Source organism: Epinephelus fuscoguttatus, linkage group LG20 (genome assembly GCF_011397635.1).
Source record: "Epinephelus fuscoguttatus linkage group LG20, E.fuscoguttatus.final_Chr_v1".
Taxonomy (NCBI): Eukaryota; Metazoa; Chordata; class Actinopteri; order Perciformes; family Serranidae; genus Epinephelus; species Epinephelus fuscoguttatus.
The window spans coordinates 9,314,478-9,431,319 of NC_064771.1; the positions used below are offsets into that span (position 1 = coordinate 9,314,478).

The following is a 116,842-nucleotide window of genomic DNA, read 5'->3' on the forward strand; positions in this document are numbered from 1 at the left end:
AGTCACAGGCTTTCTTTTTGTTGTTGTTTTGCATCTCCATATAGCCTAGTCTTTAGGTATTTCTTTGAGGTTTTGTGTCTCTTTGTAGATGTTTTATATCTCTTTGTGGTCATTATGTGTCTCTTCAGGTGACATTTTGCTTTTGAAATCCAGGGGGGCCCCTGACACTTTGGGCCCTGGGTCCTATATCCAGTAGACCTGTTTAGTAATCCATCCATGGTCTTAATGGCAAACCACAAACTGCGTTTTCTTTGTTTTGTTTTTTCCTTTTTCCTACTTTTTATCATTATTCCATCTTTTCTTTGAGCTATTTACTTTCTGTCTTAATTTCATACACATTGCCCTAGACACATAAGCCTCTATCTTATAAAACAACAACAGCTATATTATTATTATTATTATTATTATTATTATTATTATTATTATTATCATGATTAGTAGTAGTAGTAGAAGTAGTAGTGGCATCAAACTATATATATATTTGCTGGTTCTTGCCTCTTAAATGTGAGGATTCAACATCTTATGGTTTGAATAAAAATGAAATTCATAAATTATAAAATATAAAAAAATATATATGTATTGTTGTTATATGGTTGTACAGTTGCACAGTTGTATAAGTGGGATGAAAATAAAGACAAAAACAAAGTGATGTTTTTAAGGCTCAATAAGGCTACAGATAAGGGTTTAAAGGGTGCAGAGTGCGCTCTGTGTCTGACAGCATCAGAGGTCACAGGGTTAAAGTGCTGTCATGTTACACACAGTAACTGAGTCTGCCTAAAACAAAGCCTGAATGGAGACAGGCCTCCATTCACAAGGCCTCCCCACATCCTATCACGCAGGGGTCAATGCAAATCAGCCTATTGTTGCACATTGTGCTCCCTACTAACTCATAAACCACTGACCCTTTCCATCAATGTGGATGACATCCCCACAATAAATCAATCTTTTCTTCTGCAGTATTTAGAATGGAGATGAGATGTGCATTCACAAGGAGGATAATCTAATGAGCAAAGACTTATGGTTGAAGTTTATACTTCCAAACTGTCTCTGCCAACAAGCAGTTATGTCAGACATTTTTGTTCTGAGCACATTTTTAGCTGTAAGATATTCTGTTCCATCCAAATCAAATTTTATTTCTATAGCACATATTTTTGGTGAAGATTCTTAGTCATCCAGGTCATGGTAATCAAAAGTGCTATGTCGTAGGCAACTGGACTTGTGAGCTCTTGGTTTCAGAGTCGTTAAGGTCACCTTAACGACTCTGAAACCAAGAGACTCTGCAAGGTTCACACCCAAACAGCAACTCTGTTCCAGTCATTTAGAACTGAAGAAGCTTCTTGGATGAGAAACGCAAGCAAGTCCAGTTGCCTACGATATAGTACTAATGATTATAGCACATATCATACAAAGTATCCTCAGTGTGCTTTTACATACAACATGTGTGAATAAAAACAAATTAAGTCCTTAGACTAATCCATCCCCAGCCCACCCACCCGCACAGACATACCCAATCACACATCCCCAAAAGAGAGCACTAGAGTGGAGAAGAAGACAGAGACAAATGCACAGACAGAGGCACTAACTATTCACAGGCCTGGGAGAACAGGAAGGTCTTAAGCTTGACTTTCTCAGATCATCAGGCAGTTTGTTCCAGAGAGTTGGGTCCTAATGACTGAATGCACCTTCAGCAAATTTATTTTGGATCATGGGCACAGTTAGGAGACTAGTGTCTGATGATCTGAGGGTTCTGGGGGGGTATGTAGGCTGTGAGCAGGTCAGAAATGTACTGAGTCCGGCAAGAAAGGCAATACAGTAATCTAGTCTGGAGGAAATGAGACCATGAACCAGTTTTTCAGAGACAGTTTTTGAGACAGGATGGATCTAACGTCTAGTGATGAATGTGCTGATGAGTCAGTGAGCAACAAGTGTGAGTAGCCCACATTCACACCAAATTCATCTAAATGAAATTCAGAATGATCAACGATTACTGATTGATTTAATCACTTGCAATGTGATATGTTGTTGCCAGTAGTCACAAACCCACAGAGGATTATTGCCCAACTCTGCAGTTTCACTCTGTGACTAACTGGTGAAGACAGTGAAGCATTAAGCAGCCAAAAAGCTAGATATTTCCTGTAGTAATTGGTGCAGACCAAAACACAGCTACAGGAAACGACAATATGACGGACAGAACAGTGGCCTAGTCACGAGAAACATGGCTCCAAATAATGTGTCCAAACAAGTGCCATTTAGTTCCATTATACTGAAGAAAAGGCAGACATCTCTACAGGAGATATCTCCAACATTCTGCAACGCACACCAAAACAATCTAGTCAAATAAATAGCACCACAGGTTTGAGGGAAAATATGTAATGTTGATTTTAGGGTGAACTGTCCCTTTAAAGTCACCTTTCACGAGCTTCAACTTTAACACACTTCCATAACAGGAACTCTGCATATTGTTCTGATAAATTTCAATGAAATGAGTAATGGCTATTTGCCAATGAATACGCTTCACTTGGAAAGTCCAGATATCCTCTAATGCATGTAGACACCCACACACCCATTTTCATCAAAGCACACAGCAGCCATGCCGCTTTGTCAGAAAACAAACAACAACTAAGAGAAAGAAACAGCCTCATTGTTCATGTTCTTTGTGACACCCTTTCATCAGCAAAGGAGACCCCACCTCTGATACAGATGGAGGAGGAACTTGCAGGGAAAATCAGTCTCCAGTGGATTTATCAGTCCATTACTGAAAATGTCTGTTGTATACCTCCCCCCATGTGCACATGGAGGAAACAAGAATGAATCAGGAGCAAATGCAATCATATGTGTTCTTGAGAAATATGGGAGTCAGCTGGCGGGACACCAGATGGATGCACACACTCACACACACACACACACACACACACCACCCCCTGCGCCTTTTAGAAGGAGCCTCGTCTCCACGGTGACTGAAGACAAAAAGGAGGCCTTGGCACAGCTGGTCTTTAGCAACCGAGAGAGAGAGGGGAGGAAAAAAAACAGTGAATGAGTGTTCAGATGTACAGACAGGACAGAGGGTGAGGGGGAGTGGGAGACAGCGTAAGCAGCAGTGAACGAAGTGGTTGGAGGTGGTGGAGGGGGGAGAGGCTGGGAGAAGAGAGAGGGAGGGTGAAAGGGGAGGAGGTACACAAACTCTGAGAACAGGAGTTAGTAGGGGAGAAAGTGAACCCACAGGAGGAACAGTTGCAGTCGTACAGAACGGCTGCTGATCTGCTGAAAGAGTCAGGTTACCTCTGAACACCCAGTGCTGCTCTCTCAGTTTGAACTGCAGCAGGCTAATTAGATGAAGAGCCTGAGACCAGCAGGCAAACAAACTTAGGGAGAACGAATGACAGGAGTGAGAAGAGGGGGAGGGTCAAAACAAGAAGAAGGAGTAGAGGTCTGTTAAACATCGTGGGGACTGTTTTATGTACAGCTGAGTTTGGTTCTCCTTGGCCAGAGGAGTTAACAAGTGGAAACAGTGACGCTTTTGAAGTGAAGCACACATTCACTGCAAAGGTAAGAGCCTGTTATTACTTTTCATACATTACTTGTCAATAAAGAGTAATACTTTTTGCAAGACGGTCATAATTTTCAGCAAGTAAAGAAAAGATCTAAGTAGGTGTATTAAAATATGGAGAAGCTTGTTCCAGTGACACGAACAATATTTACACCACAAGAGATTCAGTGCAAAGAAGTCACTGTCTTCTTCACTGCAGATGGATTTCTGCAGCTTGTTTTGGTCTCTGACCGTGTTGTGCTAATGAAACTATGAAACTCAGTGTGGGAGTGCAGTGGAAGGACAAAGACAAGAGGAGAGTGCAGAGCAGAGAGGGTCAGCAGCAGAGGTCAGACATTCTTCGCACAGGCAGTTGAGATCTTCACAATCAGCTTAAGAGACTTCCAGTGATCCAAATAAGAATATATACACCTATCAACAAATGCACACATACTGTATGTGTATGCATATATAGCAACATTAACTGACTATTGAGGAAATACTGAGATGTGATTTCTGGAATCAAATTGAGAAACAGTACATGCAGTGAACACAGTGTTTTTGCACTACAAAATAATGTTAGGAAATATGGTTCTTCCTGTAAGAGGTGCAGATTGAGGTTTCATCTCTGAATCAAAACATTACAAAAGTATGCCAACCACAAGAAAGCTCCTCAGTCAATGGAAGGCAGCAGTTTTGTGTCTGCTGTCACACATTTATTTCCTGTACAAATAGATAATATTAGGACATGCAAGATCAATAGTTATTCTTTTTTGATGAAATAATAGTTCTCTTATGAACATGTGTATTTACCAAAGTGTATGAGTTGTTCACATTTATTGTATGTGTAGCCTATAATTATGTGTCTGCATCTACTGATTTTGTTACTGTTGTAGTTATAGTATATATAGTAGCCTATATTATAGTATAGTATTGTTGTAGTACTATTCTGTAGTAGCGTATAGTATAGTATAGCATAGTAGTCTGTAGTACAGTATAGCAGCCTAAAGTATAGTATGGTATAGTATAGCATAGTAGCCTACAGTATAGTATAGTAGCCTAAAGTATAGTATAGTATAGTAACCTACAGTATAGTATAGTAGCCTAAAGTATAGTGTAGTCTAGCATAGTAGCCTAAAGTATAGTATAGTCTAGTATAGTAACCTATAGTATAGTATAGTAGCCTAAAGTATAGTATAGTATAGCATAGTACCCTACAGTATAGTATAGTATAGTATAGTATAGTATAGTATAGTATAGTATAGTATAGTAGCCTAAAGTATAGTATAGTATAGTAACCTATAGTATAGTATAGTAGCCTAAAGTATAGTATAGTGTATAGTATAGTAACCTATAGTATAGTATAGTAGCCTAAAGTATAGTATAGTATAGTAACCTATAGTATAGTAGCCTAAAGTATAGTATAGTGTATAGTATAGTAACCTATAATATAGTATAGTAGCCTAAAGTATAGTATAGTCTACTATAGTAACCTATACTATAGTATAGTAGCCTAAAGTATAGTATAGTATAGTAGCATATAGTAAAGTATAGTATAGTATAGCATAGTAGCCTACAGTATAGTATAGTATAGTAGCTTATAGTATAGCATAATATTGTATGCTAAACTAGCAACTGGCAACTAGAAAAAAAATATTTGCATAGCATTTTCCACAGACATAGGTCACAAAGTGCTTACAAGGGCATCTACAACATACCGTAACATACATCTTCTTCTTCTTCTTCTTCTTCTTCCTCCAAGCCAAACGTATCCCCATACGTTGCCTAGCAACGCGAGTGCCAGGAATTCTGAGGTACAGTAGCTAACGGTAGTTAACTATTCTTATATTTAAAAAAGTGACGTTAAAACCAGCTATTTAACTTAACGACCGATTGATTTTGATCATTTAATTACATGTGGGATTTTGTTGACAAGTGTCCAGTGCTATTAACGTTGTATATTAACTAAGAAGATATCAAGTGAAAGCTGGCTAATAGGTAAGACAAGTCCTTAGCTAAAAACTAAATTGACTTAGCCTTATGTAATTTTCTCCGGCCGTTTTTTTCATGAACCAAAATCTTGGTACGTTAGTTTGTTATTCCACATACCTAAGTTAAATGTGGGGTAGGCCTAGTTGCTAGCATAAATCCAATCCTGATGGAAGTTAACAAACTCCCGCTAAGCTAACTAACCAAGTTAGTTAGGCATAGTTAAAGTAACTTAACTGCCATCTCTGCCCTTAATTAAGGTAGGGTTCACATGGCTTGCTTTGTTAAAGCTGCCTTTGATCACTTTTTAAAATCTATTTCATGGCAAATTGTTTAAATATTATTGACCTGTTGATTTTGATGTGCATTATAATAGGGGATGGACAACAGACATACTCCATATGAGCTTTGAACTGTAAAAAAAAAAAAAAAGATAAAATAAAGGCTGTATTCTCAAACAGTTCCCTAAAGATTATCAAAAGGCAGAGAATTTCTTAGGTATTAGGCTGTGTAATTAGTTATATTTTACTATATAACAGAGTTTGGGGTTTTCTTTGGCATGAAATTAAAGCAAAGGGGAAAAAAGGCATTATCTTTTTGTTGTTGTTATGCACTCTGCAATTTTTTTCTCAACTTAACTGCTCCTCTAATTAGTGCTCTCTTTCTTTTTGTAAAGTGTAGTGTGTCCTGTAGAGTACACAGGGTATAGCCATACTCCTGATCCTTGTTCCATTTTATTTTAAGTTGTAAAGTGATATGTAAATAAGAAATACAAGATAATAAAAACATAGTCACAATATATCAAACACTCATTAATCCAATGAGTTCCTGAGCACACACATCCATTCAGAGTCAGTCTCTGATGACTGGCTGTCCTCAAGTTTCCTGTTCTGTTGCCATTTCACAGCCCTGTGTCCATATCTCCTGTGCAGCCACTCTAGTATCTGCCTGTGGGATCTCACCCACACACAGCTGCTCCAGTGATGATGACAGGCCGTAGTCTTGAAATGCCAGGCCTGAAATAGTCTGCCTTGTTTATAATTATACTTAACATGCGAGGACGGAGCCTTCTGTGTATGGATACAAATGTAACCAGACTGGAGCAGGGAATCACACATAATCTAGCCACACAGTGTATCCACACACACCTACATGTATACAGGAGGTTAATCAGTGGGCTAAGTAGGGGTGCTGATATATAATGAGTGAGTACTCAGAGAGCACACAAAGTATTTAGGGATAAAAGACATATATGCCTACAAGGCTTGAGGGGTAATTGTAGGGTGGACATATAAAATTGCAGTCGTGAAGGGTGGAGCTCAGGATGAAAATAACTTTATTTCTACATTCAGTACATCGTTTCACAAGGCAGCCAGACACAGACTTGTTCACTATATCATCTTGTTTCCTTCAGGTGTAACTGTGCAAGCGCAATAAAGGCCTATTTGCCTCCCTGCAAGCAAAACCTGAGGCATTTTCTTCATATCTCCGTGTGGAACCTGCATCTGAGAGTCAGCATGGAGGTGAAAGAGGAGGTGCTGGATATTCTTCAGAAGGTGTGGACCAAACTGCAGGGTCTCCCACAAGCCAGTGCTCTGGAGCTGGGAGCCTTCTTTGTGCTCATTCTCTTTGTTGGTGAGTTTTTATCTATTACCCTCAGTACGTGACACAAATGAATGTTTCATACATTCATTCTCTGTGGGTTGGTCAGCATGGGTGACGCCTTTGAAATTACACAGTCAGTTGACCCATAGTTCATGTAAGATTATAACTAAACGCAGTTTTAAATACAATAGAGTCCCACTGCAGAGCTCCAGGCTTGGGCCCACCTGTGGCGCTGAGACCCGTCTCCATTGCCAGGGAAAAAAAAAAAAAAAACCAGTGTTAAGGTGGTAAATCATGTCTGTTATCCCCTGTGCTAAGGTGGAACATCATGCGTGTTATTGCAGGTGCTAAGGTGTAAAATCGTGTATGTTATTGTGTGTTAAGGTGGAAAATCCAGTGTGTTATCGTGTGTGTTAAAGGGGAAAATAGATGTTATTATGTGTTAAGGCCCAGACACACCAAACCCACATCCAAGAGCTAGTAACGAACAACAAAGGCTGACTGTTGTGTTACCTCAAGTCGCCTGTGTCATAGCCAAAAAGTTGCACGTGAATACAGTGCAGTGACTACAGCCAATGGCCAACTAGCACATACATTCCACACCTGTAGAATGAGCTGTCTGTGTTCATCATTCAAAAAGGGAAAGCAGAGGGCTGACAGGATGGAGTCAAGTTCACGCTAGTTAGCCAGTTAGCCCATTAACAACACAACCTGATGTTGAAAAACCAAAAGGATATTTTCTGTGTGCTTGCAAACAATAACACAAACAGTTGTGAACTGTTCTTGGTAAAGAGCTCAATGGCTAAAAACATAATCTTACCTAGAGGTTAAGGTGAAAAATCACATGGTCATCGCACTTCCTTATAAATAAATAACATTTCTATGCTTACATTTACATGTTTTATCTCACATATCATGAAGTAGCATACTAAATGTATATTTAATACACTGAATCACATCCATGCCTCTGTATATGTAGGCTTAAGTTTATAACATATAGTTATAGTTATATATATATATATATATATATATATGTTGTTTATATTATTTGTTCACAAGATGATCATCAGGAGTTATGTAACATAATGTTAAGCAGCAAATAACTTGTACTAACCTCATGAATTTGTTAATGTTAGCTAGCTATGTCATTGGCAAACTATGTTACCTAACTTTATAAGCTACAGTTATATCGAAATGATGGCTTGTTCAAACTAATTAACTAATGCTGTTGTATCCTGATGATCGTCTATGGCAACCGTACACAATTTCAGACTTTGTTCTCCAAGGTCAGGGCCAGAAAGGGTCTGATGTAGGAAATCGGCCCAAACATGGAGCTCTGCATCTAGAACCTTATCTTTAAATATGACACCAAATTGTCCCCCCACGCATGTACTAAACCAACTCTCATCCCCGCACCCTTGGTTTCCTTTCAGCCACATTTCTCTTCTTGATCGTGCTGTCCTGCGTCCACTGCTGCTGCGCCTGTGGAAAGCCAAAATACCAGGCCACCAGAGTACAGCCCGTCTGAGCATGAGACAAGAGAGCAGACTCCACAAATGAATAAAACCAACCTCCATCCTTTCATCTGTCCTTCATGCAATCGCCCACACAGATGGAACAATAAACAGGAAATGCTCCTTTTCAAAGTGGTCATCATCAAGAGAAGGATGGGGACATATCTCCATGACATTTCCAGCTCTGGGATAAAGACTGAATCCATTCCACTGGAATCCATATAAATAGCAGAGTGGCACGACCCATCAAGAGTCACTAAAGACCAAGACAATGAAACACTGTGTGGCAGCCTTCTTCAACAACAAAAACCTTACAGTGGAGCAGTGGATGAAAAGATACAATAAGAGAGCTGATGTGTCTTTGTCACAGTGACTCCGTTATTTCAAATTAACTGGTTTGATTTCCTGTTGATATTTATCAGGAATGTGAAAAACAACATTGAAAATGTGTAGGCATTCCAACTTGTGTATGTATAGAGCTTTGTCAGTGTAAAAAAACAAAAAACAAAACACAGAGCGCCCTCTGCTGGCCGAATGAAGAGTTTCTCTTTTGAGCTGTATATTGTTTGTCATATACATACAATAGTTACAAATGCATTCTTGTGACATTGTACAAGAGATGTTTTTTGTTTTGTTTTTTTACTGAGGCATTGAAATATTGCATTTGTGGCTGTAACTGAAATGGCATAAATGTTTATTATATTAAAAAACAAAAAATAATACTGACTTGTTCGTTTTAACAGGAAGAAATTTAAAGATTTAACTATCTGTCAAAGTATGGTATGATACCCCTCTTAAAAAAGTGCTTCAATCTAAATCCCACCAGTAAAACACTGCACTATTGTATGCATACCTTATCATCAGGTCTCCCCTTTGCCTTCAACAGTCAATAGTTTGAGTAAACATTAACCAGGAGCTGTTGTTTTTACTTAGCCCTGCCCACACAGAGCAACTGAAAGTGTCAACTGGAATCAGCCATCGCAGTTTAACAGAATCCCTACTCTGTGAACGAACTGAAAGTAAACTGTAATGTTTTGGCTATGTTCACATAGTTGTAGAGCTACGAGTGAATCAGTACAGTAGCTCAAACCATCTGTTCTCACACGGTATATTTACGCACTGTTAGGAGTCACTGAGCCGTGAGCGGATCATTTAGCAGGACATGGCCATGGAGAGGTGAGTTTCTGAGCTGGAATGTGTTGGGTTACAATAGTAGTTTAACATCAGCAGATTTCTGTGGAACATACTGGCAAATATGTTAGCTTTTCAAATGTTTGATAGTTGTGTCAGATATTTTATTATCAGTAGACAATGTGGCTCCATGTGTTCTATAAAGCATTACAACTGGCAACTAATGGTATCCAACAGCATTATCTCATTGTGTTTAATGTTCAGATTCTTCCGTTTGAGCTTTTATCTGTTTTTATATCTCCCTGAGCAGTGTCTCCAAGCAGCAGGAAGCCACAGGGTCACCTGAGGACTGGGTGGAATGGTTCCTGCATCGGGTGCAACAGGAGCCATGGGCACTGGGCGGTGTTGTGGTCATAGGAATGTTTGTGCTGGGAATTCTGTCTCTGGTCACATTCGCTCTGCTGTATGGATGCTGCTGTGGCCCAGGAAAGGGGAACCAGCAGAAGAAGCAGAAGAAGTCAAAGAATGGGGTGATCTAGACACACATGAAGAGGACTATAAAATGATTGTTGACATGATGGAGAATTTGTCGAAATTTATATGTCCACCTTTAGGTCATTTTTGAGATGTGGTGGAATTAGACCAGGTTTTCCCACTATTGTATATTGCAACTTTTGTCTTGTTGACTATTTTGCTGCTTTAAATTTCTGTATATGTACTGGGTGGCACCATAAAGAGGCTGGGACCACATCATTGTTGAAATCTTCCATCATTTTACATTGACTTGGCTTTGTAGTCAGTTATCTCTATGAGATCTAGAGCCATCAGGCTGCAGTATAATTTAGTAGCTGTGTGTCATAAAAATGGTGCAGATTTTACTAAGTAATATTGAATATTTGTGGGACATATAGGCCCATAGTATAACAACTTATTGTCAAATTTATTTTCAAATATGATTCACTGTTTGACTGCTAGCACTTGATATGAACTATTCTCAGTCAAAACCTGTCTTGTCTATTCTTTTAAATAGACAACATAATAAAGGAACTTTATTAACTTTATAAGAACTTTATAATCTTTATAAAAAGCACACACATTACTGATGTTGCAGACAGTCCAGGTGCATGCATAAAAAGCTATGTTTCTACAAGCAGCTACTGCCTGCCTCACATTGAAATACAGTAAATTGCTGCAGTTGAAACAAAGGTTATTAGCATATCAAACCCAGCAGTATACAAATGTCTTTTAATCTGCAAAACATCAAATCGGTGTCTGCTCAACATGAAACTGCCCGTGGTTTATTTTTGCAGATCACAGGGGTCTTTCAAACACTTGAAAGGTTATGGTGCAGCAGAAGAGGAGGCTGGGTTAGTGAATGGATTTATCATTGATTTATCAGGGAAAAAAATGCAACTGCAACAGCTGGATATACAAAGGCACAGAAAAAAATGCTAATTTTCATAAGATAGTGAAGTTGAGAGTGCACGTCTACATGTTAGGTGACATGTCCTCTTCTTTTTTCATCCTTTCTAGTATTGGTCAACAAAGCATTTTCCTTTTTGTTTGTATAATTGTTGCGTTTTGTCTCTGTATTAGCATGTATATGGTCTTAAACTGAATTCTTAAATTGCGTTATAAATTAATAATGCTCACATTCAAAGAATTAAGGTGTGATGAGAAGCTGAACAATTGCCTTTGTTCTGCCACAGACTGTAGGTTTTCCAAGGGTTTTCGCATAGGGTTTTCGGCATCGCCATATAAGCATAAGGACTACATCTCCCGGTGCAGCACTGAGTTTACGTCATACAATTTCACTAACGTTATTACTCTGCGACCGGCGTTTATGCGACGCATAGAGCAGCAATGGCGAGCGGTAAAAAGAGTGCTCTGCTTTCCTCTTTGGCGGACTATGGAGACGATTCAGAGCCTGACTCTGACCCCGAGCCAGAAGAGACAGGTATATTATAATATATTTTATAGCTGTGTCTTTAATTAGTGGCTAAAAGTAGCTGTTTGTTGCTGTGCGAATCTTACCCCGGCTTTTCATGTGGTAGCTAACGTTAGCTTGTAGCTAGCTTAGCTAGTTTACAGACCACGTCCGATATATTCAAGACGTGTTTGTTATGAATAAATAAAACTGCAGTTATGAATAAATAAAACTGCAGTTAAACAATGTAAAGTTAATTCAGCGGAGTTTTGTTTTGGCCTTTTTGAGTCTCCCCTGGCACATACAACGTTAGATAAAAGAAACGTGAAGGTCTTCAGAGGTGTTTGTCGTTTTGCTGTAAAATTAGTGGTGTCACTTCTTAGCTCCAGTTTTACAAATCAGTGTAATCTTAGGATTTAATGTTAAATCCTGAGTGCTTTTAAGTGTGTGTGTGTGTGTGAGTGAGAGAGAGAGAGAGAGAGAGAGAGAGAGAGAAAATTAACTGGTACAGTTCTTCAATGGAGATGCTCTGATGCCCTGCCAGTTTGACTTCAGTTCGTCATATTTCAGTGACTGCTGCCAGTGATGTTGTTCGCCTCTTGTGCTACATTTATCGGTGTGGTGAGTGACTGTGCCTCTCTCCTCTGTCTGTCTATCTCTAGCGGGGCGTGGAAGTGGTCTGGTATACGGCTATGGGGATGATGACCTGAACCGGACTGAGGATGCTGATGATAAGGTGTCTGGAGATGAAGACAGCAGAGAGAGCAACTCGGTCAGTATTTGAGTTATAGGATTTTTGAAAATGTGTTTCTTGCTGAGAGGAACATGATGTACTCTCAGTTTAATTTATATTGACCATTCAGTTGGATTCCACTGATGTTTGGTTGCGTGTTTGAAGTGAGAGAAAAGGTGTAGCACTGGGTGGTGTGGGAGAATATGGTACTCTCTGACATGCTCATGGTGGGATGTAATGACTTCACTGAGTCTGAGTGGTTATTGAACTCTGGGGGATGAGGAGGCTGACAGGATTACACTGATGCTTGCTGTGGCAGTAGCTGCATCGTATGCGAAATCAGATGTGTTTTTGTAGTGAGTGTGTAATCATCAAACTGAATCAATACATGATTGTACTAGTGTAGGGTGACAGGGATCTTGAAAGCCAGATCTTGATCAAGGTTTTTAAATATTCAGCCTTACACTGAAGTGAAACCAAAATTTCAGATATTAAAGATATAATCCATTATCCAAATGTAAAGAAAATGCTTGCCTAACTAGAGTTCTATTTATTTATTATTATTTTCTATTTGATAATGCTGTTAATCAGTTAGTTAATCTACAGAAAATAATCCTGCAAGTGTTTTGAGAATTAATTGATCAGTAAAAACACCAAAAATTCATTCTTAAATGTGATGATATTTTGCTTTTCTGTGTTCTCTAATGTCTTAAAGTGAATAGATTTTGGGCTTGGACCGTGAGTTAGAAAGAAAAACACATTTGAGGATATCACCTTCAGGAGATTGTGATAGGCATTTTGTTTACTACAATTTATGGACCCAAACACGAAATGCTACAATGATAAACTTCTATTTTGAAAGAGAACCTGCATTTCATATCATATCTGTACGTGCGTTACTGCTTGTTACTGCTTTTAAATACATGGTTAACTGTAACATGGTCGACTGGGGCTAAGTGCTGTATGCCTTCTTGCATGCCTGCTGAACTAAAGGCTTGCACAGAGAGTTTGGTCGTAGTAGTTTGTGTGTTTACTGGTAATGTCTGAGTCTGTCATGCGTCACTTGTTTTATTTGACTGCATTATATGGATGGATGATTTAATGTTTTGTTCCTGTCGTTTGAGTAAATGAAGCAGCAAAAATAATTAAAAACACCATATCAGTACAACAACATAATTACTCCCTCAAAGTCATACAGTGTAATCAATACTACTCTAACATAGATATACAAAATGTTTATTGGTTTATACGACATTATACTGGGGTTTGAATTTTTCTGGTTACTTATTTTAGCCTGTCAGCTTTTACGACGATGTACAAAGCACTTTCAGACACTGTAAAAGCAATCTTGTTACAGTGTCAAACAGTAATGGTGTCCAAAAGCTTTAAATAAAGGAGTACTTCAGTGTTTTAGTATTGCAGTTTCATAAAGTGACCCACAAGAGACAGAGCAAAGTAGCAGAGGCCAAGATATCCTGACCTTTAGTCACTAGTATGGGTAAAGCTCCAACAACACTGAATCTTGCATTTCCCATAATGCAGCCAAGATGACCCTGATGACATCATCAGTGTTATTTTTAAGACTTAAGAAACCTCCCTCCAGAGCCACAGAAAATATTGTAAAACTGAGCTTACGTAAAATTAGTGAGGTGCCCCTTTAAAGTTACTTTTGAACAGTCCAAACAGATACTTGTGCCTTCTGTGTAAAGGCTTTAAAGGAATAATTCACCCCCCAAATGACTATTTGTTTATCAGTTTTTCACCTTGTGTTATGTTGAATTTGTGAACGTGGTGAACGAAGGATCCAAAAACGGACAAAATTCCTGATAAATTGAAGTCATAGGGTTACATATTCAACAACAGCATAACTATATCAAAACAACTGTTTACAAACTCTCACAAAACTTGTGCAAAATAATCCAAGTCTCGTTTAACCAGTTGCTTAATTTAAAACTGAACTGAAAGTGAAACATATCTATGCTCTCTTCACAGCCAAACTCCATTGACAAAAACAGTAATTTTACCCCGCTGAACACCGCTGCTGCTTGTCTACTTTTGCCTTGATCAGTTAGTTTGTTAGTGATATTGTGTGACTTTAGTGTATAAGAGGTTCATTCAGATTCAGCGAAGTCACACAATAACACAAACAATCTACAGATCAAGGCAGTGGTAGACCAGCAGCTCCTGTGTTCAGCAAGGTAAAATCGCTGTTTTTGTCAAAGGAGTCTGGCTTTGAAGAGAGCATAGATAAGTTTAACTTTCAGTTCTGTTTTAAATATAAGGTGAAAATGCATGTGTTTGGGAAAATTGAGCATACGACTGGATAAATGAGACTTAGATTATACTGCACGAGTTGTGTGAGAGTTTGTAAACGGATGTTTTGATATAGTTTTGCTGTTTTTATATGTAGACCCCTATGACTTCAAATCCAAGGATTTTCTCAGTTTTTGGATTTTCAGTTCACCATGGAGGCATGACAAAAATTATACATGAATTCAATGTAACAGGGGGTGAGTAATTGATATACAACTGGTCATTTTGGGGGTGATGTATTTTTTATTGTGTCACACAGGTTCCAGAAAATGTTTGAAATGTTCCTTTAACAAAGACAGGAGAATTAGAACTAGTGTTAAATAACAAAAGGTTTGAACAGTTTTGCAGTCCATCGCTGGGTGCTGATTGTCATCCGGTCTGTACTGCTGCCTGGTTCCCCTCCTGCTCTATGATCTCCTTTTGATCCTTACGGTGTTAACCCTCTGCATTTTTGTTTTTATAGGAAATGGACGAATCTGACGAGGGGAGGGACGCAGATGATGTTGAGGTATTTGAACACCCACATGGTGTGGGATGGACTGGATTTAGAAAAGGCTCTCATGTGTTATGTGACTAACCCAACGGGATGGCACTTTTAAAGCTGCCATCACATGCTATGAAGGAGCATGGTCACTAGATGGTGCTGTGGGTTTATGTATGTCAGCTGAAAGCTCAAATTAAATGTAGGTAAAACCAGGTCAGTGTGAGTGTGTGCGAGTTGCTTCAGAAGTAAAGAGCTACAGTGTTGTTTTTCAGAGCACACTGCTTGGACCTGCGCACCGTACTAACCCCACCCTGCTTTGTGTGTGTGTGTGTGTGTGAGAGAGAGAGAGAGAGAGAGAGAGAGAGAGAGAGAGCGCGCGCTGGACAGCATGCCAGCTTCCTGCTGCGCTGTTTGGTACAGGTCAGTGAGGTGAGAGTGAGTCACAAACCTATTAAGCAGGAACAATAGGAGATAGATTCTGCTCTGTCTGAGGCTTTGTTTTACAACCTGTCTTTGATTGATAATCATCTGATAAACTGTTGTTTTATTGTTTTTTGTCTCTTTAATATGCCATGAAGCAGAGATAACAGCGCTGGCAATGTAAGGATTTTGTGATATGCTTATTATAAGACTGTGCGACATCTTGTGATTTCCCAATAATACAAGAATCAACATGTGGAGCAATATTCTCATGAAAGAGAAACAACACTTCCAGGGAAGTCATGGAAACCATGTTGTTTTCTTTGTAAATTGATAACTATTATGTTGACTAGGCCATTTACGAAGCTCACAGTTCGACTGACACGTGATGTGTATTGTAGCCTGTAGCAGCAGAAGACCATGATGATGTTAGGCGTTGTGTTGATGGTTTTGTTTCAGCTTTATTAGTTGACAAGATCTTATCTGTTGGCTGTGAATGGCAGTTGGTGTTTTGATACAGTGCCGGCTAACTGTACATAAGAAGGTCACCAACACAATACTTGGGCCTTATTTAACCAGGGCAATGTAATACTCAGGGCATCTTTGAAATACGGCTGTGGCCTTTTGCCCGGTAACTTTGGGAAAGAGCTTTGTTTCACATTTATTATTTATACGGTGTTGCAAGACTTTTATTGGCTGATTAAGTTTAAACATTTATGTCGGGGGAATTGTCTGCCGGATTGCAGATAGTGGTGTGATCTCAGGACTCGAGCCAGCAGGTCTTTGTGAAGTGTTTCTCTTTTTGATAAAGCTGACGTCTTTGTTGTGTATGCTTTATATGCCACGTTCTCACTGCATGGTTTGGCTCGACTAAACTCAGCTCACTTTTTGTAGCCGTTCCTTTCCTCTATTTAGTTTTCCACTGCAGATAGTAATCCCTCAGTGTAGGTGGGATTCTGATCACCGTAGCGACACCACTTGAAACTATCGACTAAACTGAGCTATGTAAAGCTTGACATACCCAGCCATTGTTATGCCTCCACGCCAGCAACAGCAATGGCTGACGGCGTGTGTTTTTGGGTTGTCTGTCTGCCCATCCTGGTTTTGTGAACTTAGTATCTCAAGAATGCCTTAAGGGAATTTCCTCAAATTTTGCACAAACGTTGACTTGGACCCAAGGATAAACTGATTCGATTTGGTGGTCAAAGGTCACTGTGACCTCCCAGAACATGTGAACATTGATTATATACTAATTAGGACAAAATTTCGGACAAATGTCTAACTGGGTAAAATGATGAAGTGACAAAATTTTATATCCAAAAGTTCAAAGGTCAACTTCACTGCGACATCATAATGTTCTACAGAAACTCTTATGGCCATAATTCAACACCATAACTCAGGAACAGAAGGGGAGACTTTTGGTCAGATACTGAATTGGTAACACTAATCTTGGGTGCCCATCTTAAAACTGGTGATTGCATAGATCCTCTGTGCTGCCTGGTTGAAGATGTGTGTGTAGCATAGCAACATCCATATTTGAATGCTTTGTCTTCCGTCATGGTTACATATGAGTCTGGACAGGCATGGATTTAAACTGTAACTGGACTTGTTGGCAGAGGCATACAACCGCAAGGCAGTAATTCTAGTTTAAAACCTGAGTCCGTCAATAGTGGTAGCTTGGCTTTTCAATAATGGTGGATTGGTGCAGGCTGTCCTGTGTCCTGTAAGTGAGGATTTTCTCTGACCAATCGGTGGTCTGCAGTGTTTTATTCTACTTTCTAGTTTCAGCTCAGTTTTATTGGAACCGAAAAATGTACCAGGTATTATCCACAACTTTTGTCAAAGGAAAACCATAAAGAGCGGGTCGAGATGATTAGAGCCTTGCCATACTATGCAGTGGAAATGCAGCAGTAGTTGAGCAGAAGGGCATCATAGTGAGTAGCAAGGTCTCCCTTCCCCTGAAATATCTTAACAGCTATTGGATGTATTGCTGTGAAATCTTTGACAGACAATAAAGGTTTATAGAGGATAACTTTGGTGATGCCTTTTCCTAAAAGGCCATCATCAGGTTAAAATGTCGATTTCAAGATACTGTGATTTATGATCAAGTGAATGCAAAACTGACATCAGCCTATTCTTTACTTAATGTTTAGTGTTAAACTATGATGGTGAACCTGGTAAATATTACACCTGCTAAACATCAGCATGATGGCATTGTGTCTATGAATATGTTAGCATGGTGATGTTAGCATTTAACTCAAAGTAACACTGTGTCTTAGTACAGTACTGTTTGAGCAAGACAGGCCTTTTTCTGGGATAAAAATCATGACCTACTGATCGATTTATTTAATTTTATAATTTAAAAAAATGTAAGCATTGTGAGTTCTAACTGTAAGTAGATGCACAAGACCCCATCTCTGTACTTTTCAAATAGCAGAGGTGTGTATTCGAGTCTCATGACTTGGTCTTGAGTCACAAATTTGATAACTTTAGACTCGACTTGGACTTTAACGCCAGTGATTCATGACTTCACTTGGACTTGAACCTTTTGATTTAAAAACACTCAATCCAACGCAACGCCACAACTTCTACCAAACAAAAAAGAGCACATTATGACTTGTTTAGGACTCAAAATTTGGAACTTGGGACTTGATATGGGACTTGTCAGTCTTGATTTTGGACTTGAGACCTACCTGTGAATTGCAAAACAATGACTTAGTCCCACCTCTGTCATATAGAAACCACAGACTAAGACTTGATGTTCTCATAGTTCTATAATTGGAAAATAAACAGTAATTTAGTGTTAAAACGTGTGTAAAGGGCTACTAAAACAAATTTCTACTGGATTTTCATTAAGGTGGGGGAAGAGAGACAGACAGAAAAAGATAGACAAAACAGATGACAGATGGGGGGAGAAATGAAGCAGCAGATGCCGACATATCCTGACTGTTAGTCTCTTGTGGGAGTCAAGCTCTAAAATAGCAGATACTACGTTTCCCATAATGCAACCTGACAGCATATTTCATTCAGTTTGCCGCTTACAAAGTTCCCACATCTTTAGAACCCCACACTTCCAGTTTGTGATGCAGGCTTTATGTTGTGACATCATCAGGGTTATGTTGTCAGACCTAAGAAAGCTCCCCCCCAGAGTGACAGCAGACAGTAAACAGCTGTTTTCACAGGCTGAATAGTACTGCTCAATATAGTAAACTGAACTTGGTGTGTTAATGTGTTTGGAGTATTGATTTCATTGTATGGTGATTTTGGAGGCTGTAGTTTGTGTTGCTGTAGTTGTATTTGATTTTGCATTATGGACATACCTTTTCTCTGTAACAGTCATAACATAAATCCACCAATAAAGTTGCTGCTCTTGTTACCACCACTTACCAATGTTAGCCTGCAGAGCACTGCTAGTAGCCTGATATTGAAGCAGTGTTCTTTTTTAATTGAGGACTTGTTTGATTGACTGATGGCACAAAACTTAAATTGTGAACAAATTGCAAGCATCCATGCTCTTCTTTGTCGATCAGATAAATGGCACTTATCATCTTGATAATACCTAGCCAGCCATAGTAGCTTCAGTGTACCTAATAGCCATGAATGGAGATGATGATACCAATGACGAATCAGGGTCTTGAAAGGCTGTTCCATTTCATAGGGGGAGATTTCAACCACCACCCCTTGTATCTCTGTTCCGAGGGGCCAGAAGACACTCAGAAACAAGGGGTAGGGCTAAACATAAGAAATGGGATTGAGCCTTTAAAAGCCTCCAAAAAAGTCAAAACATTTTTTGGAAACTTTGAAAATTGATCCCATGACACTGTTCTTACACGGGTGTTGTCTGTGCATTTAACATGAATTCTCCTCATGGCTTGGATTTGTACTCGGCAGCAAAATTTAAATTCTTTATCCAGACAAACCTTGGAGACACAGAGGTGTCTGCAGTTTTATAGCTTAGTGTGACCTCTGACCTCCCTGCGAAGTACGCCCAAATGGGAAAGAACCTTCAGATGTGGATTAGTGAACTGAAGAATATTTGATTGGCTCTGTCTCAAGCAGCAGGTGCCATTTATTAATTTTGGGGGGGGGTTGGATATCTGCCAGGGGGTTCTGCTGCGCTTCCACGTCTCTCTGTCCTCCTCCTCGTGATTTGGCCAGCTTCAGGACAATTCTCTGATGTGCCTGTGCAGTTGCTAGGTAACGACATGATGCCCGTGAATAACAGCACTGTTCCTTTGTGCCGAACCTGTGTTATGCCCACAGAGCTGGCACAACAGGCAGCATATTTTAGAAGCCTTACAAGACTCCTCCTCCCCCTGCTGAGCTCGGGCATTCACTGGAAACTGCCCAGATTTACTATTCTGGTTTCTGTTACTTCTGAGAAACCATTCTCCTGTCAGCTTCTATTCTGTTCAACCTGATGCATTAGCATCTGTGATTTGTAGGTTTCAGGTATAAATGGAATGAGCCTTTGTTTCCAGCTCCACATCTTTCTCAATAACTGCCTGTTCACCACACCAACCCACTTGTAATCCACTGTCATTAGCTAAATCCAAGCTGGGAACATGGCTTTATAATACGTCACTGGTGTTGTTAATGTTTCCCCTCACCGAGGGTTGATGTTCACATTCTCCTGATCAGAGGAGACCTTAATATCCTGTGTATCTCTCTCTGTTTCTCTCTTCTTCCCCTCTCTTCCCTCTTTTTTTTAAACAGATCTCAGAAGCAGAAAAAAAGGACCCCAATGAACTTGTTGGTGAGTACACATAAACAAATAGAGAGTTCACATACACACACAAGGCTGCTGCTTGTTGTCAATAAATCCCATTAAAAAAGGCAACAACAAATCGATCCCACTGACAAGCAATGTGAGCGTTACAAAAGCCTGATAGATCTTCTTCCTCTCAGAGCTCCATCGTTGTCCTAAAACTTTTAAAAACACATCAGCGTGCCACACTTTAGCACTCGCTGACATGGTCTTTCATTAAAGTGAGCATAGGCACTGCAGTTTATTCTGAGACAAAAGGCGTTTTTGGACTGGAGGAACTTTTTCATAGTTCTAAGAACCCCCATTTTTTGCGTTTTCACTGCAAGAAGTAGGAACAATGATAGTTCTTAGAACGTCGTTTTGTGGAGCTTTTTAAGCTTCTATTTCAGAGTAGGTACCAAGGGGGAAAATTTTAGTTCTGGAAACCAATAGCGGTTAACATGAAGTTCTACAGACAGACAGGAGAAGGGGGCCCGGGAGCTGCCGGCCGGACGAGAAATAGTTTCCATCCTAGTCTTGTATGGCTTTTTAAATTGTTTTATTTAAGGTGTAAAAAAAAAAAAAAGAGAGAGAGAGAGAAGACGATACCGCGATATCATTCCATCACCGCATCCCCCCAAAATAATACCGTGATATTGATTTTAGGACATACCGCCCAGCCCTACTCTATATGGTATTAAAAAGGTTTTAACAGTCTTAAATTTAACTTAGTGAACTTAATCAGCTATTTAGGGAAATGACTGAGCCTTTAGTCATTGATGAAAATAACAACCATACAGAATAACACCCACTTCTGGATGTGTTTGCATGTATGATAAGAAATATAAAACAGGATACAGTGTAAGAGTAAGACTTCTAGGTTTTATTGTGGGTGTTGGTGCAGTAAATCTGTGAATCACCAACTAGACCAAGGTGAGTTATAAAAGCTTCTTTGTCCACCGACTGACAGATGGGTTATGACCCAGGCAGCTGGCAGCGGTTAGTGAGTAATAACTGACCTGTACAGGTGTGTGAGTGAGCATCAGACAGGATATGAGTGATACAGGGAGTGGCTTTTCACACAGCAGTCTGATAAACACCATAAACTTTTAGCACTGACACTACACACTCTGCTGTTGATGATTATTACAGATTATGCAATGCTTGCGATTCCTCATCCATCATGTGACTGCAAAATAACCTCAGAAACTACACATATAATAATGTGTTGCAATGAGGGTGTAGAAGTGATTATATTAATTAAAATAATGTGTTGCTGAATGATCCTCGGAGAGAAATGATGTTATTTTGAAAGGAATATCTAAATGGCTCCAAGTACAGGGCTCGAAATATTTTTTTTGTCAGTGCATGTAACTTACCTGCACCCCTTTTCTTACTGCATCATTATTATCTGCGATTTCTCCATGGCTGGATCCAACTGAAATTACAGTAATGTACAGTGAAAGGACTTGAGATTTTATATGGTCATAGGAACATTTTGAGCAGCTTCTTAGCAAACCTAATATGAAAGGATTTTTTTTTTCCAGTCCTAGTAGGAATTCTTTGGCGACTTCTTCTGTTCCTTTTTATATAAATATTTGTTCATATCAATGAATGAAATAATTATTATTACAGACTGAATGTTGACCCTTTATACTTCAATTACCAACAGCTTCATGATTTTAGTACTGAAAATACATCCGTTTCGTGTTACCAGTATTTAAACAGTAATACACCGATGATCCCTCTGGCAGTTAAACAGAGGGCTGGAAGGTGAGCTCACTGAACTGCTGGGTCCAGACTGAATGTCCAGTATCCAACTTTGAACTAACTTCACCACAGTTTGGCAACTGCAATTGCCCTGACCGCAGTGTTTACATACGGTGCTGCTGTTGTGCCGTTCTGTTCCGTCTGTCTGTCTGTCCTTGCACTGTTCTTATCTTCTTTTCTCTCTGTGATGTTATCTGTTATAAACATCTTTCTTCACTGCATGAGTAGGATGCGTGGCGCGTAAAGACTGTGGTGTGAGAGCATGTGAAAAGTCAGTTGCATGAGTCTTATGGTCAGTGCGTGAGTTGGTAGCTGAACCAAGTTAAGTGCAAATTCTAGTAGTTTTTCGAGCCCTGAAGGAGGAGATGATTTATTCAGCTGATTTGATAATGAATAGGTTAATGAAAGTTAATTTCTCACATCTTCTTCCGTCTCTGCATGCTCATATTGTATTCTAAATGTGTCCTAAAGAAAGAAGCCTCCCTCTGGACCTCCTCCAGCACACATGGGACAGACAGCAGCAGTAGCTGAATTAATTTGGTGGCTTCCGCCCACAGATTTACTCCCTCTATCATCATCACTTCCACTCATCTGGTTTGCTGCAGCCATAAAAAGAAGTCGCATTGGAAAGGGAAATGCACTAGAGCAATTTTTAGTTTACAAAACAGCCACCAGCACTATCAGTGCACTGTAGTGGCGGGGTGTGACTCATAGCCTGGGCCTGGACACTTGACATTACTGCAGCAGAGCTTGGCTCCTCTGACTCGTCTGTCAGTAAATGTCACAGTGGGTCTGGCAAAAGGCCTCCCGTCAGCAGGCTGAAGACAGCTCTTTGTCTGTTCACTGAAGAGACAGACATTGTCTGTCCATCCAAAAAGACCCTCAGGGCACAGAGTTTGACTTCGGTCTGTTTTGTCGGAGGACAGATGGCAATTTTGTTGCAGAGTATAATCTGTTCTCTGTCTCTGTGTTACTCTGTGTCTCCATGTCTGTCCTGACAGTACTGCTGTTATATGAGAATATTCCTCTTATTCCGAGCTGAATTAAACAGGGATATTTATTACTGTGATTTATTCCTTTGCTACTGTGGAGGCTACGGAGTTTATTTTAGTGTTTAAATTAGAGTTTGTCCAACAAGGCTTTGAAATGATCAACTAATCTTCTGTTGTCTCGAGTAGATTAGCAGGCTTCCACGATGTGAAGCCCCTGTTGCAGCTACAGTGTGTAATTGTCTGCGATAGTGTGTGCATGTGTGTGTCTGTGAGAGAGTTAAGTGAAATACCAAGCTACCACCTAATGCCCGTGACTCATCAGACTTGCCTTGTCAGGTTTTTGTATTGTTGGAGGCTACAGTTTGTTCTGTGTTTTAAGACACAGGGTATACAGACTAGTTACATGCATGGAACCATTTATCTTCATGCAACAGCATACCTGTTCACTTTTTGCTGTCAAATATGTGTGTGAACATGCATACATGCAAGCTCTGCATTACTTGTGTGTCTAAGGCGACGCCCTGCCCCATTTGCCTCGGTGGTAGAACCTTATCAGCGGTGAAACAAATGGAGCAGGGTGGGGTCCTGCTCCTCCTTTGAACTTTCCAGACATAAGAGAGCTCAGGGTGACAAGTCAGTATCTCCACATGTAGATTTGTGGTCCCGCATGACTACCAGACCAAGGAACATACTGAAGGGAGGGACTGGTGGAAAGAGTGTGTCAGTGCGCAACAGCATCCCGTCTGCAGACAAACACTCCAAAGTTCAGCTCTGGCAAAGTCCCACGGGGAAGGATTGCTTCACTGTGGACTAGCAATATTTATGTCAACAGACGTATTGTAGCCAGTATAGAGAGACAGCATGCAGAGCTACTGAACCTGTTCTTGGACACAATTGTTGGGCTGAACAGTGACAACAACATCAACATTTTCAGCATGCATGCATGAAGCAAATCATATATTCCTGTCAGTCAGCCGTAACATGAGAGCTCATGCAGGCCATAGACATTAGGTGAGTTTCCATCCAGCTGTTTATATGCACATTTTAAATGGGCAAATAACAAAATTTCGAAAAATTCTCTAAATATCACAGAAAAGTTTTTACTCTTAAGAAAGCTAGTTAGTGTATTAATAAAAGGTAAATGCGACTAAGTGCAATGAAAACAGATTCAGCAAATGAATAATGATGTACAGTCGTAACGTACTGTCACAGTGGGCCATCACAGTAAGAGTAGACATAATACCATGTTAATCATACTGCAGGAGAGACTTGATGTCCTCTGCTATTAGGTGTTAAGAAATATGTGCATGTATTGGCACTGACCAAAATGAATTATAAAATATGTTGGATATTGGCAAAAAATGCAATATCTTTCATCCCCAGTATGTATTTTATGTCTGCAGCACCATATGATGGATAATAAGCATATATGATATATCTGTAAAAAAACAAATCTGTCTGCAGATGAGTAACAAGAAATTACAGTCTAGAAATGCCAAAGATATGTTTGAGGTCAATTAGAAATTGTCTCCACCACATGGTTTTGCAAGCTGCCAAGTTAATTTTTAAGCTATGGTTTCTCAGCAACTTTTTGATTGCAATAAAAATTTTTTTACAGCTATTCATGACCAAATGCCTGCAGAACTAATGACATTCCCATCAGCCTCAGCTGCACTTTGTGTTTAGTGGCAACTGCTAAAATGCTACGCTCAGACATTTCGTTTGGTTAACATTACCTTCTAAACATCATCATGTTAGCGTTGTCATTGTGAACATGCTAACATTAGCATGTAGGTCAGAGCACAGCAGTTTTTAACTGTAAACTGTTCCACCTAGTACATATTGTGGTCACAGTTCTTTTAGACAAATTAAATGGATTTTGATTAAAAAAAAGTTCAGATTTGTTTATGTAAAGTGTAAAAAACTTTGCTAATATTATACAATTCTCAAAAAAAAATGTAATTGTTTAAACAAAACACAAAAATGTCCTGATCACATCACTGTTTGCTGGAAGCGTAAGAGTTTGTGACTGTGGAATTTTCCTCTTGTGTTTTGATGGATGAAGTGTTTGCTAAGGCTAAGCTAAAAGGCAGCACTTCAGAAAATTATCTTCTCGTGTCCCGTCAAGTTTCTACATGTCAGTGATCCGTGTAGAATATCACCATGAACGAGCCCCTGCATTTATACCTGTGCACACACGCGCGCGCGCACACACACACACACACACACACACACACACACACACAATCACACACAGTGCACAGCTTGCAGCACTTATTCGCAGCATGATTGACAGCATTGAATGACTGTAAAGACTATCTGTCTGACTGGGATGTAGAGTGACACTGAAGAATGCCTGGCCTGCAGTCAGAGAAAGCAGAGGGAGCCAAGTCGAGCAAGCAGAGCAAAACAAGGGACGGGTCCAAAGGGAGGGAGGGGAGAGGAGCCACCCTTCTCCTTACAAGCCCCAACAACAGCCACTCCCTGCCTGGGATGTGCACTCCTCATACCACCCTGCCCTATAAAAACCACTGGCATACACTTAAGGACTATGATGAACAACGGGATGCTCAGGAATTCACCAGCAATGTTTGCTTATCACACAGTGAACCTTTGTTTGATTAACTGAGTTTATTCTCCAGTGCATATCCATATCCCACCTTTCTTCTCATTTGTCATTTCTTAATTCAACACTAAAACAGATTTGCTTCAATCTTATTGTGTTTGTGTAACAGTGGTTTCTCAGTTAATCCTTATTCAGCATGTAAAAACATGCAAGAGAGGGAAAAGCCACTGAAGTGAAATCACATAAGCGCTCATGTTTATGTTGCTTTTGTGTCTTGCCAGCCCTGTTCTCAGAGAAAGTGCGCAACATGTCACCGGATGAGATCAGGATCCCCCCCGAGCCCCCTGGACGCTGCTCGACCCAGTTACAGGTAGACACACCTCCACTGTTATTATGATATGTTTCTTAACCACATAACTTTCACTGCAGAGCTTGTAGCAAACTATTCACTTACACCCAATATACTGCTGCTATCATCTCTTGCAAGCAGTTTTTATATCACCACGAAGGCCACAGTTATTTCTGCTAATCAGACCAGAGGAGAGGGCGTGTGGGTTTAACTGGGGTTGTGGGTGTTTTTAAAAGCTTGCTAGAATAGTCCTGGTGCCATGTGTTGTGTGTTTTAACATGTCTGTAGGCTTGTTTTATGTACTGTGGAAACTTTTCAAGTATTAAATTCATCCTACGAAAAGATGAAGACTTGCCACAGCTCCTAACACAGTCTGTGCTCTCCCCTTTGGCATACGTGAGTTCAAGAGTCAAGAGTTAAAGTTTAAGGTGTTTTGGGATAAAAGCTATCTCATCCAGAGACTAGTCATCCTGATGTTGATGCAGTCAAAATAACCTGTTCTCCACGCCAAGTGAATAATTTAGAAGTTTCCCTCGTTCCCTCTGGGGTTAGAAAAAAATTCTGGTGGCTACATAAATCCTGAGACTCACCCCTGTAATTAAACCAACACACAGTGTCATCTTCTATCAATTTAGTATCACCAGCACTGCTCTCTTCCTGCCTCGCTGTTGTGCATTTGGTGCGTCTAGCTGCAATAAGGTTCGTTCTGTGAGGAACCAAGGCACGTCAGGACACACAGCTGACTTAGTAAGCGTACAGCTCAGCAATATCCCCGCTGGGCTGGCACTCCCCCTCCCCCTCCTGTCAGATGAAGAACTAATGATTCACCGTCACCAGAACAGCCTGGATATCCCTGCCCTTAGGGCACGGAGAAACAGACACATGAATTCTCAGAATATGTTTCTTGCAGTTCGTTTCACCATTCGCTGGAATGTATCCATTTTATGAACAGTTTGCCTTTTGCAATCATGCTCTGACCTTGAGGTTTGAACATTCCATTGACTGCCAGAGTCTGAGAGCTCAGGTTTTCAGTGAGCCTCAGATTTGTCCTTCGAAAAACAACAAATGCCTAGAACACCCTTTACATATACCTGACAAGGACCTACAGATGCCATGTTGTCACTCTTGTCTGTCTCGATACTTGATGTGTTTTAACATATGGACCAAAATAACCCATTACCAAGTATTATCGAAACATCTACATTCAAACAAAGCTGCTCTCAATCCTTTTTGCATTGGGGATCCAATTCTCTGTCATTCAGATACCCCGCCTTGTCAGTAAACTTTCTGTCGCTGCCGTCTCCGGAGCCACTCATCCTAGTTGACAGTCGGTTCAACATCTTCCCATTTAGCACTCGTTAACACAGCAGTGGCCCATGTCCAACAAAGAGCCGTTAGGTCCCAAATAACTCACATCAACGCTGAAAAGGCTTGATTCACTCGTTAAACTTATTAATAATCATTAGGTAATGTTAGCTGTGGTGCTAATAGTTAGTCCTGTCACTGTAGCTGCGCACCAAGGCAGATCTCAGTCTAACAACTGTCCCCAGCGCTGAGCTCACACTCCCACAGCAGCTACAACCCATATGTGTCGAAGTTGAACAGGGTATTTTGACAGATTTGGCAGTTGGGCAGTTATTTTTAACAATTATTTTTAACAAAATGGGTCCATATGGGAGACAGTGACAAAGGAGTAATAGCTTCTCATTTTTAGCAGCATTCCCTTCTTCCATCTTTTTCCATGTTAGCCTTCATTTATCACTGTGGATGCCTTGGCTACATCTGCCAGCTCCTTGTGGCTCAGTTGAACCTGGTTGTCAAATATTTCCCAGAGGTTTCAGAAACATTATACACAATAGCTCCATTCAGGCTGACCCTTGCTCCAGCAGAGCTGGTCGTTAAAAGGTTTTGTTTATTTGATGACATTGACAGTGTATTCTGCCAAATGTAGAGTGTGGAGGAAGCTGAGTCAAAGCAGAGGTGTTGATTGTGTTACACTGAGAGATTACCTGGCGTCTGTTCACGTCCTTCATTGATTTGTTTGTTTTGTAACAGGACAAGATCCACAAGCTGTACGAGAGGAAGCTCCATGGAGATTTTGACACAAACAGCCACATCCAGAAAAAGAAAGAATTTAGAAACCCAAGGTATGCAGCTCCGCTAAGGAACGCACCCAAACCAACACACACACACACACGGAGCGCTATTAACACATGATACCAGATACACTTTGGTGTAAACACTTAACATGCTCATTCAATTTCTCTATCTGTTAAACAACAATGAACAACAAAGTGTCTTATTAGCTTTTTATTTGTTTTTTAGCATTTACGAGAAGCTCATTCAGTTCTGCAGCATAGATGAACTGGGAACCAACTACCCAAAAGATATGTTTGATCCTCATGGCTGGTCAGAGGACTCTTACTATGAAGCTTTAGGTGAGTTCATTAACTTATTCACATCTCTGTGTTTAGAACTCAACACTAATATATGCCTCTTGTCATTTCAGCCAAAGCCCAGAAAGTCGAGATGGACAAACTGGAGAAAGCCAAGAAGGAACGGACCAAGGTGAGTCAAACAACAACAAAAAGAGGATTTGTCAGTTGTCTCCTCTGTCTGCGTCAGGGGCAAGTCTCCACCAGCTGCAGTTAATTTCTACTTTACATCCTTCATCAGACACACGCAGAAATCGGCATTGCCAAGTTCAGCTCTCGTAACTGCAGCTCAGGCCCAGCCCAGTGCAGCTTTAACAGCTGAGCCATGCCCATACGTGTTGTTCAGTGTTTTTCACATCTCCAGTAGATGTGCACTTTAAAAACACCTGAGTGTGTCTTTCTTTGCCAGCCATTTTTGCTTTTGCTAGATACGCTGATTAATCATTCAGAGGTGATACGCGCTGCTATGATCAGCAGCAGCAGCAGCATTCCAGCAGCTGCACCTTGGTTAGAAAGTGGACTTGAATGAACATGTACCTTACAGGAGCTGCTTTATGTTTCTCTTCTGTGAAATGTCCGTGGTATGCAGGCTACAGATAAGAGGAGTGAGATTTTGATGTGAGAATGAGACAGAGAGAGAGAGTAACTTTCTTCTTCTCACAAACACGGTTACTGCCGATGCCCCTTGAGTAAAGTACTTGACGTCTTCTGTTATCAGTGGCAGTAGACCATTGTTGTTGGTTTAAAATGGTTACACATCAAAAAGCACCAGGAATCAAATCAATGTTCTAATGATTCCTCTGTTTCACAGATTGAGTTTGTCACAGGGACTAAGAAGGGCACCAACCCCTCAAGCACAGCAGCCTCCACCACCAGCAGCAGCACCACCACCACAGCCACAGGTAAACAACCACAACGCTGCACCTCACAAATTGGGCTTCTTTCAGAGATGCACCTAGCTACATAAATGTCCTTTACATGACACTTCCTACACAAGTCTGATTTAAGTGTTGTCACATTATTGCTAAGGCCACAGCAGCTGTGTTCTTCCTCATTGAGAATAATGTAGTTTAATGTAATTATCTCTTATCCACAAAGAAAATCAGTTATGAGATTCAGTCTAATAAACTGTGAAACACTGTGAATGAGCCAATTTTAAGTTGTAAGAGAGATTTTTCTTATGTTAGATCAGCCTGTATTAGTGTGCTTTCATTCTTCTTCTTTTACTCTCATGCTGCAGTTCAAAAGAATTTAAAAAACAAACTCATGAAGAACCATCAAACCATCACTCTCTAAATCTCCACCTATGCTAGTGAGAAGCAAGGCAAGTTTCCCTTCCTCATGGTCATTAATTAAAGCCTCTGAAAACTTGGTTTTAAATCTTTCTGCATAAACGATAAATATTCTGCTTCATCTGTGTTGGTGTCTTTGATGAGAGGTGATTGACAGCAGCACAAGCAAACATCAACACAACTGTCACATTTTGATTCAAAGGTAGCTAACCTGTGATTGTTACACAGACATACATGACGTAGCCCTTTTCCAACTGTGCCGCGCCCTCTTCAAATTAGAGAAAATAAAAGTGAGGACAAAAACAGAAATACAGAAATCTCATGTGAAAGCACTTGGGCAGGACATTATGAGTTTATGTAGGACCCCTTGGCTTCTTGTAAGACGCTGGGTAGGGGAAATAGTTTCTTCAATTCCTTTAAGCTACAGAGGCCATTCAACTGTAATATAAGTTTTAAAATTCATTTTTTGTCATTATTTTCCCAATATCAGATTTTGATTTTTCAGATTTTATATGCATATTTCTTGAGTATTTCAGCTCTATTTGTAATTATCCTGTCAGATTTAGGCAGAGTCCCTAATGGAACATTTAGAGAACAACAGGGTGTTCTCCCAATTCATCAAATACAGATGCTTGGTCAATGGCCCTCTGTGTCTGAAACCACAGCTCCACACACGGAGTCTCGTCATTATTAGACACTTCGAACAACAGATGTTGTATAAAGACTGAGAAAGTGTGTCTAGGATAGAAGAAAGGAATGGTGGATGGGTCAAACAAACATAGGACTTTCACTCAGGAAACCATCAATATTTAATTTGAACTTTGTAACATAGGTCACATGACGTAACATTAGTAATAAATAGGGCCGTAACGGTACATGTATTTGTGTTGAACCGTTCGGTACGCGACTTTCGGTTCGGCATGACCCTGTACCGAATTATTGGGCGCAGGATATTATTTTTTTTTGTTTGTTTGTTTTGTTTTATTTTAATTCCGTTTTTGCGAGCCGAACCATTTAAAATATCTAGTTCCCCGACGGACGTAATTGAGTGACGGACCTAGTCCGACCGTAAATCTCTGCTTTCACTTTGTGCAGCGCATTCTTGCATTTTGACAACATGGCAAGTGAGCCTGACGAACCTGAAGACCCACCCGCAAATCTTAAGTCCTCCGTTTGGGAACACTTTGGTTTCAGGGTAAAATACGAAGATGGAAATAAACAAGTGGAGAAGACAAAAGCAGTGTGCCGACACTGCAGAACAGCGGTCGGGTATGTAGTTGGAAACACGTCTAACATGCTAATGCATCTATAGCGACACCACCCGAGTTTGAACGTTAACCGGCACGACTAGAAAAAGCAATCTGGTGCAAACTACGATACTGTCGTCGTTTAAAAGAAAGAGTGTTTCCCTGACCATCGCGCTAAAGAAATAACCAACGGCAAATTGTTTAAGCTGCACTTTAGATATAAGCATGTTTTGTTTACTGCACTTTAACAAAGTGGGAAAGCTAAGTAAGTTCCTAGTAAAACTGAATCTGAGCAGGCTTTAAAGCTGACCAGCTGCACTATACTTTTTATTTTAATTGAGTAAAACTGTTAAAGCAGAAATTTATATTTATATTTTTCATTCAAAAATGTGTTTAAAAAAAACAGCAGGATTTTATTTTTCACTTTTATATTTCTATTTTCATTCAAACAATGTGAAAAAGCAGGATTTTATATATATTTGTTTCATTCAAAAATTGTGTCTGCTGTGGTGGTATGTTTTAATAAAGTTACCAATAAGTAAAAGATATTTAATAGTTTTTTCATTACTGTACCGAAAAAAACCGAACTGTGACTTGTGTACCGAGGTATGTACCGAACCGAGATTTTTGTGTATCGTTACACCCCTAGTAATAAATGTAATTATTTTAACCCTAAGCATGATCTTTTTTCTAAACCAAGTACTTTTATACCTAAAACTGAAGTAAACCCTAGGAGTTTACCTGTCACAATAGAGGTTTATTTCGAAAATACACTATACATGTAACAAGTGAAAATTGACATGCTGTCCCTGAGCATCCAAAACTGATGCTAGAGGGGCATCTTTTAAACGTATGCTTGCAAGCTAGCAATCTTTTTCTTCACTGCCTTGGTTGGTGCATCGCTGCGTTTCTTGCTGCAGTTCCGCCACATCAGTGAAAAAGTGCAAAATACGATGGCAGCACTCGCTCGCACATTTGTGTGCTAATGCGTGTACACAGTAGAACCTAAACGAAAAGTTTTGCTTCACTGCCATCTACTTAATACTTCTGAACTTTAGCAATGTCAGCTCTTTCTTCAGTGTAGTGTCAGGCAACCCATTCCTGTGCAGCTCACATGACTCACTCCTCCCCTGTGTTTCCTCTCATCAGCTGAAGCCCAGAAGAGGAAAAGCAAGTGGGACTCTGCGATCCCCGTGACCCTGGCCCAGCCCACCCTCATCACTACCACCGCGACCCTGCCTGCCGTCGTTTCCGTGACAACCACTGCCAGCGGCACCAAGACCACCGTCATATCTGCAGTGGGCACCATCCTAAAGAAGGCGAAGCAGTGAGCACACAGAATGTACAGAAACATGCTCGTCTATAAGAGTGAGTGATGCTGGAAGACCTGCGTTGTCCTGTGCTCATTATTTATGTGAAAAGATGCAAAGGGAGGACAAATGAACTGATGGGTGTTCAGTGTGCATTTTTCGAAACAACCCACAAATATGCTCTGCAACACAAAGACTTATCTAAAGACTTAACTGCCTACTATCTCTGGGATTCTACCTGCACTACTGCATCATGAAGCCAAATTTACAGTTTGGTAAAAATGCTCACAAGTCCTCTGAAAATCTTAACGTGTGATGCATGCAGATCTCATGCTGATAAAAAATGTCTGTCATTAATTTTTTTAATATGTTGGCAACAGTTGTTAGTTTAAGACAGTTAAAGAGAACAAGGGTGCAACAACGGTTGAATAAGTGTTGCGAACAGACCTGGTAGAATTATCTGAAAGTGTTTATTTTTCTATCCATAGTTTTCATGTCTTCTGTGGCAATAATGTGTTATGGCTCGACATGTGCATCTTTTTTTTTCCTCAGCTATTTTTTGTCATTGGCATATTGACTGGCTCTAAGGTAAGATTTTATACACTTGTACATATGGTGAATAAATGGATCAAATGTTGCCTTTTCAGATGGGTTAATGTCTGTTTTTGTCATTTCCACAAACTGTTTACATCTTTGTGTTTAACTATGAAAATGAAAGAACGCTGAGAACAAGCACTGTTGACTGCAGGCACTGGCCTGAATCGGGACTGAAGAATCTTTGGCTCTCTCTTGCTGACACCCACAAACGCACACAGTGTATCTATCTTTTCTCTGAGGGAATGCATGTGTGCTCCAGGTGGAGTTTTGACTTGTGCTCTTACTTCACCTCAGTCTCCACATCTGACTTCCATCGGGGGGTGCGTTAAGAGGTCTCTGTACTTCTGAAGGACCACTCGGGGTTAAAGTTGACAGTGTAATAAAGCCAAAGTTCCCCACTGACCTGTGGCCAAGTGAAAAGAGTTATTTAAAAATTAAAGCCCTTCCCACTTGTTTACTGTTACAAGCTTTGAATATTTTTTCATAACCTTTCACACCTTAAGTTAGTGGATGTGGGTGCAGTCTTTTAACTAAACACCAAAAATATGCAAAAATGACTTCCTTGTGTTCTAATTGTATTTATCTAAACCTAACCCTGTATTCCCAGTGATACTGTCATATAAAAGCTGCATGACAGCTGCTTTAAAGCTGTGACATCTCAATGTTTAACCAAACCAATAATACTCTTTAACTTCCATCTATTTAGAGGATGAAGAAAGTTGAATAAAAAGAAAGATCCAAATCTGGGTGTGACACTGGACCCCACAGGGTTAACAGAGGTTAGAGAACAGATTGTGGTATAGCCCTGAGTAATGTATGACTTTCAGTTGAATCATACCAACATTTGGCCACTGAGCCATTACAGTAGTCATGCATGTGGTACAGTAGATGAACAAATGTTCATGTTCGTGTTTCTCAACATGTTTCTGCAGAGCCTGGAATTCAAATACAGTACAAAAAAAATGCAGTCTGTCTTCAAGACACTGTCTGACATGTTATGCTTAGGTGGCATCCACATTTGGTTCCACTTCAGTTCCACAGAATTAGAGAAAATAAATACTCTCCCAGCTGGGATGATTGAAGATGGAGAAAATACAATGTGAGCTTCCAGCTTATCAGATGGTTCCCTCATGGGAACCACATTAGTGATTGATTGTTGAAAGGTAATCACAATGCACATGCTAAGAATTTGACTTTCTCCTGAACCACAGACTTCAAAAAGTAATGTAAACAGAACTGGTCTTTAGAAAATAGATTTACACTCTCAAAAATCAGAGGCACATTTTTCTCCTACCTGTAGTGCTGTTTATCAGTTCAGATTGTTTTGGTGTGAGATGTAGAGTGTTGGAGATATTGACTGTAGAGATGCCACTTGGCTTGTGGTGCTCAAAGTGCCAAAATAAATAAAATAAAGAGCAATGTCTCTTTCCAGAAATCATGACGCGGTTACTCAACATAATCCACAGACCTTGTTGTGAGCAGTTTCATGTACGAACTAGTTTCTTTCTACCAAACTACACCTGCCAACTGTATCACTACGCCAAAGGAAGTGTGCATCTACTCATGGACGAGAGGCTCGCGCTTGTAACAGTGCACGGTGTAAACGTTAATGGCATCCTCCTCAGGTGAGCTGTAACATTAGGTAGCAAAGTGTTAGGTGAGCTAGCAGTAGATGCATGCTTCCTTCTGCGCAGTGTTGGTGTAGTTTGGTTGAAAGAAAATAGTTCCTGCATGAAACTGCTCACAACAAGGTCTGTGGATTATCTTGAGTAACCAGGTCATGATTTCTGGGAAGAGGCATCGATGTTGAATTTTTCAAATGTATGTATTTTGGTGCTAAGAGCACCGCAAGCTGAGTGCCATCTAGTTCCATTATATTAGAGAGAGGGCAGACACCCCTATGGCCGATATCTCCGACACTCAGCAGCTCACACTAAAACTATCTAGACTGATAAAAAGCACTGCAGGTAAGAGGAGAAATATGTATGTTTGATTTTGTGGTGAACCATCCCTTTAATGTTTAGCTGGATCGTTGACGCATGTACCCTGCAAAGCTGTTGGACCCCAAATATACTTAATTCCTGCTTTGACTCAGCTGTGATGAATATTTTAAGGCACCTTTTACAATTTATGTAAATAAATTCCCATTCTCCACAAGTTGTACTGGAATCAGTAGAGGTATGATTAGTATTCCCCATAAGATAAAATAAGGAGTGTAAAACTCAGTGACACACAGGATGCCCCTGCTGCAGGAATGTTACCGGGATTATTCACCGTTAGAGGATCCGCAACACTGCAAGTGTTGTAGCTCCTGTGAACGCGCGCACACTGACTGTGCAGGTGAGCCCACGAGACACACCCAATGAACAGCTTGTACTGAACAAGTCACAACTTTCTCTCTAACAATCCATCGGCTGTCGTCACGCACATTGGACTCAGTAGGTGTTTACGCAACACTTACTAGAAATATGAACAAAATACTAAGATATGGTTAATTATTCCTTCAGGCGCGTGTGTGTCTGTTAAGGTTTTAAGGTATTACCTCTTACAGTAAGGGTAGGGCAACTTAACATACGCTTTGTATTGTCTTTATCACTATTTATTACATTTTTTAGTCTATAAGCCTACCTTTGTTAGATATTTAGCATAGCATTTCGTTGCCTTAAAATATGTCACAGGGGGATAATTACTCATACGCAACCCCCTCTAAACACTTTGCATTGTCTTTATCACCCTTTATGATACTTTTGTTGTTATATTTATCAAATTAAAGCTATAAAATGTTAGCATACCGTCCTGTTTCCGTGTAAATACAATGTTACCGTCGTGTTTTCAACATTATTCTCGTGTCACACTTGGAAAATGTTTCACTTTACGCTGAAATGTCGCCGGTGTCCTGTGTGCGGTAGCCTGCGGTCTCACTGTGGCAGATTTATTGTTGGAAGAAAAAAAGTGAGACGCCATTATAGGAGCTGAATGAACTCACTGATCCAAAAAGTGCAGTTTTTGTCATGTAAATTGGCGGGGAGCTGGGCACAGACTGAGCTTAGTTTGAAGTGAGCGAAGGGTAGCTGACAGTGGAGACATTCTTCTCAGGCTTTCACACTGTATCCTAAAACTTATACAGCTCCTCTTTTTTGGATTGTTTTAGTTCCCAGCAGCCTGTGTGTCGATCGTCTCTTCTGCTAATGAATCCAGGTCATCACGACGACATCTTGTTTACAGTAAGTGACGTCTTGCGGTAATTATGCATGGGACAGATAAATAAATGAGATAAATGAGATGAGATAAATGCAAAATATGTGACACCTGCTAGTCCTTACTGTACTGTTCTAATGTGTGTGTGTGTGTGTGTGTGTGTGTGTGTGTGTGTGTGGGTAGGTTTCTATGGTCCACTGAGGACTTTCAGGTGGTCAATGGCAATATAATTGTACTTTATACATAAAATAGAGTAGTGTAGACAATAGCTGTTTAGTTGAGTAAAAAAATATAAATAGTCCTAACTCAAGTCAAGTTCGACTTTATTGTCACTTTCACATACAGATTACATGGAAACAAAACTGCGCTTTCCCACAACCCCAAGGTGCCATCAGACACCTACAAGTTTAAAAATATAATGAAAAAAGATTAAAAAAAGAGGTAAAAGCCCCGAAGCCCCTTATAGGCTTTTAAAATACCTTCAATTTTGTGTCATTCAGATAATAATACATGCCCATGTTGTGTTTCTTACTATGTTATTCCTTAAAGAAATATAATACAATTGAGTAATTGTTCTTCTGTTGGCCAAATATTAAATTGGGACTACTGAAGAACAAACTTTACCTGGCATTGTTGTGGTCAGATTATAATGGGATGGATTCAAATGTAGCAGAATTGGCATCTTAACATTTTTTGTGAACTCTGCTCCAACATAGTATATTAAAATAATAGTTTCAAGAGTAGTATTGCTGTTAATGTCAAATTCCCAACCCTGCCTTTGTTATTATGTAAGTTAACAATAGTGACACTGAACAATTTTTGCTTCTTTTTAAGTGACAGGAGTGAAAACTAATTATTCTCAACATTAGTTGTGTTATGCTTTCAGAGTGACGATGACAGTTGGAGAACAATTAGACACAAATGGTGGGTGGCTGTGACTCAGGAGGTAGAGCGGGTCGTTTACTAATTGGAAGATCAGTGGTTTGATACCCAGCTCCACCTCCTTTATTCCGCATGTCAAAGCATCCTTGAACAAGATACTGAACCCCAAATTACTCCTGATGGCTGTTCCATTGATGTGTGAGTGTGTTAAAAACTGAGTAGCAGACGGCACCTTGGACAGTAGCCTCAGGCACCAGTGTATGAATGTGTGTTTAACTGTCACTCATAGTGTAAAGGCGCTATACAAGTGCAGGTCCATTTACCAAATAGGATGTAGGCTCTACAGGATTATTTTTTGGCAACAATAATGCTTTTCCCAAATGATGTACAGATTTTAAGACATTCCATCATCTCAGATGGCTTGAGAAATAGTCTGTATAGCTCCTGTAAATGGATAAAAAATCTCCCTTAGGGGAACATGCCCCTGTAGCCCCCTCGGTTTGGGCTGAGCACTGAATGTTTACAACATCTGGCTCCGCCCCTGTTTGGTACAAAAAGGAGTTAAATGAAAGAGATCACTGTAGTCTCATGTATGCTCTCAAGGGATTTTTGACATGCACTGATATCCCAGATTGAAAAGTAGTTCATTCAACACAGTGTTCAGAAAGGTTGCTATATGGTTATTGGTTTAAAAATCAATTTTTTATAGCAGTCACAGTTTAAATGTTGAAAAAGTGCCCTGGAATTCACATTGTCATGTTTTCAACATTAAAAAATTAAAAATTAAATGAGGACTGGCAACAGCTATTTTAAGGGCGATTCTCTGTCAGTCATGATTGAAATGAGAGCTTTTAATTTGGTTTCAGTGTCAGGCATCATTGTCTATGTTGTCATATATTTTGTATTTTATATGATTTACTGTGGATTCAGTCATATTTGACTATCTGGGGAGGAACCCCTCATTAACTGCCGTGTGTCATTACCCATGTTTACTGAACGCTTAAAAATCAAGCCTGAAAAGTTATTTCTGGCATTCAGGGAACCCTTGCACAAATTAGAGAAATGATAGAGAAGGTGGGCTACTCCCTTCCAGCTCCTCCTCCAACATGTGAAAGGGCTGTTTAGACTGGCATCACTGCCAAAGTGTCAGCCAGGCAGGGGGGAAGAGTTGTTTCTGCAGGGTTTTTGTTCCCCTTGAAAGAAGTTAGTCATTGTATCAAACCAGATCTGGTTGCTAGGAGCGTGACTGCGTATGTCCCTGTTCAGATTGCCCAGTGTGGTATGTACAGTGAAGAGAAAAGGGCTGTTTTCTCCTCTGAGTCATGTTAACTCCTTGAATCCCAGATCTGTGTCACAGGTTCACCATGATCTGAGTCTGTGTGAGTCCAGTCATAAGGTATGTGATAGGGCGTAGTGCAGCCACAGTGATTGAGAATAACCTTTAACACCTGATGTGTGGTCTGCTGGAGAAAAGAGTAGAGAACTTTCCAGAGAAATTAAGCAATATCGCAACCACTGACAGACTCTGGAACTCCTACTACTTTCCTCAAGATTGCAACAAAAATAAATTTATCTAACAAAAAATGATTAAGGTTACAGTTACAGGAAAAGGTGAGATTAAAAAGATGATTACCTACAGGAAGCAGTGTGAAACAAATTTAAATCAGTCTGATCATTTAATAATTTAATGGTTAATTATAACCTGTGTCTTGTAAAAAAAAATTAGAACATTGTATATCATCCACTGGTATATATAATCAATGCACTGAACCAATTTATTACCAGTCTGATACTTCTGGTGATTGATGAAGAAATGTACATCTGTGTATCATCTGCATAACTATGAGTATCAGCCCTAACAAACTGAGAAAACATAACTGAGTGTCTAGAAGGCCAGAATATCTTTGCAGTACACTCATACTGTGGATGTATCCACGAGGTTTCACAAGAGCAGTTATCAATGCCAAGGGGAAACCACAAATGATTCACCAACAAAACTCTGTTGAGACAAATGTGATTGAGAAGAAAGAATGTTGGTTTTAGGCTTATTTTGTAACATTTCTCATGCTATACATGCTAAACATTTAATGTGTGTATCACATCAACTGAATTTTTACACCATGTGTGTTTCCAGCTACATGTTTTAATGCACATTTTCAATTTATGCGTAAAAAAACCCCTGACTGGTAACATCAAAAATTCCTTGTGTCATGGGTTTGACTGGTGCGCTTTTGATCACGTCATCTCGTTGCACCCTCTTCTGCAGTGACCCCTCCTTGAACAGTTGACGCCACCTGCGACTTATCTCGATGAGCTTACCCGTAATAATTGCATAACAATAGTGGATAGAAAAGGGCATAAATGTGCATTTTCTTTTGCCGATTTTGTGAATTTCCGTAAAATTTGCAGTACATATGGATGGAAACAACACATTCTCACTCCGACCTTGTCACATATTGACGTGCTTGGTCATGGACTTTCCACGTCCACATACGATGTGTAAGGTGCCCTGAGTGCGTTGGTTGTTGACAAACTGTTCCTTTAACTGCAGTGGTGACAAAACGCTCATTTCATTTATAACATAATAGTCTTTTTGGAAAGCTTTTTTAATGAGTTGGTTTGTAAGGCAGTGACAAATGACCTGTTTCGTTGTAAAGGATGAAGAACTTGTTGCACTCTAAATGGTGAGAGGATATTTAAACCCATGGATCTTTACTTGTAGAAAGGTCTCAGCAATCCGGTCCATTCTAGCTTTGTAAGCTCCTTTGTAAAAGGCTGTAGAAACACAATTAAACACAGTGAGCACTAGGATTGAGTGTCAGGGTCACTGTGCCATGCTGGTCTGTCTGTTCAGGAATGCTGATTCCCAATTTGGCACTTCACATCTTCTACAGAGTGAAGGAAGTGGCTTTACCTCCGGAAAAAGGATAAAATTTATGTGGCAATCATAATGTTCATATTAAATATTTGTCAAGTAGAAAATGTGCCCGTTAGTATAAGCACACGATTGTGTAAACACAGGAGTCACAAAGCCGTTTCCCATAGCCTGCAGGCACTGTTCTGCTCTGTGCGCCACTCCCAAGAGCCTGGGAGGAGGCCATGGAAGGAGGGGCCTGCCTCCCCACTCTCATGCCCACACAGGTGAACTCCTGTTGGGGTGGAATGCAGCAGGGAGGGGGCCTTGACACACAGAGGTGTGGAGCTTTTAACTTCTAACAGGGTGGGGAAGAGATAGAGCCACAGGAAGGGAGTTAACCCTCTCCGTCACAGCTGCTCACCTGGAGAAGGAAGGGAGAGTGTGTGTGTGAGGGTGAGGGTGTGGGTGTGGGTGTGCGTGTGCGCAGAAGCTAAAGGAGGGATCAAGTCACAGCACACACAGTCATATTCACTCAGTTGCTCTGAGTCTCACTGCCCTATCTCTCTCCCATACACACTTAACAACTCTTGCGCACACGCGGAGACACACACTCGTTCAGCTGAGTTTAAGGGCAAATCAGTCAATATTTTACTAGACCAGACTGTACAGGAAGGCAGAAACAAGAAGACAGACAAGAAAATCTTGAGGTCTGTCCGTCTTTTCTTTTTGGAACTTTGAACTTGGACACACGGACTTGGAGAAGAAGTTGTTTTTTTCTTTTCACAGGTGGATACAAACTTTTCCTAAACTCTTTGGGTCAAAAAAGCAACAAGGAATTAGCTTTTTTTTTTCTTATTTATTGTTGGACTTTTGGACTTGGACTGGGCGAGAGCGCAATAAGAGGTTTGTTTGATCAGTAATCTCTTTGTATCCAGTCATACATTTCCTAAGTGCTCCATTGTTTCCAATGCCCTTCACCTTAAATGTGTCCGTCTCAGCCTCTCAGAATTTACTCATTATTCTGCTGGTTTATATTTAAGCAAGGTGGCTGTAAAGTGTGCGTTGTGTAACTGTATATCTCACCATGTGGCTTTAGAATTGCAAGACTGAGCTCTGGACAGATTTAGCTTAGAACTTATTTTCCCTGGAATCTTTTTTTAATTCTTTTCTGCATTGTTGCCCACATCAAAGCACAGACTACAATGCAACGCAGGTGAAAAAACCTAGACCAGAGCAAACAGTAGAGAAACAGTGTTTATATAAGCAAGTTTGCAGCCGTGTACTGACTTAGACGTAATGTCTTGAGGCTTGGAATTTCCAGGTGTGTGTTGTTGTGATTTAGCTTACTTCAAAGCCAGGTCCCTGAGCATGACCTCTACACCTGTTCCTAAAGACCCACACCCCTAATGGATGATGTCATGGCAGGGGTCAGCTCCACACCCAGTGGTTATATGTTCACCTGACAGGCATGTTGTTGTCTGTATGGACAAGGACTATAGCTTTGAACTCAGCAAAAATGTCCCCTCTTTTTGTGCCACGGAGTCATTCAGACCCAAAGAAAAGCAGCATGAATGACTCAGTTCTATTTTCTGTCTCTTTGAAACTGTAATTTGTGTCTCCCAGCTTATTGTCAGTGTCATAAACGCCTGCGTGCCTATGGTTTTGTCTGAGAAGGAGGGAAAACACAAAGTGCTTTTTCTCTTCACAGTTCATGTTCCGTGACTGATGGTCAGGTTTGGAAGATAGGAGCTGGTCTGTTCTGTTTTTTTCCCCTGACACATCTCGGCCACTGATTTATGTGACACCGCATTGCATGAACTCACACACACATGCACACACACACACACACCTGTAGTCAGCTCAAGTTCACAGCAAGGTGCTAAGGTGCCTTTCCCATGTGTTTTCAGGCTGTGTTTTTAACTCAGGCAGGTCATTCTCTCGCCTCAAGGAGAAATTCCTTCTTGGAGTTGTGAGTCTTCAGAGCACAAATCCTCATTTTTTTGTGCACTGTGGCGGCACATATTCTGTTATCTGCCCACTGAGACAATTACTGAGACATTTCGGGCCACATAGTGCCCTTTGTTCACTCGCCACCTCCCGTCTTTGGTGGAAATAATTTCTGAAGCTTCCTATCTATCAGATTGTTCTCTATCCGAAATTCCAGCATGAAATTATGAAGTGGTTTATCGTGGAGAGTCTGCACAGCATGCTGCCTGGAATATTTCCAGGTCCCACCCTGTATCGGTCCCTTCCTGTTGTGATCCTCTATCATATTTTATCATGCCTCAACAGGCTCTTTGGTCTCTATCTGAAATTAGCTATATGAGAAAAGCAGATGGTACACCAATTTAAAACAGGATGAAATGCACTGTTGACAGCGTTTTCAACAAACAGCTGAATTTCCATTTACCTCCACTGTTTTAAACATTTTATTTTCCCAGGTTTTGAAATGTTTATCTTTAAAATGTATGCTTCCATCCAAATATGATGGAAGTAAATGAATTTTCAGAGACCCCATTGCTGCGTGATCAATGGACCTTAATGACAACAGTTTTCAAATTGACTCTTTCTTTTGCTGAAAGTAGCTTAAAGAAATCTGTTGACAGCGTTTTCAACAAACAGCTGAATTTCCATTTACCTCCACTGTTTTGGGTTGTAGGCAGAAATCTCAAAAATATCTCCAAAGTTCAGCTAAGGTAGTATAGGGTATTATTTATTAACAGTTACAGTGACACATAAAGGCATGAAAATACAAGTTTTTTGGCTTAACAAATGCTTTATCATTGAAACTTCAAATAATTTTTTAATGGAACGATGTTCCCTTTGAAGGAAAACAAAATTTAGGTGAGATTGTCTGTTTGTTTGTCATTGATTTTTCAATACTGCAGATAAGCAAATGTACACGGTGCAATAACTGTCAATTTTCATACCACAGTTTACCATAAAACCAGTTCACCGCCTCAACCCTAACTTGAGCACTAAAACTATCCACATGGCTAGATACCGCGAGAAGTAACTGAGAATTACATGCTGTACATAATATGGGTAAACAGACCCTTCAAAATGTTATGTTGGTCACTAACTATGTCCACACTGAGGTAAAGAAGGAGAATGATTCAGTTATTGTTGAAAAAGGCTGATTGTCGTGTTATTTTCTGAAAATACAGAGTGTCTCTCAGGCATCATCGCTCTCAGTAAGCAGCTCTTTTCACAAACTGAGGTGAAGGTAAGAGGGGTGTTTGGGCCTGTTCCCTTTCTCCAGGGCTTGGCTGAGGGAAAGTACAGGTGGTTCAAGTTACACCTTAGTCTGCAGAGACATCAATCACCAGAAAGAAAAGTCTTTCTCTCTGCCTTTTTTCCCTCTCTCTCTCTGTAACAGTGGATTTTAGTTGTACTGTACATGTGCATATATGAATGTATTTGTTTGTGTTTCTGTTGCAGGAAGGAGATGGGGAGATGGACGTTACATCTGTCAGTGGGACTCGGGCTACTAGCCGTCCTGTTGAACTACTATTGTGCTGAAGGTGAGGAAAGTATAAGTCATAACTCATCATTTATTTCACTACAAGGAATGTATTGACCATTTAATTGTGTATGCAAATAGTAGCCTAAATAGGACAGTTGGCTATGAATCACTTGCCATATTGTCAGTTTTCACATCAACTTTCAACATCTCACTTTTTATCAGAAGAAACGAGCAATTTGAAGACTGAGGTATATTGTTAATTGAGGGTTTTTGGGGTTTTTTTGGTTTTTTTTTTACAAATTTCTGTCATTATATCAATTAAGTCATTGATTGTTAAATCAAAAATATAATATAATACATATTTATTAAAAATGATAATAATAGACGCCACCCAACACTTAATACAGCTCATTTAGCCCACAGTTTTAGACTGATGCGTATAAGGCATACAGTATAGTTTTACCAATGACTACAGGATATACAGTATATTTTTTGTATATGTGAAGATCCTTCTCACAAAGATCAGGGCCTTTTCATCTTTTAATTTATCTACCTTTCGTTTACGTCTCTATCGCCATTATGGAGCCGTTGCTTTCAGCACTGGTTTCATTTAAAACACTACTGGTAGAAATAAGATGTGCCAAAGTCTGTTTAGTATTACCACAGGTATTCCAGCTATGCTTCATGGGTTTGAGTCATACCTCTCTGTGACTCTGACTCTTCCTGACACTCTCTCCTCCCGATCTCCCTCTGCTCTCCCCCTCCCCTACAGCCAACTACTGCTTCGATGCCAGGGATGAGAGCTGTTCAGTATGCCTGCAGTCTGGGAAAGACTGTGCCTACTGCTTTGAGGAGGTGAGAGCAGGCGTATTGGATTCAAATCTGTCAATCCAGAGATAAAACATTAGGGCTGTGGCATTTCTCGGAGAGAAACGCTGCCCTTTTTTAGCATACTTAATTAGTATTTTGAGTGTTTGATGGTAGCTATGTACTTTGCCCTGGTGCTAATGTCCTAAAATTCTAGAGGTTTTGTGTTTTAACATTTTCTGCAAGTTATTGTCAAAGAAGCAGAACTCCCTAATCAAACTTCCTGTTTGCTTAGACCTTTGTTGGCCCTCGCTGTGACTTGCACCAGAATATAATTGCCCATGGCTGCAGTGCTGCGGCTATTCTCACAGCTGCAGGTTATATGAAGGTAGAAAAAGTAAGTTTTCATCACTCTCATTTCTCTTCCAACCATTCCACCATTTTAAGTCTTAAATGTTTGTTGTTTTAATCCAAAAACAATGAAATTATAACTTTCCCCCTGTTTTTTGCTCCTTTCTTTATTGCCCTGCTCACTGCTCAGAGTCAATCAATCAACACAGCGCTTGCGCAGTCTCAAGTGTCTCCACAGCAGCTGAGAATGAAGCTTCTGCCAGGAGAGGAGAAGCTGCTGGACGTGGAAGTGTTTGCGCCAACCAAAGGCCCTCTGGACCTTTATATTCTTATGGACTTCTCCAATTCCATGGCTGACGATTTGGACAACTTGAAGAGAATGGGCACAAAGCTGGGTGAGCATCTTTTCTTTTTTTTGGGCAAAGCCAGTGTTGTGATGATTGTCGAGTAAGTTGATGCGATGATACTGATGATGAATGTATTTCCTGTAGGTGAATTGGTTAAAGAATTGTCAAACGACCCCACCATTGGGTTTGGAAAGTTTGTGGACAAAGTGATCGAGCCCCAGACCGACATGAGACCTGAAAAGTAAGTGAGGCATGAATGCACTGAAGAGAGTTTAGCACATGCAAACAGTAGTTTAATCTAAATAAACAATTTTCTCTTCTCTCTTCTATGTTGTCCATCCTCCCTCCACCTTGTCAGACTTAGAAAGCCTTGGCCCAACAGCGACCCTCCATTCTCTTTCCAAAATGTCATCAAGCTGACCCCCGACGTGCCGTTCTTCAACTCTGAGCTCCAAAACGAAACAATATCTGGCAACCTTGATGCTCCTGAGGGAGGTTTTGATGCCATATTACAGGCTGCAGTTTGTGGGGTTAGTCAGAATTCTAAATACAAAACAGATGTTGCTCTGCCTAAATTTAGGTGGCAGAAATAGACTTGTGACCAGACACCTGTGAGTTTAAATCCCAGGCACCAAAAATGACCCCCATATCTTTCTCAGAATAAAGACCTTTTAATTCTCTGTTAAACATCAACGCGTATAAGTTTTGAAATGAAATGTTGAGTTCGTAAGCAATAATTTGCACTTTTGCTCAATGCAATACTTCCCCATTTTATTGTTATTCTTATTCTAGGATGAGATTGGCTGGCGTGACCTCGCAACGCATCTCCTGGTGTTCTCCACTGAGTCAGCCTTCCACTACGAATCTGACGGTGCTAACGTGCTGTCAGGCATCCTGAAGCGCAATGACGAGCTCTGCCACATCAAGGACGGCAAATATAAAAACGCTACAAATCAGGATTACCCTTCAATACCCACATTGGTCCGAGTGCTGGGCAAACACAATATCATTCCCATCTTTGCTGTCACCAACCACTCCTACACCTACTACAAGGTTTGTGGGCTTTAGTCGTTCAGCTTTCATCGATGTTATCTTCTGAAAACATGGTGTCAAGTGTAGGGTCAGAGTTTAGGTGATGGATCTACTGTTTGTGTTGTATGCCCTCCTCTGTGTAGAAACTGCAAACGTATTTCCCCATTGCTGAGGTCGGTCTGCTGCAAGAAGACTCATCCAATATCCTGCAGGTCATGGAGGCTGCCTTCAAGGTAAAACTTCACCTTCTCTGAAAGTTGCCAGGTGCTAGAGGATGTTTTTTGTCTTTCTGCAATTGCTGGCACTCTGTAGACAATTTAGTCAACCAGCTGCGCAAACTTCTTTTTACTGAATGTCTAATATGTCCTTACAGAGTATCCGTTCTAAGATGAGCATCCGTACAGAGGACAAGCCCAAGGCTTTCGAGGCACAGTACTTGTCCAGTGGAGTCTATTCAGATTTCAAGGACTTTAATCTCGACCCTGGATCAGTAGTAAGAAGAAAAACAAGATGGAAACATCTTGTAAAACACACAAACATACATGGATTTAGAAGATCACGTTTTTTAAGCTGATAGTCCTTACTTAGATAGATCATTTGTGCTGACAACCAATATATTAATTCTTGTAATTCCTTAAATATATTTTTTATTGGCAATACTAGGATTTTCGGGATGAGAATTACAACTCTGTGCATTTCACTCCCTATTTCTGTCTATTATGCATTCATATCGGAAAAGGAAAGATAATAAATAATGAAATAAGTTAAAAAATGAGGCAAATCCTACATCACAGCACAGTTTCCATTTCTTCTCTTTATCCTCTTATTCATCCACAACTATTACACAACAACAATCTCTGTTATCACATCATATCCATTATAAAAAAATATCCTCTTACAGTACTGCAACATTTGTCTAAGGCACGCTTTAATCAGTTACACAGGAAAAATAAAAGTTATTCTAATCATTAACCAAAAAAAGAGGCTATCTCACCAAACCGATCAAACGGAAATCTAACAAAAACAAAAAGCAAATACCTCAACTACATCCTGGCATTGTAAGCATTTATAGATTTGTACTATCTCTCCTTCTCACTCTACTAAATATGTAAACATTATCAGGTACAACTGCTCTAAAATAGTGTTGAATTCGGAGAAATGTAGAATGCAAATTCAATGTTTCCTCAAATTTAGTCATTTTGTTTCCAGAGATTCAGTCTATCACCAAAATTTGAACACTTGTCTATAACCCTGTTTACACAGAGCTGTATTACATGGAGAACTCTGGTTATTTATAATTACTGAGGAGGTCGTCTGTGGCTTGCACATTTAAGATGTCCATAATTTGTTAGGTAAAAATTCCAGCACAAATTACACACCACATTTCGCCAAACTCAGAAGTCAAGGGATAATATTAGTCCAGTGTGATATCTCTGTAATTTGGGGTCATATTTAGGGGTTTTTTGTACCTCTGCATCAGTGATAGCACAGCCAGAGGCATTATGTTTTCAGGTTATCTGTCCATCTATCCATCTGTCAGTCTGTCTGTCCGTATGTCCTTCCGTCCTTCTGTCCCATTCATGTAAATGCCTTATCCTAAGAACATGTAGCACAGATTTATTTTCAAATTTGGCACAAATCTCCATTTCTACTCAAATAATAAACTGACAAGATTTCGATGGTCAAATGTCAAAGGTCGTTGCGACTTCAAAAAACATGTTTAAGGCAATAACTTGACTGAATTTTTACACAGATTTCTAATAGGTTAAAATGATGGAGTGAAGACATTTTATATCCAAAAAGTCACAGGTTAACTTCAATGTAACACCATAATGTTCTGCAGAAACACTTTTGTGGTCATTATTCAATGATACTGAATTGGTGACTTTAATCTTGAGTGTCCACCTTGAAACTGTGCTTATTGTGTGGATGTTCTCTGTTGATGTGTGTGAAGCATCCATTTTTTAGAATTTAGAATAGCTTCTTTGCAGCAACATCCATATTTGAAGCATTGTTAACTGTCATGGCTACATATGAGTCTGAACAGACATGGATGTAAACTGTAACTTGACTGGTTCGCAGAAGCATACAACCGCGAGGCAGTAACTCTGCTTTATTTCTGGTTATTACATTGCCACCATCAAATGAGTTATTAGTTTACACAAATTGCTGGTTTTGTTTTTTATGTCAGCTTTTACAGGCTATTTGTTTTTTGTCATGAAGTCCAATATTGTTGTAATTTGTTGGTCTAACCCTGTTAATGTTAGGACTCATGCAGCTGAATGCGAAGTGTGCACACGTGCCCTAACACTGTGTTTGTGTGTGTGTGTGTGTGTGTGTGTGTGTGTGTGTGTGTGTGTGTGTGTGTGTGCGGTCTCCAGGGGAAATTCAAGATGCTGGTCAAAGCCCAGCGAATGATTGATGAGCAGCCTGTCTGTCAGAGGACTAAGGATGAAAAAGAGGGGACAATGAGAGTAAAACCTACAACCTTTAACGCTGCCCTCAACATTAAGGCCTCAGTTCTGTGTCCAACCTGCGAATGCGAGCAGGTAGACGCATGGTTTAACATCAAAGTGCACAAAAAGCTGAGATGAAGTCATTTCCTCACACGTTGTTATGGTATATTCATCTTAATGTCTCTTTTATCTTTTTCTCCAGTCCGTCACCCCAAAGGCACCCAGGTGTTACGGCAACGGAGACCTGGTGTGTGGGAGGTGTGAGTGCTATGATGACTGGTGAGACTTTCATTATTAAATCTTAAAAAGAATAATAAAACACTATATTGTCACCTGGGTTATGGCTCCTCAACCAACTGCTGGACTGCTCCAGGTTCAATTTGTTTGTTTTTCTCTTTGTTTTTTCCGTGTGTCTTCTTCAGGGTGGGTACATTCTGTAACTGCTCAGCGAGTACTTCGTCTAATGACAACAGCCAGTGTATAGGTCCGGGCATGAAGGAGCCTTGCTCAGGCCGTGGGGACTGCCTGGTGTGTGGAACCTGTGTGTGTCATAACCCAGAACAGTTTGAAGGACCTTACTGTCAGTACGACAAGACTCAGTGTCCAAGATTTGGAGGCTTCCTCTGCAATGGTAAAAAAAAAAAAAAAATCACCCTACTAAACATAGAGCTGCCAGTGTTTTGTTTAAAGCTCCAGTGTGTAGGATTTAGGGGGATATATTGGCAGACATGGAATAGAACATAACAAGTATGTTTTCTTTTGTGCATAATCTCCTGGAAATCAGAATCATGTTTTCGTTACCTCAGAATGAGCCATTTATATCTGCGCAGGGAGCGGGTCCTCATCCACAGACATAGCCATGTTGCCCTGCTACGTTCCTACAGTAGCCCAGAACAGACAAACCAAACACTGGCTCTAGATAGGGCCATAACCTGTTGGGCCTGTTGACCACTGTAGTTAGAAGCCCCACTGCCACAAGAGCGTCAGAAAAACGCTGTTTTTTTTTTAAAGTGAAACAACTTTATTCAGTGTTTATACTGGTTTTAATCACCGGCTGCATTTGTTGTGGAGAGGAAGAGACTACTGCAAATCACGGTAAAAACCTCCTTAACATCTGGATCTTAAGTTATCCACAAAAAAATGTGAGCACACAATAGCAGATGCTGGATTAGCAGCCCATCTCCAGCCCATGTCAAACAGCTTCGGAGAAACACTCATTTGTAATGTGTCCTCTCATTTATTTTTTCCCTAAATATCTTTAAACTAATCACCAAGTGACACGTTGGTAATTTGATGAGCAATATAACTTTACCAATCAGTGCCAAGTTTAAAAACTGTTCAAATAAAGTTTGAATCATGCAGCTTTGTTTTTTATATTTATACCTCCATGCTGGCAATAGCCGTAGCCAGAGACTTTATGTTTTAAGGTTTTCCCTCTGTCCTTTTGTCTGTACATCCGTATGCCCTTCTATCCCATTCTGACGCGATATCTCAAAAACGCCTTGAGGGAATTCCTTCAAAATTTGGCACAAACATCCACTTGGACTCAATGATGACCTTTGGAGTCAAAGGTCAAGTCACTGTGGCCTCAGTTTTTTTGCGATGATGTAAGACAGCATGTGCTAATTATTACATATTTTCACACAAATGTCTGATAGAATAAAAGGTTGAAGTAATGACATTTTATATCAAAAAGATCAAAGGTCAACTTTAATGTCACATTGAAGATGTTCTTGAGGTCAACTCCAATGTGACAAACACACAGACACACACACACCCACACCCACAACTTAGCGTGGTAATAACACAGGCAAATCTTTCTTCTCTGATCAGAACGTGGCTCTTGCGTTATGGGTCAGTGTGCATGTACTTCGGGCTGGGAGGGAGATGCCTGCGAGTGTCCCAAGAGCAACCTGACCTGTCTGGATAATGATGGCGTGAGTAGACCCAACAGTTTTTGTTTGTACATTACGTTATCATGTCAGTAGGTGCCTAACTGTGTCTGTATCTGTACCAGGGTATCTGCAACGGGCGAGGTAAATGCTTGTGTGGCCGCTGTCAGTGTCCCGACTCTGGTATCGAAATGACTGCAACCTGTGAGTCAAATTTCCAGGTGTGTAGATGTAATGTTTAAATCTACGTATTAATGACTCGCCACTATATAGGCTACTATATGTCAACTGCAACATAATTTCTATTCATGTTTTTTTGCTTTTTCAACTGCACCGGGTGCCTTATATCATACCCGATAATGTTTATAATACCATCTTGGCCGACCCCCTTTTGATGTGTATGTGGGCATGTGTGTGTCCTACCTAGGCCCAGTTGGGCGTGTGCGAGGCTACAAGGAGTTGTGTCCAGTGTTGGGCCTGGAAGACAGGAGAGAAGAAAGATCCAGAGGAGTGTAAAAAGTGTCCCTTCAAATTTAAATTTGTGGATGAACTCAAAGAAGGTAAACACATCTAAGAGGAGCGAAATGACTGTCACTGCTGAATATTCAATTATTCAGATACTCTCTGCACACCCACATCCATCATCTTCCTTTAGGTTATAATGATGATGATTATGACGATGATGCCTCTTTGACACTATAGCAGTAATGCCTAAAATACTTGATGACAGTTCATATGTGCGTCTGTGTATGTGTTTTCAGAGAGCAAGGTGCTTGATTCGTGCAGTTTCCGTGACGAGGATGATGACTGTACGTACCAATACACTGTCGAAAACTCTGCAGATCGCAATGTCAAAGACTTGGAGGTCCAGGTGCTCGAAAAGAAAGGTGAGCTGCATGTTAGATATGCATCACATATGCTCTGTGCTGTCATTTCAGCAACTCATGTATCACTTATGAAAACACATTCCTGTTGTAATTTTGTGTTTTGGAAGGTGCTTTCTCTTAACCCATTTATTTCCATTGTATTGGTGGTGGAGGATAGATATCTTAGAGGGATAGTTCATGCCAGAATCAAAGATACATATTCTTCCTTACCAGTAGTGCTATTTATAAATCTGGATGGTTTTGGTGTGAGTCGCTGAGTGTTGGAAAAATCAGCTGTAGAGGCCTGCCTTCTCTCCAGCATAATGAAACTAGATGGCACTCAACTTGTGGTGCTCAAAGAGCCAAAAAAATTACATTTGAAAAACTCAATGTGTCTTTCCAGAAATCATGACCGGGTTATTTAAGATAACCCACGAACCTTGTTGTGAGCAGTTTCATGTAGGAACTATTTTCTCTAAATTAAAACTAAAACTATACGCATGGCCAGACACTGGCAACTGCTCGCTGTCTGCAAAGACTGGAATTGTCTGAAAGTAGCTAACTGGAAATAGCGCTATGACTAAGAACAGGAGTAAAGATGTGAGCCAGTAAAACCTCTGGCAGCACTGTTCTATGTGTTTGTTGAGTTTCTAACTTTTTGTAATTTTTGTGGCAAATCTTTAGATTGTCCTGCTGCTAGCCTTCTGTGGTTGCTCCCACTCCTCTTGTTCCTCTTATTACTGCTGGCACTCCTGCTGCTCTGCTGTTGGAAATTCTGCCCCTGCTGCAAAACCTGCTGTCAGGTATAAACACTCACATTTACACCTCATAAATAATGAATATGTTTAAGGCTCAGTGGAAATAATGCCCTCTGTCTTCTCTTGACACAGAGCTGTCTTGCCCTGCTGCCTTGCTGTAATAGAGGTGAGGCTTTTGTCATATTACATGTAATAGTTACTGCTTCAAATGCCTCATCCTGCCACCTGGGAACATGTTGAATTTGAGTCGCCTTGTGTTGCATTCTTTCCAGGTCGCAAGGTTGGCTTCAAGGAAGATGAGTATTTGCTCCGCCAGTCTCTGCTCACCTCAGACCACCTGGACACACCAATGGTAAGGACCGGCCCACCCAAAGGAACCGATGTGGTTCGCTGGAAGGTCACGGATAATGTACACCGACCACCAAATCACCCTCAGGCTCTGATTAAACCCAACCCTAAAGAGACAAGTAAGTGATCAAAAGTTTAAGCAACCGCAGTATAGTGACCTACTGCATGTTAAGCTAAAGAAGTTAGGGGTAAGGCTGAGAGCACTGAAGCCAGCAGCAGCAAAACAGGCTGCAATATAACCATATTGGGCATGTTGGCACCATCAGTTTACGTCCGCTGAAAGTGTTTGATTTTGTCACTGACAGGCTCTGATTATTATTCTAAGTGTCTGACAACAACATGGAAAGGATGCCTAAAGAGATAGATCTCACAGGGCAAGGATCCCATGCTTTTTGTTCAGTCATAAACAGGACTGCAATCGCCTTCGCCAAGTCCACCAGACTCCATTTAAATAAACAGTCATTTATGATTGTAAAACATAATGCTTTCAAAGTTGACAAAAACAAAATAAAATTCACAGAAACCATCTTGGTTCATCTGTTCACTGTTCCAACACTCACAAGCTCTGGTTTGGTTGAAATAAACCCTTAATTTACCCAGTTTGATATGAAGATATGCTGCATCCATACACGGTAAAATTACTGTTAATTGAAATGGAGTCTGGTGGCTTTGGCAGTGGTAGTTTCGGGGCTATTTTTGGTTCAACTTAAAGGATCTTGCTCCTTTACAAACAGGTCTATCTCTGTAGGGGTCTTTTCCATACCATTGTCAGACACTTAGAATAACAATCTGAGCTTGTCAGTGGCAAAAACAAACACTTTAAGTGGATGTAAATAAACGGTGCATACATGCCTCAAGTGGTAACATTGCAGCCTGTTTCGCCGCTGCCAGCCTGCAGCAGTCTTGCTCAATACAGGACCAATGTCATTTCCATTAGTCACTGAGACATAAAATGTGGGGAAATAGGGTTCAGGTTGAAAAGTAGACATTTCCCTTTAAGTGATGAAAGTTACAACTCTAACCTCTGTTTGCTTTCTTTTCATTGTTGCTCTTACTCTTTGTAGTCCAGTTCCCGATCTCCCTCCGACTCAACAGGTTGTTCTCCGAGAACCTGTCTCGCCCCGAATCCAGAGACGCTGAACAGCTCCGCAAGGACGTGTCCGATAACGTGAGTGTGTTTTTGTTGAACAGCGGGCACATTAACACATCTGTATATCAATGATGACTCTGTCACTGAGTATTGTATATGTTCTGTCATCCAGCTAAATGAGCTGTACAAGCAAATTCCTGGCGCCCAGAAGGTGCAAAAAACTGCATTCAGGTAAGATGTGTTAAACTACATTATGTTACACACATTTATGTTCCTTAATTGTTTTTGCACTGCATTCAGTGGTTATTTTAAGATACAGTATTCTTAATATTCTCTGAATTAAAACTAATTAGGAAATGATGTGTCTGTTCTCTCACTTACTTGTTTTGGTTCTTGCAGAATGCAGAGAAATGCCGGAAAAAGGTAACATTGGATGTATGGATTACTACAATACAATACACCAGACTACACCAGAGTTTATTGTCTTTTGAAGAACCCTAAGTCATGCATGTCTAATTTCTGTACCCCTCCTGCGCTCTTCAGGCAGGACTACACCATCATGGACACTGTCTTAGCTGCTCCCCGCAGTAGCTACCCTGATATTGTCAAACTCACTGAGAAAAATGTCCAGTCTGGAAACGTTCGTGATCTCAAAGTGGTGCCCGGCTATTACACTGTGGCCACAGACAGAGGTGATTGTTAACTATTTTTGTGTGTGGATGAAAGTAAAATTCTGTACAGTTTGTAGCAATGTTAATATAATCACTTCCTCATCTTTACTGAAGCTTGTATTATCTCACACCCAGTCACCAGGTTAAATATTGGCATTGTACACTTCCACAAACCATGGATATGTTATATTTCTAAATTTCATATATAGCCAATTTGTAACTCTACATGTGTTTATGTTTCAACAACACTGTGGTTAATGTGTGGTTAGTTTTAGGCACAAAACACACTTAAATGTGAAACTGAAAAATAATGTTTTGGCGTAAAGTACCTGCTTTTGTCACGACAACCGCTGGAAATGCTGCAGTGTCTTGCTGAAAAACACCCAGTTTTGGTGCCACAGTCGCAGCTAGAATTGACCCCGTTTCAAAGTTGGTCTCAAACATTGACCTGCAGTGGTCTGCAGCTTGGTAGCCGTCTTGCCTGGGTTTCATACTATTTGCCATTACACTATCCGCAGTCCCTTTCCCCTCCCAGTGACAAAGCCAGCTCATATACATGTAATCAGAACTATGTCACTGTAGAAATGTTGATATGATATGTATGAAATGTACAAATGTTACATATCTGTTTGCAGAAACATACAGTATCAACATTTTCTTCTGCCGCCTGGGCTGATTATCAATCTTGCTATAAATCTTGTTGTCTTATCTTTTCCTCCTCTGCAGAGGCCACGGGAGCCATAGAGTTCCAAGAGGGCGTAGAGTCAGTAGACGTTCACGTGCCTCTCTTTGTCAAGGATGAAGATGATGACAAGAAGCAGCTACAGGTGGAGGCCATAGATGTGCCACTGGGCATTGCTGAGATTGGAAAACGTTTGGTCAACATCACCATCATCAAAGAGCATGGTAAGAAACCTTAAGACTATAGATTTACACCTGAAAATCCAATGTGAGCTTTGTATGTAAACCTATTCACACAAAGAAAACTAGAAGATAGCTGATTGGAGATCCCATGACCTGAGAAAGTGTATAATCTTAACTAATGGAGAGCTGGAATGGATTTTCCTTCCTCTTCCCCAGCCTCCAGTATCTTCACCTTCCTCCAGCCAGCCTACACCTACAGTAGGCAAGATGGAGTGGCTAACATCCCAATTAGCAGAGAGATCATAGACGATGGACGCACACAGGTCACGTACCGCACACGGGACCAAACTGCCAAGGATAAGAAGGTGAGCTGATGGCTTATGCACTGCCCCACATTTAGCCTGGTACCCTTATACCTACAAAAACATTTGGGGGTTGTTACGTATAGTTGATGTGGATTATGTTCTCACTTGTTTAAGAATGAAGTCCAAGACTTGAGCTTTAAAACATGTTGGCCTGTTACTTCCACCCTGACTAAAATGGCTTTGGCATTTGTGAAGTGACAGGCTTTCAGAGGTTGTAGCCACTTTGTTAAAGTTCATAGGATATACATCTGCAGTAGGCTGTATTCCTAGTCTGTTCTTCTTCTGTATTTTAGGACTATGTGGCTACGGAAGGAGACTTGACCTATGGTCCTGGTGAGACCCAGAAAATAGTGCCTGTTCGTCTGCTAGAGCTGTCTGAGAAAGATGGCCTCCTAGAAGACAAACAGGTCAAGCAGTTTGTCATGGATCTCAGTAACCCACGGCAGGGTGCCAAGCTGGGACGCTACCCGAGAACTGTTGTCACCATTGCAGACCAACCAGGTAAAATGATGCAAGAGGCTTTGCATCAGTGTGTCTTACCCTTGCTCCCACCCAAATCACTGATCACTAATGTTTGTTCTTCCCATTATCTTATTTCATCCAGAGCCCAGTGTGATTATGTTCAAAAAGGGCACTCAGAACTTCACCACATCTGACCCAACCTACACCATCCCTGTGGTCCGCACTCGCAACCAGGACAGCCCTGCAACAGTGAAATGGCGCACCAAGAAGGCCCAGCGCTTTGAGTTGTCTGGCCCTCTAAAGTTCAGTCCAGGAGAGACAGAGAAGAACATAACAATCGACCCAAAGGCCCACCCTGGCCCAGTTCAGCCAGAGACCTTCCACTTAGAGCTGTTTGACCCAAGTAGCAACACTTCTATCGGAGAGAGGAAGACCACCCTTGTCAATGTCACTGATGGAGGTAAGGCACAGTGCAGAAACATGGAATTAAAGATAGCATATAATAGCATATGTAGAGTTTTTGAAGTTGTGATGTTTTCTCCAGAGGTATTGTATCTGATAAATGGTTGTTTTTATCCTCTTACTTCCTCCACTTCCTGCAGTTGCCAGATCTCCAGAGACGGCCCAGTTGCAGCAGAAGGGTTTTGTAAGCCCGAAAGCCACCAGCCCTGGTGGTTACCTTCTCTCCCCAACAAACCTTAAGGCCAAAGCAACTGGACCCAGAAACATCCGCCTCAACTGGGACCCAGTGTCTGGTAACCCCTTGGGGTACAAGGTACATCAAATCTACATGTTGAGAAGCTTCAACTTGAGTGAATAACCTTTGTTTACAAAAGGCACCGTGTTACTCAAATGCTGTATCTTTTGTTTCCTTGTTTGTTTAAGGTAAAGTATTGGATCTATGGTGACCCAGAGAAAGATGCCCAGGTCTTAGATGTGAAGACTCCTCAAGCCGAATTGACCAATCTGTATCCCTATTGTGACTATGAGATGCGAGTGTGTGGCTACAATGCAATGGGAGATGGCCGCGAGACAGACATTGTTAGCTGTCAAACACTGGAGGATGGTAATTACTGAGACCTCAGTTAACTGCTGTTCATGAAATGCTCTGCAGGAGATATCAGTAGATATAACTGGTTTAAACCGGGTTGCACCATTCACACTTAAAGAGCATCTTAGCTGCAGTAGGAAAGACATTTACAATGTCTAAATCAGTTGCTAGGAAATATCCAACCCCCTCCACCTTACCAGATCACTACTGGTTTAACGACTCATCTCTACATAAGAATTAGATTGTGTGGTGCAACCTGTTTAAACTTAGTGATGTATAAATCTCCTATTTGTAAACACTTTTGTTGTAACTAGGCTAAGTTTTAACTTACACACTACTTCTGCTCGGTTTTTCTCCAGTCCCTGGTGAACCTGGACGTCTGGCCTTCAACGTCATCAGTCCAACTGTCACTCAGCTCAGCTGGGCGGAGCCTGCAGAGACCAATGGCAACATTACCGCTTATGAGGTCATCTACACACCCATTGATGATGATATGAGTAAGAGACTGAGTCCAGCCTAATAATGAAAATACTTTACAAATATTTGCATCATGTCATTTTCATCATTTCCTAACTCTTCTCACAGAGCCAGTGGGCGCCGCTAAGAAAGTAAAGATTGACAACCCCAAGAAGCGAATGCTGCTGATTGAGAATCTCCAGGACGCCCAGACCTACCAGTACAAGGTCCGTGCCATGAATAGCGTAGGCTGGGGCCCATTCAGAGATGCTACCATCAATCTGGCATCACAGCCTGCCAGACCTCTGTCCAGTAAGTCAGGGACAAACCTACCTCTAGAACACTTGAAGTCAATCTGTATTTCCCTGAAAGGGGATTTATTTCCCTCTCTTTCCATCTGTCCCTAGTTCCCATCATTCCAGATATCCCTATTGTGGATGCAGAGGCCGGAGATGAGTATGACAGCTACCTGATGTACAGCAATGAGGTGCTGAAGTCCCCTGCAGGCTCCAAGACACCCAGCGTCTCTGGTGATGGTGGGTACTCAGAGCCAAAACCAAAAGCTTCTGATAACAGCTGACAGTGTAAACACATTGTGCTAGTGCTCTATTGTGATGTATTTTTGGCTCCCGAAAGATGGATGTGACTCCCAGACTTTAAGAGCGTGAGCTATCACTGTTGTATGGATCCAATTATTTCAGTCCACATTCTCAGTGCTCCCAGGCATCTTGCTTTGTTCCTGTAGCCAAGTGTTTAGCCTGAGTGTTCATGCAATATTTGCCATCCTTGTCCTGTCAGAAGTCCAGGGAATGAACAACGCTGCAAAATGTCAGTCATACCTGTGCTTAAGGAAATCACCCAACTTATGAGACTCCTCCTTTCTGGCTCTTTTTCCTTTTCTGGTCTTTCTTTATGACATTAAAATTCTTCCTCATTTTACAAGAGTTACATTAAGAGGGAGCTGGAAGAGTTGTAAAGCTCAGGGATGGCATCAATCTCATTTTTCCTGCAGGCAACGCCCCAGCCAGGCAGCAACAAAATGTGCTTCCAATACATCCCCAGATATCTGCAATAGTAGTGCTTTACGATCGCAAACCACAAGGCCTTCTCTCGAAATAAATCTGCTGTCACTCTTCTGCTTTCTGCAGCCATATTTTTGCTCTTAGTCAGTTTTCTCTGAAAGTGAATGCTGATGTTGCTCCTTGCCTCCGAATTGACTTCTGTGACATAAACCAATCTAAATATACTGTATAATGTAATCCCATATATGTGTTTGATAGCTTTTTTGTACAGTAATGTATCGTAAAACCAACCATTGATACTTCTTCGCTACAAATCTATCCTTCGCCCTCTTGCTTCTCCCCTATGACCCTAAATACAAGGCTGGCAATATGTCAAGTTGGTGGGGTCCAACCTGGATCTCCGTAAGGTGTCATGGAAAAAGCGAGTGGACGTCATTCCCAGTCGGCTCAGCACAGACACAGAGACGAGCTCAGATGATGTCCCCCACCCCAGCTACGCCCAAACACTCCTGCCAGGTGAAGACCAATCCATCAGAGCCACAGATAAATAGACAGGCAGCCAGCATGCCAGCTATCATGCACGGCCAGTCAGGTGCCCGGCAAGGCAACCATCGTTTCTCTCTGCCTCCGTGATTTGATCCTGCCAGAAATATCAACATTTGTCTAATCATTCAGTTTCGGGCTTTAGTCCTTGTCCCCTTGCGCCTAGTTGGCACCTGTCCCATCTATCCTCCCGCCACCTGCCCAGAGAGGAGCACTGGCATCAACTGCTCCGCCTCCAGTTGATGATCGGGGGCAGGCTTTTCCAGGTGCCTGTCTCTGTCTGTCCTCTCTCCATCCCACAGGGGAGGTAGTGATCTGGAGGCAGCTTGTCGGCTGTGTGTAAAGGCTTAGTTACTGTGTGGCTGTATGGAAGTAATGGCTTCTTAATTAAGTACAGTCTCATCTCTGCAGGACAGTTTCCACAATGACACCTTTCCTTGCAGCTGTTAATTGTTTTTCCTTGCAGCTATATTTGATTTTATCTTCTGATGTGCCCTTTTAGATGCAAAGCACCCTATGAAACGGGTTTGTAAAAACATTTTTATACACATTTAGAAGGCTTCAGACTGGTTCAGCCAGTCTTGGACCAGTTTTCCACGTGGCAAAGCAATAGCAGCAATTATTAAGATCTGTAGATGAAGACATGTCGAAGTCGCCACCCACAGGCAAACAAGGAATTGAGTGTCAACAAGCGTATTTCTAGCAATACTGGGTGCATGGATCAAGGAACGACTGCCACTGTCTGTCAGTTGGTAAACCACTTTTGTGCTGGCTGAAAAACCAGTGTTCAAAATGCACTGTGGCTTTCAGAGAAGCCCTGTTTTTCAGGGTTGGCAGGCACATGCATACATGAATGTGAGCATGCCTATGTGCACTGAATGCGCACCCGTACCCCCCAGATGGCCACAGCAGGGATAGACAGCATTGTTTTTATCAGACACATATTATTGGAAATTGTAATGTGCGAATAAACATGCACATTAACAGGTTCTTAACTATTAGCTGATTATTTCAGTAACCTAAATATACTGGAAAATATATAGTTATACCAAATAATAAATAGCAGTTGCACCAAAAATAAAATATTTTAGAGCTCATGGTCTCCAGGGGATGAATCCTAATGACTCTGGTGATCTACTAACTTTTCCTATAGTGCCATCATGATGTTAACATGTTTAATGTCTCAACAGCTAATAGATGGATTGTCATTAAATTCAGAGCAGATGGGGTGCCTTCTAGTTTATCTAGCAGAGCAGACGCCCCATGTACAAAGGCCTTGTCCTTGCCACAATGGCTGCGGACTTGATTCCAACCTGCTGCCCTTTGCTGCATGTCGTCCCCCCTCTCTCTTCCCCTTCACTCTGGATCTTACCTGTCTAATAAAGGCAGAGTGCCAAAAAAATCGTCTTTGAAAATTCAGATATTGATGGCACCCAGAGGAAAATCACCTCCCTAACTTTTCATCTAGCACCACTACCAGGTCAAACAGTGAAATGTGTCAACATCTACCAGATTGATTGGCACAACACTTCAGAGTTTGTAGACTATTAATCCAAATGACTGTGGTAAAATGTCTTTACAAATACTGCATGAATTTCCAGTAAATGTGATAAAGCCTTAGAACTAATGACATTCCCATCAGCCTGAGCTCTGTGTTCAGAGCTAATCAGGCACTTTTTGTTCACTACCACATTCATATGATGGACAGGAATACTTGCTCGAATGTGTTTATACATTCTTAGTCATTAATTTAAATTACTTTTCCTTTCTAAACATCTGTGACGCACTAGAAGAAGTGAGTGTTAAGTTTTAATGATGTGGCTAAATAGTCACAGTTCTACTAAAAGAACAGAGTTGATCAGTTCAGCAGCTACAAAAAGAAAAGGTTTGCACTTGCTGCGGATGGCACGACTGATGGAAATCCAGAAGCCATTACGCTCCTTGTCGGTAGATGATGCACATCTGCCAGTCTAAACTGTTGCTGTTATTCATGTAACCTGTAAGTGGCACAAGTAGAACTGGGGTGATATGTCCGAGACAAGCCCCCAAGAACAGCACTGGGCTTTGAAGTCAATTTGACACAGTGGCCAGTGGAATTATAACTCCTGGGTGCGTCACATGATGCCATGGGGCCCAAGAAGACTTTTTCCCCTAGACTTGCACTATGAAAGGGACAGTGTGAATATTGCAATGACCCGGAAATGGCTTGTTTCACTATCTAGAAGAACTGCACGATTAAATCATTTCATCCACATTCAAGTTAGTGGAGGGCTGAACTGGAAGTCTCTGTTACACTTGCTCGATGGGCCCAATGATGTGGAAAATCTGGGTAACTGTATAACCTGAGAGCAGATTTTTCGTATGCACCACTGAGCAACTTCCATAGAAATGAATGGGGCCCCACCTCCAACACTGTATCCAGTTCTCTTTATACATCCATGGTCTGAAACTGCTGGGGCTTCCTCTGTAAATTGGCCGGGCCTGGTTTTGGGTGCTTGACATCAATGGTACTTTGTTGTTCCAATCAAAGTCCGAATGCTTGAGTGCTGACTGCATATTTCCTATATTCTGTCTGCTGACAGTTCTGGGTCCTTTTTTGGTGTTTCACAGATTACATGATGAATGGGAAGTGGGACCAGAACTTCCTTTTCCCAGGAGGATCAGCGACACGCAACTTGTCCGCATCGTCATCTCCTATGTCCACTCTGAGCTCAAACTACAGAACGGGAGGCGGCTCCTATACCACAGAAACAACCACCACCTACCTGTCCGGACCAGGTTAGATGGACGGCAGTAATTACATCTAAAAATTTAGACAAGCTATTATTTGTCTGTAACTTTGATCTCTCTCTCTTCTTGTAGGAGGTGTTCGTAGACCTGACATGATGGGAGGAGTACACACATCAGAGGTCATCATGAGGAAGCGCTCAGAGAACAGGGGTTACACAGATGAAAACATCCGGGACTCCATCGTCATGGGAGACGTGTCGGGCAAGTTCCCAGATCTAGGTAAGCTTTACATCTCAGCATGGGTTTGAATTTATTCTAAAGTTAATCTAAAAGGAATTAGCTTTGTCTTTCTGGATAAAGAAAGATGTTACTTTGGAGTGCAATATTTGAGATGCCTCGGCAGGTAAACTGTGAAAGTGCATGCGGCCGATGGCTTGGACATCTGTTAGCAGGGTTGGGGCTGTTGGCTGCACAGCAGGCTTATCCACACAGACTTTGCAGGAGCTATGCTGACTATCGCTGTTTTTCCCTCCCTCCCCTTGTCTCAACTTTGCTCTGTTTGTTTTATTTGACCTCTTTTTTACTTCACTCCCTACCTGTCCACCTCCCCCTCCTACTGGGCTACTTCCATCGTTTCTTTTTACTCCTTCCTCCTCCTCCTTTGCCCCCCCTGCTCAATGCGCCTTCAGGTGGTTTCGGTTACACTGGGATGCAGAGCAGCTCTCAGAGCCAGTTCAGCTACAGCCTGTCACAGGGTCCAAGGGCCAGGACCCAGTCTTCAGACGTCAATGAAGCCCTATATAATCTGGACAGGGTTCTCCAGGGTAAGTCTGTGGTGTGCAAGCATGAAGGCACTGGATGTGTTTGCTGGGTGTGACGCATAATGCCCCCCTCCTCAGTCATCTTTGTCCCCGCTTCTGTGATCTCACCTTCTGTTTAATGTGTTTTTGGTGGATTTTTCAGACCGTGCCACATGTTTTTAATTGATTTTCTGTTCTTTTACCCCACCACCCATCAGATGCTCGACTTTCTCCAGGTGTACCAGACACTCCCAGCAGACTTGTGTTCTCTGCTCTTGGTCCCACCGCCCTCAAAGTCAGCTGGCAGGAGCCTCACTGTGAGAAAGACATCCTGGGCTACTCTGTGCTCTACCAGCTGCTCAATGGAGGTAAATGAACCCTGCAAGGACCTTTTGTTTTCATCTTTTCTGTAATAAAGAACTTACATTTGGATACAATGTATATATGTCTTGGTATTACAGGCCAGAAATCAGTCAGACACAAATTAAGAAAAGAACATGATACATATACATGTTCTCTGCACACTACACGTTAACTGATATAAGTTAATTCTTGATTTTGGTGTAATAGCTTCATTTTAAAGGAACACTTCACCCCCTAAAAGACCATTTAATTTAAATTACAGTTTTGTTGTTTCACAAATTAAACATAGCATGGGGTGAAGAGGTCATTTGGGGGGTTAAGTATTCCTTTAATCTTTTTAACTTAATGCGGTTGCTGAACAACCTGTGTCCTCTCCTGTAGGTGAGATGAAGCGCATTAATGTGACAAACCCTGCAGAGAACTCTGTAATCATCCAGGACCTGCTGCCTAACCACTCCTACCTATTCAAGGTGAAGGCTCAGAGCCAGGAGGGCTGGGGCCCAGAGAGAGAGGGAGTCATCACCATCGAGTCCGCTGTCGACCCCAAGAGTCCCCTCAGCCCCATGCCAGGTGCTGATTTTGTAGAGATTTGTGTCACAGCTTGTTGGGATTAACCCACAGACACAAGTTATCAGAAGTAAAATGTCTCTCTTTTTATTCTGTTGGCTGTCTCGCCTTTCTCTGTAGGCTCACCCTTTACTCTGAGCACTCCCAGTGCCCCAGGCCCCCTGGTCTTCACCGCTCTGAGCCCTGATTCCCTGCAGCTCAGCTGGGAGAAACCTCGTAAACCCAACGGAGACATCCTGGGCTACGTGGTCACCTGCGAACAGCTGCATGGTGGAGGTGAGGCTTTCAGGAAAAATGCTTTTTTTTTTTTTTTTTTTTTTTTTAAATCCTAGGTTCCCATGAGTCTTTGTTGTGAATGTATGTTGTTTTCTTACATCTGTTTCCTCTTTCCTCCAGGAGACGTACGTTCCTTCCAGGTGAACGGGGACAGTGCCGAGACCAGTCTGACCGTCCCAAACCTGACTGAGAATGTTCCCTACAAGTTTAAAGTTCAGGCTCAAACCACACAGGGCTTCGGTCCTGAGAGGGAGGGCATCATCACCATCGAGTCTCAGGATGGAGGTAAGATAAATCCTACTGACAAGGCGAATATGAATGAAAATAAAAACTCCCAATAGTGGGGATACAGTGGGGATGAACAAAAAACATGCTGATATACTTTTTTTTTTTTTTTTTTTTTTTTCTTCAAAAAATTGCTGTGTCCTAATCATGACACTAGAGGAAAGATCATAGGGTCCTAAATAAAACTGTTTATCCCATAGGAGCATGACCAGGCCAGGGGGACGCTAGAGCAAAGCTTGCAGTGTTAAAAATGAAGTGTTCATTCTCTTAAAATTTCAAGGCAACTCGAAATGTTGGCCTGATGTTGGCAACAGAGAAAACCTTTTGGTTCATGTCTTCCAGACCATGAATATTTGCAGTGAGGTTCATGGAAATCAGGACTTTAGATTTTAATATCTTGTAATAAAAACCTGCCAAGTTGACCTGAAGATGGTACTTCACAATTAAGCGACATCAAAAACCTTAAAGGGTATGTTCAGTATTTTGCAACCTGGACCTTTTTTCCCATGCTTTTGTGTCAAAGTGATTAATGGGAACGACAATTTTTGAAACTGGTCCAGTACTGAGTGAGTGTACTGTAGTCGGCAGCCACAATACAGACTCCAATGTAACCACTCTGAGGCATTTGTGCACCAATAATGTACGTCCACCTAAAGTGCTTGTTTTTACCACTGACAGGCTCAGATTATTAGTGTCTGATAACATGATGGAATGGATCCCTACAGAGATAGACCTTTTTGTTAAAGAGTAAGATCCCAAAATGTCTATCAATAAACCCACCAGACTCCATTTAAATAAACAGTAATTTCATCATTGTAAAACATACTTCATTCAAAGTTGACAGAAACAAAATAAAGCTCACGAAAGACATCTTAGTTCATCTTTCCACTGTTCCAACAATCACTAACTCTGGTTTGGTTGAAATAAACTTTTAATTCACCCAGTTAGATGTGAAAACATGCTGACTCTATTCAAGCTAAAATTACTGTTTATTTAAATGGAATCTGGTGAGCTTGGCAACAGTGATTTTGGGGCTGTTTCTGGTTGGACAAAAAGGATCTTACTGTTCAGCAACTCTGAATACTGGACCAGTTTAAAGGTTGTTGTTCCCATTAGTCACTTAGACACAAAAACGTGGGAAAATGGGGTTCAGGTTGAAAAATACAAAAACTTACCCTTTAAGATTCATCCTCTGGGGATCATGAATTTTAACAGCAAAAGCTGTGACCATCATATGACTTAAAATACTGTCAACATTTCGATGTACTTAAGATTTCCTCGCTCCTTGTAGGTGCTATGTCTGGGTACAGCAGCCAAGCAATGACAAGGAGGGAAGTTTTCCAGTTGCCGACAGAGGTCAGCACACGGACCAATGTCTCCCACACCATGCTCAACGACCCCTACTACTCAGGTACACATTATGCTTCAGTTTCTGTTCTGTCCCCCTACAAACATCAGTAACATACACATTCACACATTAATGACTGCTCCTCTCTAACAGATGGGATGATGATGACCACACAGCTCTCAGAGACCAGTGGCATGGTGACCCGTCAAGTCACCAAGGAAGTGGTTCAGAGGAGCGTCATGGGAGGAACCACCGTCACAAAGAAGATGTTTTATGAATCTTAAGATCTTATTTAACGACGCCCAAATTAACAGCCAAAGGTCCAACATGATGAGGAATCATATCTGAGATTCTCTTTTAAAAAGAGTCGGCTTCAGAGTGCTCACACACGATCAGTGTATGTTTTTATATGTGTGTGTGTGTGTGTGTGAGATTCTGCGACCAAAAAAGATTGCATGGAATGAATAGATGGAGAGAGATGGCCGTTCTCTTACGTCTGTTACAAACTGTGGCCACTTTCCTCATTTTATTATTTCCAGTCATTTTTTATTGTTGCTTCCGATGTATTTAATTTCAGTTTTTTCCACTGAGCAGATGATTTAGTGTTTAGCTCCACTCCCTCTGTCGGCTCAGATCTGGTAACACACACTGGGGCTTTAAATCAGGGCCAGCACGGGCCAGTAATCTGACTGCGGCTCAGTAATCCAAAGTGACCTTGTTCCCTCGTCTCCTGTCCTCCTCCCACTGCCTTTCCAAGATGTTTTGTCCACGTGCGAGCTGTTTCAGGTTAAACCCACCAAATTTCAACTTCACCGTCTTTTTACGATGCATGTTTGCAAGATGTGGATGTTTTATCCTGAGTGATCGAGATTATAAAAGTGGTGTATTTGGGTCTTTTGTTCATAGATTTGTATTATATTAAAGTGTGATCGTTTTTCCCGAGTATATTTAATACTTTTTAAGATTTTTTTTTTAAGCAGACTGACATCAAATTTAATGCCAAATATAGAGGTGTTTCTGCAGACACAAGTTGGTGCTTGTGTTGCTCATTTATATGCACATTTCCTACTGACATGCATGATTTTACAACAGCGAAAAGATCAAAAACCTATTAGATGTAACATGTTTTTTGCATTTCTACAAGATGTTTTATACTCAAAAGTGCTATACACTGCTTCAAGTTGATACTTTTAATTTGCTTCTTTATACAGCAAGGCCATTGTCGGCCATTTCGAGTCGATTAACATTTGGACAATGAGATATCGGTGTTTTAGAAAATCGGTACGTAAAGACAGAAAGATTGTATTTGCTGCGATGCAAGTCCTACTGTATTTTGGCTCCATGTTTTTTTGAAATTGCTTTTGTAAGACACAAATACGAGAGGATATTTTTGTCAGGAAAACATGATGTTGATGAGTGGACGAACATTTCACCAAAAACACTTGCAGTTAAGTATTCATGTGCATTTGATCAGCAGTATCACTTATAAGCAGTTGAACTTACGTTTTTGCATTGTTTCTTTTTTTGTATGTCAATTCTATTGCACTTAATAAAGATTTGAAATAAACACATTTGTAGTATATGAATGTTTCTCTACATCTGTATCTGTGACCACTGAACACAAGTTGGAGCATTTGCAGATAATTTATTGATGTTTGGGAGAAATAAAAGCCATCTTAATATTACACACAATAAACATAAACACAGCTGCGGAAACAAGCCTGACAAATGTTTGCAGGAGACGAAGAAGCAAACAGAGTGAGAATTAACTCTTCACATGCGCCAAATCAGTCTGTCATTATCTGCTTGTGCACATTAGCAAGCTGCACTGTTTCACTGCACTGGAGCTAAGAGTAGCTGATCACACATCCCTTCAGTGTCTTCATGCATTTATAACATTTGTAAAGTTAGTTTGCAAGTTTCATCTCTAAGTCATAAAAAAGCAATCAAAAAATACATTTCCGTATCTCCATTATGGCAGGAAAACCTTGCAATTACAGCTTAGATGTGTTTTCCTTTAAATTAAAAAACATATTTTTCATTGTGGGTCAAGGACTTGTGAACCCTCTCAAAGCTTACCAGACGGTGTGAAAAAAAGCTAAAAACAAGGCTGTTTTTGAGGTTTTGCCCTGACAGCCTTAAATATTCATCCTTACAATACAAACAGTCAAACACTGTATGTCTCTGTGAAGGCAGAGTAAAAGAAAATGTAATGCAGAATGATGGCGGTTCATGTCCCTGCGTGACCCCACAAGGCAACCCGCAGAAAGAGTCAGACTTTTAGTCCAGAACCAGCACACAAATTCACTGAATAACGAACCAGAACAAAAGCACAGACTCAGTGGGCTGCTGAGGATCAGGACTGAGGAGTGACTGTTGTGTGTTTAGCAGTTCAGGTCCAGAGGCAGGGCCCGGGGCAGAGGCACGGCTGTCTGACGTCTGCAGGCCTGATCACCAGGTCTTTGACCACCTCCACAGTCCCAAACACAGGGTACAGTTCCTCTGTGAACTTCTCAGTGTAGGTGTACAGGTGGGAGCGCTTCTCCACGTCGTAGAAAGACAGCTGGCCCTGCTCATAGTCCAGGTACACCCCTACCTTCCTGGGCACCAGGCTCTGTGACAGCGGGGTGACGGGCACTGTCAGGGCTTTCAGATCTGTGCCCCTCTCAAGACGGAGGGTCAGGTAGCCTGTTTCCGTGGTGAGCGGGCGGAAGCCCTGCCTCACCGCAGACGCCTTGGCCACGCCCAACCGCCAATCCCGCTCACCCACCTCCACCTCCCAGTAGTGGCGTCCAGAGGAGTAGCCCTCCTGGCCCACTGCACACCACCAGCCGTCGAAGCGTCTTGGGCATCGTGGGACTGCCCGGCGCTCCAGGCCGCATCGCATACGCTTTTCATCACCGGAGATGAGGAGGTCTGGGTTGGCTGTGTCAGAGTCCAAAGTGACGTTCTCTGTGGAGTTACACACCAGGAAGATTACAAATCTGGTGACAGATTATAAATGAGGAACAGAGATTATCTGATTGTAAATGGTTTTCATACCTGCGGCATCGCAAATCCAGTTCCACACTGTAAAAAGAAGGAGAGAAACTCTTTAAAGCTGCTGTACTCGTCATGTTTTATATTATCAGTAGATCAAATGACTGTGTGTAATGTGTAGGGAGTCACTCATAGTGATGGAGCCACAGAGAATCATCACCCACCTGCTGATAAACCCTGTTTACACCACCTACTCAGCACCAAACAGCAGACATGCAAAGCTAGGAGCTAGCTGGTGACCATAGAGGAGCATTTAGCAGCTAAATACCCAGATATTTTTCTCAGTTGACAGAAACCAAAAGTTAATAATGGACTTACATTTTTTTCTTATTGACCTAAATCTACTACAATTGCAAATGTCATTTTTCATAATCAAATATGATTAAAGGAATATTTCCTCCCTCAAATGAAAATTTGAAAAGTTTAATTTGAGAAGAAATCACCTCCAAAGTGAACAAAGAATCCAAAAGCAGAGAAAATCCTTGATGAATCTAAGTCATGAGTTTCCGCATTAACAACATCAAAACTTTATCACATCTGTTTACAAACTCACACCGGCTTGTGCAGTATCATCCAAGTCTCATTTATCCAGTCATATGCTCAGTACTTCCCAAACAGACAGCCCTTTCTGACGTGGAGCTGAACTAAAAGTGAAATTTGTCTATGCTCACTCCAAAGCCAGACTCCATTGACAAAAACAGTAATTTTACCTCACTGAACATGGGAGCTGAGGGTCTACCAATGCCTTGATCAATTAGTTTGTTTGTGTTATTGTGTGAATATGGTGTTTTAAAGGGTTAGTTCGGATTCACCAAAGTCACACAATAACACATACAAATGATGGAGGCAGTGGTAGACCAGCAGTTCATACGTTCAGCGAGGTAAAATTTCTGTTTTTGTTAATGAAGTCTGGCTTTAAAGAGAGCACACATCATTTTCACTTTTAGTTGTGCTCCCCATCAGAAAGCTGTACTGAGCATACGACTGGATAAATGAGACTTGGATTAAACTGCATGAGTTGTGCGAGAGTTTATAGTAGAGTTTGATGTAGTTTTGATGTTGTTAAACGTGGACCCCTATGCTTTCAATTCATCAAGAATTTTCTCTGTTTTTGAATTGGTCGTTCACCATGGAAGTGTTCGAGAAAAACAAAGCTTTCCTTATGAATTCAACGTAACACTGGGTGAGTAATTGATATATAAATGGTCATTCGGGGGGCAAAGTATTCCTTTAAAATGTCAGTAGCTGCAACAATTGATGTTCAACCAACCAGCTTTGGTCAGTGCATGTTATCATTATCAAGGTGAAACTCAATATATTGTAATATGACAGTAGATTTAGATCAAATCACACAGCCCTGGTCAACATATTAACCAATAATGAAACTAATCATTAGTTGCAGCCCAACCACAAACATGGTGATTTCATTTCAGGGTAATTCTTTCAAACAGCTGTGAAGGTTTCTACTCACCACTGTGGGGAATGTAACGGACAGCATCTGAAAGAAGAAAGAGATTACCGTGATTACAAAGAGACAATCAAGTCTTTCATTCATCACCCAAATCTTCCCTCATGCTCCTTTCCCTACTTGCTTCCACTATCCTTTGATCACATATCGATCCTCATTAGTGCTAATGAAAGTGGCTCATCAAGGTTCACTCCTGCTGAAGAGGCTGATTAAGTGCTACTGTATGCATACATGATGTTATTATCATGAGCAGTCCACACATCATGGATGGCTCTTCAGCATTGTGACTGCTGATTGATTCATTGTCTGCTTCTTTATCTTTTAACGCTGTCTTAAATTAACAAGAGATACTTCAAATTCTCTCACCGGTCTTCTGGCTCTTCTGCTTTCTCACCAGCCATTGCTTTGTCACGTCCTCCTGAACATTCACACACACACACATACAGACAGACAGTTAAACATAAAGATGATGCAGGCCAAGGTGAGTTTTACAATGAGATTAAGAGATTAACCTGATTGGATGTCATGCAGCACATATACATAATGATTCACACTGTTTACACTTTGCTAATTTTTCACCCCTCCAATCCTCTCAACTTTTTAATTCAATTTAATTAGCACTTTGCTCATCCTATCATTTATAGATTCAAGGTAATGAATGTCTTCTTTGGTCTGGAACAAGACAAATATTCAACACAATCTAATCAGGGAAATATTGTGACAGACATCCAGACCTTGACAGGGCTGTCGGCGTTCATCACGGCCAGCATGACAAGCTCCATGGCTGGGAGCAGGTTGGGGAGACGCCCCCTCTTCCACTGGAACTCCAGGTCATCTAGCATCATGAGCACAGGCTCACCTGGCCAGACGGTGGGCTGAGAAGAATGAAACAATGAACGCAATCAGTGTGTTTACTTTAACTTGTGATCATAGCTCCAGCATGCTCTGAGTATGATGGGATGACTGTCAAGGACAGGGCTTAGCTTAATCATCTTTATCAAATTCAAGGAGGGAACTGGGTCAGACTTTAATCACCAACTAGCCACACAGGCACCGGAAGAACAAGCTGGCACACAACATCCTCGCCATCCTATAGTCACCTGAGGTCTGCTCTTAATCTCTCGCGTCCAGTCCATGATGACTCTTTTGTGGGCCCCCATGTCGCACTCCCCGCCTGCCTCCAGCATGCACAGGAGGTGTCCCTTCCAGTCTTTCTTCTCTGGTTTCTCATACTGGTATTCAGACAGGATGATCCTCGGCTGAACAAGAAACCACAAACAATGAAGGGACGGCTCACCTACCAACTGTATCACCATGCAGAAGTACGTGTGCATCCACTGCTTGCTCTCTTAGCAACACCGAGCTAGCTAATGTTACAGCTCAACAGAGGACGCTATTAATATTTATATCCCACACTGCTACCGCCCCAGCTTTTCATCCATGAGTAAATGCGTGCCAACAACACCAACCGTATCGCTGCACAGAAGGAAGCGTGCATCTACTCATGGACCACAGGCTCATTCTTGTGACATAACAACATTAATGGCGTCCCCTTTGGCTGAGCTGTATCGTAAGCTAGCTCAGAGGTGCTAAATGAGCCAGCTATAGATGCACGTTCCCTGAAGGTCAGTGGAAAGAAAATAGTTCCTACATGAAACCGCTCACAACAAGGTCTGTGGATTATCTTGATTAACCAGGTCATGATTTCTGGAAAGAGACGTTGCTGTTGAGTTTTTCCAAATGTGTTTTTTTGGCGCTTTGAGCACCACAAGCTGAGTGCCATGTAGTTCCATTATATTAGAGAGAAGGCAGACATCGCCAAGGCCAATAACCCCAACATTCTGCAACTCACAACAAAACTATCTAGACTGATAAATAGCACTACAGGGAAGAGGAAAAATATGTAGTTTCAATTTGGGGGTGAACTGCCCCTTTAAAGTAGCTTGACACAAATATAATCAACGACTATTTTGATAATCAAATGATTTTTGTGCAAAATCGTCAATTAAAAAAAACGTTTTAGCCTCTCAATTTTGAAGATTTCCTGCTTTTCTGTCTAGTATTGTATCAAACTGACTGTCTTTGGGTTTTGGACTGCAGCCCTACATTACAGCAACAGTGAAACATCCAGAAAGCATGTAGCTGATCAAGTTATTGACATAAACAGCACCAACTGCACACCTACGTACCTGTACTCTCTTCTCCAACACAGCAGCCCATTCCACAATGAAATCACGACACACACTGGCCGGCCAGATGTCCTCACTGGTCCAGATGTGGCCTAGGATGTTTGATCTCTGGGGTGAAGATTTACAGTACACAATACAGGTGAGATGTACTGTAAATGCATGTTTGTCTGTGACAGACAGAGAGCACAGAGGAGGAAAAGAGCTCACCTGGCAAATTTTGTTGAGCTCTCGGGCCAGTTCCATGATAAATAACTGACTCTCTACCAGTGGCTCCTTTTTCTCAAGTTTCACTTTCTTACGGGACTCCTGGAGCAAAGAAAGAGAAGATAAAAAGGTTAGGAAAAAATACAACTTGGAGTACATTATTGAGCAAGGTGTACAAATTCTGGGCTTGCAACACATTGTGCCGAAAAGAGTCATATAACCGTACCTTGAGTCGGATCTTGAGCTTTTTGGCCGGCTCGATAAGGAACTGCAGGCAGTCCTTCATCATGCTGGCAGCCGGAGAGAGAGGCAGATGCCCTGTGGTACAATAATAAAAAGCTTTAGTACACTGGCACACACTCTGTCAGGAGCTGGAGCTGAAGTGCAGCTGACTGGGCTCGCGTCGCCCACACAAATCGATGAGAGAGCAGAAAGCGGTAATTTATGAGAGGTGGCAAAAGGTATATATGCGTGTAGGGAGAGAGAGAGAAGCACTGCAGAACTTTCATCACAGCTCTGCACTACGAGTCCACAGAGAGCTCATTATTAGGCACTCTGAGCTATCATTAGGCGAGGAAGAGGAGGGAAAAGAGGACCCACGCACTGAGTGAAAAGAGACAGCCCACCCACTCAGAACACACACAAAACCACAAAGTGAGAGGCACATTGTAGAAACAGGCAGAAAATATTGCACAGTAACAGGATTTCCTGGCGTGTGTGGGTCGATGCATCTTGATCATGGCCTTGAAATTGGAAATTTATTCCCAAGGAGATCTGAGACAGCAGCGCAGAGCACTTTTAAAACACTGCGGAGGGTGCGGGGGGAGTGTTGGACCAGTTTGCTGTTGATTCAGCAGTCCACCCCTGTATGCCAGTTTGATGCGCTGAGGGGATTTACTGTGCTTTCTGTGATGTATTGTGGCAGCTGAGCCAAAAGATGCTGCTATTGGCTTTTCCAAGGAATTAAGAGAATGTATGGTACTGAGAATTTGGAGACTCTGGCACAGAAAATACATCCAACTGAAGGACTAACAGTCAGGGCTGAAAGTTTACCTTTCAGTGAGTGGTATTAGACTAATCTGTGAGGAGAGATGATACATAAATGAATGCTTTATTACATTTTGTAGATATGTCCCCTATGATGATGATCACTAAGTACATAAGGGCACACTGTGGTGAACCTTTCCACGTAATTGAATAAGCCTGAGATAGTTTTGTGTCAATACAAACAGTGCACTGAGGCTATGGCACGTGCTGGAAAGGAACAAACATATGGAGCTGTGCCACTCAGCCTGTTAACTAATTAAACAGATACACTATACCTCAGTTTGAATTACATTTCAGAGTAAACAAGGTTGGAAATATTCCATGACACGACCTATCCATCAGACTGTGGAGACAATACTCACTCCTGGTTAGATAGGGGGTGTATTTTTGGCAGTGAGAGGAGAGCATGTAGGAGGCAGAGGAGCTGTGTGTGGTGGAGAGGAGCTGAAGATTAGAGGAAATCCAGGATTACCTCCGCGGCTATTGCTGTGCAAACCAAGGTAGTGACTTTCTATATTAGGACTGACAGACCAACCTCTGCCTGCAAGTCTGCATCAAAACAAACACACTATATTAGCCTGTAACATATAGGCCTACACATACATAACAACGGGCACATAATAGGAACACATATATTATTTTATGATACCTAAATGAATGTTAAAAATATTTACATAGGCTACTTTTGGGATTAGTCTCGGTTGTCTAAAAATATATAATTTTCAAATGTTTATGCTACAAAATAAAGATGAACAAATAAGCTGCCGTCGTGGGCATGAGGCTGCTCTCCAACAATTACTATCAGGCTAATTATTTTATTTAATTACGCCCTGCGGCGCGTTTCTCTGCCAAATTTTGACGGTTTTTTGAAAGAAAGTTAAAGTCTGACCTTGTTACGGGAAAATTTTCCTTTCCGCAGATAACTTTGCGCTGCTCCTCTGTGATGTTTTCGCCAAACACGGATTCATTTAGTGCTCGGAGATCCTTCAGAGATGCAGCACACTTCAACTGCAGCACGAGAGGTCCTGAGCGCGCGCTCTTATCTGCCTCCGCCTCCACTGTGCTGCAGTTTGAGAGAAGTACCGCGAGAGGTCGCCATAGCTGCACTGAAACTGACGAGAACACGGGTATCTTCTACCAGGTAATCTCACTGTCTGTCTCTTGTGTCTTTTGGTTTATTTGACTAAATTAAACACTTTACAAGTTAAATATTTAAAGCACCATTAGCCATTTTAAAATGCTTACGTTATCTCGTGCTGTGGCAGTGCGGTTTCGGACATATTAAGCCATAAATAATTAGCTACAAGAAGAAGTAAGTGGATCATGTAAATTGAATGAATCTCTTCAAGGGGCAATGCATTGGCTGTCAATATCTGTAGGGGAGACCGGGGTTGGTTGGCACACTTTTCACTCTTTCTATTGTACATTTATGATATTTGCAAAATGTCTAAAATGATCAAATGTGTTTTGTTTGCAGACAATACGAATTTATTTAGCTCTTGTCAAGATTTAGAGCAGCATCTGGAGACCGTGGAAACAGAATTGAAAACATTGGTTTGATATTAGTAAGTTGCTGTTAAGTTTATTTATTTGCACTCTTTAGATTCTTTGATATTCTGTATTTTTTTGTTGGAGCAAAATTACCACAGTGGTGAATTTATGTATACACAACAGACAAAAAAAAAGTATATACACAAACAAATATGTAAAGAACAAAGCAAACCAAAAATTACTTACACTGAAAGTAACATAATTATCAATTGTTGTATGGGAAATCTGTTGAATGTGAAATTGATTAAATAAGTCAATAAATAAATTAATAATGATATTTATAACAATAATGATAATAATATTATAACAACAACAACAACAACAATAATAATGATTATAATAATTCATATGTTGAAAAATAATGAATGAATATGTGATGAAAAGGGAGTGACGAAAAATTAATAGAAATAAAGTAAATTAATAAATATTCAGCTGTTGTAGTATAAGGTTGGGAGGGTCCAGCAGATGTTGAGGGCTGGCGACTCTATACTTGAGGTATGTGTAGGTGTGTGTAGGTGGAAGCAGTGGTGTCACTGGCAGTAGGGGGAACTCGTGTGTTGAAAAAACTAAGATTAGAACAAATGCAAAACAAAGATGGGTGAAAGGAGTTAATTTGTGGAATCGTTTTTTCAAAGGAAATGAAAATGTGTAACATCCTTGACAGATCTAAAAATTATATATTTTAAAAAACATGATTAACAAATATAAAACAGAGTTATGAACACCAGTGTGTGTATATGAATATTTGTCTGGAACTGAAGGGTACAGCACAAAACTCTCAATGTATGAAGGGTAGGTGCAATAACCTAAGGCTTCAGCCTACACCTATTTGATCAGAATAAATTGCTCTGGATTGTCACTGCTTCAAAAAGTAACGACTTGTTATTGTTGTTATCATTTTTTTCTGTGTAGAGCTATATGTACTAAACTAAAATAAACTCTGCTTCCCTGACATAATTTGTCAGAATATTTTAACTAGCAGTAAATAAAAGGTTATGGTCTCAGCTATAAATAAATATATTTTAATGTCTACAAATGTTTTCTAAAATGAGGTGAAATGCTGTGTATTTGTGCCAACCAACAGATCTGAATATAAATTCAAACAAAAACCAGAAAACATGAACATTAAATAGAATATCGGTGACCTTTAAATGGACAGAAAACCGCCAGCGTACCAACCAACCCCGGTCTCCCCTAAAGATGTAGCTGTGTTTGCCTACTTTTTTTCTTTCTTTAAATAGGCCTACCTATTCAACAATCCTTGGGTTATTTCAAACACGTAGGCCTAAAAAGCCTCACACTGCAGCAAAGCAATGCTCTCGTTTACCTGTTTTCAAAATCTAAAATAAAATATTGGAAATTAAAGCTGGCGAATTTGAAAGTAAGATTTCAGTCTTCACCTCACACTGTGTCATTGGAGGCAGCACGACCGTTTATATTGTTGGAAGCAGAACAGCAGATGTCACTACAGCCAATAAACACGTCATATCTTACTGTATTTCATTTCGAGGCACAGAGAGCGTCTATAAGCTCCTGGGTCCAGGTATCACTGGATAATAATTCATTTGTAACCGGTATTCCCGACATGTGTTTGATCATTTCATTGTATGCGTCTGTTCCAAAGATACACACTATATGACACGGTGTTAAATCCAGCTGTCCGCCCTCCGTGTCTCGTGTCTGTGCTGGCTTCTGTGTGATGGGAAGGTGCCTCGGTATGTAAGGTACCCTACACGGAAGTGTAATTACAGCGCGTGTCGCTGTGCGTAAATGACAGGAGGTTTTGTGTGTCTGTTTGTGTGTCAACGACAGCCTCCGATCACAGCTGGTCCCCAAACATGGCACCAAAAGACCCTCTGCTTGCCACCCTCAAAGGTAAGGAAGGATACATGCAAACATAACGCAAACGTACTGTTTTGGATTCATTACAGCTGATCGATTAGTCCAGCTTTGCGCGCACCAAAACTGTCTTGATCATTTGAGTTTTTAATGCACAAAATATTTTTAACAGGGCATACGTCAGTCGGTTTGTCTCCTGCACAGCCCCTCCTGTGAGGGTGCTGATGTGTGAAATGTCGATGATCACGCACGCAGATTGCATGAAAAACGTGTATTTTTGGCCACAGTCACGCGGAGCGACAACAGATCCACAGTGAAATGCGTGTTTTTGTCCCTCCCAGTGTGTGTGCTGAACCTGCAGTCACATGGAGAGACGGTGTCAGACACCAACCCTCACCTCGCCTCCTGCTGTGAGCTTCTGGAGCTGGTCCTCAGGAAGGGGCTCCAACGTCAGTATCCCTATATGTGCAAAATACCATATTTGTGTATTTGTAATGATCTTTACCTGGGCTACATACTGCTGAGAGTTGCTATATTGCAAATTGTATATCTGGCACACGTATTTCAGGATGTCAGTTTATGCTTCAAGTGGTTGTAATGGTATACAAGCACAATATTTGGGTACGTAGTTTGATGTATTGTGAATATGTTAATAATAAATCATCTGAAGCACTACATGTGAAATAGGTTTTTGCAGTAAGAACTGAGTGTGTGTCCTCTCTCCAGAGCCGGTTCTCAGTCTGGTACAAAGAGACTACTGGCACTGTTTTGAACAGCTTATCCACCAAGATGCCTGCGGCAGGTAACAACACCTTGCTTAGATTATATGATTTTCAACAGTCATAACTTTACACTATAACAGTCATTACTCCAATGGAAATGTCACAATTTCCAGGGGCGGAGCAGGGAGGTGGCCTCTGGGGCTCTGGCCCCAACTGTTTTCTCAAAAGCCCCAGATCTATGCTGTTCCCCGCAGAAACCTCTGTCTGCCTCATATTCAATTCAGAGGCGAAAACCACATTTACTCGGCATTGTCGGGATCCTTGATTGGCAATTAGAGCAGCCCAGATTATTATGGGATGGATATTTAACCCTTTATGACCTGAGCATGGCTTTATTTCTTTCAAAAAACATGGGAAGAAGGCACTGAGCAATGAAAGACAAAATGACCCAAAAAAAAGAAAAATCAGCAAGAAATTAGTAAAAAGAAAAAATTGAAAACAAGAAAATTTAGACAAAGAATAAATTTAAATACAATGAATAGACTAACAACAACAACAAGGACATCTTATTCAAACACAAATCTCTTTTTTTGAAATATTGGTTTCACAATAATATTGTATTGGTAAATCAGTTATTCAATAGGGATGGTCTTCTTTTTACTTATGAAGAGTTTATGTCAGAATATAATATCCCTGGGCGGCACGGTGGTGTGGTGGTTAGCACTCTCGCCTCACAGCAAGAGGGTTGCCGGTTCGATCCCGGGCGTGGGAGCCCTTCTGTGCGGAGTTTGCATGTTCTCCCTGTGTCAGCGTAGGTTCTCTCCGGGCACTCCGGCTTCCTCCCACAGTCTAAATGAATGGTTGTTTGTCTCTATGTGTCAGCCCTGCGATAGTCTGGCGACCTGTCCAGGGTGTACCCTGCCTCTTGCCCGATGTAGCTGGGATAGGCTCCAGCCCCCCCGCGACCCTCAAGAGGATGAAGCAGTTAGAAGATGAATGAATGAATGAATAAACAAGTAAAATAAATAAAAAAGAATAATGACAAACAAGGAAATCAAGGACATAACCAAGAGAGAATGCTAGAAAATTATAATACTGTAACATAATTTTAAAATATATTTATATATTATAATTGATGTTGTTTTCCCATAACTTTCTCTTTTTCCCTATTTTTTAAATTTAAATATTTTCCAAATGTACTTATTGTGATAGTTATTATTTTGTAACTGTTATTATTATTATAATTTGTAGTGATATATATATTTTGTTTTGTATTGTTGTTTTTTTTGCAATCTGTGGGACATTTCTTACCAAGTTGCTAATACTGTGTTTTTGGGGGGAAAAAAACACACCAATTTGCTCAGGTTTCAAAGGCAGCTTTTTCAACAAAAAAGCTAGATTTTGATGCTTTTTCATGCTCTCTGACACCTTATTTATATTCAAAGCACAACAAATTCCATTGTGAATTAATTTCTTTTCATTGTGAAGTAGAAAATGGTCAGTGGGCCACCCTGCATCTGGCCCATGGGCCGTAAGTTGAGTATCACTGCTCTACAAGATGAGTTTTTATTCTGCTACTATCATGTTTCTCCCAAATGATGCATTCTATTATCTCAAATGGCTTAAAGCCCCTGACTTTCTCAACCCTTGTTAATACCTGTTTTCTGTGCTGATGTGCTTGTGTGTAGGCTGTCCGCCCTGTCCTTGGTGGTGGAGCAGACCAGAGTTTGCAAAAAGCTGCTCTCAGCTCAGGGCCGAGGCCGCTACCTGCTCAGACTGGCCCTCAGTCGCAAGACATTACCACAGTTCATCACACACCTGCTGCACACACCCAGAGTCCTTGAGGTCAGATACATGGACCAAATTCATTCTCTGTGACACATTATACTTAGACATTGATTTTCTGGTTATGCTTGTGTATGTCTTTTCCTGGCACTGTTAGGTGCTCTGGGCAAAGTGTCCACCAAATGTGTCCATTGCTGAGTCTCACTAATAGACTAAAACAGCTTTTGTTCATACTGTTTCTCCTCCCTCCAGTGGTACAGTCCGACAGTGTCTATCCTCAGGAATGAGGAATTTTTGGGTGAGGCTTTTTACTTGATCAGATTGTTTCCACCAAACACTGAGCAAAGACAAGGAAACTCTTGTCACCACTGGCACTCATTGTAAAACATAAACAACACTGTTTTCTCTCTTCCAGAGCCTTTCATGTCGCTGCTACTGGTCCTCTCTCACATGGAGTTTAAACTCAACATGGAGGTCAGTTCAGCTCCTTTATCTACACCTTTATTTAGTCAACTGTTTTTTCAAACCACAGTGAATTCAAATGGCTCCATACTAACCACCTCTTGTCTCCTTTCACAGAATTGCAGTTTTCTGGATGAGAGCTGGCTCCTTCCGGTAAAAAACAGTGATTATTGTTTGGTAACTCACAGCATCATAATGTTATTATGGTTTTGGTGGTCATGGTAACTTTAAGATCCCTGGAAAGCCGTTAAAGAAATCTCACAAGCAGGACACATTGCAGTGAGATAATGGAAATTGGACTCCCTCTGTTAATTGTCTGTATATGTTTCTAGGTGTGTGAGACATATGAAGTAGTGCCCTGTCGGGAGGTAGGGTTGGTGTTGAGGTTTGTGTCTTACACTCTACAACGTACCTCTTTTCCATCAAGTATAAATGGACCTGTTCAACCTACTGCATCATCTCCCACCTCTGCCTGTCTCTCAGGTATCTCCATGGGCGTGTCTTCGTCCTCGAACTGACAGCTGGTAGTCAGGCTCATGTCGACAAGTTTATCTGCCCTGGTGACATCATTGATGAGATCAATGGGACCTCACTGAGGAATTCCAAGAATGGACAGGTATCCTAAAACATGCAGTTATAGAGACCTGTGGCAGGAGGCATTATGTTTTTGAAATGTCTGTCTGTCTGTCTTGCTGTCTGTCTGCATGTCCATCCCATTTGCAATCTCCTGAAAGAATGCCTTGAGGCAATTTCCTAAAATTTGGCACACATTCTCATGAATGCGATATCTCAGGAACGTGTGGAGGGAATTTGTTTAAATTTGGCACAAATGTCCACTTTGACGTGAGGTTGAACTGATTAGATTTTAATGGTCATGGGTTAAAGGTCACTGTCACCACCCAAAACATGTTTGGTGCCATAACAGCCATCAGAACTTTATTGGTGTGTACTGACTGCTTGATAGACACCTCCCTGAATCTACTGTTGGTTTTGTGGCACCAGTTAGGGTGGGACAACTTACACTTTATCATTTTTTTTTTATTACATGTAATTTGCACTGTGACATTGCACAATTCCCAGCACAGCTGCTCCCAACCTGAGCAGAGCTCTAATCAGTCAGAAAAACTGAAAACACCTTTGTGGGTGTGAAGGACTCTTTTGTTAACCTGGTGAACATGATTCCATGTATTTTACTAGAAGGAGTGTATTGCTGAAAGAAAACATCACCAAGAAGAAATAAATCACCTGTTGTTAAATTCTTATGTTTTCTGGCAAAAATATAGAATTCAACGGAATACTTCACCCCCCAAATTACCATCTGTAAATCAATTACTCCCTGTGTTAGACTGAATTTGTAAAGAAAACTTTGTCATTCTTGCATGCCTTCGATGAACAAAGAATCCAAAAACTGAGAAATTTTTGATAAAAAGAAGTCATGTGGGTCCGCCTTTAACAGTAGCTAAACTATATTTTTTAAAAAATCCATTTACAAATTCTCACACAGCTCGTGCAGTGTTATCCAAGTGGGGTGACATGCTGCAGAGAGATGTGGATGGGAATTGAGCCCACTGCCACTACAGCAAGGCCACAACCTTTGCACATGGGGCGCCCGCTCTACCAGGTGAGCTAGTGAGCGCCCCAGTATGTACACATCCTGTGCGTATTGTCCCAGTGATGGAACCAATGAGACACAGGGTAGACACACCCTTGACAAACCCTTTAAGCATTTTCATCACTTTGAAAAACCTGCCGCTCTCAAAACAATGTTCACGCATACTACTGGACAAATCGTAGAAGTTGTTGTACGTACAGTTACAATACATTCTCTGTTTTTTTACCAGGCAGGTGTCGTTCTGTCTCGTCTGAAGGGCTGCCCTCTGTCCATCAGCGTTCTGCGGTGGAGGGCTCAGGATGGGACAGTGTATCGGCCCATTATCAAGCTCCTGCGGGCCCTGACGACAGAGAACCCCACCCTGCAGCTTGGTCCTGCTCCCTCCCAGCAGTCAGCCAACAAAGACCAGAGAAACTCTCCGTCACAGTGTCTCAAAGAGGGAAGGCAAGTTGGTTACCAAATTCTCAATGATGATTTCAGGCACATTTTGCTAAGTGTGCCCCTGACATTAAAACACTGACGCACCTCTCTTCCACAGGATTGTGTACATTGTGCAGTATTTGGGAAAAGCAAGCATTGGAACGGTAAATAATTGCTATTGTTTAATATTTAATATGCATTCAGTCTTTGTGTATATATGTGTTAAGCCCTGTTTACACCTGGTATTACCATGTGTCTCGGTGAATTGATCAGGGTGGAAAGCTCTAAATCTGTTCAAACCTAGCATTACAATGCTTTCTCCATATGCATCACAAGTGGCCACTTGTGATCAGATCTCACATTCTTGCTGTATATGAAAATAAAACATACACCATTTATGTTTGCAGAGGCCAAATGTGTTGTTTTTAACTGGCAGGAGGCAGCACTGCACTTACTGCGCCTGCAATGCCAGGAGTTAGAAGAAGAAAAACAAGTAGTTTGCCAAGGCCTTGGCATGCAGGCAGAATGAAAACAGTTTCTTATAACATGAATGTATAAATAAGTCCCTTTTTATCGACCAATCACGCTGACGTGACACGTACAACAACAATCACTGAGTTAGAACTGCCAATTGATATGAGTTACGGAGATAAGTGAAGTTGGCATGGTTTTTTCCTGTTGTCAGTAGTGAGACTGTGCTGTGATTGGCTTACAGCTCACTTGCAGCGGTTAGGGCACGGAGATCATAGTTAGGGCTAGTACTAGCCAATCACAGCACTGCAGGATAGACATAAAAAAAATAGTGGGATTCATAATGATGTGCGTCTCAAGATCCACCGAGGACACGTTGGGCTCATTCACACATGTAGCTGTCCACCTGTGATCAGACCAAGATGCATGTAAGTAGCAGGTGTAAACAGGGACTTAGTCTTTACTCTGTTAGTACTGATAACTTGTCTTATCCTCTTTTAGTTTGGGGGCAAGGAGGTGCTACAGCAGGGCATTAAAGAAGTATTGCAGAAAAACCTGCCTAGCAAGGTAATGACACTGCTCTACTGCCTCGGGGCACGTTGGCCTCTGTCATCTCTGCAAGGTGTTTGTCAACATCAACATGCACTCAGTGTGTTTTGTCTCACAGGAAGTGCTCTTAGATATGAAGGAGACGCATTTGACATGCACAGATAGAAACAGTAAACAAGTGAGTAACACCATATGGTATCTGTCAAAATTAGTGTTTATGTACCTTTTTGCTTGTGTTTTTCTGGCAGCATTTATATTCTTTTGAAATGTTTTCACCAGGAGCTGTTTGAGCATCACTATCCAGAGATTTCATGTGTAGGAAGATATGGTCAACCAGACTACACAGTATTTGCATTCTGTGTGGCGTAAGTGTTAAATTTACCTACTAGACCTTTGTGGACCTACTATGCAAGTGATTTGAATAGAAGAAAAGCATACATTATATATGCAAGTGTTTTCCACACTTGCCTCCATAGAGACATGATGCAATACCCAGGCCATTATATTGGTTGTCAATGGCTGGACCCATATGTCATCTAAGCATGTGATTGGCTCTGTTCACAGAGACTCCCCAGAAACCCCTGAGTCAACAGGCTTCTGCTGTGTGGCACTAAGAGCCAGCAGCATCAAGGAGTGTGAAGAGGTTGTGTGCCGTATTGGTGAGGCATAGCAGTTAATGTGCATTTCATAATTTTATGATAATTATATAATTTTAAAACCCATGTGTTCTTCTTGCAGCTACTGGTTTCAAGCACACTGAATGGTTTGTATGATAACTCACCAGTGGCCAACTGTTCATTTGTAAATAAAATGTCAACAAGATCATGTAAACACTGTATTACTGACTGAATACAACCACAACACAAAGCATTCTACTCATAAAGACCTTTAATAGAAAGACATGTGACAACATTTTCATAAATAGTATTAAAATGTAGCTGCCAAGATTTTATGTCGAAAAACACGTAAAAAGCAGTCCAGAAAAATACAGGAGGGGTCTGCCATGCTCCCAGTCATTGAGTGCAGAGTATCAACTGTAGCAGATAATACCCTGATACTGCAGTGAGATCAGCTGAGCAAGACATGCTGGCATATTTGTGAGAAGTGGTAGATGAGTGATGAGACCCTGGACCCCTGCGGAAGATGTGAAGAATGCATCCTCGCTTCAAAAGACAACTCCATCCCCAGAGGGAGTCTGATACCCACAACTTAAGGTGGTGTTATGGCTGACACATGTAATGACCCATGATAAAATAAAAAGTAGATAAACCTACTGCACAACATTCCATACTATCCTAGGTGTACTCAGGCTTGTGGAATGATTGATGGCATTGTCCCAGTCTAAAATACAAAAATTCAAAAGAATTAAAAAAAAAATACCCAAGAAATAAAGTCCACAAAAATGGTTAAGTACGATAAATAGGATCATTTGTCTTGACATTGCTGCCGCCAGCTGCTTAGGCCCTCTCTCCCCTTATCCTGCGAGCCAGCTGGATGTCTTTGGGCATGATGGTGACACGTTTGGCGTGGATGGCGCACAAGTTGGTGTCCTCAAACAGACCCACCAGGTAAGCCTCGCTGGCCTCCTGTTAAGAAAACAAAAAGAGACTTTAGAGGCAAACCAAATACCCTTTATTTGTCCCACTGGTACTCAAGACTTCACTGTGACTAATTCCATGTGGTATTTACCTGAAGAGCGCCAATGGCAGCACTCTGGAAACGCAGGTCAGTCTTGAAATCCTGTGCAATTTCTCTGACCAGACGCTGGAAGGGCAGCTTGCGGATGAGCAGCTCAGTGGACTTCTGATAACGACGGATCTCCCTCAGAGCCACGGTTCCAGGCCTAATCAAAAACAATTATTCAAACATTATTCAAAACTGAATGACTGGTTGTATCAAGGGATACGTTAGATTAAGGACTGTAAGGCATAGTGTAAAAATCAAATACTTCACCTGTAACGATGGGGCTTCTTCACTCCTCCCGTGGACGGAGCGCTCTTCCTGGCTGCCTTGGTAGCGAGCTGCTTCCTTGGCGCCTTTCCTCCAGTAGATTTACGGGCAGTCTGCTTGGTACGGGCCATTTTGCTACAAACAGGACAACAACGAGTTGTATTAACTGCCTTTCGCTACTTAACGTGGTAGTGCCAAATCATACAGATCTGGTTTTATTTACCAAGCTAACGTGCTAACCCAGCCTAGCATACAAGCTTATACAGCTAGCATATAAGCTAAAGCAGCGCCCCTCCCCCTATGTTCCAACCACTGGGAGGCGTCTGGTTCGCTCCGGTAACGTTACGCTCCAGCAACACTACAGCCGACTACCAAACAAGGCCTAAAAATGTATATTAAAAAACAGACTACAAGTTGTTATCAGGCAAGTTTAATTGATAGAATCAGTGCTGTGCTATGCTAACAAAAACAACAATTTCGCAAGTTTATGGTCCCACAGCGACCAACAACAACGGCGTCAAAACACTCAGTCTCAGCCCAGCCACTCAGTCTTTCCTTTTCGACTTCGCCATTTTCACAGTTTCTCATTTCACCTCCAGTCGACATTGCCTCGATCCTGATCAGGCGACATTAGCTTACATTACATTATTAACTTAGCTAACAGCAATTTTTAGCCAACATTAATATTTGTGGTTAATTCCAACTAAGCCAATGTGATCACCAGGGTCTAGTTTCACTCAAAAGACCTAATGTTAACCGGTGACGTTGAACCAGAAACCGTAAGAAACGCCATTGTTCTATTTTTAGCTAATGCTAACGTTAGCAAGCCGCCATGTTAGCCTGTTTGCCGAACAATGACTGTAAACAGAAACTCGGTCCGTGAATACATAGTAAATTATGGGAATCGATTTCACGCATATTGCCTAACATTAAACAGCAAGGCGGTGATATTTACCTTTAGGACGTCGGTTGGGTCAAGGCAGGAGCCGTCAGTGATAGTCTTCCGTTGGTGACCGCGGAAAATGAAAAACGGTGTGCGTCGGAAAAGGGTTGAGGCCGAGTATATATACTTTATCGTGACGTCATTCTTGTGAAATACGACACGCTCATTGGTTCACCTTCAAAGCTGATGTCAGGGCAGATGCAGCAAGTAAGAAAAAGAAACAACAATGTTAAAGTATCCTAAAGACATCCGATATAAAAATAAGACTATCCTCCGTCACACATGGTTCAATAATAGAATATTGACAGTTGGACAATTTCTTAATAAAAATGGTTATCTGGTGACCTACAAAGACTTTCTGGATGAATCCAAAAGACCTGTAAATCCAAAAGTGTGTGCCATTGTTTTCGATGCTATACCAGAAAGTGTCTTTATATGTCTATGACCTGTTAATTTTGAAGATTGTGTGGAAAATATTTGTATTGTTGAAACTAATAAGCCTGTATTAAAAGAGAGGTGCTCAAACAAATATAATAAAAACTTCTTCATTTAATGATACACAGTGTGAGAAGCATGGAAGATTTATGATATATAAAACTATTTTAATATCTTTTTGATATTTAACGAATTATCTTTGAAGATGATACATAGAATTTAACCTGTAAAGCTTGTGTTGAAAAGATTCAAACTGAATATGGATAATAAGTATTTCTTATATATATTTGTTCCACTGTACATACACCAGAATGTTTTAGATTAATGCTGCCAACTTCCTTAAAAAAAATGAAGACAAATGTTGATGTTTTCTATATTTTGGTCAAGTTAAGATTGGCTATAGTATGTGGGGTTTTTTTGGTTGGTTTTGAAAATTTCATAAGAAAAATGGTCAGAAACCAAACTGACTTTCCAGCACTTTAATAATACGTTTCAAAAATATAGCACCATGTTATGTTCTGTTGTGTTATGTTAATTATGAACAAAAATCTATTAATACCTTTAATTTATTATTATTTTTTAATATGATGCATAAAACAAACTCTGGCATTACAAAATGAACATTTAATTATTATACCGTCTATTTTTTTTGTTGTTTTTTGTCTTTTAATTTTTTTATTTATTTATTGTTTTCAATGTATCTGTTTTTCTGTCAGTGAATTTGTGTACAATAAAGAAAGTGAAAAAAACAAATGTATGTAGCGCTGTCATACATTGTCAGTGAATGATCTAATCTCGTAAATATTTCATCTGCACGGTAATTCGTGAGGTAATGATTGGACTCCATGTCCCATAGTTCCGTGCTGTCCGTTTTCTACTACTTCCTCCTGTCTTGCGCAAGCTCACATCGTAGTAGAATGCGGATTTCGAAGCTAGTAAGAATAGCTAGCCAGTAAGCTAAAAACAAGCTTCGTGTTGTTAGGCTTCAAACGGGTAAAATGTCTAAAACGCACTCTCAGCCCCCGCCATCTTCGGCAGCGACGACCACCGGGGGACCCTCCTCGTCCTCTTCGTCTTCGCCCGCAGGGGGCTCGACATCTCCCGCAACCGTGTTGAACGTGCAGCCCGAGAAACCTCAACATTACACGTACGTAGCTAGTTAGCAGGATTAGCTATGTAAGTGTACACACAACCTCACGTGTAGCTGCATATACAAGACTACAGCTAAATTGTATTTGAAAAAAATGAGTGAGCGATAGACCTAATATTCTTTAAAATGACTGAACGAAGTCTATTAAGCGATAATGTGCTTGAGAACCGGGGCAGGTCTCGATAAGGAGGCCTAACGGTGCTTACTAACAGTAGCCATATCTGCACAAGCTTTGTGGCACAGACAATTAAAGTTCTGTATCCATGAATAAGTCTCACTGCTGTATAAGCTTAATGTTAGCTTAGTCACATTATACATTTACCTTTAGGAAGGAGAAGCTTGTCACAGTAGTAGAATAAAAGATAGATACAGACAGATGGGGATCCCTTGAAAAATAATCACTACACATAAGAATATTGAATGGACAGCTAATAAATGTGAATACAGTCTTGCTTGTTTAAGTAACTTTAAAATGCAGTAACACTTCCTGGAAAGATATTTCACTCCATCTTGTTGCCTCTCTCCTCCCCAGATATCTGAAGGAGTTCAGAACTGAGCAGTGCCCCCTGTTCGTACAGCATAAATGTACACAACACAGGCCTTTTTCCTGTTTCCACTGGCACTTCCTGAACCAGCGGCGCCGCAGACCCATCCGCAGACGGGACGGGACCTTTAACTACAGTCCAGATGTTTACTGTACCAAATATGATGAGGGAACAGGCACCTGCCCTGATGGAGATGAGTGAGTGCAACTGAGATTTCAGTGTTTCACAAGACTGCTTCACATCATGCTCGCATCACGAGCCCTTCGGTAGAGTTACATGTAGCAGAAACATCAGGACTTGTTTGAAGGGGAAGTGTTATTGTTGTTTTTAACACAGAATTGTATAATCTATCTACACTGTATCTGGGAAGAATATGATGGTGACTAGGTATGAGATTTTCACGGTACAATAGCCACCTCAGAAAATACCGCAATTCATGGTATTACAGAATTTATATTATCTGTCAGTATGAACCTTAAAAGACTTGAAAACAGAAGAGTTATCTTTGGTTGAACGAATGATTTATTGCTGTAACTGAAATTTGAACTCTTTTTGCTAATGGAGTCATACATAAAATGTCTTCACTTTAAAAAATAATTAAAATAAAAGGAAGAATCTCCATACAGTTGCATTTTGAAACTGCGCCTTGCACCTTGAAAGAGGTATATCACTGCAGCCCACATGGTGACTCATTGTGAAACGTCTGCACATCATCTCACTTTTTGTTGTGCATGAAATTCTTGGCCCTTTGTTAGAAACCCCACAGACCTAGGTCTGTTGGTTTTCAGTAGCCTCTTTGACTCTGAACGGTTAATTTTTGCTAGTAACTAAAACCATTGTCCATGTTTCATTTCTATTGGGTGTAAGCTTTTACATTTAAATTCTGAATCGGTCAAGCGAATCATCAGAATGTGTGGAGCATTGCATGACAAAGAACCTTTGGGTGAAAGACATTGAAGCAGTGATTGAGGATACACCCTATCCACAATTACAGGTCAAGTTGAATACCTCAGATGAATAGTGCCTCCTGCATAATCTTCACAGTGAGCATTAGCATCAACTCAAGCCACTTGATGAGTCTCTTTTAGACTGAAATGTGCTGAGCCATTATGGTCTGTATGACACCCTCTCGGTGAAGACCACAGACGAGGGGAATGTAAATGTAAAGAATGGAGGGTCAAAGAGGACGCCTTTGATACATGCTAATGAACCACTTGGCAGAGTGCTAAGTGGACATTTCAAGCATTTCCTGTTTCAGCTCTCGTTATGAAATCCCTACTTGCAGAGGTAAAAAAAAACAAAAAAAAAAAACACCATTACACAGATGGGAAGAGTGCCAGTGTTTTGTGTGTACTTCCTACTATTTACCTGAGAGGAAATGTATGTCTTCATGTTTTATCCATGTTTTTTTCTGTGCTCTAGATGCCCTTTTCTACATAGAACAGCAGGTGACACAGAACGGAGATACCACCTCCGCTACTATAAGACGGGATCATGTATACATGAAACAGATGCAAAAGGCCACTGCAGCAAAAACGGCTCCCACTGTGCCTTCGCACACGGATCACATGACCTGCGCAGCCCTGTTTATGATATCAGGTGCCAAAATAACCTAATTTTACCATGTAACCAAGCTACTTTGACATTTTATCAGTTTCTCTGTGTGTATTGGTGTTGTAGTTGTTTATAGAGTCTCTTTACGCTGTGAATTCCACAGAGAAGTGCAGGTAATGGAGTCTCAGGGAGGCTCTGGGCCCACAGAGGGAGGTGGAGGAGATGGACAGTCGGGTCAGGCAGCTAGTACAGCCCTCATAGAGAAGATCCTGAGTGAGGAACCACGCTGGCAAGGTGAATCTGTTTTACAGAACTTTTATGCTCCGACCATTGCTTGCATTGTTTGTCCTGCATTGAAGATTTTTTGATGCCCGTCCTAAGAGGCTTTAGCCAGCGCCAAAGGAAAATTGCCAGCGCCAAAATCATGAGAATTGAGAAAAAAGATAGCAATTCAAAACCCCTCTGATTGTGTTTAATAGCAATTTATCAAACAACAAGCAGAACATAAACTTAAATATGATGTCTTTGAGTTTAAACAGTCACTGATACTGACAAGTGTGAGTGTTCCTTATTCCAAACATCACTCAGTATTGTGACATCAGGAGTATTATTTGTTTTGTTGACAGTTTTGATCTGGTTCCAGTGAGATATTATTGACATTAGATAGTGAATTTAGCCATTGTAAACATTACTGTTGCTGCTCGAGAGACATTTTATTATATATATTTTTTTAAAAAAAAGTCTAATCCTGTTCTGAATATATTGTTATAAAGTAATATAATCTTTAGAAAGCAATTATTTAGTAATGAAAAAGAACCGATGAGAGTATCGCTAAGAGTAGTAATATCGATAAAATCTACACTATAATGTACCTAGACTCGTGCATAGTCACACCCAAAGGCCCATTCTGAGGCAAGTAAAAAGCTGCCTTATGTTAAATTAATGCTGGTGCTGCATTAGAAGATGATGTGTTGATCACCAGTGAAACATGAAATATGATCTTGGACATCAAATTTGAGTAGCAGCTCCATGAGTTTGGGGGCTTATCAGGCGACAGAAAAACTTCACAGAGGTCAGTAATACTCTGAGACAGAATTTTACAATGAGAGTTATCACAGTGGCAACAACGTTATCTTTAATTGGGAGGTGATGTTAAAAATCAAATTACCAAGATTGTGATAGCTAAGCCAACTTTTTTGCAAGATGAACCTGAGTTAATTGTGCTGAAGCCCCCTGCTGTGTCACAGGACTGGCCTCATTCAACTGAAAGAGAGGGGTAGGTTTGGTCCAGACGTGGTCTTACTTTAAGGCTAAATTTGGTATTTTTCAGCCTGGTTTCTATTTTACCATGTTTTCAATAAGTAACTCATTTGAACAGCAAATTTTGAAACTCGTCCAGTATTGAGCAAGAGCCCTGCAGCCGACAGCAGCGAGACAGGCTGTGATGTAATAATGCAGGGCAATTGTTCAATTTATAGTCACCCAAAAAAAAAAATATTTTCATTAAAACTGTAAAAGTGTTTGTTTTGCCAGTGACGGACTGTTTTGCCAGATTGTTATTTTAAGCATCTGACAACATTTTGGAAAGGATCCCTACAGAGATAGACCCTTCTGTTTAAGGGTGAGATCCTTTTTGTCTAACTGGAAACAGCCTAGAAATTGTCATTGTCAAACCCACCAGACACCATTTACATAAACAGTAATATTAATATGTATAGAGCCAGCATATTTTCACAACTAATTGGGTGAATTAAGTGTTAATTTCAACAAAACCAGAGTTGGTGATTGTTGCAACAGTGGAAAGAGGAACCAGGAAAGTTTGTGTGAGCTTTATTTTGTTTCTGTCTACTTTGGATGAAGTGTGTTTTCCTTGATAAAATTACAGTTTATTTAAATGGAGTCTGGTGATAGTGATTTCAGGGCTGTTTCTGATTAAACAAAAAGGGTCTTACTCTTTGACAAAAAGGTCTATCTCTGTAGGGATCCTTTCCATAATGTTGTCAGACACTTAAAATATCAATCTGAGCCTGTCAGTGGCAAACACAGGCACTTTTATTGGACGTACTTTGACAGTATGCACATGTCCAGAGTGGTTACATTGCAGCCTGTTTTGCTGCTGGCGCCTGCAGCACTCTCGTTCAATACCAGGCTGATTTCAGAACTTGTTTCCATTAGTCACTTAAACACGAAAACAGGAAAAAAGCCGCCGGGTTGAAAAATACCTAAGTTACCCTTTAATCCTTTAAATGCAGTAAACAAAAAAAAAACAAAACACAGTCTCACGCCTCATTGTGTCCTTCTCTGTCTCTGTGTTTTAACTCCTTAGATAACAATTATGTGCTGTCCCACTACAAGACAGAACTCTGCAAGAAACCACCCCGTCTGTGCCGTCAAGGTTATGCCTGTCCGTACTACCACAACAGCAAAGACAGGAGACGCAGCCCGCACAAGCACAAATACAGGTGCTCCATCACATCATGTAGAAGGAAAACATTTAAAGATCATGGTGTTGTTTTTGCCTGTTTGTGGATGTGTTTAACAGAGTTGTTGTTCATTCTTGCTGCCGCAGAGCGTTGCCATGTCCAGCTGTGAAACAGAGCGAGGAATGGGGGGATCCCAGTAAATGTGAGGGAGCAGAGGGATGTCAGTATTGCCACACGAGGACAGAACAGCAGTTTCACCCAGAGGTTTGTCTGTTTACGAGACCTTATGGAAATATTCACCAGAAATGACAGGAGGTTAATATCAACATGTTGATTTGTTATTTCATCACAGATCTATAAATCCACTAAGTGTAATGACATGCAGCAGTGTGGCAGCTGTCCCAGAGGGCCCTTCTGTGCCTTTGCTCATGTTGAAAGTAAGTCCCCACATGACTGTACGCACCTCCTAACAGCTAATTGATGATTCATTTTACAATATAACATTATCTTTTGTTTTGTTATCTTTTTAAAAAAAATCTCCTCCAGGGCCCTTTGTTCCAGACGACCCACCGTTCCCCACACCCAGCTCCCCTCCACCCCCCAGACCTCCAGACCCTCTTCCTGCCCAGGAAGCCTCTTCAAGTCCCAGCAGACACAACATGGGCTCTGGCCCTTCTTCTAGTTCTGTTTCAGACCCCTTCTCCCCACCTGCAGGGTCGTGTGTAGCGGAGCAGGGACTGCTGGGTAATGTTTTGTCTCTGTGTGAGGACATGAGTGGAAGAACAGAGCCTCTGTCTCCTTGGGCAGGAGAGGGAGGGTACGGCAGAGCACCGGGATTTGAGAGGGAGGATCAGGTGAGAAGGACAGCCTTTTTCCATCAAAATAAGCATGTAGGTTGTAGGTGGGGGAAGTAACTAGGCAATACGTTCCTTTTGAACCACAGGAACTTACCCCTCGGACTAGAAACCTTTTGAGGGACTTACTGCATTTCGACCACAGGGACCAGGGTCTAAAATTAAGTTCCAGAAACATTATTTTACCCCCCAGAGAGTCCCTTATCGGGAAGGTGATCCATTCTGAAAGTACAGGAACTTTAGGGGTGGGTATTGTGGGCAGGGATGACGGTCACTGATTGGTCTAACACACACAGTGTGGTTGCTTCAACAAATACACTTTATACAAACTCTGTTTGATAACAATACAAGTACTGTGAGAAAAACAGTGAACGAGAGAAATAAAATGTTAATTTCTGATTGTTTCATTTCAGTTACTTTAAAACACAAATCTTAGCTCTTAGTTTCACTTTCCTCCTCTGCATTTCATTCATCGCAGCAATACTGTGAAGCAGTGAATGTTGTCGCAGTGAAACAAAACCAAAAGTATCATTTTTTACCAAGTGTTTTTTAGATGAAGCTTACTCCCCCTAAAGCCAAAAGCCAGCTGTTGTGTTTTTGTTTTTTTTTTGATCCATTGGAAAAGGGGCATAAACTGTGAGATAATATTAAATGAAACAAAAGGAAAATCAGCTCTTGAATGATGTCATAGTTATTACATCCTGCATGTTTTCATGTCGTTATTCTTATATGTTTGTGGTTTCAGGCAAAGCAAAGGAGTTTTGCTCTTGAGCAGCGCAACAGAGAATTGGCAACAGTACAAAGCAAACAGGTACAATTATAACCTCAAGCTGTTAATTAGATCTTGCTGCAGGAACACAAGCATAAACGCCTGTTTCTCCAAATACCACATTATTTATTTGTGTCTCTTCAGGACTTGTTAGTGTTTCTGCCTGTGGGAAGCCCTTTGAGTTTGTCCTCCAGCATCCCCTCCAGTCTGGCTGCCACGCCGCCCAGTCCCGCCCCTCTCGGACCCCCAGGATCCAGCATCTCCTCAGGCATGAACGCTAACGCCCTGCCCTTTTACCCCACCAGTGAGACTGTGGAGTCAGTTGTCGGTAAGTAAAGATACACAAAATTCTGAGTCAAAGGTTCAAATCTAAAATGACTGTAAAGCTGATGATGGTGTGGTGCGGTATGTTTTACAGAGTCAGCCTTGGATGATCTCGACCTGAATGATTTTGGTGTGTCGGCGTTGGAGAGGAGCTTGGAGAGCAGCTCAGCTCTGCCCAATGTGGGAGTTATGCTGGGTATTTCAAAGACACAAGAACAAACACATAGATCTAACGACAATTTCAATATGGACACGGCATTTAGCAATATGCATTTGTACATGAGCATAACTTCTAATTATTTGTCTCCCTTTTATAGGAGGTAGCCAGTTTCAGAGTTCTGCCCCCGTCAATATCCCAGGATCCTTTAGCAGCTCTGCACCTTTTAGCTCCCCGTCACCATCTCCCCCAATCAGGCCGCACACCTCACCATTTTTTTCTACTCACCTGTCACAACCTGGCCAATCAGAAAGCACTTTCTTGGGACCATCTCATAGCTCTTTAGGTATGTGGAATTTCATCTAAGACATCAAGTGGTGCAGCGATAATATGATTTTGCTGATATTTATTCTTTTCTCTGTAGGTCTGAATGGTATGAGCACTAATATCTGGGAGCATTTTCCATCAGGCCAGGGCTCCCCTGGTACACCCCCCACCCTCCTGCCCTCTGGCCCCTGTGCAGAGACTTCCAGGCTCAAACAGGAGCTGGAGGAAGCTCACAGGGCACTGAAGCAGTGGGGTCACAGCTGGAGACACACAGCTCAGGTAGGTAGGTAGTGGGGCATGTGTGCATGAATGTTTGTGAAACAGCTGTTTGAGTTAGTGCAGTGAGCTGCATGATTTATTCATATTGTAGTGACTGGGGGAGTTAATTACAGTTTTGACTGGGTATGATGTATTCTGTCTCTCTCAGTCGTGGGCTGCGCTGAAGGCAGATGCAGAGGAGTCACGTGCCCATGCAGCACGGTTAGCCATGGAAGCAGAGAGAGCCAGGCAAGCGGAGGAGGAGGCACAGAGACAGGCTTCTCTCCTGCAGGAGGCGCTAGAGAGCTTAAGGAGTGGAGAAAACCCCCATCTAGCACTGCATCAACTCCAGTTACTACACAGACTGCCTTTGGAGTCAGTCCTCAGTTTGCAGGCTCAACTCTGTAGCTGCTTACACGCTGTGGAACAGGTAATACCACAGACTCATAACACACATGTACTGACCTGCATGATAGAGCTAAACATGGCTCTTCTTTGTAGAATCTATGATTGTATGTGTCACTGTAACAAATCAGTGTTTGTTGGCATTTTTAAAGAATATTAGGTAGTTGATGAGGTAATACACAACAACTCATAATTCTCATAATCAGACTTCACTCCTTTTTTAAAATTAAGTAACAGTTATGGCAATTATAGATATCAATAGATACATCATAGATATGCTTTTTGACTGGTTAGAATTCCAAGCCAACATATCCACAATGTAACTTTGACTCGTAGCAATTCAAATTAAACATATCAACACTTAATTTCTCACTGCTCAAAATGTTAATTCTTGATATCAAAAATGAATTTCTTTCGAGTGGAAATGTTCATTGAAGGTATCTGTAACTTAATTACAACCAGTCAACTTTTACCATTGACCTCTATTTCAGACATTAACAGATATCGATAATTCAATTATGATGTGTTGTAATTCCTAGCTGACATATCCATAATGTAATTTTGACTTTGCATTTCTAATCAATGATATCAATAACCCACTTCTCACTAGTGGAAATGTCAATTCTTGATATCAACATTTCAATTTTTACTCATCATTGTAGGCATCCACAATTGTTCTGACATTACAGATATCAGAAGTGGAATTATAAATATCTAAAATTCAGCTCTGACCAGTCAGAATTAAATTATTGATATGTCATCTTGGAATTACAATTAGTAAGTAAGGATTTCAGATAATTTCAGATATGTAAAATTATATGTCAGATACCTGAAATATAATGGAAACTAGTGGAAATTATTTTCATACTAGAAACAATTATATTTGAAATATCTACAGCTCCTTTTATAACTAGTCAGACTTTGATTTTAGATACATAAAAGGAATTTCCACTTGTCATTGTCAGTATCTTCAATGTTATATATACAAATCTGAAATTAATATGCTAATTTAAAAGACAACCATCGGCTTTGTGATATTAAATTATATGTTAACGCCCACATATCAGAAATGGTTAGTTGATTTGTCGGATATGTGGGGAATGCAGTTGATGATAGCTGAAATGGGACATTACATTTCTACTTGTCACAGTTCTTTTGCGACATGTTGAAAGTTGGAAATTGTAGATATCAGTAATCACTATTCTTACAAGTGAAAAGGAGTTATTGATATAATGAAAACTATCCATACATCAGTTTTGACGTCTTAGTCTAAATGCAGTTTCTACGTGTGAAAATACATGTGTAGCATGTCAAATTATTTTACCAATATCCTAAATTAACATTTCAACATGTCAAAATAAGATTTTGACATTTTGAAAAGTAATTTCTACTTGTAAAAACTAAATCACTCTTTGTCAGCGCTACTGATTAAATGTTAAAAGGGCATTGCCATAGTAATGTAGTGTGATTTTTTTTTTTTTTTTTTTTTTTTTTTAACAGTGTAAAAAGTGTCAAAAATATTAACAAATGCCTATTGCATGTTCCCAGAGCAAGTGTCACTTCTGTTGTTTTCCGTTGTCATTCTTTTGCTGACGTTATTTTTAGTTTTCCTTTGCTCACAAAATAGTGGTGAACATCCAGCATGTCCAGTTTTAAAGGCTTGAACATTTTCCTCTGCGTTTCCCAAGGTGGTATACAGGAAACAAAGACAGTGCTGTGTGACGTGTGGAGAACAGGGCTCAGTGTCCCTGCCCTGTGGCCATGGACTACAGTGTGAGAGCTGCTCCACCTCTACAGAGTGCCCGCTCTGCCCTGAACAGACCCTGGAGCAGCAGCTCTCTTGACCCCACAAACCCAATCGGACCACAACAGACCACCACAGATTCCAGACCAGTCAGTCCTGATTCCACAGATACCAGCCTTGGATCTCAACCGCCATCCAGAATTACGTCGAGGTCATTTTATAACGTGTTAACAACACAAGCGCCGGTCTGGTTTTGTATTTTTAAGATGACGTTTACTGATGAATGACCAGCACAGGTCACTAAGTGAAAGCTCTAAATGTGGAATTTAGGATTAACAATTTTTCTAGTGGTTACCCATGGAACACCAGTACTTTTTACTAGTTAATGCTCTTGACCAGCAACACTGTTCTATACCCCTGTTCTTGATTTGTGAAGATAACCTTTTAAAGACCTGCTGTTATTTCTTCTCTTACCGTAACTATGAAGCATTTACATTTATAGCTGAAAATCATATTTTCACATGTTTTTAAAGCATAAGCCCACCCTAAAGAGTGTCATCTATCCATCTGGACAGCCTCAGTGTGATTTGCAGAAGTTTCAAGATGTTCACTGTCACCTTTGTACAACAGAGGTTAATCGCACTCAAAGCTCCAAAACATTTCATATGAAACTTAAACCATTAGGTCTCTTTCCAGAAATCAGGACAGTTACAGTTACTACAGTAACTAAGAGGTATTTCTACTAAGACAAGCCCACTAACTGTATATGTCATATAGAACAAAGTAGAGCATTACTCATGGATGAGATGCATATGTGCACATATGTGAAGGTTAAACTACAGTGGTCTTTTTCCCCAGAGGTATTACTAATGCCTCTTTTCCACCAACATGGAAAAGGTTCTGTTTGAGCATTTGGACCAAAAACAAATTGGTGCGGAAACCGAAAAGTTGGCTCACAGCTGAAAGCAAAAAATCGCAGGTTTTTCTTAACCTGAAATGCTAGCTGTGATGATCAGTGGGTGTGACATATTGTACACTGGGGGGGGGGGTCTTAGTAATAGTTGGCACATGCTTGTATTTTTGTATTAAATCAAATATCTGTGATACCACAACAAAAGCTTGCATGTAGTCAATGCAATCTACCACTTTGCTTTTACCCTTTACTTCCACTGTGTGTTGTGCATTGCCCTCTATTGTTGACACATCCTTGATTACAACACTTTGGCTCAGAAGTGGTGGAAAAGCACCAGAATAGAATCCAGAATAGAACCAGTTCAAGAACCAGAGCTAACATTTTGGAAAAGGGGTATAGGTAATGCTTGATGGCCAGGTAGTGTCACTCTGGTTCACTCTGCTGTGTGCTCACATCCAATTCAAGCTATCATAACTAACTGTGTAATTTCTGAAAAGAGGCACATTTCGTTGTGTTGTGTGACAGCAAAGATCTCAAAACCTTCCAGATGGATGGATGACACGGCAGGTTAGCAGTTAGCAGGGCTGTGAGCTTTCTTCAATATAATCAACAGGTCTGACTGAAAACACTTAAAGGGCATATTAAGCATCATCCAGACTATGATCCTACATTGCTTCAGCCAAAAGGGGGCCGATATACCAGTCTGCTGGTAGCACTTGTCTAAATTATATTGAATTTCTTGTTTAATTTAGATTTTTTTTTTCATGGTCAATTACTGAATAATAAATGAAAATATTTAAAAATGTAGAAATATTTGTTTAAATTTTACAACAGATGGCCTCTGTTAAAGCACTCAGGTTTTCTCTAATATTCTTCTACATAACAACTGGAAGAGGTAAGCATGTTAACACAATCAAGGCAAAATGTACTCAACTTGTGTAGTCTTTGAAATTACATGTTTTTTTAATTTTTATTTAAACGCTTTTCATGTTAACTTGAACATACAAACAACTTTTTGTTAAAACCGGCCCATTTTCTATGTTTAAAATCAATGTGCGACAGGTTTCTCTGCCAAAAGTTTTACATTTGTAGTAATCTTTGACATTTCACAGTGTGTCAAATGTAGTCGAATATATATATATATTATATATATACACACATAGTTAAGTGATGTCATACTTATCTCTTGCACTGATTAGACAAAGCATCAGGAAGCAGACAGATATGTAAGATGTATGAGGTTTAAAATGCAGGTGTGAAAGTGTTCATGATCACTGTGATGGTCTTTGGTAAACCCATGCTCGGCATACTGTCCACACACAGCTCATCCAACACCAGTGTTTCTTTCTGAGTGGATTTTTCTTTGTTTTTGGTACAGATCATTAAAACAAATTGTATATTTTTGGAGGATGGAATTGTCTGTGTGTGTCTGTTACAGTTGAATCCCCTCCTGGGACTGTTTCTCTCTCTGTCTTCGCTTCTTCACATAGGCCTGAGCCTCTCGCTCTCCTCTCCTGGACTCCAGTAACTTCAGAATGCTGTCCTCTGGAAAATGTACAGAGAGACAAGTTTAGGATTTGCAGGATAGTGAGATTGGCAATTAGATTTGAATTTGCTAATTCTAAAATATGGATAAGTGCGGCTTTAAGGTGGGTACTTGTTATGTCCTTGTCTTAAAGACCGCTTTATGCATTGAAGTCCATGTTTAATGAGATCAGTCATCAATCATATTACTTCACCACACAACTATTACCTTAAATGTGGGGTCAGATAGGGTTTAAAGGAATACTTCACCCCCACCCAGTCTGAGTTTGCCGTTGACTGCTCCAGTGGAGGCATGTTGCTGAGGTCTCTCCAAAGATTTAAGCAATGTGCTCATCTGCAGCTGTGACTGGGAAGAGCCTCTTCCTGTAGCTGTTGTGTTTTGTGTGTGTACTTACGCATTTTGATTCATAGCAAACCATTTTCATTTAACTTCTTGGATAGGTCTTACAACAGAGGACACAGAGTTAAGGGCATTCCTTACCTCCTTCCAGGCCTTTGATTTACCTGTCCCTGTCACACCACTACTAACAGAAGAAAGTAAAACGCTTTTCTCAACCCCACTTCCCCTAACATAACTTAAGTGTCAGCGTAGTAAAAGTTTTTCTTTTTCTCTCTCCCTTTCTTTTTTTTGCTCCATGTTCATAAGTCGAAAGGGTGCACCTATCCATAGTTATGATCACCTCCATATATGGTGGTCACTGGCTATTCATTGGCGGCGATGTATGCTGATTGCTGACTAGTGGAGCAAGCTTTCAATTTGCAATTGATTGGCATTCATGAACATGCATACGTGTCTACGATCAAATTTTTAGTTTACCGCGTTTTTACCGCGAGTTTACCGCGGCGTTCATGAATCCGGTGTAGGTTTTTAGCAGCTGAGGTTTTTTATGTGCAAATCTACTCACAGATTCACAAACATTTCATGAATGAGACGCAGTAATTTTACCCTGTTAAACACTGAAGCTTCTAGTCTACCACTGCCTTGATCAGTTAGTTTGTTTGTGTTACTGTGTGACTTTGGTGTTTTAAAGGGCTAATTAATATAAAAGAGAAATTAAACCTGCTTCATTGGTCTTAATACCCACTGACGGATCGTACCATTAGGTTTAGGATGCATCAGAGGCAGTCGCATCTGAGCGGGGGTGGCGTCCTCTTTACCAACTCCTGGTATGTCCTTGAGGGCCAGGAAGGCCTCGCCTTCAAAGTCATCTGTCCTCAAGGTGTCGTGGTCCAGAACCGTCACCACCAGGCAAGCCCCTGGAGCCTGGCACTGATCCAGGGTTACCAGACTGTGACATGAGACAGAGATCAGAGGATGGAGATCAAGGGGGTCAAAAACAAACGGAAAGAGGATGGCTGTTCACTCTGGAGAATAACAACTGAAATGTGACATAGAATATTAACAAATACAAGATTAACAACTTACAATTCAAAGACCTCATCAAAAAGGGGGTTGAGATCACAGCTTTTGATCTGAGTGCAGCGAGGCTCTACCTCCCGAAAAACATGGTTAGGCTCCAGACACAGCTGCACAAAGGGATCGCTTAAACCTGGCAAAAGCATCAAAGCATTAGGCCATCAGGAAAGGCTGCATAGCAATGTGCATTTCCTGTATATACCTATACAGCTGCAATTGTTCTGCATCTTCCTACCGTTAGAGTCCATTGGTAAGAGGTTTACTGCATTCAACACCTCAACTCTGAGTCTTTCGTCTGATCTCCTGTAGGACGTGAGGAGAGTGACTGCGCCATATTTCTCTCCAGTGTAATCCCTCTGTTGTGCACATAGGAGAAACAGAGAATGTTTGAACAACTAGCATGACCCTGTTGGAGCCTGAGAAGTGTTTATTGGAGACGCCTTCCTCACCTGCTCCCTTATTTTCTTTTCAAGGAACTTCTCCACAAGCTGCCAGCTGCTCAGAGAGTTGTGAGTCAGGTGGGATTTGAGAGCCTGGACACAGGAGAGAAAGATGAAATGTGAATGAAGCATATCATTAATGCAAGGGAAGTTGATTTGTATAGCATGGTTCATCCATAGTGACAATTCAAATGGCTTTACATAAAACTACATAAAAGAACAGAGTATATATAAAGATTAAGAAGTATAAAATGCATATAACAAAAAAAATGTATTTAAAAAAAAGGACACACACTTATGATCCAACGAAATGTTTACTTTAGTTACTCACTTTGTACTCATCAGAGTGGAGTGTACCCAGAGGGAGCCCATTGCCCCCAGCGTGGAAGCACTCCTCCAGACACTGAAATTCACACAACACAAAATAAAATGTAGCATGAAGCTAAGGCCCCCCAGTAAACCCCAACATGTTGTTTATGCATACATTCAACTAGTGAGGTAAAAAATATGAATTAGCAAGCTTTAGAGGTGCTGATAGGTGGATTTATTTGACCCTTGGTAAGGGGCCAGGCTAGCTCTTTCCCTCTGCTTGTAGTGTTCATACTAAGGTAGGCTAAGTGAAAAGTGTTAAAGGCAATCTGGGCTTGGACATCATTTTCCAACGTTCATTAATTTTCCTCATACACATACATTGGGGTGCAACTATAAACCAGTTTATAATAATAAGCGGCAGTAGCTCAGTCCATAGGGACTTGGGTTGGGAACCAGAGGGTTCTTTATAATTTATATAATTGGAAGAGTGTTTAGGGACCTCAGTATGCAGAAATAATTTTGAAAGAAGGCAATGTTCCTTTTTCCCTTGCCAACATTTAGCACAACTTTGGAGAATTATTTGCCCCCTTTCTGACAAGATCGTAATTAGTACCAATGGATGCTTTACATCCTTTAGTTTAATATGATACCTGTGTCTTCACTGTAGCTTTTAAACTGAGCCTGATACAGCAGGTTTTATTTGCAAACATTAGTCTGCCAATTTTCACCTTCAGCTCAGCTTTAATGATAAAATGACATTTATTTATCATGTAAATACATATCACTTGTTTTGTCAGTGATATAAGTCAGTAGGTAAATTATTGTACTTGATCCAATTTAAAGGTCAACCATAGACATTTTCACTGCCTGGTGAAATGAGACGAGATATTGTCTTAGGTTTTAGATATTGTGATATTATGTTGTCTTTTCCTGCTTTTAATGGCTGCATTACAGTAAACTGATGTAATTTTCTGAAATGACCAGACTATTTAAGCTGTTTTATTATTTGCCTTTACCCATAGCATGGAGTAAAAATGTTACGGTGGTTACTTCTTTTTTCATATCTGTTACTTATTCAGTCTCTCTTACAAACTCGGTGCCACCTAATTTTGCACAATGTAGCAGTGCTGCTTTAGATGGAGATGGACAGTATTTTATGGCAGTGTGTCACTGTATCACGCCAGAAAAGTTGCGAAAATGATCATGTCTACCCGGGTGTCATATTTCCGTCGCTGCCCATCAGAGCCAGACGGAGCTGGAGCCAGGAAATACCTGTGACTACTGCTTTTGTTCAGTGAGAAAGGGGCTTTAGACATTGGACAATATCACTGATGGGCCTTTTTGCCTTTAATTGAGAGGACGATGTGGAATGGGGAGAGAGAGAGAGTGGGGGGGTTGCAAGCCAGAATCGAACCTGCAACCTCTGTACATGGAGGAGGCTCTATCCACTACGCAACCGATGCCCCATCACTGATGATTATATATTTAACATCTCATTGTCTAAATATTTTATGAAAGCACCAATTGTCAACCCTACAATACTGTTGCAATATCATTATCAAGGTATTTATTAAAAAATATTGTGATATTTGATTTTCTACGTATGGCTCAGCCCTGCTTGGCTCTTTAAATGGAATTCTTCTGAGCCGAACCACAACCTAATTTACTACATGACTTTACTACAATACTACTATCTTCTGCCTTGGTAGTTGAGATAGCTGCACAGCTGAGGACTGACCTGCAGTGTATACAGCAGTCTCTGGCAGAACACCATGAGCCCTTCTTGCTGTGGATGCTTAGTAGCCCCCTGGTAGAGTATCTTCACTGAGTTATTCCACAGTGGAGTCAGAAGACTGGACACGAGAGAATAAACAGGTGAGGTGATGCAGAGTGAAACACTGGATTAAATCAACATGGAACCATCAGAGCAAGGCAATAATTATAATATAAATCTGATCCATAGTTAATTTTGTCAAAGTAAAACTTGCGACTGAAACTAACATGTTTTATTGGGGGGTAAAAACGCACATGTTCTAAATACCGAGGGGAACTTATTGCCTGCATCCTCCTGTCCTCCCCAAAATCTATGCCTATGCTTTAAATGCACTGAAAAGAAATGAATGTAGGACCCCTAGACTTCCTGGCAGATTTGGTCCCCGCCAGTGTTGACTCCATGGTTACGGCCCTGCATCAGAGCTCACAATGAAAGAACTGTGACCTGTACATACCTATTGAAGTTCTCTTGAACCAGGTTTTCATTCATATAGTGCAGCTCTTGCTCCAGGTAGCGCATCAAAGGCGATACAGCCTAAAAGAGAAGAGGCTGGCTATATCAGGCATACATTAAAAGGCATCTGTGTTTGTGTTACACTGGCAGTGATGGTCACCTACATCCTCTGTAGACTTGGAGGGAATCCTACGCCTGGTTGACATGCTTCGGACGTGAGTCTCAATGTCTGTGTTTAACTGGAAAGGCAGACAGAAGGCAGATGGAGAGGTCATGTTGAAGGCTTCTCTTTAATCTACATCATCATTTTGTTTTAGTTCCAAGGATTTAGTGCTGATCAAATGTTGCACGTTAAATGTCACACCTTTTTCCCAAGAGTGTCTAAAGCGGAGCGAATCTCTCGGCCGAGGACACTCTGGGCTTGCTGTAGCTGCGAGGGAAGAGTGTTTTGGAACTGGCTCTCCCCTATCACATTTTGGGTCCGTTCTCGAAGCCCCGCCCAGTTCAGCTGCGTAGGTAGTTTGGTCAGCACTGACCGTAAGTGCTCCAAGTCATTCACCACCACACACAACTAGAGACAGAGAGAGGAGAAATATTTGACATGTGTATTATGTAGCATTAGAAATTTGTCATTTCTCCTTGCCTGTCCTTACCATGTTGATGGCACTGCCGTGGTCGGAGTTCTCAGACAGCACCCTGACTCTCTCCTTCAGGATGTGACAGTAGTTCACCACAATCTTACACACATCCTGAAAACACACAGAAAGCAAAGGTAGACCAGAGACAGCAGTCCCATGCTCAGATAATCTGACCAGTAAAGCGTCTGTTTAGGACCATGTTAACAGCAGAATACTGTACCTCAGTCAGTTTAACCATGAGCATGAAGGCCTCCTCTGGGTCGGGCCAGGACAGCTGCTCCCACAGCTGGCAGATAGGTTGGATACATGCCACTAGGTCCACTGCTGAGGAGCTGTGTTTTATAGGCACGGCACCAGACTGCAGGGGCTGGAGCTAAGAGGAGAGTTGAAAACATATGACAATACTTCCTTTAGATGAAATTACCTATGTTTATCATAGTAATAAAGCACAAAGACATAATTTTTACCTGGTCTACCTGGACCGCCCTCTCCACCCTGTCCTGAGTTGTGCTGAACGCCTGGTTCAGCCAGTAAGGCAGAGCCTCTCTGAAGCCCTCTTGAAAGTTTGTCAACTCAAGTAATCCTCTGAAACAACAGTAAGAACTTTTAACATTTTGATGTTCATTCATTAGGCAGGGTGGGAGTGTTTCTGCTTGTAGCTGTATCTTGAAATGATTCACAATCTGCATTTCTCAGGAGGTATCCTTATGTGGGAAGATTGTGGACTAGGTCAACTAATATAAAAGTAGCTCAAAAAAAGTATAAATTATGATTTGGTATAACAAAAAGCTAAGAACACTGTAATACTTACCCACAATTAGTGGGCAGGCAGGTGAAATTGCAATTTAAAAGTAGTGGAGAAACAGTTGAAATAATGAGATAATAGCAATGGATAAACAGTGGAAATATTAGCTTAAAGTAACGTAAAACAGATGAACTATTAGCAAAAAGTGACGTTAGCTAAAAGTAACATTTATGGATAAATATGCTAGTTAAAATAATAACTGTTTGCTAAAATCAGGTAAAATAATTAGCTAAAAGTACTAGGTAAACAGGTGAATTAGTTAGCATTTGGCCAGGCCTATAAGTTATGAATAAAAGGGTAACATAATTAGCTAAAAGTAACAAATAAACAGGTAACATAATTAGGCCAGTTAAAAGTAATGGATAAACAGGTGGAATAATTAGCATCTAGCTAGGTCTATCGCTAATGAATAAAAGGACAACATAATAAGCTAAATGTAACAGATAAACAGCCCTTAAACAACCCTTAGCTAGCTATAACTAATAAATAAAAGGGTAACATAATTAGCTAAAAGTAATGGATAAACAGGTGAATTTATTTGCGTTAAATAATGTATGAAAGGGTATTATAATAAGCTTAAAGTAATGAATAAACAGGTGAAACATTTAGCGTTAGCTAAAGTAATGGATCAACAGGTGAAATAATTGACTAATTTTTATTAGATAATTAGGTTACATAACTGACATAGCTAAAAGTTAAAAAAAAAAAAAAAAAATACGCAATTGAAATAATTAGCTAAAAGTAGCCTAATGAGTAGACAATTGAAATGCCTTTGCTCCTGCCACTCTGCATTGTTAGCACGGATGCTAACAAAACCAACCAAAACATAAACAGTTCAACTGTTATTCAATAGTATCAATATCAAATACCAATTCAGCTGTAAAAAAAAATCCAATTTTATGTAGTGTTACTTAACATCCACTTTCAAAGCAGTTAAAATGAACATATCCGGGATGTGATGGTGGTGTAACATTAATATAAAGGTGCTGACCTCATCTGATAGGGAGGAGGATGTAACGGAATTGGAAATAACAGCAGTAGAATAAATTAAGGGGTGAATATGATCACTGACCTTTTCTGTAAGAAAGCCTTGTCTTTGTGGATGGCCTGCAGGCTCAGGTAAACAGGGAACAGGCTGTTGGCTAGAGTCTGCTCCATCTGACCCTCAATCAGGGATAAGGTTTCCCTCACTTCCTTTGCAAGCTATAGAGCAGAGAAGAGGTTAGACTGAAGCGTACAACAGAAGTTTGTCAAGAAAACTGAAAATTGAGGGCACACAAACAGTTCAATTTGCCACTTACCAGGGAGTCAAACTTCTTATAGACGACAGTGAACACATCCACTTGCACGGCACTATAATAATGAAGGAAAAAAACAACAACACATTAATAATTTAATGATGAAAAGAATTGAAAATATTTCTCATGTAGTTTGGTTCCTGTGTTGAAAGCCACAGCTGTCTCTATTAAGTTTTTTGGACATTTTTGTGAGTACCATTAAACCCAACATGACTTCGTTTTTTGTGCCAGCCTGAAGCCCTGTTATGCATTAAAACCCAGTTTGGTTTGGTTTGACATATCAGAGCAAGAAAAGCACAGGTGTAACTAATAGCGTTTACAATGGCCATTTTAGTGTCCCGGTGAGCCATTCCAGTCAGCCAGCAAACACAAAACCAGGACTCTGGAACTGACAAACCTAAATGTTATGCAGGCAAGATCAGTGTTTATTTATCACACCTGGTGACACCAAGTCAAAATGTCTGTCTGTTAATGGAGATAAGTCAATGCTTGTACTTCCAGTAATCCAAACATCCCACTTTACCTGACAAATACCCTATTCCAGGCATCCTTGTTGTGTTTTATGTCTTCCTGCACTTCCCCAATCAACCTGGAGAGGGCGTTCACGATCTCTGACAGTTCCTGTGTATCAGCATGGTGCAAAAACAATATGACTTTAGTACTGTGAAATAATGGAGAAACCACATTATCCTCAGTTCCACAATGTGAGGGCTTTCATAATGTTCCTTACCTTTGTCATTGGCTGATGCAAACCCCTCTTGATGGTAAACCACTCCTGTGTACCTGTCTGATATACAAGTCAAATTATAAGTCATTAAAGACATATTATGATATACATACTGTTGGCAGTAATGTCATTTATATGGTTACTGACCTGTATTGCATCGCCAACCTCATCATGTAACTCAAACTGAGCTGGGTTCAGTTTCTGAAACGCCTGAGTCTTACAGATCTGGACCAAGATCCTGAAAAAAAGAACATTCCTATATGGCTTACTCTTTTTAATTACAGCAGCTATGAATATATAAAGACAACCATGTGTACCTGAGCAGTGTGTGTAGTTTCGGAGTAGCACTGGGAGTTGGGGGGAAGATGTCTCTGTATTTGGCCACCAGACACAGCCCGTACTGCAGGAAACCATGCAGAGAGTCCCCAAGTTCCTGTTTCTGTCAACAGAGTGCAACACCTTTCTCAACCCTCGTGTGCTTAGACAATACGTTCTGGTTTCTTTTTAACATTTTGTTAAAGGAAGCAGGAAAATGAGGCATAAAAGAGCTTATACTTATCGAGTTGTTAGGGAAACAGAAACATGTAAACATAACTTTAATTATGTTTTGTACGTAAAATCCTTTTCTACAAGAAACTAATAAGATGTCAAATAAATGTAGTAAAGTTAAAAGTACAATATTTGCCTCTATATTTTTTACTTTCCATCACCGACAATGCAGTGAGCATTTTTACCTGTTGGTATGGCAGCTCCTGCTGATGCCAGTGGTACTCTATACTGGTTAGCTGTTGGAGCAGCACAGACGAGTCCACCTCTAAACTCTGGTACAGCTTGCTGTAGGCCACCCACTTCCTGTCAAGGTCAAAACATCCACACATTTACTAAGAAATACAACTGAAAGACTACATGGCATGCGTCATTCCAGTGTTAACAAAGAGCTAGACTATATGTTACTGCAATCATTATATCAGTACAAATATTTTTGGATATTCATTGGTGAGTGTATATAAAATAAAACTTTGTCAGAATTTGAATGCAATAACTTCACATAAAAACCTTTGAAGAGACAGTTGATACCAAAATCAAAAATACTTCCTCTTCCCTGTAGTGCTATTCATCAGTCTAGATTGTTTTGGTGCGAGTTCCTAATTGTTGGAGATATCGGCCATAGAGATGTCTGCCTTCTCTGCAAGATAGTGGAAGTACCAAAAAATGCCTTTGAAAAACTCAGGTGTAATGTCTCTTTCCAGAAATCATGACTTGGTTACTCAAGATAAACCACACATGTTGTTGTGAGCAGTTTTACATAGGAACTATTTTCTTTCTACTGAGCAAAACACGCCAACCGTATCCCTGCACATAAGGAAGTGTGCATCTACTCATGAAAGGCTTGTGCTCGTGGCAGCGCAAGATGTAAACGTTAATGCCGTCCTCCTCGGCTGAGCTATTAGCTAGCTCAGTGGTGCTAGGTGACAAGCAGTGGATGAACACTTCCGTCTGTGCAGTGATGTGGTTGGCGAATATAGTTCACTAGAGAGAAAATAATTCCTACATGTAAATGCTCACAACAAGGTCTGTGGATTATCTTGAGTAACCAGGTCATGATATGCAAAAACAGACATTGCTTTTGAGCTTTTCAAATGAATATTTGGGGGCTTTGAGCACCACAGGCTGAGTGCCACCTTGTTCCATTATATGAGAGAAGGCAGACATCTCTACAGCCGAAATCTCCAACACACAGCTACTTACCTTTAAAATTTGTGTGGGATATTTAATTCAGACAGTATAACTTTGAAGTAATATGTTTCTATCACCTTATACAATATTACTGAAGGCTGACAAATTATAATAATTAATGGTGAAATGTATTATACAGTAAAAATTTTGTGCATTTATTAACATGGATATGCATCTGTTTTTTGAGTGCATCAATTCCCTTCAGTGTGTGTAAGGCTCCAGATCTGGTCTGTTAGATGTTAACATGGTGCTTACGCCAGGTCCTGAAGAAAAGGTGAGAGGTCATTCTGAGTAGCGTAAAGCTCCAGCAGAGTCTGAGCCTCGCCACACAGTGCCCCTTTCCAGGGAGCAGAACTCTAAGAGAGACCAAACAAGATGGTAGAGTTAAGAGGAAAGAAAGAAAGGTAAGTGATTTACAATAGATGGGATGCGTGTGCTTGTCCTTTACCTGTTGCTTGGAGATGTAAGCCTGAACAAACTGCTGCAGAATCCCACAGTAGTTGATGTAAGCATTACGACCAGCACTCAGTGTCCCGTCTCTCTGTCATTCACAAAACACAAATCCAGTTTCTAAAATTGTTCCAAACTGAACTATATGCATACAGTTAAGCACACTGGTGTCATTAATTTCACTTGAGACCATAAATCCCAGTTCCTCTTCCAGATGCAACACTTGGCACTGTATTGGTGCACATCTTTTAATTTATCCTAATAGATGTTTCCATGCATAAATGTAATACATAATGCACGCAATGTGTTATGGGATGTGAATGCACTTTTTACCGCTTTATGGATGAACTTGAGATTCAGGTGGCACTGGCCGCGGTCAGGATACGTCTCTGTTCTGGGCTCCAGATTGTACCAGTTGTCTTCAGTACAGTGGAGATCCTAAGGAGAGATAACACAAATGAGTATTCAGCTGGGAAGACAGACAAGAGTAACAAAGCAGAGATAAGGACAAGAACATTTAGTACCTGTAGTTTAAGGACCACATTTCCCAAAAAGTCATCTGTGCCCTTCTCCTTTTTGGCCTCCTTGATCATCCTAAACAGGTACAAGTAGAAAAGTTCACCTGCTATGCTTGGTCATCTGTTTGTGTGTGAGTCATAGAGAGAGTGTGATACCTTCGTAAACTATTAAAGTTGGTTTTGATCTCCTCTAGTTTCTGAGTGAGTGAAACCTCTTCGTCCTTATCCCTGCAACAGGAAAAGCACTGGTGAGATGATTGTAATGAAGAAGATTTCAAAGCAGAAATAGTGGAGCTCTGGATGTTTTCCTCACCACATCTCGAGGTGGAAGCTGGCACCGACGATGTCTCCAAACTCTCTAAACCAAAAGGAAAGAAAATATATAAGAAAAAGAAATTTCAACCTTGCTCACCTGGCATAAATACACACATTTAGACTCACAGTACAAAGGTTTGGTTCCAGATAGGGTTCAGAGTCTGCTTCTTTATTTCTGACTGGTAGATTTTGTCATCGGATACAGCATCCTTTACAATAGATTTACAGGGTTTGGCTCTGGACCGGCGTGTTCGGCTCTCTGCTTCGTCCTCCATTATGGTCAGCAGGCAGTATGGGTCACTGAAACCTGTTCAACACACATGAGATCAGCAGTAGACTTAAATCATACAGCGTGGTGACATGTAACAAAGTTTAGAGATACCAAGAGACTATTCCACAAAGACTTGTTACCTCAAAGTTACCTGAAACACAACATAAAATGTAATCTTAAAGGGACAGTTCACCCCTGAATTATATATTTTTTCTCTTACCTGTAGTGCTGTTTATCAATCTAGTATTGTTTTGGTGTGAGTTACTGAGTGTTAAAGATATCGATAGTGGAGATGCCTCCCTTCCCTCCAATTTAATGGAAAATTAGATGGCACTCAGCTTGTGGTGCTCAAAGCTCCAAAAAATACATCTGAAAAACTCAACAGCAATGTGTCTTTACAGAAATCATGACCCAGTTATTCAATATAATCCACAGATTTGTTGTGAGCAGTTTCATGTAGGACCTAACTACACCCAGCAACCAAATCACTGCACAGACGGAGGCATGCATCTACTGCTAGCTCACTTAGCACGACTGAGCTAGGTAAAGTTACAGCTCAGACAAGGAGGATGGCCACCCTGCAGGAGGCGTGCATCTACTCATGGACAAGAGGCTTGAGCTCCTGAGACCGTGAGTAGGCTACTAAACATTAATGGCATCTATCTCAGCTGAGGTGTGACGTTAGCTAGCTCAGTGGTGCTGGATATGCTAGCAGTAGATTCACTTTCTTAGCAAAGAACAATAGTTCCTACATGAACCAATCACAATTTTAGTTTAGCATGTTAGCATGCTAACATTTGCTAATAAGTACTAAACACAAATTTCAGCTGAAGCTGATGGGGATGTTATTAGTTTTGCAGGTAGGCCTGTCTGGTTAAAAACCAACAGGTTGGACAAATATGGATTTTGGTCTACGATGACACTAGAGGCAAAAATCAGTATTATTCAACTGCAATTAATTCAGAGGGGTACATGAATGTCGGTATCAAAATTCAATGGCAATCCATCCATTAGTTGTTGAGACATGTCACTGTATGTAATTCTAGTGGTGACAGGTGAAAAATGAGCGGTCATCAAACTACTAAAGTTAGATTTCCAGGGAACCATGAATGTCTGCACCAGATTTTGTGCCAATCCACTGAGTAGATGTTGAGATAATTCTTGCAAAGTGAAAGCTTTGAGCTGCTGGTGGCCCCAGATGAAAAGTCAAAGGATCACCAACGTCATTAGGATCCATTCATGCTCACCAGTGACGTCTTTTCCGAGGATTCCCTTGGCTTCCTTCACAGTGGCCATGAGGCAGTATACTGGGGGCTATAAAGGTCAGATAGTTATTTAGATAATATAGCCGCCTCAGACATGCAGATGACATCATTTCTGCCACTGGTAAACTAAATGGAAGGCGGTGGAAAGTTAAGAATGCTATAAATACATATAAGGGGTCTCTAAAGGCACATTCATTGGAACAAACATGCTGACTTCCTTTTCTCACCTCTGTGCTCTGCACTTTCTCTGTCAGGCTTTTGTGTTCCGACTCTGTCATAGTGAAAGCCTGGTAGATAGGACAGATGGAACAAGAGGAAACAACAAACTGTTATCAGTCATGCACCAACACAGCAGCAGAGTTATGTGTTACATGTGAAGCCAAAGTGTTTACCTCCATAATGTACTGGTGGAGCTGGCTATCTGTGAAGACCTCAGTTGATGACGGTTTACCCATCTTATGAGCGATGGTGTACAACAGCTCCTTGTACAGAGGCTTCAGCTTTAAAAAGAAACAAACCCAGTGAAAACACAGTTGGAAAAAAAAAACTTTTGTGTCAAGTAAAGCACATAAATACTGATACCTCCTGCTCCTTGTGTCTCCGCGCTTTCTCTTCTGGGTTTAGGTCTTCCTTGAAATCCTAAAGGAGAAGAGCAGGACATTTTGTCCATGATTGTATCGAATGCATGATATAAATTAAATATTCTGGGGTGTAATTTGAGGTATTTGAAGGTCATAGAGTGTCGCCTACCCTCCTGTCTCGTGATTTCCTCGTCAACCCGAGTTTACGTACAGGGGACGACTAACAAGAGAAAGACAGAAAAAAAGATCAAAATCAGCCATTGCAAAACATATCCTTAACAGACCTTATCAGTGATCATAAATATGTTACATTACAGTTGACTATTTTCCAAATCATGCTGCTGTGTTAATGTCTTTTCCCTATTTCGAAACAGCCATTGGTTTCCATTCATTTCCATTCAGAATACAATTTAGTTCATAGACTCTTGAAACTTGATTGAGTTAGATAATCCACCAGATCAGGATGTTACCAGCCCATTAAATGGCCCTTATCTGTGCTTATAAGCCTCATAGGTATGACTCAGAAGGAGCTACTGGTAGGTTCAGAGGGGCTTTATCAGCCTATTCAACGGCTGTTGCCAGTTCATTAGGTTTTGCTCTTACTTTCCTTAGGTTTGGGCCCAAAATGATGTGGTCAGGTTTAGAAGAAGATCATAATTTGGTGTAAATGTTGGACCTCGGGGGCGGCACGGTGGTGTGGTGGTTAGCACTCTCGCCTCACAGCAAGAGGGTTGCCGGTTCGATCCCGGGCGTGGGAGCCCTTCTGTGTGGAGTTTGCATGTTCTCCCCGTGTCAGCGTGGGTTCTCTCCGGGCACTCCGGCTTCCTCCCACAGTCCAAAGACATGCAGATTGGGGACTATTAATTGATAACTCTAAATTGTCTGTAGGTGTGAATGTGAGCGTGAATGGTTGTTTGTCTCTATGTGTCAGCCCTGTGATAGTCTGGCGACCTGTCCAGGGTGTACCCCGCCTCTCGTCCGATGTCAGCTGGGATAGGCTCCAGCCCCCCTGCGACCCTCAAGAAGCGGTTAGATGAATGAATGACCTCGGACTCCTGGGTGAAAGTCCAGGCCCTTTCATGGGAAAGCCCTATCTTGAGGCCCGTTTCCACCGCAGGAACTTCGGGGTAATTTTACGGGGCCGGGGCCATTGGTGCGTGTCTCCACCACAGGAACCACCCCCGAAGGACAGAGTTCCGGAACTTTTACGGGGGCTAAACAAGTCCCTGCCTCAGGGTAGGTACTCAGAACGGCCCCGAAAGACTCCTGGCTGGGGCTTGGGGATTACTTGGTGCTGATTGGATATACTCAAGGAGGGATGTGATGTCAACAGAAAGCAACAAAATAGCTGGCATTTTTAAAACTCAGCAGACGAGGGTTAGCTCGTTCATACAGCTTCCGCTGCCATGTAAAAAAAACTCACTAAATGGCCTGTGAAAAATTTTTTTTTTTCATTTTTTTCCAGCAGATATCTTAGTTACAACATGATTGAGCTAGCAAAGCAGTGGTATGTATTCAGTTTTGGGAAATCACGATGTCTAGAAAGCATCAGTGGCTGCCGCTGACAGGGACAGCTAACAGCAGCAGCAAAGCTAACATCAGGACGTCATCTGTTAAAAGCCTCCCGTTGTCGGATACGACATGAAACTACTCCAGATAGCTCAATCATGTTGTAACTAAGACATCCGCTGGAAAAACATTTTTTTTCACGAGCCATTTAGTGAGTTATTACAGACACCGCTAAGGGCTAACAGCTAACGGCATCCCTACGTCGCCACGGTAAATGGTCGTGTAACGATTACGTCACATCCAGAGCCCGTAACTTTACAGGAACCTTCCTCATACTCCGCTCTCTCAGTGGAGACATGGCGGTTGAGAGGGCCGAGCGAGAGGACATTCCTGTAGTAGTTCCTGCCCCCCCAAATAGTACCAGGAATTTCTTCAGTGGAAACGGGCCTTTGCAGAGAGTTTCATTTCATGGCCTGATAATAGTCTTCTTATCCTAATAGTAGGTGTGGCAGGCCCCTACTAACCCATATCTATTATGCTTACTACCACTAATGACAGTCATTTAATGGCCTGATAACAGCCAAATGAGCTGGGTAATCCATTACAGTAAACATTCCAGGTCTACCAGCAATTACGCTAGGACCAGAGGGCAAGATTTTTAATCCCCAGCTCCAAAACCAATGCATCCCACATTTCCCATAGTATAAGTCAGTAGTGTCTTTTACTGCCCGGTAAATGCTCATATCCTTTCAGACTCCAAAAACCCAGTTTAAGAAGCGAAGCATACACACTTCGAGAGTAGTTGGTAGTACAGATAGGATTCTAAGCAGGATTCTAAAAGCACCTAAAAAGTTGTGATGGCAACATAAAAGGAGTATAGTGGTGCCCATTCGACAGGCAGTTGAAAGCTTCAGAATGTTTACTAGAGACAGCCCAATGCAATTAATGACAAATCTCAAATTTATGGCACTTGATGACCAGCCTTTGTCCAATTTTGCCAGCTAATTATGCATTTGGACCTGGTACACTCTCCCCAGACACACTGCAGAGGTATCCCCACTCGCCCTGTATGATGTTGTCACCACACACATTCATAGTCTGACCAATACCAACATGAGCAACATAAGTTTTACCACAGACATAGAGACTTATGACATTAGTCTAGTGTGTATGTTTAGTTAAACAGCTCAGTGGCTGCATGAAGAATTTAACATGTTGTGTTAAAAATTGTGGTGTCAGTTAGATTTGGTTAGAGCTATGGAATATGAAACCATCCGTCACTGCTCACCACATCTTACCATTCTCACCTAAAATACAAAAATGTTAAATTATTAGTCAACTTAGCAGTTTCTGCCATGAGAAGCAGGGAATTATCAGTTATCTATAATATGCATCCCTAAAAATGACATCTTCTATAATAAATACAAAAGAATTCACACTTTGAAATGCAAGGCGTACATGTTTTACCTGTCTCTGTCTTGAAAAGCCATGTTCCTGAAAAACAACAAAGTAAATAAATGTGCCTATGATTAAATACAGGGAATCTAACCATGCTGTCAATGTACATAGTTCAGTGAAATCAAACTGAAACATAAAGGTATTGGTAGTTGACCTCATCTCAGCGTTAGCTCTAATAATAAATACGCAGAGACTGAAATACCTTCACTTGAAAAAAAAAAAAAAAAAGCATCACGAGGCTCAAGAAACAGTTGTGTTTGATTGCTGATAAGGCCTGCCTCAGTAAGAGACTTCCTCTATTGCTGATAATAAAAGAGACTTAGAAGCAAAACCCCCACTTAATATCAAAGCTGGGAAATTCAACTAGTAACCCATCCTGAAAATAAGTATGCAAATAAAACTAAACCAACCGCATCTCACACAGACATGTATAACCATTTTCATTTTGTTTGCATATATAGCAGTAGCTTTGTTGCAAAACTACTGAATGCTCAAAATATGGCTCGATTAACATAACAAACAATAGTAGGGAGTTTCCTTTAAGTGCGTGGACTGCAGACAATTGCAACACACACAGAAACACACTGTATGGCTGTCTTCCATGACAAATATGCTTCATTCTGCATCATCTGATCCAAGCATACATCCAACATGGCTGTGAATCATAGTCACAACATCTTGAAATAGCCATTTGGAGAACATGACTCAGTGTTTGGGGAGTAATTATTTTGACACTGTTGTAACTCGTCTGACAATTTTAGGTCTGGGTTTTTTTTGGTCAGGTTTCACAAGAAAGATAGAAACGTGTTTCATCAGCTTAAATCCTGAAAATCTGTGCAGAGATGATACAAATACAACCTAGAGAAACATAAAACACCTTCAGAGAAAAAGTAGATCCAGTGTTCATGTGTCTGACAGCATCAGTTTCACAGCGCAGTATAAACTGAGTAGTTAGTAACTGGCAGAGAGCCAAAATGAAACAAATTTAGTAGACTTTAGTTCAACGTATACAAGTGCACTGTAGTCCATACCTGTTCAGGTGTTTGCAGTAGGTTGGCTCCTGCGCTGGTGGGTTCACTTTGACTTGACATAATGATGCTAACATTTGACAAGCTGACTCCTGCCTGGTAAGCTGCTGTGCTGTGTGTGTGTGTGTGATATAGGGAAGCTGTGTGCTCGGTGTGTTTCGATGTACTATCACAAAGCTGCCGGAAGTCATCACTTCCTGTAGAAGGTGGTAACGTCAGTAACTGTGACTTATGACTTTTTCCTCCATCTAGTGCCCTGCAGCATGTCTAAATGCAAAAAAACAAACCTCAGTCACTCAAAGTTGAAGCACAAACCCAAACTGTTGATGACTTTATTGGCTCTAGTTTTGCATGCGACGTTGTTGCCTATAGGTCTACTGTTATTATTTTACTGTTAGTTACTATCACCATGGATCCCACAATGAATCTAAATCCATGATACATGTTAATTGCAGCTGAACGAGGCAATGAAACAGCATGTAACATGAGACAGTCCACAGCAGTCGCTCTGCGGTTTGTCTATTGTCAGCTTCACCTGCTTCCCATTAGGAGGTATTCTATTCAAAAGTTTATTTACTCCATTATACTATTGTAATTACTGCATTGAGAGTTCACATCTGACAATACTTCACTGTGTATATTTAGACACATCTACACACATCTACGCACACGCATCTTCTGTAGGCTCTCTATTTCTATTTCTATATAACTATAAACTGTCTACATCTTATCTATGACTGTCGGTGCTTCTAAAATGTTTTGATGGTACATTTTTTGTCACAGAAAAACACAATTTGGGATATAACAAGCACAAGAATGTTAGCTGTTGAAGTTGTCAAGGATCCCTAACTTGATACAAACTGGGTCACTAACTCCAGTTTTATATGAATCTGCGTCAGGGAGGTCCTTCCGAAAGATTGTGAATGCTAGATATTATTAAGACCAGAATTCTATGGATGTCAGCAACAGTCGAGGAGGAAACCATGAAGGGGGTGACCTATGATCAGAGGATTTGGATCAGTTCTATAGTGAGTTGAGTGCTGGAACTTCCCAAAGGACCCTTAACGTCAAGAACTACTCAACTACAAGAAC

At 40.9% G+C, this 116,842-nt stretch overlaps 7 protein-coding genes across 12 annotated transcripts; 4 read left to right on the plus strand and 3 right to left on the minus strand.

The window, feature by feature from the left end:
• The first annotated feature begins 11,605 nt into the window (after positions 1 to 11,605).
• LOC125880379 (SAP30 binding protein) lies at positions 11,606 to 32,996 on the plus strand. 2 transcript variants are annotated; one of them, XM_049562768.1, is made up of 11 exons: positions 11,606 to 11,722; positions 12,355 to 12,464; positions 15,202 to 15,246; positions 20,359 to 20,398; positions 25,999 to 26,087; positions 28,122 to 28,213; positions 28,392 to 28,504; positions 28,576 to 28,634; positions 29,313 to 29,403; positions 29,742 to 29,825; positions 32,190 to 32,308. In XM_049562768.1, the coding sequence occupies exons 1-10, from the start codon at positions 11,629 to 11,631 to the stop codon at positions 29,795 to 29,797; spliced, it is 789 nt and encodes a 262-aa protein (XP_049418725.1). In that variant the 5' UTR covers positions 11,606 to 11,628; the 3' UTR covers positions 29,798 to 29,825; positions 32,190 to 32,308. The 2 variants fall into 2 exon arrangements, with proteins under 2 accessions (XP_049418725.1, XP_049418723.1); XM_049562766.1 differs by lacking the exon at positions 29,742 to 29,825 and having other exon boundaries at positions 32,190 to 32,996.
• A 2,938-nt stretch (positions 32,997 to 35,934) lies between these two features.
• Positions 35,935 to 66,667, plus strand: itgb4 (integrin, beta 4). 3 transcript variants are annotated; one of them, XM_049562770.1, is made up of 42 exons: positions 35,935 to 36,171; positions 43,326 to 43,408; positions 44,123 to 44,205; positions 44,453 to 44,554; positions 44,699 to 44,903; positions 45,000 to 45,096; positions 45,214 to 45,385; positions 45,648 to 45,908; positions 46,031 to 46,120; positions 46,261 to 46,380; positions 48,269 to 48,436; positions 48,546 to 48,622; positions 48,766 to 48,974; positions 50,177 to 50,280; positions 50,361 to 50,456; positions 50,663 to 50,795; positions 50,997 to 51,122; positions 51,786 to 51,904; positions 51,992 to 52,025; positions 52,132 to 52,326; positions 53,272 to 53,375; positions 53,470 to 53,528; positions 53,697 to 53,720; positions 53,841 to 53,989; positions 54,695 to 54,874; positions 55,049 to 55,197; positions 55,491 to 55,698; positions 55,802 to 56,119; positions 56,262 to 56,434; positions 56,545 to 56,725; positions 57,070 to 57,207; positions 57,296 to 57,478; positions 57,574 to 57,702; positions 61,342 to 61,509; positions 61,594 to 61,740; positions 62,151 to 62,285; positions 62,480 to 62,629; positions 63,006 to 63,194; positions 63,312 to 63,467; positions 63,588 to 63,752; positions 65,044 to 65,163; positions 65,254 to 66,667. In XM_049562770.1, the coding sequence occupies exons 2-42, from the start codon at positions 43,333 to 43,335 to the stop codon at positions 65,382 to 65,384; spliced, it is 5,823 nt and encodes a 1,940-aa protein (XP_049418727.1). In that variant the 5' UTR covers positions 35,935 to 36,171; positions 43,326 to 43,332; the 3' UTR covers positions 65,385 to 66,667. The 3 variants fall into 3 exon arrangements, with proteins under 3 accessions (XP_049418727.1, XP_049418728.1, XP_049418726.1); XM_049562769.1 differs by lacking the exon at positions 35,935 to 36,171 and adding an exon at positions 40,370 to 40,787; XM_049562771.1 differs by lacking the exons at positions 35,935 to 36,171; positions 62,151 to 62,285 and adding an exon at positions 40,369 to 40,787.
• Positions 66,668 to 66,735: 68 nt separating this feature from the next.
• On the minus strand, positions 66,736 to 74,058 carry zgc:194990 (uncharacterized protein LOC568410 homolog). Its single transcript, XM_049563211.1, has 10 exons — positions 73,937 to 74,058; positions 72,227 to 72,318; positions 72,004 to 72,102; positions 71,797 to 71,904; positions 70,708 to 70,866; positions 70,342 to 70,482; positions 69,974 to 70,025; positions 69,611 to 69,637; positions 68,143 to 68,169; positions 66,736 to 68,052 (listed from the first exon to the last, which is right to left on the minus strand). The coding sequence occupies exons 2-10, from the start codon at positions 72,287 to 72,289 to the stop codon at positions 67,493 to 67,495; spliced, it is 1,236 nt and encodes a 411-aa protein (XP_049419168.1). The 5' UTR covers positions 72,290 to 72,318; positions 73,937 to 74,058; the 3' UTR covers positions 66,736 to 67,492.
• Positions 74,059 to 76,220: 2,162 nt separating this feature from the next.
• Positions 76,221 to 83,912, plus strand: si:ch211-250n8.1 (uncharacterized). Its single transcript, XM_049563056.1, has 17 exons — positions 76,221 to 76,313; positions 76,411 to 76,473; positions 76,779 to 76,886; positions 77,164 to 77,239; positions 78,848 to 79,004; positions 79,197 to 79,242; positions 79,360 to 79,418; positions 79,524 to 79,559; positions 79,739 to 79,791; positions 79,890 to 80,022; positions 81,248 to 81,462; positions 81,557 to 81,602; positions 82,411 to 82,476; positions 82,577 to 82,636; positions 82,738 to 82,823; positions 83,023 to 83,117; positions 83,197 to 83,912. Exons 1-17 carry the CDS (start codon positions 76,298 to 76,300, stop codon positions 83,229 to 83,231), a joined length of 1,350 nt encoding a protein of 449 aa, XP_049419013.1. The 5' UTR covers positions 76,221 to 76,297; the 3' UTR covers positions 83,232 to 83,912.
• On the minus strand, positions 83,329 to 85,488 carry LOC125880511 (histone H3.3A). The gene is made up of 4 exons (XM_049563057.1): positions 85,364 to 85,488; positions 84,412 to 84,543; positions 84,148 to 84,301; positions 83,329 to 84,044 (listed from the first exon to the last, which is right to left on the minus strand). The coding sequence occupies exons 2-4, from the start codon at positions 84,537 to 84,539 to the stop codon at positions 83,916 to 83,918; spliced, it is 411 nt and encodes a 136-aa protein (XP_049419014.1). The 5' UTR covers positions 84,540 to 84,543; positions 85,364 to 85,488; the 3' UTR covers positions 83,329 to 83,915.
• A 1,213-nt stretch (positions 85,489 to 86,701) lies between these two features.
• On the plus strand, positions 86,702 to 98,025 carry unk (unk zinc finger). Of its 2 annotated transcripts, none has more exons than XM_049562707.1 (15): positions 86,702 to 86,933; positions 87,469 to 87,678; positions 88,904 to 89,080; positions 89,199 to 89,329; positions 91,362 to 91,497; positions 91,605 to 91,722; positions 91,811 to 91,895; positions 92,005 to 92,312; positions 93,058 to 93,123; positions 93,226 to 93,409; positions 93,500 to 93,601; positions 93,723 to 93,908; positions 93,987 to 94,168; positions 94,317 to 94,577; positions 96,241 to 98,025. In XM_049562707.1, the coding sequence occupies exons 1-15, from the start codon at positions 86,785 to 86,787 to the stop codon at positions 96,394 to 96,396; spliced, it is 2,451 nt and encodes an 816-aa protein (XP_049418664.1). In that variant the 5' UTR covers positions 86,702 to 86,784; the 3' UTR covers positions 96,397 to 98,025. The 2 variants fall into 2 exon arrangements, with proteins under 2 accessions (XP_049418664.1, XP_049418665.1); XM_049562708.1 differs by having other exon boundaries at positions 93,987 to 94,172; positions 96,241 to 96,378.
• A 135-nt stretch (positions 98,026 to 98,160) lies between these two features.
• On the minus strand, positions 98,161 to 115,894 carry unc13d (unc-13 homolog D (C. elegans)). Of its 2 annotated transcripts, XM_049562705.1 has the most exons (34): positions 115,754 to 115,894; positions 114,732 to 114,758; positions 111,925 to 111,975; positions 111,757 to 111,813; positions 111,567 to 111,674; positions 111,402 to 111,461; positions 111,157 to 111,223; positions 109,765 to 109,945; positions 109,637 to 109,681; positions 109,480 to 109,551; positions 109,330 to 109,399; positions 109,139 to 109,243; positions 108,804 to 108,896; positions 108,611 to 108,711; positions 107,353 to 107,470; positions 106,936 to 107,057; positions 106,766 to 106,856; positions 106,622 to 106,678; positions 106,415 to 106,512; positions 105,895 to 105,946; positions 105,666 to 105,796; positions 104,256 to 104,373; positions 104,009 to 104,161; positions 103,804 to 103,899; positions 103,515 to 103,721; positions 103,315 to 103,389; positions 103,152 to 103,231; positions 102,662 to 102,776; positions 100,943 to 101,014; positions 100,621 to 100,704; positions 100,407 to 100,527; positions 100,181 to 100,304; positions 99,853 to 100,043; positions 98,161 to 98,754 (listed from the first exon to the last, which is right to left on the minus strand). In XM_049562705.1, the coding sequence occupies exons 1-34, from the start codon at positions 115,811 to 115,813 to the stop codon at positions 98,642 to 98,644; spliced, it is 3,315 nt and encodes a 1,104-aa protein (XP_049418662.1). In that variant the 5' UTR covers positions 115,814 to 115,894; the 3' UTR covers positions 98,161 to 98,641. The 2 variants fall into 2 exon arrangements, with proteins under 2 accessions (XP_049418662.1, XP_049418663.1); XM_049562706.1 differs by lacking the exons at positions 114,732 to 114,758; positions 115,754 to 115,894 and adding an exon at positions 112,359 to 114,718.
• Between the last annotated feature and the right edge of the window lie 948 nt (positions 115,895 to 116,842).

Excerpts from the sequence above, each read along its gene's own strand:
- LOC125880379 (XM_049562766.1), top strand. The coding sequence starts at position 11,629 with ATGGCGAGCGGTAAAAAGAGTGCTCTGCTTTCCTCTTTGGCGGACTAT. Across the intron at positions 11,723-12,354 it reads CCCCGAGCCAGAAGAGACAG|CGGGGCGTGGAAGTGGTCTG; the intron begins GTATATTATAAT and ends GTCTATCTCTAG. Across the intron at positions 12,465-15,201 it reads ACAGCAGAGAGAGCAACTCG|GAAATGGACGAATCTGACGA; the intron begins GTCAGTATTTGA and ends TTGTTTTTATAG.
- itgb4 (XM_049562770.1), top strand. The coding sequence starts at position 43,333 with ATGGGGAGATGGACGTTACATCTGTCAGTGGGACTCGGGCTACTAGCC. Across the intron at positions 45,097-45,213 it reads ACCGACATGAGACCTGAAAA|ACTTAGAAAGCCTTGGCCCA; the intron begins GTAAGTGAGGCA and ends CCACCTTGTCAG. Across the intron at positions 45,909-46,030 it reads ACTCCTACACCTACTACAAG|AAACTGCAAACGTATTTCCC; the intron begins GTTTGTGGGCTT and ends TCCTCTGTGTAG.
- zgc:194990 (XM_049563211.1), bottom strand. The coding sequence starts at position 72,289 with ATGATGAAGGACTGCCTGCAGTTCCTTATCGAGCCGGCCAAAAAGCTC. Across the intron at positions 70,026-70,341 it reads ACGCCGACAGCCCTGTCAAG|GAGGACGTGACAAAGCAATG; the intron begins GTCTGGATGTCT and ends GTGAATGTTCAG. Across the intron at positions 68,053-68,142 it reads CTGGATTTGCGATGCCGCAG|AGAACGTCACTTTGGACTCT; the intron begins GTATGAAAACCA and ends GTAACTCCACAG.
- si:ch211-250n8.1 (XM_049563056.1), top strand. Across the intron at positions 77,240-78,847 it reads CACCAAGATGCCTGCGGCAG|GCTGTCCGCCCTGTCCTTGG; the intron begins GTAACAACACCT and ends GCTTGTGTGTAG. Across the intron at positions 79,005-79,196 it reads ACACACCCAGAGTCCTTGAG|TGGTACAGTCCGACAGTGTC; the intron begins GTCAGATACATG and ends TCCTCCCTCCAG.
- LOC125880511 (XM_049563057.1), bottom strand. The coding sequence starts at position 84,539 with ATGGCCCGTACCAAGCAGACTGCCCGTAAATCTACTGGAGGAAAGGCG. Across the intron at positions 84,302-84,411 it reads AAGAAGCCCCATCGTTACAG|GCCTGGAACCGTGGCTCTGA; the intron begins GTGAAGTATTTG and ends GTTTTTGATTAG. Across the intron at positions 84,045-84,147 it reads CTGCCATTGGCGCTCTTCAG|GAGGCCAGCGAGGCTTACCT; the intron begins GTAAATACCACA and ends TTTTCTTAACAG.
- unk (XM_049562707.1), top strand. The coding sequence starts at position 86,785 with ATGTCTAAAACGCACTCTCAGCCCCCGCCATCTTCGGCAGCGACGACC. Across the intron at positions 93,410-93,499 it reads GACTGTGGAGTCAGTTGTCG|AGTCAGCCTTGGATGATCTC; the intron begins GTAAGTAAAGAT and ends TATGTTTTACAG. Across the intron at positions 94,578-96,240 it reads GCTTACACGCTGTGGAACAG|GTGGTATACAGGAAACAAAG; the intron begins GTAATACCACAG and ends GCGTTTCCCAAG.
- unc13d (XM_049562705.1), bottom strand. The coding sequence starts at position 115,813 with ATGTCAAGTCAAAGTGAACCCACCAGCGCAGGAGCCAACCTACTGCAA. Across the intron at positions 106,513-106,621 it reads TGCATCAGCCAATGACAAAG|GAACTGTCAGAGATCGTGAA; the intron begins GTAAGGAACATT and ends GCTGATACACAG. Across the intron at positions 103,722-103,803 it reads ACGGCAGTGCCATCAACATG|TTGTGTGTGGTGGTGAATGA; the intron begins GTAAGGACAGGC and ends CTCTGTCTCTAG.